This window comes from Esox lucius, chromosome 1 (genome assembly GCF_011004845.1).
Source record: "Esox lucius isolate fEsoLuc1 chromosome 1, fEsoLuc1.pri, whole genome shotgun sequence".
In the NCBI taxonomy this organism is placed as follows: Eukaryota; Metazoa; Chordata; class Actinopteri; order Esociformes; family Esocidae; genus Esox; species Esox lucius.
Genome location: NC_047569.1, coordinates 30,112,971 through 30,257,149, shown reverse-complemented (window position 1 = coordinate 30,257,149; position 144,179 = coordinate 30,112,971). Strand labels below are relative to the sequence as shown.

Sequence of the window (144,179 nt, the reverse complement as noted above, 5' to 3'; positions counted from 1 at the left end):
AGAAGTATTTTATATACTACCTATAGGAGCTCAGTAAACCGATAATTGCTCTAAGCCTGCAAAAATTGCTTGGTTGCTTGTCCTTTAAAACTCTCAAAAGCCACGATATCAGCTGGATCCATCGTGTTTCCTTTTTCCATTTTTGTTCATTATCTATTCAATAACATTAAAGCCAATGATGGGCTGAGAGAGATATCTGCCTTTCATTAGATGTGATTGCTAGATTTGTTTTCAGTTCTCGCTGTCCAACCTTCACAAGGTTGTACATTTGTGGCAACTATCTGTATTGGTCTAAGTGCATCAATTGCCCTCCAAACATTTCTTGGGCCCACATTTGTTAAATTTGTCAATTGTTCATCTATAATGCACCCTTGGAAACCTGTATCACACAATGCCTGAACCTGTATGCAGCAATTGACACCGTCTCCCTACTAACACAGTCACGTTATCTGTTCGTACTCGTTGTCTCCCGACAAGGTGGGACATGCTCCCTGTTGATTGAGGTGCACACATTTTGGGTTTGGAGCCCACTCCTGTCACAGTGTGCAATTTATCTACCCGGGTTTCTCAACATAAACGCAGATGTCCTCTTGAGGAGAGCCTCGAGCAGATCTGGGGAGGTTTGGCAGGGTGTGTGTCAATATCTTTGCCTCATGAGGAAACATGCACTGCTGCTCTTTTGTCATGTGAGATGCAATTACTCCTCTGGAGGTTGACAGTGGTCACAGACACTCCTATACACATTCCAACCTTCAGGTGTCATCTGGCCCACACTGAACAGAGTCCAGCCCGAGCCTGCCCCTCCTCGTGGCTCCCCGCTGGCCCGAACAGCTGTGGTTTCCGTTGTGTGTGTGCCCCTGCTCAGCACACATTCATGGTGTCTGCCGGTCTGGCAGGACTTGTTGTCCCAAGCCCAAGGCTGAATTCTGCACCCGCAGCCGCGAGAGTTAGACCTGAGCGTCTGGCCTCACATTGGGTCTCCCTCTGGGCCATAGCTAAGGACCTAATATTCCTGAAGGTGGTGCCACAATCCTGTCATGTCTGACCACTGACATGTACTATACGTTTGCGTTGCTTACTCCTGGCACAAAGACAATGTTTTGGTGAGATTTGTACATTCCCTGTGTTATCATGCTGAGAAATCACCAGCAAAAGTCAACAAACGTTTCTTCATATTCAGCATTGTAAAGACAATAGAGCAGAATATTTGAAAACACACTTTACCCCTGTTCACACCATTGAAATTGATATTATATCTCACAAACTTTCACTAGCATGGACATGCTTTCACCAGTACTGTTCCTGGTGGCCATGCAGATCGGCCTGACAATCACCCTGGAGTCTGACCACGGGGAAGATGACCAGCAGAATAAGTAAGATCCTGTATTAACATTTTTAGAGTCTCCAATCTCGATAAACCCATCACAAGCACTCTTTTACATGCCTCCGCCATGTGTAATGTATTCCTGTAGCATTTCGATATTAAAGAGTCTCTGGCATTAGGCTACAGAAAAATTCTCTCTCTTCCAGATTCTGTACATTTAAGTGTTTCAAGTTTACTCTACAGTGGCCTGGAAGCTTTTGTGTGGTGAGTTCAGTTACAATAATTATCATCACCATCACTAGTAAGCATTATTGTTAGTCTCAACTCAATCTACCTCTGGTCTACAAAGGGTCTGAAGAATTCAACTCAATGCAGAATACCTCCAAATATCAACAACTGGACAATTCATGGACTGTGGTAAAACATAATTATATACGCTTCAGTGCAAAGTGTGATTGGTACCCCATTTTCTTAACTTAAATAAATGATAGAATCGTCAAACCTTCTGAGTGAATGAGAATGACAGTCCCTGAGTTGATCATGTTTCTGTTTTTTTCTGTTTTAACCAAGGCCTTCAAATGTCCAAAAATGTTGCCAATGCTGGCCCATATTCCACTCTGATCTCAAGGTAACAATAGATGTTTCTGGCTACATTCACTAAACTGAAATGAAGCATTTTGTTTAGAAGATATTCCTCTTTTTTCAGGAACTGGACCCTGAACTCACTCAGTTTTGGCCTTCCCTACTTAAGACCCAACCCAGTTTTAATTTCTGGTAAGTCGGATGGGTTACATCAGAAGTCAGTAAATTCAGGAAGGGATATAAAAAAATTACTTTTGAGACATTAAAATTATTGTCTTTATTAAAGATTATTCAAATCTGTCATTCAGTTCAAAAGCAAACCTATGATGGTACACTTAATATGACCTGTGGCAAATTTGTTCCTCAATATGTAGCAAAGAATACATTTTCAATTGTTACATCAACACAATCTAGCTCACCAAAGTCATTTTCATAATGTGAGACATAATACATCCACATTTCACACACAAACAGCTGCAGCATGGGTTGGATTCCAGTCTACAGCTAGTTCAGCTCACTCTCCTCTGTTTCCCAATTTCTCTTCACTTTCAACAGTATCTTAAGAAGGAAAAAAAGATGTGAGAAGTTTTAACATTTACGGTCCGTTAGCAGATACCCTTTTCCAGGTAACTTATTATAGTCAGGGCATAGATGTTCATACTTATTTATTTTATTTACTTTTAACTGAGGCCAAGGTTTCTTTTACAGTTGAGTCATGTATTACAGTGAAATAAAAGATAGATACATAGAGAATAAGAACAGAAAAACACATGGATAGGAAGCACACCTGTCACAGTTTGCAGTGAAAAGATTTCCTCAGGCATTTGAACTCCCTTATAGGCACCAATGCATCTGACATTAGTTGGCTCTGCAAGGCATTCCATGTTAATTTATCTTCTTCTAACATTGGGAGGATGTGTCCCCCTGGGGCTGCACGCTACTACACCCTTGTCCTGGGTCTGAATCCAGAGGTTTGAAGGGTTGGAAGTGTGCATATACACTCACCTAAAGGATTATTAGGAACACCATACTAATACTGTGTTTGACCCCCTTTCGCCTTCAGAACTGCCTTAATTCTATGTGGCATGGATTCAACAAGGTGCTGAAAGCATTCTTTAGAAATGTTGGCCCATATTGATAGGATAGCATCTTGCAGTTGATGGAGATTTGTGGGATGCACATCCAGGGCACGAAGCTCCCGTTCCACCACATCCCAAAGATGCTCTATTGGGTTGAGATCTGGTGACTGTGGGGGCTATTTCAGTACAGTGAACTCATTGTCATGTTTAAGAAACCAATTTGAAATGATTCGAGCTTTGTGACATGGTGCATTATCCTGCTGGAAGTAGCCATCAGAGGATGGGTACATGGTGGTCATAAAGGGATGGACATGGTCAGAAACAATGCTCAGGTAGGCCGTGGCATTTAAACGATGCCCAATTGGCACTAAGGGGCCTAAAGTGTGCCAAGAAAACATCTGTGACAACTGCGCCCTCTGCTGCTTCACCTCCCCCTGCAGCGGACGGGCTCCAGCGTTTGACGTCACCGGCCTTCTGACACCACCGTCCATCTCATCATGCATTTCACCTGTGTCTTGTTTAGCGCAATCGGTTCTCATCCTCATCATTCCCCCCAGTATATATTTTCCCTCTGCTCCCCCTGTCTTTGTGTGTAATTGTCTCTGTATATACGAAAGAGCTGTGTACGCTTCGTGTCGACATATATATATTTGAACGTTATAGCATTAAAAAACATACAACGATCACGCCATTCTCCTGCTCCTCCTTATTCCGCCCCCCGAAGACGTGACAACATCCCCCACACCATTACACCACCACCACCAGCCTGCACAGTGGTAACAAGGCATGATGGATCCATGTTCTCATTCTGTTTACGCCAAATTCTGACTCTACCATCTGAATGTCTCAACAGAAATCGAGACTCATCAGACCAGGCAACATTCTTCCAGTCTTCAACTGTCCAATTTTGGTGAGCTCATGCAAATTGTAGCCTCTTTTTCCTATTTGTAGTGGATATGAGTGGTACCCGGTGGGGTCTTCTGCTGTTGTAGCCCATCCGCCTCAAGGTTGAGTGTGTTGTGGCTTCACAAATGCTTTGCTGCATACCTCGGTTGTAACAAGTAGTTATTTCAGTCAAAGTTGCTCTTCTATCAGCTTGAATCAGTTGGCCCATTCTCCTCTGACCTCTAGCATCAACAAGGCATTTCCGCCCACAGGACTGCCGCATACTGGATGTTTTTCCCTTTTCACACCATTCTTTGTAAACCCTAGAAATGGTTGTGCGTGAAAATTCCAGTAACTGAGCAGATTGTGAAATACTCAGACCTGCCCGTCTGGCACCAACAACCATGCCACGCTCAAAATTGCTTAAATTACCTTTCTTTCCCATTCTGACATTCAGTTTGGAGTTCAGGAGATTGTCTTGACCAGGACCACACCCCTAAATGCATTGAAGCAACTGCCATGTGATTGGTTAATTTGATAATTGCATTAACGAGAAATTGAACAGGTGTTCCTAATAATCCTATAGGTGAGTGTATATTACATCACAATAATCCAATCCTGACATAAGTGACTTGTATAACTTCACTTCTGTGCTCAGAAGACAGACATGATTTTTTTCTATGAAATAAACCAATTTCAACCCTTAACGTCTTAAGAAATGGGTGTTCTAAAAGACTGCTTGTCATCTAACCAAAGTTATATTTCACAATACCATGAGAACTTTCTTTTCTAATAATCTGTTTCCAGATATAATGTAACAGGGAAGTAAAGTTTGGTTAACTGGAATACAATACAGCCATTATTTCTATTTTCCCTTTCACACCAGATAAATTATAAAATAATAATGTGTTCCAGTAGCAAACATGTTGGCCCCCTGCTATGTTATGCAGCTGGAACACAGAATAACTTGTTTCTCCAACAGGAAAGATGAATGGACCAAACACGGCTCCTGTGCTGCTTGTGTTGAGGGCATGAACTCGCCCTTACGTTACTTTCAGATATGTCTGAAACTACGCAGTAACTTTGATATTGACCGGTCAGCCCTGCTCCTCACATTCACATAGCTAACTTGACAATTTTGTGATTGGACAATATCAACCCTCTGTTTAAGGTTTGTGTTTTAACCATGATATACCTGTTCTCCATCCGTTGTTTAGAGCTCTGATTGCGGATGCAGGTATCAAGCCCTCCTGTAACCAGTCTTATCAGGTAGGCCCGCCTCAACATCTACATGCAGGGATTTTTACAGTGTCTTTAATAGAATGCTTTTGCCTGTATTTGAAATACATAGCCTTTAAACATATCTATGATTGGCTATACATGTTATAATCGTTTATGGTTTAGTAGAGATTGTATCCATTATATTAATTAATTTTACACAATCCTGTCTCCTTGAGATGAAACAATGGATGACAAAGAATTCCAATTTATGTCGAAATGTTAATATTTTGAATTAGCCTTGAATAGCAAACTGTTGAAATTAAGTGCAGCTGCAAGTTGCTACTTCTCTTATTGCGCCTCTGCCTCGTGTGTTCAGCTTGATGAAGTCAACCGCGCACTGGCCCCAATCATTGGAGATGATCCTGACGCGGAAATTCAGTGTGTAAAGGATGAAAAGGTAAGCTAACAGCAAAGAAGGAATATCTCGTATTAAAGTTGTCTGCCTGTCAATTGGCAACAGCCACGTTCACCTCCCAGGCATAGATAACATTTTTCATCTGTTTCTTGGAGTGTAAATTGTTGATGCGTGGCCTAGAGTGGTTCAGTGGATGAGGGTGTGTTCTCCAGTGCATGTATGCTGCTAAAGCATGGTTTAGAAACGCTGCACTTTAGCAATAAATGTATTAGCTTTTGCTCATTTCTAATTATTAGTTATAGGGATGATTCTAGTTTAAGACATTCAATGGCTCCTACACAAAGTGACTTATGACTACAAGTACACATTCTGGATGTTGGTAGGATGGGTTTTATAAACATTTCAATTATTCATATGACTTCATTTCCAAAGAAGTTGGGACGCTGAGGAAAATACAAATAAAAACAGAATGCAATGATGAGCAAATGTTTTATTCCTATATGTAATTGAAAATGGCACAAAGAAAACATGAAATGTTGACATTGAGATTAGTTATTTTTTAAACACATGCCCATTTTTAATTTGATGCTAGCCACACATTTCAAAAAAGTTGGGACAGGGCATGTTTACCACTGTGTTGCATCACCTCCTCTTTTAACAATACTCTGTAAGCGTTTGGGAACTGAGGAGACCAATTGCTGTAGTTTTGAAAGTGAAATGTTTTCCCATTCTTGAGAAAACATTTCCCAACATTTTTAGGATCTCAGCAGCTCAACAGTTCGGTGTCTCCTTTGTCATATTTTGTGCCAAATATGCCAAACATTTTCAACGGGTGACAGGGCTGGACTGCAGGGAGGCCAGTTTAGCACCTGGACTCTTGCTATGTTGTCTGGATGGCAGCATATGTTGCTCCAAAACCTGTACAGTGGGGAGAACAAGTATTTGATACACTGCCGATTTTGCAGGTTTTCCTACTTACAAAGCATGTAGAGGTCTGTAATTTTTATCATAGGTACACTTCAACTGTGAGAGACGGAATCTAAAACAAAAATCCAGAAAATCACATTGTATGATTTTTTTTTTAATTAATTTGAATTTTATTGCATGACATACGTATATGATCACCTACCAACCAGTAAGAATTCCGGTTCTAACAGACCTCCTGTTCTCCACTCATTACCTGTATTAACTGCACCTGTTTGAACTCGTTACCTGTATAAAAGACACTTGTCCACACACTCAATCAAACAGACTCCAACCTCTCCACAATGGCCAAGACCAGAGAGCTGTGTAAGGACATCAGGGATACAATTGTAGACCTGCACAAGGCTGGGATGGGCTACAGGACAATAGGCAAGCACCTTGGTGAGAAGGCAACAACTGTTGGCGCAATTACTAGAAAATGGAAGAGGTTCAAGATGACGATCAATCTCCCACGGTCTGGGGCTCCATTTGCCAATGACCATCTGGATGATCCATAGGAGGAATCGGAGAAGGTCATGTGGTCTGATGAGACAAAAATAGAGCTTTTTGGTCTAAACTCCACTCGCTGTGTTTGGAGGAAGAAGAAGGATGAGTACAACCACAAGAACACCATCCCAACCATGAAGCATGGAGGTGGAAAACATTTTTGGGGATGCTTTTCTGCAAAGGGGACAGGAAGACTGTACCGTATTGATGGGAGGATGGATGGGGCCATGTATCGCGAGATCTTGGCCAACAACCTCCTAACCTCAGTAAGAGCATTGAAGATGGGTCGTGGCTGGGTCTTCCAGCATGACAACGACCCGAAACACATAGCCAGGGCAACTAAGGAGTGGCTCCGTAAGAAGCATCTCAAGGTCCTGGTGTGGCCTAGCCATTGTGACTGTTTTTAATGCAGTGCCTCCTGAGGGCCTGAAGATCAATAAATTCAAAATGGGCATGTAATTTTCAAAAAACAACAACATTTGATATGTTGTCCTTCTACTATTTTCAATTAAATGCGGGGATAAATTATTGGCACAACACTGCATTCTGTTATTATTTGCATTTTCTGCAGCATCCCTCTTTTTTGGAAATGGGGTTGTAAATTAAACATATAGTTTCTATGCAACTTCTCACATGTAATAGCCTTTATTCATCAGAACAAGAATAGACTGATGAGCTTTAGAAGAAAGCTCTTCTGAAACCCACAAACACTTATGCTGAAGATACTGAACTAATCTAAAGAAGGCCTGTTTTATTGCTTCTTTAATCAGCACAACAGTTTTCAGCAGTGCTAACAATCGCAGAAGGGTTTTCTAAAGATCCATTAGCCTTTTAAAATGCTAAACTTGGATTAGCAAACAACGTGCCATTGGAACTGATTAAGGGCCTCTGCACGCCTACGTAGATATTCCATTGAACATCAGACATTTCCAGCTACAACAGTAATTTCCAATTTAAACAATGTCTACACTGTACTTCTGATCAATCTGATTATTTCAATGGACAAAATGTGCTTTTCTTTCAAAAAAGAGGACATTCCTAAGTGACCACAATCTTTGAATGGTAGTGTTTATATTCGGAATCAAGGAGTTAAGGGATTTCTATACTACTCCATCCTGTCGTATATTAATCTTCTATTTATGTGGAAATTCAATATCATCCATAATTGCGATGACCCAGGCCCACTAAGTCTCTCTCTGCGTCCCATAAAGCGCATTAAGTGAACAGCTTTGACACTTGGTGCCGGGGATTTCCTGTAAGTTTTGGCTGCTGGGCGGTTCTTTTCCCACAAATGTACTATTATCCAGAAGCCATCTGGACACACCAGGTGGGAAAAACTGAGACACCTGGCCATGCTTGCTTTCTGTGGTTGACTGCTTTTTCGGACCTGGCTTTTGCCTAGGGTGTCTGTATTCCGTTCTGATGCCATGGACCGAAGGGAGGCCCTGGATTATCTCACAAGGGACTGACGGGTTCATCCTAGTGCTGGAATGCGCGGATTGAGATACCGGGGTGTTGAAGTTCAGTCCCCCTAGAGACAGCCGAGTTAGAGAATTGCAACAAACTGACCTTTGAATTCTATTGCGTTTTTTTTTATTTATTGTAAAGCACATTAAATTGCTTCTATGTATGTATTGTGCTATATAAATGGGGGGCAGTGGATCAAACCGTTGAGGTGATGTGGAGTTGTCGCAAGCTTTTGAAACTTAAAAATGCGTCGATTATCAGCATTGGTGCTTTCATTGCGTCATATTAATATTATTGAAATGACAGTTTCGCTTAGTGATGTATCGGGGCGGGACCAATCATAGCCGAAGTTTGCATTTTTTAATATTTACATTGAACAGTAAGTTAAAAAAGAACTGCTTTCCTAATAAAGCATGCCACGGTCAGGATTGCCAGATTTCATATAGTGTACTTACCTGTCCACTATAAGCGCTGGTCGTGTTTGCTGGGTTAAAACAGAGATTCCCCAGTGTTCAACCATGACAACCCCTTGCCTTGTGTTGCAGATTTGGCCACTAAAATCTCTACACGAAATCACAGCATGGCATCGGTGCAATGGCACTAGTTAAAACATTCTAAGTGGTAGAGATCACAATGTTTATCTGTGAGTTTTCAAACTTCCCCCAGGGACGAGAGGTACTGGTTCAGGTGAAGATCCCATTGTCTCGAAACCTCACCCTTGGATGTCATCCCAAAGAAGGCCATGGAGCTGAGCCAGAACCTGTCCAGCACTGGTACAAGTCTCCTGCGCACCCCTGTCCACAGAAGGCGGCCATCTTCTACTTCCCCATAAGTCATGTCCGTCCGGATCAGCCCTGTGACTAGGGATACAGCTGTGGCTTCGGCGGGTTCTTAAAGCGACATGGCTCACCCATCGCTGAGGAAGACCACATTCAAGACACTCACGCTGTATTAATTCCTTTCATGTCCTGTGTGTACCTGAGTATATTGTTTTGCACTGACGCTTTTGCTAACTAGGGTGTTGGTAAAATAAAGTGAGTAAACCTTTTGAGAGTATTTAATAGCATCTTATTGGGATGTTTTCTCCAAAGCCAACGCTGAGGCACCACACAGTGCAACGGTTCACATTTTATTGACATCATAAGTTCTTAGACACAAAGGTTTCTTCACCAAAATAACAAAGCATGGACTGAAATTACAAACAGAAAGCACAAAAACACTAGGGGTACAACTAACTGAAATTAAACTGCCAATTAAATATCTGAAAGCCAACATGGGGGCATATTCTGCTAGTTTTGTGATTGACGCTGCCGTGTGGCATAGGGTTAGGGTGTGATGACTCAGAGCTCCAGCCTGCCCAGGAAGCGGAGGTTGAGGATCTTGAGCTGGTCATCCAGCTCCATCCTGACAATGCCATCGTCCCCGTCAATACTCAGCAGGATCCCTGTGGCCTCACGATCCTCACCTAGAATCACCTTCACCTGGGGAAAGGGTGTCACATTCAGCAAATTACACGCCATGAACAGGCTCATAGGAATCCCCCAGAACCATGTCAACTGTTTAGTAACACCAGACCCAGAGATCTGACACCAGAAGGGTGGGTGTGTGTGTGTGTGTGTGTGTGGGGGGGGGGGGGGGGGGGGGGGCTTACCTTGTTGTTCTTAGTGGGGGTTACAGGCTCCAGGTGTTCACTGGAAATGCTCACCACTTTCTCCGTGTCCTGGAGGAACACAGAGCACATGCCGCCCTGTGGAAGGAGAACATGTCAGATCAATGGTACAAAAAACCCAAACTTGTTTCAGCACATTCATGTTGGGTTTCATAACACATGTTGTCAGTGTAACCCGGGCTGTTTGACTGGATTAGGTTTTTTATTTGCATATAAGAGGTTTGCCTTTTTGCCCAAAGCAAGATTCATAATTTTAAATAAAAAAAATTTAAATAGGGAAGCTTTTTTCTTCAATCGTTCCAGAATAAATAGCTTCAGGTGAAATGTTCTGTACACGTGTCGGGGTCAAAATGCCATTCTTTTTTAGGATACGTTACAGCATGAATCCCGTCCCTCTGAACTTAAATGTACTAAATGTCTAAAGCCTAGGAGATTGCTCCATAAAGCAGCATCCTGTCATTACAGGGGAACAATGAGTGTCTAAAACCGCCATGACTTGGTGTCATGCTGTAGGGGCGAACCCATCCCACTCACAGGAAGTGTTGTACACCAAAAGCACGTCATGCCAACCCATCCCCAGCCGCTGCAGCAAACCTTACGACCTATTATCTCTGAACATTTCCCGGATCCAGTTAAGTTGAGGACACAGACTACCTTGATGCTGTACCAGGTTAATTGGTAACAACACAATGCCAATATTCTAGGACCCACCCGGGAGTGGCATTCACTACTTACCGTAACACTGCGGATGACGCCAGTCTGGTTGACCACCTGGCTGTCCAGGAAGGTGTCTTTAACACGCACCAGGATGTCGGTAGTGACCCAGTCGCAGGAGGTTTGGTCGATGTTGGAGCCGGGTGTGTGTGGGTTGTAGCCGCCTGGGGAGGGGGCGCCAGGGGTCATGGGGCTGTAGCCTACCGGGCTGGGACTTGGACTTGCCTGGGGTGGGATGACAGGAAGTGACAGAGGTTTGGGCCAGGTTTATGCAATACCAATGGAATTAACACAACTTTGTCCTTAAATTCTTTTGAAAGCTTGTGGTGCTAATGGCGAGTGCTTTGAAAGTAAAAGGAAATCTATAGCAAGTTCGGTATTTATTTGAAAATAATGCAAAAGCAATCCTTGCCTCATGCTGAACAGATTTTGCTGGAGCAGGACAAATAGGCAATAAGCTAATTTAAGACTGCCATTAACTGGCAGGCAGGGTGTGTTCTGCTGGAGACTCCTACATCTCTGCTGTAACAAGGATCGTTACAGGAAGTCTTTCCTGCCCACTGCAATTGCTATACATTATTACTCCCCTCTGGTCAGGGAGAGGAGACAATGTAATTTAGTGATTTATATACTGCACATATCCAATAACGCATAGTTGCTCGTGTGTACATAGTTTAGATATATTTCATATATTTTAGATCTTTGTTTATATTTGGATTTGTAGACAAAACTATATTTGCACCTGTGACAGGTTTCAACAGGTGTGAATTCTGTAAGATGCTTAGCATTTTTGTTAGTTGTTGTACCTACCTCATGACTGTTTGGTGTGAAGTGTGAGTTGCTGTAACTTGTGTGTGTACTTTCTGCTGTTGTGACACTGAAACTTCCCCTTGGGGATCGATCTATCCATCCATCTCTCTCTCTATTTTACCGACCTAGTTGAACCGCGTTGGCGCATTAACCAATAATTTCATCATCAAGCAGTCGATAAAACATACTAGTGAATGGCCCTCGCGGTACTATAGAAGACTAGCAGCACGTTGCCTAAACCTTTCTGGGGAAGGTTATAATAGTATTCATGATATAATTCAGGCAGCCCAGTGACTTGCTAATGTCTTGCCAATGGATAGAGAAGTGGATTAAGCCACTGAACATTGGCAATGCACTGCAAATCAGAGTGCAGGAAATTCTCAATCGTTGCCAATACCTGTACTGCATTATGTCACAGAGAGATAAGGACACTGGCCAACCAAATAACAACACCACAAATCACAGAGTTGACAGGATATAAAGTGTCACGCTGGGAAAGGGCCTGTGTTTGGTGTATGTCTGGAGCTGTATTAGAAGTGCTGTGTCGATGTTGAATTATAGCACATGGCAATGTAAAATGGAAGTCATTTAGAAAACATTCCAATGAACACCCACTGCTCTACAGTAAAATATAATGGAAAATGGAAGATAATCCAATAAACCCCCCGCCCCACAAAAAGCTTTCTTTTGAATTTCAAGTTGAAATGGTCTAGATGTTCCGGTCACTGCAGTATATAGTTCATACAACAAAAACAACTATCTGGATGATGCTTCAAGACTTCATAGCTTCACTTGAAATACACTTAAATATTAGATTAGGAAAATTCACTTAAATTGTTAAACAAAATAAAAACTTGGTATGTGAAAGTAAGATCTAACCAGCTAAAAACCAAGACATCATTTAAAAGATGAAGACTTTTGCGATTAAAAGTTAGATTCCTATTTTTGGGAAGGCGTGCGATATGCTGTTTATATAGGCATAATCTATGAGTAGAATCACTGATCAGCTGTATTGAGACCATATACCATGGACATGACAGCGCATCACTTTTTACTAATGAAATTGCATTGGTAACCAGTTCATAATCTAATTGAGACATACGGCCGGGGGGTTGTGGAATACTGACAATTTTAAGTACACAGCTCAAAAGAATTAAGGGAACACATCAGGCCTTGATGAAGGAAATATATTAAATATCAAAACCTTTACTGTACATACTGTAATTCGTCGAGAACAAAATGACGTTACAACGGTCAATGGAAACCAAAATCACCAACCGACTGACGGCTAGATTCAGACTCACACCAAAAATCTTAAGTAAACAATTGAAATCACAGGCAACTCAATGTGACTCAGTAGTGTGTATGCCCCCCACTTGCTTGTATGCAATCCTGTCAACGTCTGGGCATGCTCCTGATGAGACGGTGGGCGGTGTCCTGCGGGACTTTCTCCCAGGCCTGGATCAGGACATCGGTGAGCTCCTGGACAGTCTGTGGCGCTACTTGGCGGATTCGGATGCACCGATACATAAGGTCCCAGAGGTCCTAAATTTGGGCCAGTCAATGGCATCAGTGCCTTCGTCATCCAAGAATTGCCTACACACTCTGGCCACATGAGGCCGGGCATTGTCCTGCACCAGGAGGAACCCAGGGCCCACTGCACCAGCGTAAGGTCTGAGGATTTCATCTCGGTACCTAACAGCAGTCAGGGTACTGTTGGCTAGCACAGGGAGGTCTGTGCGACCTTCCAAGTATATGCCTCCCCACAATATCACTGAAACCAAACCGGTCATGCTGGATGATGTTGCAGGCAGCATAACGTTCATCGCGGCATCTCCAGACTCTTTCATGTCTGTCATGTGCTCAGTGTGAACCTGCTCTCTTCTGTGAACAGAACGTGGCACCAATGGCGGACCTGCCAATTCTGGTTTTACCTGGCGAATGCCAATCGAGCTGCATGGTGCTGCGCTGTAAGCATATGTCCCATTAGAGGACACCGGGGCCTCATGCCACCCTGATGGAGTCGGTTTCTGACATCTGGTCAGACACATGCACACAAGTAGCCAGCTGGAGGTCACAAAGGAGCAGATACCTGTCCTGCTGCTGGGTTGATGCCCTTCTACGGCCCTGTCCAGCTCTCCTCGTTTAATGGCCTGTCTCCTGGTATGTTCTCCATGCTCTTGTGACTGTACTGGGAGACACCGCAAACCTCCTTCAACAGCACGTATGCTTGAGCAATCCTGGAGGAGCTGGACTATCAACCTGAATGGGCTGCAGGTACCACCACATTCTACCACTTCATGCTACCAGTAGTGACAAGGACAATAACAAACCAAAAACTAGAGAAAAATCTGTCAGGAATTTGAGAGAGCAAAACCATTCTCTTTTTGGGGGATGTCTTGTTGTTGCCTCTATAGTGCACCTGATGTCACTTTCATTTACCCCCATTTATTTGCACCAGGTGACACTGATTCACATTTGCTTATGCTTCCTAACTGGACAGATTGAAATCCCTGAAGTTTAATTGACTTGGTGTTATACAGTCATAATTGTGTTACCTTAATTTTTTTGAGCAGTGTATATTCAGTTTTTCAAAGGCCAGTCTATAATTTGTTTTTGTCAGTTTTTTAAAGGCTGTTTGATACAATTCAGCAATGTAATTTAATACTTTTCTCTTGGTAACAAGTTCAAGCCAAGACCACTTTCAAAGTTAAAATACTGGCAGAAATCTACCACTCAGACAAAAAAGATGGATGAAAATATACTTTAGCACGCAACGCTGTAAATCAGGGGTATTCAAATCTGGCCCTCGAAGATAGTTCCACTCCTTTTTTTCTTTGCAACCCTCTAATCAGGGACTTATTCAAACTTAAGACACCAGGTGGGTCCAAGCGTGCCACACAAGCCCTGAAAAGTGAAGCCAAAACATCTCGATCGCCCCCTGGTGAGTGGTCCCAGTATAGGTCATAAATCCCGCCCTCCCCATGTTATTCAATGGGACGCGAGACCAACTAAACAATTAAATTACCCTTCAAATATATTTTTTCCGAAGCTGGTTTCTGTCATTTACTGTAGTTTGTATCACCCTAATGTAAATTCAAGAGTTTGTTTTTAAAATAAGTTTGTTTTTAGTTAGTTATTTAATGCTCTAAAAACGGTGGTGTGACGTCGTGATTCACAGCTGTGATTGACAGCTATCTGAGCCGAGGAGCCACTGAATCTTCGGAGGACTGAGGAGATTGGAACTTTACATTTAATCTCTAAATTTCTATAATTTCACACGGACATAATGGGTTGTTCTGCAGTACATTGTGCTAACCGATCTGGCATTTCCAATCGATCTTTGAATTTTTTTCGGTAAGTTAAATTTATAAGCAATTTAATTAGTAAATAAATGTAATGGGCTAGCTAACGTTAGCTAAAAGACAACAAGCCTCGTTAATAGCCATGTTAATAGCTAGCAGGTGATCGTTAGCTAGAAGTTACCAATTATTTTTGTATTATGCCTATTCTAAATTAAGGTTAAACATGATGTAAGTTAGGCTATAACATATCGTCTAGGTTTAACAAGCAAAGGTTGTACTGTACTTGGACTTGCGATTGATTACGGTATGCGCATTCTGCGAGGGAGAGTGAGGGCGGGGCACAGGGGTGGGGCCGTTGATTTCGCGGCTTTAGGGCTTTACTTCCTTCTCGCTACTGCGCATAACTACTGCGCAGAACTGGTCCCAAGATCGCTATCTGCGCAGACGCAAGTCCAAGATGTCAGCGCCGTATCAGGACACTGGTGGCTTCATTTTTCACCAATGGAAAAGAGCGAAAGGGCGTCGTCCATTATATATACAGTCTATGGGTGGGTCCAGTTAATGATGAGGTAGAACAGAAAACCAGCAGGCTCCGGCCCTCGTAGGGTAAGATTTAAATATCCCTGCTGTAAATGGTTCAGTAGCAATGCAATTAGCAATAAACTCACTGTTTATACTCCCCCGGAACAGTTGTTGTACGTTAAAACAAATTGACATTTAAGATGTTCTTGAGGAGTTATTTCACAAGTGCTCAAACTGCACGCAGTTACAGCAATAGACGATAAACACCAAATTTGTTTAACAAAGCTGGTCTCGTAATGTATGATGATGCATGGATGGCGTTGACATCACGATTAAAAAGATGTTTGTACACAACTAACGCAGCCGGGTCCAACAATATGCATGCTTAATATGAACGAGTAAGAGTTTTATTGGAATGAAATGAAATGTGGTAAGAATCTAATTTAATACATACACATATGACATGCATTTTGTCCTTTGATGGAATTGTCTCAGTTTTTATCAAAACAATTCCATCCTTGTTTTCCTGGCAAGCAAAATTTAATACTACGGCCAAACACCCCTCTCCTGGGATACTCCTCACGGCAAGTCCCCACATACCTCCAATTCACAATGTCAGGCCAAACACTGAAGCCAAATCCCAGTTGGGTATGGTTTGCAAAGGATAGGAGAGTGAGTAACAGTAGGACAGGGTGTGTTTTAATAGCAGTTGAAAAGATTCCAAAATCATGACCACACACAGTTCTGAAAGGAGTTGCAGATGTATTTATTTTTTAAATGTGTAAACCTACATATAATGCATTTAGAGATAATAATAGACCTAAACATTTCTAAAAAACTGTCCTTTCTATCCACAATCTTGCTTTTGCTGACAAATCTAAATAGAATACAAAATGTGTGTACAATGTCACACTCTGGCCCAAATCCTAATATTTGAATATTGATTTATTTGCGTTCGAATAGCAAGTTGTGGCATTACTGACACAAATTAACGATTTGTCAAAGAATGTGAAGATTTGTTCTTCCTGTCTCGATAGATCTGAGACAGTAAAAAAACAAAGAAAGCTGACCTTCCACATCACTACCCTGAGAGTGAGCTTAAGCTTTTCAACACCTACAAATGGTCACTCATTCAATACCTGTCCAGCCACATTCACTCAGAAGTTATACAGGATTGTTTGTTGTTTCATAATAAACAATCCTTTACACATACAGCTAAGTATAACCTCGTATAATGAACCTCCTGAGCCTAAGGCCCTTAATGCCCAAACATTTTATCTAAGGTTCTTACGTATGCTCATTAATTAAGGCTTTTTACATCTTGTTAGTTAGTTGAATAAGGTTTTGGATTTCTGTAACCAAAAGTTACCCCCAGCCTACTGTACTAACTTAAGCGGGAAGGTTCAGGTTTAGCTGGAATAGAAAAACTAGCCACATCGCACAGTGAATGGTTCCGCTTAATGAAGTGCTTAAAATCCTGTTGCCTCCACTGAGCTGCAACCGTCCCGGCGCCAGGACTCCAAACGTTTATGCCACAAAGTGGAAAGTTCCTCCAGGTTACTAATCCATGTTTGGTCTTCCCCACTGCAACTCAAACATGATGAGGAATTTTGTTTTTTACAAAAACACATGTTTTTGGTTTGTTTCAGTGTTATACTTTCCTGCATTAATTTATAATTCCTGCAAACTAGAGAGTGTCTCATTTCAAATGGTACCAAGAAAATGTTTCTACTATATTCAGGTCATGAGCTACAAGCATTTAGATTTGGGTACATCATTTTAGGCAGAAATTGACTTTGTGCCCTTCAATGGACAGGAAAGTTAATGGACAGGAAATTGTAAAGCACAAGATCATTTTTGGGATGCCAGCCAGAATGTACATTCTCAATGACAGGACTCAGAAAACAACCACTTGCTGCAACTAGTCACAGTAATCACCACCTGAATATGGAAGTGAAATAATTTTTGGCTCTGTAGACTTATCCAGCACTTAGTCTTTATGTGATATTAAATACAATGGTGTTTGTGTGTAGACTGCAAGCTTGAATTGGACTGTATTTTTATTTATAAAGTACAGCAAGTTGGGCCTGTGAATGGCAGAGCGGTCAAGTCACAGCCTCACATTGCGAGACCAGAGACCAAGTCCTACTTGTGGATTAGCCTAGGGCTCTGGCAGATGCTGGTGTGAGTGGGCTGCAGTGTCTGGGTTGAAGTGGTTAGTAATCGATCATGGCTGCCTTGCCTGGTAACACACTAGAGATTCTTTGTGGCGGCTCGAGTGCCTGTGAGCTCAATCGAGGCAGAACGCTGGGGGGGTGAGGTCTCTAAGGTACGAAAAAATACCGGTCTAGATTTCACATGGGATTGGCTTCAAAAGACATATCTTGACATAGTCACGATTCCATTGGGAGTTGCTAAGATAAAGCAAGGCTAATTAATCGCTATGTGGATTTCACAAAAATTATGAGAAAACAATTAAAACGACTCTGCCGTTACTGGTTCCGACTGGAGTCAACTCAGACTTCAGCCATAGTCACTCATGACTCATTCCGAACTAATGCACCTGGGGCTTCCTGCTAAGCAACTCGACTCAGTTATTGTTATCTAAAACATACACACAAAAAATGACAAAACCCGTAAGAACAGTCCCTCTATTCTTCTCATAACGGTGGGTCCACAGGGTAGCATAACACCTGGGCCGCCCACATGTGGTGATGTGTCTTACCTGGTACGCCATGGGTGAGGGCGTGGGGTGGTAGCTGGCTGGTGAGTGTGTGTTCTGGTAGCCCACTGGGCTGGGGGCCACCTGGTGGTAGCTCTGGGGGCTGGGGCTGGGCTGGTACGAGCCCTGCGGGGACGGGGCCGCATACGGCGAGTACTGTTCCGTGTTGTACCTGGGAAACACGCACTCAGTCAGAGGACTTGACAGGGACTGGAAACTAAATCTAATACACACCCGGAGGTTGTTTGCTGCTTGAACCACCGGCAGCCTGGTGGTTACAGGGTTGGCCAGTAACTGAAAGGTAGTTGGTACAAATCCCAGAACCGACAAAGTGAGCAATCTATCAGTTGACCATAATTTGCTCCTATGAATCATTCTTGGTGAGAACAGAACCTGAAAAATTACTAAAATACTGATAGAAGATGGCAAACTGTCATTGATATCCTTGTGCGTGTGTGTGTGTGTGTGTGGGGGGGGGGGACTCACATGGCTGGGGTGCCTGGAGTCTGGGGGTTGTACTGGGGGTTGACCTGGGGTGAGGGCACCTCTGGGTAACCAGGTGTTTGGGGGTTAGGCGTGCCCCCGTAGCCCTGGGGGGAGGGGGAAGGCTCGTCATCATAACCAAACTCATAGTCATCGTCAGCCCTGTAATAAGATGAACAGAGAATCAGGTTAAGCCCTCATGTGATACCTAGTAACAAAGATAATATTAAAAAACAAACAAAAAAAGATACAATTAAATAAAACAGATTTTCACAATTGTAAGAGCACAATCATTAAGCTTAATGTACAAAAATACAAAACAGAACATTTATCATGATCTGAACTCAAAGATCTAAGACTTTCTTACACAAAAGGCCTATTTCTCTCAAATATTGTTCACAAATCTGTCTAAATCTGTCTAATTTTGCTCAGTGTATGTTCACTGAGGCATCACATGGTCGCCTCAGCATATCCATAAAACACCATTTGACATGGCATGAGTGAACCCTTAGACAACGCAGGGCGGATCTCCAGGTTGCCTGCATGGGTCTCCCTACCTGGAAGGAGTGTTCGGGTTGTTGGGGTCCCACGCTCCACTCTGCCCCGGCGTCCTGCTCCCATCATGCAGCGGGGTCTGCGAGCCGTAGTGCGGTGTACGGCTCCCTGCAGGGGAACAGATGTTACAGATTTCTATCTACAGATGGAGGTCCACAGAAGTATTCCCTCGGTGGGGTTGGATCTCACCGTCGTGTAGGGGCGTCTGGGAGCCGTACATCGGGGTACGGGAGCCTGTCCCGTACATCGGGGTCTGGGAGCCGTACATGGGGGTACGTCCGTGTGTGGAGGTCATTCCGCCATGCCTCTTGGCTCCCCTGAAAAACAAATCATTAGCATCCCCAAAGCAAACGCATTTTTGCAACATTTCATGGAGGACGTGAACTCACATTGTAGTGAGACGCTGTCGGTCCACCGAGATGGTCTGGCAGGTTGAGTGAAGCTCCACTCTGGCGGTCGACTCCGTGGCATCCTTTACTACTCCAATGTAGCCTAGCCAACCAACACACGGGTTAGGCCAAAATACAATACAACCCTTTCAGTAAAATAAACAAAAGGTTTAGGACAAGATCACTTTTAATGACATGACAGAAAAGGCTGGCCAAAAGGCACACTACTGAAAAGGATCAACTGTTAGTTGATCCATGGTGCAACAACATCCCCTGCCAGTCCTCTTCATCCCAGTGTCTGGCAGGGGAATACCGTGATCTGGTTCAGTCCTCACCCTTGTAGGGTCCCTGGGAGATGCGGACTGTCTGTCCAATCAGGTCGTTGTCTCTCCTCCCCCGGCCACGGCCCATACCCCCTCCTCCTCCTCCACCTCCTCCGCCTCTCTGCTGCTGGCCTGAAAAAAGAACAGTACAAAATAAACGGTTTCCTAATGTCTGAAAATCTGCAAAAACGCTTATCCAGATGATATTACAGAGTGGGACTCTGACCACTTCATGACAAGAGCGGTTCTCTACTCACCACCTCCACCTCCAGGGTGCATGGGGCTGCTGATACGAGGACTCATCGGGGCAAAGCCTCCAACTGTGAAGTTTGTAACGTCTCTGGGCTGTAGCCAATGGAAATAAAGGTTAGGTTGGATGGATTCAGACTGGGTGAACAATGAACACCAAACTCCAAACCCCACTTGACCCACTTCAAACCCTACGCATGTTGAGTTTTGGATGAGGCAGACAGAAGCAACACGAGGCAGACAGCCTGGCTGCATTGATTACAATGCAGTATTATCTTAGTCCTGAATGGACCGTATTTAATGTGGTATTTGCTTTTAGACATGCAGAGACCCAAACAGAGGTTGAAGTGAAAAAGCATATTGAATGTGCCCAAAGTGAAAGGCAATTCTGAGCCAATCCTGCAGTAAATTGTTATTGATGTTATTCTCTTTGAAATAACCTGTCACTTTAAATTATTTCGCACTGGCACTGGGTCACTGTGGAGGCTCGCTGCCATCTACATGCTCAGAAATGTTTCAGGAAAAGAGCATGAGATTGTTACGCTCACACCGAGTTGCCCAACATTTGCAGACTAATAGGGGCAACACGTGACTAATTGCACTGAAATGGAATGGAATCAGAGGGATTTCACTAGCCAAATAAGTTGACTAGTAAAAAGTTGAATAATTGTTGCAACCCTGGTGACCAGTAAAAAAAAAATGTATTAAATGAAATACCAGAAGCAGCAAGGTTCAGAGAAATCTGCTATTCTGTCCTTGTATCTGAAATTTACCCACAACCACAGCTGCTATGGAAAAGAGTGCATGCTGAATTACTAATCAAGTCCTATCAGTTGTTCTAAGAGCGCTTGTGAAATAGCTTAACTCATGTCAGTTACTCCGGGTAAAAGCACCCGCTAAATTACTAAAATTAAAATGTTGTCTTGTCTGCAAATATAGCAGATGTACAGAACATATATATTTAATCAAAAAGACATTTGCTTCAACTTCGAATGGTTGTGTTGGTGAGGTCATTTAGCCTCGACCTTGATAATGGTTGACTGACCTTTGACCCCCCAGCCAGAACCACATGGCGCGTCTTGCAGACAAACATGCCTCCGTTCTCCACTAGCTTCTTACAGTGCAAGAAGGCAAAGCCACGGAAAAGGTGGCGGATCTCTCCCTCACGACCCTAGCAAGGATACAAAACACCAGTCACACGCCAGTCATGTTTTCGCCACACCTCTGGTAAATACAAAAAAGAAACAAATAACATGGATGGCGATATGGCCTTGAACAGTTCAGTCAACACAATGTCCAGTCTCCTCATGAATACTTTAAGGCCTCTGACTGAGTATATAGTACCAAAACCTACAAGGAGCTGACATGGTGGAATCAGTTAAACAACAGAACTGTGCCAATGAATCTTACAGAGTGTGGCCCGTCAATGACTTTGACAATGTCTTTGACATGGATGTTGTTCTGCTCCGAATCCAGAGCCACGGCGAAGCGGTTGTCTTTTCGCCGATTCACCCCTTGGTGACGCACTGTCAGCACTTTGCCGTGCATGTTGAGAACCTGAGGAGATGAAGAAAACAGGGTGAAGGGACACTCCGGGATTTGGGCAGAACTGACAGTTAAACCCAGGTGGAAGACTGTTGTAACTGCATAGATTACGGCTGATCATAAAAATAAAGTGTGCTTCTCCAAATTGTCTTCGAAGTTTCCAAGGCATAAAGAGATGAGGGGACACGATACAATAATGTTTTATACTTAGATACCGTGTGTAGTGTCACAATTTACACCATCGCGATAATCAACACTAAAACAATAAGTCTATAAGCCAATGTCAGCAAGCGGCACTTGGTCCAGAGAGATAAACCCAGATACAGCTGGGTTCAATGACTCGTATGTCAATACATTTCAACATGTTGATGCACAAACATTAAAACATGTTTTTGCAATGGGTCCTTTTTCCTAAGGACACCTTTTTAAAGGCTGCACCTGGCATTCATGCATTGGGTTCAGCACACTGCACCTAAAATGTGACCCTCTCATTACAAAAATTGGAAGAAAGTGTTTACTAGTTACTTGGCAATAACCTCTAGTGTATCAGTAGCGCTGAGCTCTGGAACAAACGTCCTGGTACTCAGCCAAGATTTCTGCATGTAAACAGCAGCTCTCAAAAGCATCCACCCCCGTTGGACATCACATTTGATCGTGTCCAGATGGATTTAAATCAGGTATGTTTGGCAACACTATACGGCTATTGTACAGCACGGGGGAAACAGGAACGAGTTAACACTGTAGCAGACAGCAGTGAATTAGTAGCCTCTGTGAAATAGGCATAGTGTGTGCTCGTTTATCCTCAAAAATACGGTTGACAAAGCACCAAACAAAAGAAATGTTCTGAATTGTTCTATAAAATGTTTGGTATAGAAAAGGTACAAGATTTCATATAATGCACTACTGGGGTCCTCAAACATGTTATTGCTAACCTCCTTCGGAGGATTGGTATGCAGGCACGTTTGGCTGCCGCTGCTCACTGGATTGTTTTTGATTGTTTTATTGTTTTAATACTTGATTGTTTAGCACTTTGAGGTCATTTAATTGATATAAAGTGCATTATAAATAAAATTTATTATTATTATTATTATTGTGGACATTTGTCCATCATAGGGGGTAATATTACTTTAGAATAAAAAAATAAACTTCATCTTGAAAATAATATTTTCTTGGGAGACCTCTGATCAAGAGGGGTCACCTGTAAGGATAAGCTAATTTCAACTGATTCTATACCCAGAAAAGGTATAAACAATGTTATGACTACAAAACTACATTTGGTTTTAATCATATACCGCAGAATGTAATCTCTGTATGCATTAATTGTATGTAGTATATAGTTTTAGCAAAATAACCATGAATTGCTACATTGCCCCTCATGTTTTCAGCAAGAGGCTGCATGGCCAGAGCAAAAAAACTTGGTGAAAGCACACAACCCTATCTTGTCCCTTAGTATAGGTTAAATCTGGGTCCCATTGACAGGATGGTATTTTAGAGTGGTTCCTGTATAGCAGTTGAATGCAATTTATGAACCCATTCATATAGCAACCACATTTGCCTATTGATCTGCATTCTAGAGCACAAAGTGGACCCATGTATAAAAATGACGAATTGAAACAGATTTTAGGAGGCTTTACATTTCTGAAGTACAGACTTTTGAAAGATTACAAGACCCCTGGCTTCAAAGGAAGAACATTTTATTATTGATCTTAACCTCAGAATGTCTGAAGGGCATTTCATATTACAGTTAAGAGTACCAACCTGGAAAGTCTCCCTCTCCAGCCGGACGATGACTCCAACGGTCTGAGGATCCAGTTGGACGAGCTCTCCCCACTCGTGCTGCCCGCCGGCATCAACCCCTGATGCCGTCTCAGAGCACAGCTGCAAGTCCCGAGGCAGGACCTTCAACTTTACAGCACACAAAAATGCCACGTTAATAATGTTCAAGTCAGACAGTAACACAATCATTTAGACCATGAAGTAAATGTCCCTGTCCAACAAAGTTACGTTGTTTACCTCGTGCATGGTGAGATCCGAAAAGAGGATGACAAAGTTCTCCTCCACCCGTACAATGAGACCGGTGTCGCCCTCGTAGCGGCCTGCGATGACCTTGACATGGTCACCCATACGAAAGTACTTCCTCAACTCATGGGCCGGGAACTCCAAAGGATCCTGCAAACAGACAAGGCATTAATGGAAAGTATTACTAATTGTCAGTGGGACATTTTATTTCTCAACATCACAGCGATTACATCAACTTATCTTCATCAGCTTAGATTGGCCTGTATGCAAGCTACTAGCTGACTTTGTAGATAAAAGCAGTATTTTTTAGCACAGATAGTGAAGCTTTATTGTGCATTATTGACAATAATTTGACAGTTGTTTAGAGTCACAGAAACATGCCCCAACAAGCTGTTACGCCTAACCCACCTAATTGAGTCCAGAAAATCCTGTCAGGAATGTCACCACCCAGAGCACACAGCAATAGGTAAAAACACACGCCCCTTGGGACTCCTGATCTCAATCAAGGAGGTGAACCCTGGCACTGGTGGATGCCTCAGACTTCTACCCAACTAGGGAACCATACACGGCAAACTATGTAGATCCAGCCAACATGAAAATTATAGGCCGGCCTGAGGTGGATTTAGTTAATTTTTTAAGAAATAAAGAAAAACAAGAAGCATATTAGCGGTCAAATGATTGCACTATTTAGTTGTTTGAACTGCAGTTAATGTTAGCCATATGGGCAGTTTGTTTTCTAACAATATTTACTTCTGTTTAAGAAGGTTTGGAGAAACACAGTAACTTTGTTTTCTGTTTCTCCCACAGGGTACACAGGATGTTTGGCTGGGCCAGTTACAGTCATAATTCAAAGCCAAGCAAAACTTGTCTGCACACACAATTATCACCTACAAAGCCTCCATATTGTTCTTTATGATGCATTTCAGTCACTAAATGACAGAATAATGACTTGTTAACCAAGGTTACTAATGGCAAAAGATCTGCATAGTGGTCTAGGAATAATGTGGGAACAAATGGTTTAGATTGAAATTCCAAGAACTCTAAAAACACCTCAAATGATAAAATCAGAAACATGTTTTTTTTTATTCCTGGTTGCAAAATTTAATTACATCGACATTTAAAGTGTTTATCTCTCCTAACAACAATCTGGCATGTTACAGCTGGACCCAGGGTTTATACTATTTTTTAACCAAAAATGTTTTCCCACAGAAAGTTCTTGCAGGACAACTGTGGCATTGGTATTTTTGCCACTCGATATTACCTTGAGGTCCTCATGTTTTGGCATGATGGTGATCTTGTTGCCGTCAACACTCAGGATCTTGCCCTGCAAGTTGATCAGCTCGCCCTCACACACCTCCACATTGTCCCCAGCTTGGAGGTTGTGCTCACGCTCCTTACCTAGAATAACAGAAAACGTGGTAAATTGGGGTATCTAAAAGGTTCAATCAAGTTTAATTCAGCAAGTTGCCAATACAATGCCACTTGACTTGGGGGGCATCGGTTTGCACAACAAACCTGCAAATATTCACCTCCTGAAATAAACCAATAATTGTTGGTGGTTTCACAATATGATTTCTCCTCCCGGCAAGTTAAAAGAGCAAAAATAGCTTCTATATTACTTGTTTGGCTTTTCTGCAAGACAGCAGTGGGAAACTTGATTCTTTCATAAGAAAGGGATAATTTAGCAATTCTGCCAATATCAACATAAGTTGATAGTTGTTTTGCAAATATTTGGAAAGTTTCCACTACATCCAAATACGGCATTGGTAAGCAAGCAAGTTTATTTATATAGCACAATTCATACATAGAAGAAGCAATGCAATGCGCTTTACAAAGAAAAAATACAACAGCATAAAAACAAATACCCTAATGAGAACATCAAAACAAAATCCTAATAAAACTGAATAAAAACAGGACAAAAACATAGGAAGCTATAAAAGCAGTACAGTGCGGTAAAGTTCAAGTGCTCAGACACACGCGTGTGAAAAAAGTGTTTTAACCTGGATTTAAAAATGGAAAAGTTTGGGGCACATCAAAGATCTTTTGGTAGTTTATTCCATTTGTTTGCAGCATAACTGCTAAATGCAGTTTGACCAGGTTTAGTTTGGACTCTGGGATCTACTAGCTGATCTGTGTTAATGGATCTAAGAGCCCTACTCGGTATATACACATATAAGAAATGTATTCCGTGCCTAAACATTTCAGAGAGTTATAAACTAAAAGCACCACTTTAAAATCTATTCTGTAACTGATTGGAAGCCAGTGCAAAGATTTAAGAACCGGAGTGATGTGCTCTGTTCCCTTGGTCCTGGTTAACATTCTAGCAGCAGCATTCTGAATGAGCTGTAGCTGTTTTAGTCTTTTTGGGGAGTCTAGTTAAAAGGCCATAAAAGCATGTATGAGCTTCTCTTGGTCTTTTTGGGACACCAAGCCCATGATTCTGGCTATATTTTTAATACGATAAAATGTGGATTTGCTGACCGCTTTGATATGACTGTTAAATGTAAGGTCTGAGTCTGTCAGAACACCAAGATTAAGCACTTGGTACCTGGTTTTTAGGGCCCGAGTATCCAGCTCTTTACTAATACTCATTATTTTATTTTTGTTGCCAAACACAATCTGTTTTATCTTGATTTAATTGTAGACATTTTTGGTTCATCCAGGTATTTATGTGCTCTATACAGTGACACAGTGAGTCTATTGAGCTGTTGTCATACGGTTCGAGAATCATATATATTTGAGAATCATCGGCATAGCTATGGTAGTTAATGTTCTTCTTCTGTAGAATTTGGCCCAGAGGTAGCATATAAAGATTGAACAGAAGCGGTCCCTGGGGAACTCTGCAAGTCATAGCCACCCTAACAGATATGGTTTATGCAATAATATTCAGCGAGAACAGAGCTGAGACCATTGTAGCTGCAATTAGCTAATGAAGGAATTAGCAGATAGCTAAAATGAAAAGGAGCAACATGGCAAGCATTGGTTAGCCAAACTAAAAGATGCCCCAACATCATTCAGGTCTGCTGTCTGGGAACATTTCGGTTTCCCTGTAAACTATAACAGAGATTGCCAAAGAGGGGTGGATAAAACTTACGAGTAATAAAATGTACAAATAAACTTACGAGGCAGTACCAGTAACGTGACTACTCAATAATTCATACATGGAAAATAGGTCAAAATTATTTTTCTTCTTCATTGGAAGTAACGTAAAGTGGTCCTGTTCTGTTTAAGGCATGTGACTGTATTTGATATATGCTGTTGAACTATGAAATCTTGTCGAAGTTCTGTTTTAAATAACAATTTTATTTCATGTTATAAGGCAGTCTTCTGTTTTGTTGTCCCTTCGTTTCCATATGATCCTGGAAAAGCTAACAAGCTACACATGTTAACTATTATAACAAATGGAAAATCTAAATACAAATGACATATTACTCAGGCATTCATTTTGTTGATGCATCGAAACCATACCGAACTGTATGGTACTGTACCGAACAGTGAATTTGTGAACAGTTTCAACCTTAGTGTCACTGCACTTATAGGGGGTTATAGTTTTTCTTAGCCACAGGTGCAAGCAACACTGTTGTTGCTTGCTCCTTGGGATTTCAGGCTGGGTGTTTGGTAAAATCACTTTGGGACAACTGCTCATGTAAAAGGGTTTTATAAATACATTTAATTGACTGATTGAAATACACAGCATCCAGTAAATACCCAACGTCGTACACACTAAAATGCCATGGAAGTGCCAGTTACCTGCAGTTTCCGTAACCACCTCTAGATCAATGCCTTCTGGCTGGTCCTCAAATTTCTCCAGCTCTGACAGTGTGGGCTTAACTCCTTCAGTGATCTACACAAGATGACAAATATGCTGTGTCAATGGGTGTAGGTCACACACATTTTGGCTCCTTTTGACCTAATAGGGATGTGAACAAACATAAGTGGTATTGACGTGACACGGCCTTCTTACCACAGCAGACATGGCAAAGCTTTTGAAAAGGAAACCTTTGCGACTGTAGCGGTTAGCTTCAAATATCATGAAGTCTCCATCATGGCTAACATCCCCACCAAGAGACCTGAAAGAAAACACTCCATAATGTATACCATGGCTGTGTATATCTTAACCATTCAGGACAATATCATCCCCATAAATATACTGTGTCTTTGGGACATGTTTATTTGTACCTGATCTTTTCTGCATCAAAGAGCCTCTGGGCTGGTCTCTTGAACTTCTTCCGCTTTGCAAACCAGTCTTTCTGTGGGACCCACAAGAAGAGAGTCAGGGGATACCATTGTAGAGGATGGTGAGCAGACAGCTGCCAACAACGGAGTCCTGCTGTTTCCTACCATGCTCATCCGGGCCTTGATTCGGTCTAAATCTATCCTAGGGATCATCTTCAGTGATATTGTGTTCTGACTGGGCTCCACATAGTCCACCTATGGGAGAAAAATAAATGTTTTAAAAACATGGAGAAATCTGCCTCTGAATTCAATATAAATATTTGTCAGTATTTACAAGGGTTGAGTTTCACAATGCATTTTAAGCACACCTGGGCAATGTCATCTTTATAGAGGCCTCTCTTGAGTCGGACCCATGACTTGGGCTTGAGGTTGGTCACCTCTTTGACCACCTTGAGGACGTCTGTCATCTCCTTAATAGGAACCATCTGCTGGTTCCAGAAGCCCATCCTCAGGTTGCCCACTCCCTCAATGGCAGCCTTGACATGAGTCTGCTTGTACGACTCAACATAGATGTAACCTTTGACATGTTCAGGAGCCACTACCGACTTGATTTGGAGTGGCTGTTTGGAGATGGCGTACAGAAAATAAAGGTTTAACAGAACCTCAAACAGCCTTTAGTTCTGTTTTCTTCAATAAGAAATAGAATACAGATCAATGCACAAATGCATAGGTACTAGGGACATTTAAAAGCATGACCTGAGGGGGACATACCGTGTCTGTGAATTGATAGGCAATGAATTTCCTCATCAAGGCAATGGCAGTTGCTCTCTCTTCGCCAATCTGTAATGACAAATGTTAGAACGACACAGGAAAATTTTAAATATATATAATGACATTGCATGATTTTCTTTAGGATGTTCACAAAACAAGAGCAGCATACCTTACACTTCACAGTCCAAAGATTAGGATCCCTTTAAAAGAAATAAGATTCACATTTTTGGATAATCATATGATTAATATTGAGGATTGTTGCACAATAAAAATACACATTTTAGAGAAGGTCTTAAAACTTACTTAACGCCAGGGAGAAGCTGCTGTTGTGTGATGTCATCAGAAAGTTCTTCAGAACCACCAGGAAAACTACAGCGGGAGTCAACACAGATGATTACCACCTCTCAAGAGCAAAGTCAACCATCACATTTGCATCAAATTTGACAGATTTTAACTCTGAAAATACTCACTCATTTCCTGACTGCTTAGCATACTTCCTCATGTAATATTCACCCAAGGCCTCCTCTCTGGAATCTCTGAAATATCCAAACAGTATCAAGACCACAGTTTAAAATGGGTAACACATGAAATGCAGATAATAATGGAGCCTGGAATCAATAACAACAGTACCGCCAGAGGTTCTGAAGCCTGCGGGAACCAGAGTTGTCCTCATCCAGGACCACATGGTCAATGTTGGAAACTGAAGAGCAAAAACTCAGTCAAGACAAAAACCTTAAATAAGAAAATACATTATCTCAAAAGTAAGTACACCCCTCACATTTTTGTAAATATTTGAGTATATCTTTTCATGTGACAACACTGAAGAAATGACACTTTGCTACAATGTAAAGTAGTGAGTGTACAGCTTTTAAAACAGTGTAAATTTGCTGTCCCCTCAAAATAATATAACACACAGCCATTAATGTCTAAACCGCTGGCAACAAAAGTGAGTACACCCCTAAGTGTCCAAATTGGGCCCGGAGTGTCAATATTTTGTGTGGCCACCATCATTTTCCAGCATTGCCTTAACCCTCTTGGGCATGGAGTTCACCAGAGCTTCACAGGTTGCCACTGGAGTCCTCTTCCACTCCTCCATGACGACATCACAGAGCTGGGGGATGTTAGAGACCATGCACTCCTCCAACTTCTGTTTGAGGATGCCCCACAGATGCTCAATAGGGTTTAGGTCTGGAGACATGCTTGGCCAGTCCATCACCTTTACCCTCAGCTATACAAAATGTACACTGTTATACAAGCTGTACACTCACTACTCACTACATTGCAGCAAAGTGTCATTTCTTCAGTGTTGTCGCATGAAAAGATATACTCAAATATTTACAAAAATGTGAGGGATGTAATCACTTTCGTGAGACACTATTTATACATTTTCTTCAGTGCAAACAACCGTTCATCCAAGAACCTCTCAGTGTACATTTACAGAGATTACATAGCTTTTTCTTAGCTGTATTCAAACACTTTTCTGTTACAATGAATATAGAGTAAAGGTTCAGACTGTACATTTTTAGGGTATTTAAATCCGTATTGGATGAACCATGACAGCTTGGTTTGTACACGGTACTGCCATAATTTTAGGGAGATAAGAAACCCTACTCAGCAGTAATTTACTTCATAGTTCTTAGTTTGTTCACCCAGTACAGCCAGACATACACTCTCTTTATAGCCAACAACAACTCCTGGATATTGGAACACAATGGACACTACCAGTCAAAGGTTTTAGAACACCATAATTTCTCCAGTTTCAACTGAAATATACACAGTTTAATGTCTTAATGTACTCGAAATTAAAGCATAGAACCAGAAAACGATTGGAGGGCAAAAATAAATCATGGAATCGTTTTGCTTAACAAAATTATATCTACATTTTTGGATCATCAAAGTGGCATTTTTAATACAATGGAAATCAAATATTGTTCGTAGAGTCCATAATACTGTTGCAGAATTTCCCACTAAAGTGTTGCACTTGTAGGTTGCTTTGCTTTCAACCTTCTACCCAGACCATCCCAAACCAGCTTTGTGGGGTTTAAGACTGGCCACAGTGCTGGTCATTCTAGGACTTGAAGCCTACAGTCTTTTGTTCTTCTAAGGTAGTTCTGACATAGCCAGGAGGTATGTTTAGGGTCATTATCTTGCTGTAGGATGAACCCCTGAACAACTAGGTAAACAGCAGAGGATATGGGATGGAGCTGCAAAATGCTGTGGTAGCTGTTTTGGTCCAAGGTGCCACTCAAGTCGCCGACTCTGGATCCAGTAAAAGTGCACCAGACCATCACTCTTCCTCCTCAATGTTTGACAGTTGGTGTTACATTTAGGAACCATCCTTTTACCTACTCGATGGTGTACAAAAACTCTGTGTGATGAACTGAAAATGTTACATTCATTGGTCCACAAGACGTTCTTCCAATCTTCAGTAGTCTACATGGCCCAAGCAAGCCTCTTTTTCTTATTTTACTATCTTAGCAATGGCTTTCTTACTGCCAGTCGATCTTTCAAACCTGCAGTCCGAGGTCTTTTCTTCACATTTGAAACTGACACTTAAGCTGTGTTAAGCTGTGTTTGAAGTTTTCCTAGCTTTCTTTGCAATTTATCTACAGGAATGACCTACAGTTAAGGGTTATAATGGTCTGTTTGTCTTCCTTTGTTAATTGCCTTTCTCTCACCATTATGTGAGCAATATACTACTTCCTGGAGTACAATACTGTCCAAATGATGCTTAAGAGGATGTAGTACTTTTTTTGTAACCACGTACCCGTGTACCATTTCAGGTTATTTACTGTACTTCAATTGCTGAAATTTCAATAAAATCTGAAAAAATTGGGGTGTTCTAAATTTCTGACCAGTAGTCTATGTTTCACCCCAAAGGGAAGGTGAGTCATTTTAAATCTGAAAGACAACTGAAAACACTTACCCTCAGCCTCCTCTGCTCGGAGTCAAGGGAGGTTCGGGTAGAGGGAGGAGTGCACATTAAGAGCCAAATGACATTGTCATGTGCACCCAGCAAAGAGTGGCAAGGGCACATGTAGCAACAAATGACAAAAAAGGGAGAAACACATTAAACACATTAATGATGGTTGAAAATGAAAACTACACTGAATGGCAAACGTATGATTGGAATGCGAATGCTCGTGAGAAGTTCGGACATGGCTGATTGATGTGCCACAAAAAGCGTAAATAATATCAGTTAGCTAATTCACACATATTAGCTTTCTTTTAATAGGTAGCAGTTTCAGGCAAATGGCCACATTTGGTTCTTTCTAGGCAGTTATGCGGTCCAAGTATTGGTTGGACATATCGCTGACTCCTCTCAGACATACCGTCCAACTACGTTTCTGCTGCATTTTTCTAACTATGAACTAGATCACTGCTGCCAAATGCAATAAAATAACATACTACTTCTAACTCAGGTAGTTGTAGTCATTATTCAAGATCCTGGTCGCAATACTTTGTTGTGGCGCCCACTCTGGACATCTGGAGAATTTAGCATTGAGACACATTTTGACCTGGTTAAGTCAGAGGTACTGATAATTATATTTAGAATTGGAGCAAGTTGGGACAATGTCTGGAGTGCATTGGTTGGGAATTTGGTTCCATGTCATGGACCACATGAATGATCTAAGCGCATTTTCCCCCAGGCCTAAGTCAATTTAGAGCAGCATAGCATATAAACACAACATGACTAATTTAGTGAATACCACACACAGCAGCGGTTTCTTATGGCAGATGAAAATAATTTTACTCTTAAATATATGTATATTTATTTCATACTTCAGCCATTTTATGCATCCCTCAACCGGGAAGCGTTAAAAAAAAGAGTGGAGAGTGAATGAGCTGAGAGAAGTAGGCCAGATTCAAACCTACACTGCAGCAGTACATGCACAGGAGGCAGGGTCTTATTGGTACATGGTGGTTGCTGGACCATCCTTTCACCGCTAACAAAAACACTGATCTACTGAATCAAGCAATAATCAAGAATCAAGTCAAAAACATCTCTAATCTAGACATATCGTCAAATACCCTGACCTCAGGCTGTGATCCTATCAAGCCCACATCAGCTTTCGGCTGAGTTGATTCGACAGGTGTTTGAACATCCACCCGTAAATACATGTTAGGATTGGCATGTTTGCTTTTTGCTGCATATTAAGATATGCCCAAATAATTTTTACTGCCCTGTTCCAGAATTTTACAGGCTATGCCCAGATCTTGATGGGGCTAAAGAGATCCCAATAATGTATTTGCCATCTGTGCTTCCTTGGATAAGATGGGCAGTAGTGCAGAAATGGGGGTGGAGTTAAAATAGAATGACTTGTTGAATGTGCTAACTAATCCACTGAATTAAATACAAGGAAAACAGAAAATCTGGAATTGATTTACCGTTAACTGAGGGAGGCATGCACAAGAAAAGAAATGATTAGCACAGGAAGAACAGTCATCATTTGCACATTATATTTTTGATTGTATTTCTTTTAGATCTGTCGCCTATCTGCACAATTCAACAGGCAAATCAATCATGTCTAAACTATCTAAATCACCACAAATAGAAGATATTTACAAAAACTTTTAAACTGCCCCACTGTTTCTAAAGAATTCCCACTCAAATTGTAGATCTCCTTAAATATGGCAGCAACGTGACCCCACCTTTCTCCAAAATATCTTCAGCGCCGTCTTCCCATGGTTCTTCTTCATCTTCATCTTCATCATCAACATCTAACCAAATTTATTGGGAAAAGGGAGAGTTTGTTTAGCTTTATTATATTAAAAACATGGCCTGCTCGTCTAGTGAAGCTTTGTCTTACCGGCTTCATCCAAGATAAAACCTCCATGCCTCGGTTTCTTTCGGGGACGATCATCATCATCCTCTTCCTCTTCATCATCATATTCCTCCTCATCTGCTAGGTCTTCCCCTTCCTCTTCAGCTGCCTTATCACTGCCAGATAAACTTGCCTGCCCATCGTCCTATACAAGAGGAAACATTAAAACCAATTGAAAGTTGCATTGTCACTTTGGAGCAAATCTAGGAGGTTTGTTAAAACCAGTTCTGATATCAACAAATGAGGGGAGGGCATCTGTTCTTCCCACCCAGAAACTATGCAGTCCATGCATCAACAGAACATTAAACACTGCATTGTTACAGATAAACTAATAAGCTAGTGGGCTGGCTATGTCTACTAAAGTAGGGTGTAGAGTCTTGTGACAAAAACAGAGGCAGCCATGAAATTGAACAGCGTTTGAGTCACTACACACAGCTAGCTGCTTCATTGCGACTAGGGTTTGAATCCTGCTAGCAGATAACCCAAGGGTGTCCCGTGGAGGGTGTTGCAATTGGCCAGTAGCCCAGTGTGAGCTGTTTTAGTTGCTTTCTCTGCTGAAAATCTGGCAACAAGTCGCTTTAATCTAAATAAATACATTTTAGTATGGGGGGGGGGGGGGCGCAGTCACATACTTATGGTACATCTGGAATAGCTTATCGTAGTATTCTCATTTGTCCAAGTGCAGCACTTGGAAGAAGGGACTAAAGGGACCAGCAGGGCCAGGGGGTTTGAAACTTAGTGGCCCCAAAAACAAACGTTGTAAACAACATATAACCAAATACTTTTGTTGCTTAACATGATTAATCATGATTAATATATACACTTTCCTCACATTTCTAATCATAAAAATGAATAAAAAGATAACTCAACAAAACATTTGACTTTTAAACAAAACAGTAACTCATTCATCCCCAAGGAACAAGGTGACTGGCTGGTCCATCTTAGTTACTAAGTATGTGGCTGTTATATGTTGTGCAATCACCCAATGTGCATCTGCATTTAAATTCCTGATACGACCTAGGACCCTAAAGACGAATTGTTAGCCACCTGCTTGGCTGTCATGCTGACCAGGTGCTCGTTGCTATTGTCATGGCCGGTCAGGGATTGTTTGCGGAAGTTGCCTTTGTAAAAAGACCCACATTTGTCCGCTCTAGCCGGGAACTTATGACAGACCACACAGCGCATCTGAGTTCCATCGATGTCGAAACAGGTAAATCATTTTGCAATGAGGTAAAAATGTTCGCATTTGTTTGAGCTCGTAGTTATCGTAGCCTGCCTTCTTCAATTGAGTGACTCGCACAAGTTAAATGTTTTATTGAAAAAGAATAAGACAGCCAGGCGTCACATCACTGCTTAACATCAGACTGGCCAACAGCGTGCGAAAGGAGCTGAAAGGTAGTCATTTGTGAATGTGCCAGACAATGAAACACCTGGAGGATGTTGAGTTTATAATACAATAACAATTTTTTACAATCTCAAAATGTTTTGCATTGGCCCAATCGTGACAGTGACTTGCTAGATTCAACTTTTTATTGGCCCGGGGCCATTGGGCTATTGTTAATGTTGAGCCCTGCTGGTGTTCTCTAGTGAATGCCAATGGAGTTGCGTGATGCTGGGCTGCGATCCCACTAGAGAACGTCTTGCTGTTGCCTCTCCATTTCAACTGTTGTCATTTTAATTTGCACCAAAACAGGTGACACTTATTCACAACCTCTTATGCTTCCTAACTAGACAGATTTATATCCCTGAAGTTTAATGGACATGGGTGTTACACTGTGATCATTATGTGTTCCCTACATTTTTTTCGAGCAGTGTATGTATCCTGGTGAAATCGCAATCACTTCAGCATGTTGCAGATCTAGCAGCTTACATTACAGCGACTAGCTCAGAAGAAGCAGCTCCGCCGCTACAGAATATGTTCAAGTTCATTTATTTATATAGCACATTTAAACAGCCGCTAGACAGACCAAAGTGCTTTACAGAACAAGCATATAAAAAATAAAAGCAGCAAAAGAACCAATAAACATATAGAGAACCTCTAAACTAAAATTTACTTTAAAACAAAGACACAAATGTAAAATAGTAAAAACAGCCCAAGAAAAATCATCAAAATGCTAAAGAGAACAGGTGTGTTTTAACCAAAGACTTAAAAGCAGAGAGGTTTGCAGAGAGAATATGCCAATGTCGCATCTGATTTGTTGCATTAATAATAATCACATCAACAATTGGTTGACGAAACGATGTTGAGTGACGACCTTGGACAACCCTGTGCTTCTGCCAGACAAGCCTACTGACCACGATATATCAGCTGGTCAAATTGCCACCAAATGATAGGCAATTTTCCTGGACATAATTACTGAAAGAAAACAAAAACATTGAGAGAAAATGCATTACCAATGGTTTGTTTACTGAATGAGCAGTGACAGTTTCGATTATGCTGCAAGCTCCTTAGCAATGGAAAAACATGTGCTCTCAGTAGCAATGTATTTTAATTGTGGAAAAAGCCACTTGAAAGTACATGAAAAGGGCAAATAGCACCGTGCCAAAAAGCAAAACTGGCACAAATTAGAAGACAATAATCTGGCAAAAACACTGACTGCGCCAAGTCAAGAATTCCAGGCTCTATTAGTACAGCACTGGAGGGCAATGTTACTGACATTTGCCATTCACCATAAAGAAACCAGGCACATAGAGGACATTCAGAAACTTCAAGGGAATTGTCTTGGAAAGACAGAGATGTTGACACAGTTTGCTCCTATATAAAGCAAACACTTGCTTTATATAAAAGGATCATTACTTAAGTAAAACCATCCAAACCTTATTGAATAAAGGAAAAGGTTGTGTAATACTCTCCTTGAACAGCACAATAACTTGAAATTGAACACTGCAGACTGTGGTGTGCAATCCTATAATAACTGATCTAATATAAAAGGACACACTAAGTGGGCCCAGAGAAGAGTGACACGACAGTAAGGCCATGTGTGCTCCCTCCAGCAGACATCTGTGTGTGGTTGGTTGGCATTCTTTAGAAGGATCTAAAACCTCTTACAACCCTTCAGCTCCTCAGTACAACTCTGGTCCATACTATACGGCCATGGGACGCTCAAAGTAAAAAGACTGTCAACAACTATATGGGAGGTTCGCGTTAGCGGTGTGAAAGAACTCTGCTACCAAATTCCATTTGGGTGATTTCTGTTATGATTTAAAAATGAGCCAAAGAACTGTGATAATAGATGGCTTCATATGATCACTATCCTTAAATAAAAATGTTTTGCATGACCAGACATATTTTCAAAAAGGAGAGAGATGAGATCTTTAGACAAAGGACTTTCCCAGGATCTGGAGATTGTCAAACAATAGCTGGTATCAAAAGGGGTTAAACAGGTTCCAAATACATATTGAAAGTATTTTGTTTTACAACAGCATCTGGTCTTATTTAATTACTCATAAAGGGGTGAATATTTTCAAGTACTTTTTTGGAGTTGAAAGGATTACAGATTTGTTACAGGGATAGCAAGCAGGTTTATTTATTTAGCACAATTCATACACAGAAGCAATTCAATGTGCTTTACAGAGAAAAGGAGAAATAAAAATACAACAGAATAAAAACAAATACTAGAAAACAATTGGAAAGGAAATAAAAAGGTGCAGTGGTCTCATTTTATTTATGACACTTTATGTGCTCTATACAGTGACACATTGAGTCTATTGAGCCGTTGTCATACGGTTCATATATATTTGAGTATCACTGGCATAGCTATGGTATTTCATGTTGTTGTTCTGTAGAATTTAGCCCAGAGGTAGCATTTAGAGATTATACAGAAGCGGCCCGAGAACTAATCCCTGGGGAACTCTACATGTCATAGCCATCCTATCAGATTCATGATTGCCAATAGTATAAAAGTAACTCCGGCCATCTCAATAAGATCTGAACCAATTAATGAGTGTCGCAGGGAATCCTACCCAATTTTCCAGCCTGTCTAGTGTTCTATGATCGACAGTGTCAAATGCTGCACTGAGATCTAATAGAACCAGAACTTTTCTTTTTTTGAATCAGTATTAAGCTGTACATAATTTAAAACCATTATCAGAGCCGTTTCAGTACTGTGGTGTGGTTGGAAGCCTGCTTGAGTTCACAAAATTGCTAAATTGACTGAAGACATCCTTCTTAATGATCGGGGCTATAAAAGAAAGATCTGTAAGAGATCTATAAATGTTCAATATAGATGCATCCAGTGTTCTCTTTTTTAATAGAGGCTTAATGGTGGGTATTGTGAGATTCTTATTGATCATTCCCGATAAATGTTGCCATCTACAGTAGCTCTGCATAGTTCATAGTTTAAGCTACAAAGACTTTGTTTATAGATGTCAAACTGGATTTGAAGTTTAGTTTTCCTCCACTTACGTTCTGCTTTCCTACATTCTCTTTTCAGGGCGTTTACCATCATGGCGGTTCCCCATGGTGATTTCTGTTTGCTCGTAGTTTTCTTTACCTATAACGATGCAACACATTCCATGACATTCAATATTTTGGCATGAAAATTATCCAGGAGTACATCAACTGCCTCTGCACTTATTGTTGGAGAGATAGTGATGGCCTCCAAAAACCCAGCATTGGTACTCTCATTAATGTACCTTTTCTTAACAGACACAGAGTTTACTGGAACATCCGGGGTGATCAGTGATTCAAAAAAGACAGAAATGATTGGACAGGGCTTTAACCATGACAGAGGAAATATCAAGACCTTTGGAGATCTAGAATGTGGCCTCGAGTGTGTACACGCTCCATCAACTGTTGAGTGGGATCAAAAGTGTCACGTAGTGCAGGAATAACGTTGCCATTATGGTCCGTATTATCATCTATGTGGATATTAAAATCCCCTGCTATAATAAACAAGTTATAATCAACGGATATAACAGAAGTTCAAGATGATTGTAAATGGTTAAAAAAACAAATTGGGAGTGCCCTTCAATGTAAAACAGAGGTATTCAAAGGAAATAAAACTACCAAGTGTATTTTCTTTGCACTGGAATGTATCTTTGAATAGGGCAGCCAGTCCTCCACCTTTCCTACCACTTTGACAAGTATTCATAAAACCAAATATTTCGGGTGCTGTCACTTTGAGAACAGTAGCACTAAAATTTTCTGTTAGCCACATTTCTTTGAGAAACTCTAGGTTGCAGGATATTACCATGTTATTTACCAACAATGATTTGTTGGCAAGAGATATTACATTATGAAAAGCCAACTTAATAGAGATAACAGGGGTTCCTGGACTAGTAGGTTGACATAGTACAGACAACAGATTAGACAGGTTTACTTCATAAATTGCATACACTCGATTCCTTCTATTTCTAATCAATACAGGAATATAGATAGAGAGATTAATGTTCTGCAGGTCAAAGACGGAGTGAGATCAACAAATTGGGAAACCAACCCAAAACCACACATTTGTAGTATATACATAATTTTATGACTATATACCTTGTCATTTGACTGCATTCTGTAGTTCAAGTTATTTATCAAACATGTGAAATTGGAAAGAGAAGCAAGTCAACAAACACCAAATAAAAAACCCACACTGCAACACCCTCTAGACAAGCTCGGGCTGGCTAAGGAACTTTTTACTTTGGTGGCTAGGTAATAAAATAAGCATATCAACTAGTAAATACAAAGTCAACATCACCATATTAAATAATTATTTAGTCATAAAATAGCTAACACTGCACTAAGAGTTCAAGTTAAAAAGTCCATGTTTAAGTTTGCTGACCTGGTAACTAGGCATGACAGATATTATAGAAGGGATATCTGAAACCTGATGGTCAATGTACATACGAACACATAATGCTTCCACCCAGCAGATGCTCGAGCGGTCATATTCAGGTTTATCATGCAGTGTCACTCGATTGCTAAGCTAATGCTAGCACAGCCACTAGAGAGCATTTGATTAATGAAAACAAAGAACATTCACTGATTTCAGTGAGGTTTCCACATCCTCCCAAAAGTATCTCTGTCTAAAAGCAAAGAAAAAAAAAACAGTGAAAGAGAGACAGGAGAAGCACATGTCCCCCAATATTAGAAGCAGGTAAGGTAACCCCACAATAATCACCTTGCGAAAAACATGAAGCACACGGTGCCAATATCCAACTCACTCTTATGCCCTAGACAGGAGACTAGGGCTGGGAATTGAAAGTGACCTTGCGATATGATCGAGAGACAATATTATCACAATAATTGCCAATGTGATAAGGCTGGGTGATATAGCCAACAACTAATTTAATATAGTTAACTATGATGATATACACATGGCATTTTTCACAAGGAAAATGTGCACATTTAAGGCAATTACATTTTTCCTTAGTTGGGCTTTCTACTTGTTTTCTGAAAAGATTACGCACACACGCACACACTTTCACCCATTATATTTCAGTGTCAATATAATATTCTGATATGATTTGAAAATGTATTCAGAATAATGGTTTAATATACTACAGTATTGCCTTGAGATTCAATCTTCTGTAGTTCCGCAAGTTTTTCAATTGGACTTCTATAAACAGGCTTTTCGGTAGAATAATTTAGGATTATGCTTTAAAAAAACAGATAAGAAACCAGGCAAGCCTAGTTCAGCTGCCCCGCAATTAAAAGCAATAAATGTTGTTGCCCTTACCAGATTCGAACCCGGGTCTCATGTGAGTAATAGGCTTACTAGTATCTAACTTGGAATAGTCAAAAGAATTTAGCAATTGCTGGCAAGACTGGCTGTCAACATTATCCCCACAAAACACGGGAAACAAGAGTGCCTTACATCCTATGTCATTTTAAAGCCCACTGGAGGAGGCAGTCCCTCATGCAATCGAGTTTTGAAAAGAAGCTGCATGGAGTATACAATTTACGGGCCCTACCGTCTAAATATATTGTACAAGCTGCTGCTCAGTTGGTATAGCGGGGTGTGTCACGATTCAAATGGGGGGTCAGCACGACAGCATTCACTACTGTAAGTCGATTTGGATAAAAGCATGGGCTAGATGTTATAAATATAAAAGCAATGCTTTTTTTCTTTATGACATCTGTCAGTGTTATCCCACTTCTGCCATGATGCACTGTTTCCCTCTAACTATTGCTGGAGGTTAAAGTAGGGGAAACACTAAAAGTAATTTAAGTGCACACCACAAGGTAAATATATTGTGTTTGTGTAATTTAAGGATGCTTCAATGAGTGGTTAGAAGGCCGGAAGTTGAAAGAAGCATATTGGTATGTCACAAAAAATAATGGACATAAATTGTGATAATTCAGTTTTTCAGTTTAGTTTTCAAGCAAAACTGTGAAACCCTATTATATGTTGCAATTCAAAATGGTAATAGTTCTATCAATTCAGTCAAAAAATAAAATCATAGCAGGTGGTAAAATGGTGGTAGAGGGCACCTAATTCGTAAAGACTTGGCACGCCACTAGCTACCAGCTGCACTTGGCACGCCACTAGCTACCAGCTGCACTTGGCACGCCACTAGCTACCAGCTGCACTTGGCACGCCACTAGCTACCTGCAAGACTGTGAAACCCTATTATATGTTGCAATTCAAAATGGTAATAGTTCTATCAATTCAGTCAAAAAATAAAATCATAGCAGGTGGTAAAATGGTGGTAGAGGGCACCTAATTCGTAAAGACTTGGCACGCCACTAGCTACCAGCTGCACTTGGCAACGCCACTAGCTACCAGCTGCACTTGGCAACGCCACTAGCTACCAGCTGCACTTGGCAACGCCACTAGCTACCAGCTGCACTTGGCAACGCCACTAGCTACCAGCTGCACTTGGCAACGCCACTAGCTACCAGCTGCACTTGGCAACGCCACTAGCTACCAGCTGCACTTGGCAACGCCACTAGCTACCAGCTGCACTTGGCAACGCCACTAGCTACCAGCTGCACTTGGCAACGCCACTAGCTACCAGCTGCACTTGGCAACGCCACTAGCTACCAGCTGCACTTGGCAACGCCACTAGCTACCAGCTGCACTTGGCAACGCCACTAGCTACCAGCTGCACTTGGCAACGCCACTAGCTACCAGCTGCACTTGGCAACGCCACTAGCTACCAGCTGCACTTGGCAACGCCACTAGCTACCAGCTGCACTTGGCAACGCCACTAGCTACCAGCTGCACTTGGCAACGCCACTAGCTACCAGCTGCACTTGGCAACGCCACTAGCTACCAGCTGCACTTGGCAACGCCACTAGCTACCAGCTGCACTTGGCAACGCCACTAGCTACCAGCTGCACTTGGCAACGCCACTAGCTACCAGCTGCACTTGGCAACGCCACTAGCTACCAGCTGCACTTGGCAACGCCACTAGCTACCAGCTGCACTTGGCAACGCCACTAGCTACCAGCTGCACTTGGCAACGCCACTAGCTACCAGCTGCACTTGGCAACGCCACTAGCTACCAGCTGCACTTGGCAACGCCACTAGCTACCAGCTGCACTTGGCAACGCCACTAGCTACCCGCAAGACTTGGCAACGCCACTAGCTACCCGCAAGACTTGGCACGCCACTAGCTACCCGCAAGACTTGGCACGCCACTAGCTACCCGCAAGACTTGGCACGCCACTAGCTACCCGCAAGACTTGGCACGCCACTAGCTACCCGCAAGACTTGGCACGCCACTAGCTACCCGCAAGACTTGGCACGCCACTAGCTACCCGCAAGACTTGGCACGCCACTAGCTACCCGCAAGACTTGGCACTCCCCTAGCTACATGCAAGAGTTGTCACACACCAGATAATAGCTCTCAACTCTTTCAAGTTGACTCTTTTCAAGTAGAACTCTTGATAATAGTTCAACTTTCTCTCAAGGCGACAGATAAGATGCAAATCTGTAGTTATCAGCAAATCTTAATTTGTCAATGGATGAATTGTGTATCATGTTTTGTTAAAGATGCACTAGGTAGAATATTTGTCATAAAAATAAAAAAAGAATTGTCTATATAAACATGGTGTCTAAGTTAAATGAGGCCCTGTGAGGGATGGTTAGCACCACTGACAGCTCAGCTCCCTGCCCCCAGAAACCCGCAGTGAGAAAATGTGGCTCGGGTAGCGTCAATGCAGCCATTCCTGTTCCAGACAGTCTTTAGCAAATCATCTTTTGCAAGGCGGGGCTTGACTCCGTTTGTGAACATAAATACTGCCTGGAGGTAACATTATTCCATGACAAGGAGCAAAGAAGTGACAATGACAGACAGATATGACAACCAAATGCCAATTCCTCCGCTGCCTACAACAGCATACACATTGAAAACTGCAGGGCAAAGAAAGATCTCGGAGTAGCACTTTTCGTAAAAAATAACGCTGGATAAAGCAAAGGCAAAAACAAGAGCATCATTTCCAAGGTGGAAAGAACAAATGGCATTGAAAACGAAGTTCAACTATGATTTAGTGCTTTTTCTTCTTGACAAGCCAATTGATTGATTTACATTATTATTAAAAATTGTTTAGCGAACTGGTTAGTCTAAATAAACCCAATTTACATAAAATATAAATATGCCTAAAGAAACCACCAGATAACTAAAACTTCTTGCCAGTATTGGTGCCATTACAGATTATTTTGACCTATTAAACAATATAACAATTGTTTGTTTTTTTCCAAAAGCACCTGTCAGTTAATCATATTTAAAGAGATGGGAAAAACAGCCATTAGCCAAACAGTGTGTATGTGAACTTTCACTTTAACATTGACCTGTTCAATATTTCTTAAAAGAATATATAGACTCGCAATGTTACAGGGTGTCAAATCCACCTGAAATATATTGCTCTCTCTTTCTAAATACTACTTTGTACAATGGAATACAAAGTATAACACATTAATAACTTTTCATATGTACTTAACAGTGGACACTGGAAACTCCATCTTACATAAATGAGAAAGTGGTCAAGCTAACAGTTACGGTGACGTTATCTAAATATTCAGCTATTAGTAGACTTAAGTAGCATAAATAACATGTGGTTGCCATAGCCGTTATAACCATCTTACCTCTGCCTCATTTTTGTCAACCTCTTCAGCTTCGCTGCTTTGTTCACTCTGGTTGTCAGAGAAGTCGCTGTCCTCGCTGTCCGACATTCTTGAAACAAGGGTCACCTCTTTAAAGAGACTGAATTGAGAAATACGTAATATTAATAAATGTACATTACCAACAGTACAGATTGTAGTAACTTATTTTGGGGCTTGGTAGACGTAATCACTAGGAAGTCCTCTAAGCTACGCTAACCTGTATAGCAATTTAAAGCTAAGCTATCTTGCGTTACCTAGCTAACATTTAAAACGAACTATAAAGTTAGCATAAAGACACTTCAGCATTACACTAATTCACTAGTTACCAAGCTAGTTACGTTGCTATATAGCGATCTAGTTATTAAGATACTGTAGTTATTTAGCTAGCTAAAATCAAGGCCTAGTAGCCCCCTCGGTTCAAGTTGGTCAGCTAGCTAACTAACGTTAGCAAACAACCCATTCAAGTGTCCTAGCTCGAGATGTGAGATTCAAAGTTACACCACCAAATGTAACGTATATTTTTATAATTGAGTTGCAAACATTAGTATTACCTTTAAACGTGTCTTGGTTTGAACTTAACTTCAAATAAAATATTGCTAAATAAATTCAAAAAAATATTAGTCACATCCACGTCTTCATCAGCTAAAAAGAAACACAAGATTTGGAAGTCTACCAACAACCTCTCGCGATACTTTGAAATAATGAAAGTATTTGATTATCTGTTCCGGGTTGCTCCAGATTGAGGAGTTTGCATCAGAATGTAATTGCGTTCGTTTAGTAATAGTCTGCCCGTGCGTCATGTCCAGGTTCTACCGTGTATAACAAATTGACCACAAACGTTTTCTATTTTTGTAACCTTATCACTAATTTACTACATTAGAGAGAACGTAGTTGTAAAGGGGCTACACATGGTATTTATTTAACGGCCTGCAAGTGCTGTGTGAAAACTGCTCCACAACACCACTCCAAGGTTCTCCTGCAGGTGGTGAAGCCAGCCAAAGGCATCACCAGGCCCGTGGTGACCCTTAAAGTATACATAGAGTTCTCTACATTTATTGGTACTCTAATGAGATCTTAGTGTAGGGTGACCAGGATCCTCCCGTATTAAAAAATAAAATGCATTGTCCCTTACAGAATCAATACGGGACGCGATTTATCTCGTATTTTGTGCACACCCTACTCTAATGCATGCACTACGTTTTCACAAGCTTGTATTGACATGAGAAATGACAAATAATAAAAACTCAAGAGTTTCATGAGACATAGCGGAGAAGTATTAAATCAGAATGACATTCGAGTTGTCTGTCACTCAGCGTCATCGTTGCCCTGGTTATGGAAACTCATTTAGCAGCGCAGAAGACCCGCCCTCTCCGAGCGCGCGAGATGTGTATATGTGTGAGAAACATCTGTTTTCTCAAAAAAAAACATCTAAATTTCTCCACAACACACAGTTCAAGAAATCTGGCACTTCTGGTTATATAAAGTCAAGTCACTTTTATTTATGTAGCACAAGAGTGACTCAAAGCATGTAAGCCGACCAGTGTCAGAGATTGTTTTTATAACGAGAATGGCGCCTCTTTGCGCGTCTCTGCCAGAGGTCCTTGCATTGAAATGGGTTAATTTCAGTACCAGTGCATAGGACCAGACTCGTAATTTAAGCGATCGCATTTTCCCAAAACTCCTCTCGGTTTGGACCTAGGCACTGGCGTTATTATTTACATAATGACGGTGGGTATTTTTTGTGTCCATAATTCACAAAATAAAAAGGTTCTATCTCCAAAAAGGACTACCTCATTGGAGTTTGAAGGTTCTATCTGTGATCCAATCAAAAGCGTCAATGAATACGGGAGGACCAATCAAAATCCATATTTTAACCATGTTTTGTGGTGCTCGTTTAATGTGTTAGCTTGTTTTGACTTGGGATAGATTTGCAAATGTCACAATACCATTAGAAACCTAACATTGAATTACTTTATTGATGATTTGTTAAAAAGAGATAGCAGTAGTGAAGTGTAAGTTTAAGCATATTAGTTAGCTATATTGCGGTTTGTTAATAGTATGCAAAGTTGATAGCTAAAGTAGATTGCTAACCCACTAGCTTGCATGCTATCCTACCTGGTCCTAACTCACTAGCAAATGTACATAGTGAATATAGCTAGCCAACTAGCTGCCCATCAAGTTGCAAAGTCTTGGCCATCAACTCCCCAATGGCCAAGACCAGAGAGCTATGTAAGGACATCAGGGATAAAATTGTAGACCTGCACAAGGCTGGGATGGACTACAGGATTTGCATACCTTTGGAGATTTGCATACCCTTGGAGATTTGAATACCCTTGGAGAATTGGTAATATACAGTGGGGAGAACAAGTGTTTGATACACTGCAGATTTTGCAGGTTTTCCTACTTACAAAGCATGTAAAAGTATTGTACATTTTTATGAGTACACTTGTGCGAGACAAAATCTAAAACAAAAATCCCGAAAATCAAATTGTATGATTTTTAAATAATTAATTTGCATTTCATTGCATGACATAAGTATTTGATCACCTACCAACCAGTAAGACATCCGGCTCTCACAGACCTGTTAGTTTTTCTTTAAGAAGCCCTCCTGTTCTCCACTCATTACCTGTATTAACTGCACCTGTTTGAACTCACTACCTGTATAAAAGACACCTGTCCTCACGCTCAATCAAACAGACTCCAACTTCTCCACAATGGCCAAGACCAGAGAGCTGTGTAAGGACATCAGGGATACAATTGTAGACCTGCACAAGACTGGGCTACAGGACAATAGGCAAGCACCTTGGTGAGAAGGCAACAACTGTTGGCACAATTATTAGAAAATGGAAGAGGTTCAAGAAGACGGTTAATCTCCCTCGGTCTGTGGCTCCATGCAAGATCTCACCTCGTGGGGCATCAGTGATCATGAGGAAAGTGAGGGATCAGCCCAGAACTACACGGCAGGACCTGGTCAATGACCTGAAGAGAGCTGGAACCACAGTCTCAAAGAAAACCATTAGTAACACACTACGATGTCATGGACTAAAATCCTGCAGCGCACGCAAAGTCCCCATGCTCAAGCCAGCACATGTCCAGGCCCGTCTGAAGTTTGCCAATGACCATCTGGATGATCCAGAGGAGGAATGGGAGAAGGTCATGTGGTCTGATGAGACAAAAATAGAGCTTTTTGGTCTAAACTCCACTTGCCGTGTTTGGAGGAAGAAGAAGGATGAGTACAACCCCAAGAACACCATCCCAACCGTGAACCATGGAGGTGGAAACATCATTCTTTGGGGATGCTTTTCTGCAAAGGGGACAGGATGACTACACCGTATTGAGAGGAGGATGGATGGGGCCATGTATCGCGAGATCTAGGCCAACAACCTCCCTCCCTCAGTAAGAGCATTGAAGAGGGGTCGTGGCTGGGTCTTCCAGCATGACAACGACCCAAAACACACAGTAAGAAGCATCTCAAGTTCCTGGAGTGGCCTGGCAAGTCTCCAGACCTGAACCCAATAGAAAATCTTTGGAGGGAGCTGAAAGTCTGTATTGCCCAGCGCCCGAAACCTGAAGGTCTGTTTGGAGTGGGCCAAAATCCCTGCTGCAGTGTGTGCAAACCTGGTCAAAAACTACAGGAAACGTATGATCTCTGTAATTTCTAACAAAGTTTTCTGTACCAAATATTAAGTTCTGCTTTTCTGATGTATCAAATACTTATGTCATGCAATAAAATGCTAATTAATTACTTAAAAATCATACAATGTGATTTTCTGGATTTTTGTTGTAGATTCCATTCCTCACAGTTGAGTTGAGTACCTATGATAAAAATGACAGACTTCTACGTGCTTTGTAAGGGGGGAAACCTGCAAAATCGGCAGTGTATCAAATACTTGTTCTCCCCACTGTGTATATATATATGAACAGCGCTGAATTACAGGATGACAAAAAACAAACAAGTAGTAGACAGGTGGATGTTAGCGTCAGAGTTACTGGGTTGTTATACAGGGATTGTGCCTGGCACTAAGTGTCTGAAGTTGACTGTTCATCAGTGTGATGGCCTATGAAGGTTCTTTTAAATGTGTTAGCGTTGAAATGTTAGGTGTATACGCTCAAATCTAACAGTTCATTCAATATATTTTCCTGTTCACCACAGGGTATATGTTAGTTGGCAAATGCTGTCTTGTCGCCGGTATTAGGTGTACGATATCTCAATTGTTGTTCCCGTGTGTGTCGCGTAGGAGGTGGACTCATTGCAGTTTTCCTGTGATGTCACTATGGGCGTGTACAGGGTACTATCTGCAGTGGAAAACCAACCAAGGCGAACCGTGCAGAGCTTTTAGTAACTACAGTAGTTACACATTATTTGTAGCTTAGTGATGTAAAGTACATCTTCGATCACATTTGCAGATGAAAGCAAAACAGCTAGACCACATTCCCAACAGTTATTAGTAAAGTACAGTATTAGGAAGCATCTTACCCAAACTATTTTTGGGGGGCAAAGCCCCTGTGCCCCCTGTTCTGTATACATGATTAAAGGAATAATACATAAAAGGCAACAATGCATAATATAATACAATAATACAGTATGTATAATACATAGAGAACTGGACTTAAATGGAAAACACTTAAGACAACTAAAATGATAAATGCATAATAGTACATATAATACATAGAGGTCAGGACTAAAATGGAAAACAACAAAAATGATAAAATCCAGATCAAGGCAATACAATAAGAAGTTAAGAGAATAAAACCAACAACTGATTAAAACACAGTGAGAGGATGTTAATAAGTAAAGAGTGGACTTGACAAAAACCAAGAGACAACCCCAGACATAACTAAAAGCAAGAGAAAAAATGTGGGTCTTTAAATCGGATGTAAAGTTGTCAATGGTGGAACGGGACTTAATGTGGGATGGGAGACTATTCCAGGACATGGGAGCAGCAACAGAAAAAGCTAGGCTACCTCATCCTTCCTGGAGGGGATGGGTTCTTGCTTCTTTGAAATATACCAAATAGTTTATTTTGAAACACCAAACTTCTTGCCCATGTCTATGATCTGATGTTTTTATCCTTAATATAATTGATGCAACTGTTCTTTACTCTTATTGACTCTATTTCCATTACAGTCATGTTGAGAGTAGCAGAAGACTTTTCTTTTTGATGCATAAAAAACACAAATTGGTATATAGAAATTCACCAGAATGCAGAAAAATGGCGTTTATGGCACTCAAAATCTCATCGGGGAGGACCACCAGACCCCCCAACTTTTGTGTCCTCCAGGCTTTGGGCCGCTGGCAAGGTGTCCCTTATTTTTCCACATTGAAGGTGGCAACCCTAGTGTCCCAGGTTGTGACAAATATCTGTAAAACACAAAATTGTCCCGGTTTTCACCACAATAATAAGTATAATACTGTAATGTTTCCAAATACGAGTCTGAGCCAAACAAACAACTGTGTAGAACTGCGTAGCAAAGCAACAGTTCTCATCAAAGCTCAAATGCGCCCCCGCTTCACCAACCACAAGCAGGCATGATGACCAAAAAGCATTATAAGCGTGTGCATTAACGTGCGGTTACACAAGGGTTCCGGTTTGGGGGTTTGAAAATGCGGTCACCCTATTTTAGTGTAATGTTGACAGCCTTCTCTTGTGCCTCATTATTAATTTGACTGGTGTCCCAGGTCTAAATTAGAGTTGGAGAGCAAACCTACAGGCCTGAAGAACTAGAACAGATTTGGGCAGCCCTGCCCTAACATTGTAAAAGTAAATGTCAACCTAATTACTTCAGAGTGGTGACATAAACTCTGCCCTCTCCACTGAGTAAACAAAGGGCAGACCTGGCCCGGACGAAAACCCCACTGCAGAAGCAGAAGGTCTTGTGTAGGCAAATGCATTCCGGGAAATAAGGGATTTTACCTTGCTCTAAAGCAGTACATGAATATTTACATCACTTTCCCTGGTCATCTTGAAACACAAAGAATCAAGGAGGCGTTATATTCAATTGCAGGTATTTGACAGTTAAAATAAATGTAAAGTAGCCTACAGGTTGAAAAGCCTCTGTATTAACGTAATCCTCTTTTTCAAGCTTCCCCAATGTTATAGGCGCAAAATTTAACCAAAAAGTATTGTTAATGTGACCTTTTAAATGGAATCTGATTCGAGCAGAGTGATAGAACTGTTCATATTTCGTAAAGTTTCCAATACCAACCCACCCTCTCTATCTGCTCTGTAACCAATGTAACTGTGGAGTGTAATTTTTAGTTACACATTGAAAGGCCCAATTTTCATCTAGATGTTTTATAGATAGTAATACTATCGACAAACATTAAACAATTTGTCGATAACTGCTTGGTAAGGTTAGGGTTAGGTCTAGAAGAAAGTTTAGGTTAAGGCTTAAGTTTAGGATTAGGGTTTGGATAAAGGATAAGGTAGAGGTTAGTAGAATATTAGTTCAAATGTTACTGATAGATAGTAGATAGTCTGTACAGCATCTAGGTTGAATTATTTTTTTGTCTAGAAAATTCTCAGATAACCATGTTTCCGATTAAAGTACAGAGTCAAAAGAAGGAACAGTACTTCAATGTGGAATGAATTACTTAGCAAATTATTTATTTCCTGTTAGTTGCTAAGCAGCAGGAAGGTGAAACACAACAGCACAGGAATGATACTATGAGGGCTGGGAGTGCCTGCTGGGGCTGAGTTGGTTAGAGACATTGGGAATGTAGACAGACAATATTTTTTTTTTGGAAGTCATATGGTTGCAACAAGGTTATTTAGGGGAAATGTTTTCTTTTTTCAAATTCTCTGGAAACATGACTACACTCTGGCACAACAAATCGCAGCCTAAAATCTCTTGTTTGCTCCTGTTAGTGATGTGTAATGCTGGATACTTAGCTCGCCTGTCAACCACCACTTCAAGACTGTGCAAAGCTGTCCTTAAGACAAATTAACAAATTTACAATATGATATGTAGTTTGATCTGTTTAACGCTTTTTTAGTCAGCGCATGATTCCATGTGTTATTTAACAGTTTTGATGTTTTAACTATTCTACAATATGGAAAATAGTAAAAATAAAACAATACACTTGAATGAGTTGGTGTATCCAAATGTTTAACTGGTACTGTATGTTGGATGCTTTTTTGGAAATGTTATAGACAAAAATTGAAAGAATATACTGACAGCTACCAACATTAACTGATTAGCCTGACTTCACAAGCGTACATCTGAAGTAGCATGGTTTAATTATAGGGAAATACCTGCATTACAGTATTTACTCAATTCTTTTTAAATTTTCAAATGATCTTGCAGAGTATTCTTACGATCTGTTCTTGCCCCCATTTATTATGAGCTGAACTCAAAGATCTAAGACTTTCTCTACGTACACAAAAGGCCTATTTTGTCTCAAATATTGATCAAAATCTGTCAAGATCTGTATTAGTGAGCACTTCTTCTTTGCCGAGATAATCCATCCACCTCACAGGTGTGGCTTATCAAGATGCTGATTAGACAGCATGATTATTGGCCTCAATAAAGGCCACTCTAAAATGTGCCGTTTCACTGTATTGGGGTGGTCTGGGGGGGTCCAAAAACCAGTCAGTAACTGGTGTGACCACCATTTGCCTCACGCAGTGCAACACATCTCCTTCACATAGAGTTGATCAGGTTGTTGATTGTGGCCTGTGGAATGTTGGTCCACTGCTCTTCAATGGCTGTGCGAAGTTGCTGGATATTGGCAGGACTTGGAACACACTGTCGTATACAGAGAGCCAGAGCATCCCAAACATGATCAATGGGTGACATGTCCGGTGAGTATGCTGGCCATGCAAGAACTGGGATGTTTTCAGCTTCCAGGAATTGTGTACAGATCCTTGCAGCATGGGGCCGTGCATTATCATGCTGCAACATGAGGTGATGGTTGTGGATGAAAGGCACAACAATGGGCCTCAGGATCTTGTCACGGTATCTCTGTGCATTCAAAATGCCATCAATAAAATGCACCAGTGTTTGTTGTCCATAACACACGCCTGCCCATAACACATGCCTGCCCATACCATAACCCCACCGCCACCATGGGCCACTCGATCCACAATGTTGACATCAGCAAACCGCTCACCCACACGACACCATACACGCTGTCTGCCATCTGCCCTGTACAGTGAAAACCGGGATTCATCCGTGAAGAGAACACATCTCCAAAGTGCCAGATGCCATCGAATGTGAGCATTTGCCCACTTAAGTGGGTCACGAAAATGAACTGCAGTCAGGTCGAGACCCCGATGAGGACGATGATGCAGTTGAGCTTCCCTGAGACGGTTTCTGACAGTTTGTGCAGAAATACTTTCGTTACGCAAACTGATTGTTGCAGCAGCTGTGAGGGTGGCTGGTTTCAGACAATTGTAGGTGAAGATGCTGGATGTGGAGGTCCTGGGCTGGTGTGGTCACACATGGTCTGTGGTTGTGAGGCTGGTTGGATGTACTGCCAAATTCTCTGAAATGCCTTTGGAGACGGCTTATGGTAGAGAAATGAACATTCAATTCACAGGCAACAGCTCTGGTGGACATTCTTGCAGTCAGCATGCCAATTGCATGCTCCCTCAAAACTTGGCATTGTGCTGTGTGATGGAACTGCACATTTGGCCTTTATTATGGCCAGCCTAAGGCACACCTGTGTAATTATCATGCTGTCTAATCAGCATCTTGATATGCCACACCTGTGAGGTGGATGGATTATCTCGACAAAGGAGAAGTGCTCACTAATACAGATTTAGACAGATTTGTGAACAATATTTGAGAGAAATTGGCCTTTTGCGTACATAGAGAAAGTCTTAGATATTTTAATTCAGCTGATAAATTAGGGCATTTATAATTTTGTTCTGTGTAATTTATTTTCAGAAGTAGAGGTACGTGTGCACAGTATAATAACTGTAAAAGACACACTGTGGAAGATTTAATTGTAAACTGTAAAGTGCTAAATATTCTTGGCACAGTCTAGCATCTGTCTTGGACAGCTTATATACAACACATCTATAACATTTATCCCTGGAATACTGCTCTTCGGTCGGTCTTTGCACCACTGCATTTCATAAGACGCTTTCATTGACAGAAAAATATAACCGTATTAGTAATTTTGATGTTTTGTTTAAGTTGTAGCAATTTAGTTGATGTTCTTTTTAATTTTTCCATTTTGAAGCTGAACAGAAAGTGATGAACTCCTTTAGAGCTGGTCATGGGTCCTTGAGAGTCCAGCGTTGTTATAGCCTTTAAGACACTTAATACTTTATGGTGGTCTCCCCCTGTATAACATTTTCAGCCTGTGTTTAAGTATGAACAAACATTGTCTCATTTGATGTATAATGTTTATCAAGGCCCAGCTGTAGTCAGTCAGCTTTCACGTGTTATATGTTATTGGATGTGTGCTGGCCAAGCCTGAGGAGGAAATGGATAAAATGTAATGGATAGGATTTTAAGCATTTCTGTGACTGGGAGCGGTAGGAGAGCACTAATTAGATTTACTAAAAGAGATACTTTCACCCCACTGATGGCATCAAGACCGAGACGGGCAGCTTTTCAAATAGTGGAAAAGGGACTCTCACTTATGGCAAGCCTTTTTTTATCATTTATTCTGTGAAATGTACTTTTCATTATTTGAAAGCTACTATTACTTATTCTTTAGTTGCTATAACTATTCCACTCCTAGTTACTTTTTCAGTTTTATTAGTAAAAACTGATTAGTTATTAGTATGAATTCCTTTGGTTACCAGTAACTTTTTCAGTTATACTAGTAAAGGTTGATTAGATACTAGTACGTATCCCAAAAGTAATAGTATCTGTTCTTATTCCGTTTTTATGTCATAAATGTCCAATTTATTACAGTGGAGAGAACAAGTATTTGATACACTGCCGATTTTGCAGGTTTCCCCCCTTACAAAGCATGTAAAAATTGTATGATTTTTAAGTAATTAATTTGCATTTTATTGCATGACATAAGTATTTGATACATCAGAAAAGCAGAAATTAATATTTGGTACAGAAAACTTTGTAGTTCTTGACCAGGTTTGCACACACTGCAGCAGGGATTTTGGCCCACTCCTCCACACAAACCTTCTCCAGATCCTTCAGGTTTCGGGGCTGTCGCTGGTCAATGCCGATTTTGCAGGTTTTCCTACTTACAAAGCATGAAGAGGTCTGTAATATTTATCATAGGTACATTTAAACTGTGAGAGACAGAATCTAAAACAAAAATCTAGAAAATCACATTGTATGATTTTTACACAATTAATTTGCATTTTATTGCATGACATAAGTATTTGATACATCAGAAAAGCAGAACTTAATATATGGTACAGAAAACTTTGTTTGCAATACTTATGTCATGCAATAAAATGCAAATTGATTACTTAAAATTCATACAATGTGATTTTCTGGATTTTTGGTACCACAGTTGAGGTACCTATAATAAAAATACTTTTACATGCTTTTTAAGTGGGAATACCTGCAAAATCGGAAGTGTATGAAATACTTGTTCTCCCCACTGTATGTGTATTTTGATGACTTACGCCTCATCAACTTCTACCAGACACAATGTTGGCAGAAATACGCAAGAGTCAGAGCTCCCAAAGCAATTCATACTAAGCAGCAAATCATACCAAATAGAATCGTCTTCTTTTCTATGGTTGGCACACGACCATGATCCTCAAAAAACATTCCAAATGGTAACATTGTATATACAAAAAATCCTAATTCTTGGGTTTCCGTATAACAGATTTTTCCAGTTAAAGTGCAATTTAAAACAGAATTTTACTGTCATTCTGAAATAAAGAGAATTACATGTCAAAAATAAAGTAAATTACTGTAAAATAACATTTATTTTTTACAGTGTATGCTTTCCTTTGCAAGCCAATGCCTTGTGGATAGTTTTGCTAAATTATGGTCAAGTTCCAAGGTTTTCCAGAAATCTCAGCAGAAGCAGTGATTTCATTTTTGGATTTCTGAAGATTTCCTGTATTTTTTTTTCTGGTCTCTGTGCTATGATATTAATGTGACAGCACTGTGTATTTTGATGACATCTTAAATTAATAGTCCGTGAGTTAGGAAGGTTGCAAGAGTTAAAAAAAAAGGAATTATGGGATGGGTTTAGTATTCACAGCTGAATATTTTGTCAAGGAACTGAACTGAAAGAAAATGTATATGTTCAATAACCATGTGTCTGTCGTTAACCAATACAGTTAGCTATCATGGCTGGTAACTCTAGAGTTCACTTGAATGGGCAATGCATATTAGGAAATTATATTGTAGTCATGGCTTAGTATTTTACACAATTTGTTTAAGCAAATACAACTCAAATCTGAAACCCTGTTTAAGTTGTATCAACTGAAAATACTTTCTCAACAGTTTAAGAAGTATGCAATGAAAAGATACATGTTTAAATAACCCTAAACACATAAGTTCTGCAAACTTTTATGAAGGAAACTAATTACCTTACTATTTTGAGTTCTGGGAATGTATTCAAGTTCACAGTGTATGAAATATGGTGAAGTACAGTAACGCAGTTGTATTGACATAATTTGTTGAATGCAAGCTCTAACAATAAACTCTTGTTAAATTTACATAAGACTGAACTCAACTTAGGAAATTCTACTTACATCGATCAGCCATAACATTATGACCACCAGCCTAATATTGTTTTCAGTAGGTACCCCTTTTGCCGGCAAAACAGCCCTGACCCGTTGAGGCATGGACCCCAGTAGACCTTTGCACCAATGCATTAGCAGAAGCTCCTGTAAGTCCTGTAAGTTGCAAGTTTGAGCCTCTGTGGATCGGACCTGTTTGTCCAGCACATCCCACAGATGCTCGATTGGATTGAGATCTGGGAATTTGGGGGCCAGGTCACCCTTTGTTGAGTTCCTCAAACCATTCCTGCTAAAAGAGGCCAATGCCATCAGGGAATACATTTGCCATGAAAGGGTGCATATGGTCTGCAACAATGCTAAGGTAGGTGGTATGTTTCAAAGTAATATCAACATGAATGGCAGGATCCAAGGTGTCCCACCAGAACACTGACCAAAGCATCACACTGCTGCCGCCGGCTTGCCTTCTTCCCATAGTGCCATGTGTTCTCCAGGTAAGCGATGCACACACACCCAGCCATCCACCTGATGTAAAAGAAAATGTGATTAATCAGACCAGGCCACCTTCTTCCATTGCTCTGTGGTCCAGTTCTGATGCTCACGTGCCCATTGCAGACACTTTCTGCAGTGGTCCCTGACTGGTCTGCGGCTACGCAGCTCCATACACTACACATTTTTCACCAGAGTCACATATATTCAACACATGTCATTTTGGCTCAATTGCATGCTCTTTTTCAGGGGTGTTACATGTATTTGTTATATATATATATATGTGTGTGCTTTGAGCCAAGTGTGCTGCATTTGTTTAGTATCTGATGTACATAATCCTCCAGAGTTGTACGTCAGGCATGCTCCAATTCAGTGGCCTCCAACCCTTTTCAGTTACTGTACCCCCCAAAATATTTTGCACAGCTTGGATTACCCCTGAAGTACCCCTCATGTTAATTTCACTAGAAAGCCTATGGTGTCATGCATGTTTTCAAGTACCCCCTGTGGAGAAGCCAAGTAACCCCAGCGGTCCTAGTACCCCTGGTTGGGAACCCCTGATCTGGTTGTACATGACTAGTATGTAAAGCTCGAGTGTATTACATAATTTGTATTTTCAGGGGTGTTACATGTATTTGTTATATACAGTGCCCTCCACAATTATTGGCACCCCTAGTAAAGATGAGTAAAAAAAGGTTATAAAAATGTCACCTTTCAGTGTAATGTCACACTGAAAAAATGTTACCTTTAATTTGAAGTAAATTTATTTAGGGAAAGAAATCAAGAAATAATTATTCTAACAAAACCACATATGCCACAATTATTGGCATCCCTGCATTTAATGCATTGTACAACCTACCTTTGCCAATAAAACAACACTGAGCCTTCTCCTGTAACATTTAATAGTTTAAAGGTAGGGTAATAGTTTTAATAGTTTAAAGGTTGGATAATACAGACCATGGAATCTGACACCATTCATACTATCAGATTATTTTCGGAATAGCCTTCTATCAACGCCAAACACACCTTGAGTGTTTGTGTCCAAAAAGCAAATTTTTTGTTTCATCTACCATAGCACTCGGTTCCAGTCAAAGTTCCAGTAGCATTTAGCAAACTCTAAGGCACTTACGTTTGTGGCATATGACTGCAACAGCTTTTTTCTGACACTCTTCCAAATAATTGGTTGTTAAGGAGGTGGCATCTAATGGTAGTTTTGGAGACTTCATGACTCCAAAATACTACTCTTCTGTAAATCCGCCTCTGTGTCACCTCATATTTATGCCCCAGTGAAACAGGAAGACATGGATTACTGCTTGAAAGTTACTCAACAATTTGATCAACTTAAAAAATGTAATCTCAATGGACAAAATGCTTCAGTTTATTACATTTTGTTCATTAAATTGGGGTGCCAATTTTGGATGTTTCTCGTTTGTTTTCAGTGTGTCATAAGGCTAAATCAGAAAAAGGTGAATTTTTTTATAACCATTTTAACTGATGTTTACTAGGTGTGCCAATAATTGTAGAGAGCGCTGTATATGCTTGCTTTACACCTTGGGGACAGCGCAGACCTCGCCAGGCCCAACATCTAGGTAATGACACCGGTGTTTAAGGAAATGTCTTTTGTCTTGTTTTCTGTGAACATCTTGTTTAATCTGTTCTGTGTTTTTGTCTGTACTCTGAATTTTCTTTCTTGTTTGTTTTAATTGTTGAATCTAAACTGTATGTGTAAACATGTACACGCAGGGCCCAGCTGTAAAAGAGCTCTTGGTCTTAGTCTGTGTTCTTGTTGAAATAAAGCTTTAATTATAATAACATCCTCTTTTCACTTCATTTTCATCATTAGCTTTACATATGCCTCAACTGTGTAAAAAAATATAGTCTGTTGGCTGGCAAGACGAAACTCTTCTAGTGATGGGATGTTTGACTCTATAATTACATTTATGTTAATCATTACAATAAAAAATCCAATACTACATTAATTACTGTAGGCCATGTGTCTAATTATCGGTTACAAACATGTATTTAAAATGCTATTTTCTTGGTAAACTATTCTTTGAGTACAGTTGTGGTCAAAAGTTTGCATACCCTGGTAGAAATTGTGAAGTTTTGGCATTAATTTTGAAAATATGACTTTTATTTAAGGATAGCGATCATATGAAGCCATTTATTATCACATAGTTGTTTGGCTCCTTTTTAAATCATAATGATAACAGAAATCACCCAAATGGCCCACAAGGTGACACACAAAGGTGAAAATGGCAATTAAAGGTGAATTTCCCACACCTGTGGCTTTTTAAATTGCAATTATTGTCTGTGTGTATAAATAGTCAATGAGTTTGTTAGCTCTTACATGGATGCACTGGGCAGGCTAGATACTGAGCCATGGGGAACAGAAAATAACTGTCAACAGACCTGCATAACAAGGTAATGGAACTTCATAAAGATGGAAAACAGTATAAAAAGATACTAAAAGCCTTGCAAATGCCAGTCAGTACTGTTCAATCACTTATTAAGAAGCGGAAAATTCTGGGATCTCTTGATACCAAGCCAAAGTCAGGTAGACCAAGAAAGATTTCAGCAAAAACTGCCAGAAGAATTGTTCGGGATACAAAGAAAAACACACAGGTAACCTCAGGAGAAATACAGGATGCTCTGGAAAAAGACGGTGTGGTTGTTTCAAGAAGCACAATTCAACAATACTTGAACAAAAATTAGCTGCATGTGTGACCTATGTGAAATGTCTCTTGTATCACTCTGAGCCAGTCGGGTTGGTAACAGCCAGTTTATTCAGCCTCTGTATTTACAATGGAAGACAACAGTGTATGAATGCTCATCTCAAAGGACAATAGCGAGCATGCTCTGTCTCGTTGGAAATCCTCCGTTGCTGTGAGGATTTTCCTATCTCTACAACCTAATTTTCTCTGAGCAAAACTTTGACACTTACTTTAGCAAAACAATATACATGAATAATTGAATTAAATAAACGAAATTGAAGCGGTTCACTTGCAAATTAACAAGTCAATATATAAACAAAATTATAATATGGCTTCATCATACTGGACTGTTACTTTAAAAAAATATATTTTTCTAGGTTACAGGAATAATTATGTGCTTAACTTCCTCACAGTATAAAACATCAATATAAAACGTCAAGCAGATCACAAGTAAATATCTCAGTACAAAACATTTCATCACTGACTACAGCAACATACAACATACGGCAACGTACCTGCATTTACAATGGAAGACAACAGTGTATGAATGCTCATCTCAAAAGACAATAGCGAGCATGCTCTGTCTGGAAAGACAGCACATGTGGGTGCTAGTTAGCATACATCAAATATTTTTCGAGTGGTAAAACATGAATAAAACAGCTAGTAACTAAATGCAAGAATTGCCAACTTAACTCCAGGCAATTATCATTTATGACCAAACAAACTGGGTCAACTTTTAAGTGCTTTTCAAATAGTTAACGCTATATTGTCCACAAGCATTCAAAACATATTACCTCGTTGGAAATCCTCCGTTGCTGTGAGGATTTTCCCATAATGCTGCGCTACAATTACTCAAAGCAGGTACGGCTTTTAACAGTAGGTGGCGTAGTTTTGCCAATTTAGTAAAATTTAACCTGAACCCATTCAACAATGTTACACATGTTTGAGTTGCCAGAAAGAAGCCTTTACTGCACCAATGCCACAAAAAAGCCCAGTTACAATATGCCCGACAACACTTTGACACACCTCACAGCTTCTGGCACACTGTAATTTGGAGTGACGAGAATACCATCCCCACTGTGAAGCATGCTGGTGGCTCACTGATGTTTTGGGGGTGTGTGAGCTCTAAAGGTTAATACAGGTAATGAGTGGAGAACAGGAGGGTTTCTTAAAGAAAATCTAACAGGTCTGTGAGTCTTACTGGTTGGTCGGTGATTAAATACTTATGTCATGCAATAAAAGGCAAATTAATTATTTAAAAATCATATAATGTGATATTCTGGATTTTTGTTTTAGATTCCGTCTCTCGCAGTTGAAGTGTACATATGATAAAAATTACAGACCTCTACATGCTTTGTAAGTAGGAAAACCTGCAAAATCTGCAGTGTATCAAATACTTGTTCTCCCCACTGTATACTACCATTTCTCCAAGGGTATGCAAACCTTTGAGCACAAATATATGTCACACTGACAGGTGTTGGATGGAGAGTAGGCTGAAGCTGGAAGGCCGCAGTTGGGGTAGAACTCCGCTGGCAGCCATTCAGATGAACAAAACAATCGTTCAATAAAACTGAATGAGTCAGTCTATTTTTACTTGGGCAAAGGCTCTATGTATGAGTTAATGTGTTAATTATTGCAATCAAAAATCAACTACTTCATTAGCCTAATGATCTTAGATCCACCATGTCTCCAGTTATCTGTTACAAACATGTCTTTATAATGCTACTGTCTTGATCTATTTTTCTTTGCAAAAGTTAAACTATCAGAGTATTCCGTGGTTGGGTAGAACTCCGCTGCCAGTTGTTCAAATGAACAGAAGAACTGTTCAACTCAACGATAAAACTGAACGGCGCCAGGATGACATGAGTGAGAGTGCATTTTGTATATGATTGCCAACGAGGGTTTTGCCATCAAGTACTAAGTCATGTTTTGCAGAGGGGTTGATAACTTATTTCACTCATTAAAATGCAAATCAATTTATAACATTTTTGTCATGCGTTTTTCTGGATTATTTTTTGTTATTCTGTCTCTCACTGTTCAAATAAACCTACCGTTAAAATTATATAGTGATCATTTCTTTGTCAGTGGGGAAACGTTACAAAATCAGCAGGGGAGCAAATAATTTCCCCCCCCCACTGAACTTAATATTTCACATGACTTCACCTACATTCTATGGCACAAGAACAATGCTTGAGGAAGTGTCGCAATACGTTCAGATGTTAATATTAGTTGGCCTTTCATAAAGAAATTGCAAAAAAAAAATGTGCCCATTTAAAAATTCTCATAGATGGCATTCTTCCCAGATTCGCCTAAAATAGACAGTAAAAACCATTATCTACTGGCAATAGAATAGAAAATGCAAGCTTCCTGCATCCATCTATCATCTCTCTGTTGCGATAGCTCAGGGGTTAGACCCAAAAGCATACTCGGCTCACGTATATATGTGGTGCAAAAAATTATTTGAACAAGGGATAAAGCAGGAACTGGTAAGGGACAGGCAGAGATTCACTGCATAGTTGTTGTGGTGGACGACAGGCTGGATCTTGATCGAAAACAGATAGAGACTTGGTTCATGACTTGAAGGCAGGTAAGCACAGGCAGATGGCAGCTTGGGTCATATTGGATACAGGCAGGGAACTGTACATGGAATGTCTTGAGAAAGATCACTGGAGGAACATAGAAATACAACAATGTTTAACAGAAAACACCAGATGAACTGGCAAAGTAGAAAGGGCAGAAATTAAACACACAAAGAGTAATCAAGGGAACGAGAAACACTTGGTGGGAGTGCCTTATCTGAGAACTGAACTTTTCCAGAAGCTTCTCTAGCCATATGAAATACAAGGCAGCCATTTCACAGTTTATAACTGTAGGATCTGTATTCTGATATTCCAACATTTTTATATTTTTATTAAAATACCATAATAATGGTAGATCACATTTGCTGCCAGATGTAGCCCAAGCTTTGGTGCAGGTATGCTGGTGTCATATGTGGACACATACGTGGTCTCAAGAGGTTTATAAATCTGGTTCTACAACGTTTGTTCTTTGAGCTGCCAAGCAAGAGTGGCCAGAGACAACAAATAAAACTAAAGATGACGAATGTCCCTATTTCACTCACTTTCCCACACCCCCGTATGCTTGAAAGACTTGCACAATAAATGTTTAATTCCCAGTGAACTTGGGAATAATGTTTAATTAAGTTAATATATGGCAACAATTCCCAGTGAAATTGGGGAAACTTGAACATGGGTAGGTTGAACACCAGGTAGGATGCCTCATTTTGGACAAGTTGTATGGGTTAGGTTGCACATGAAGGGAGACCTGCACAATCTGAGTTTCATTAATACAGATTAAATAATGATAGGAGAGCCCATAGGAGCAGTGGTGTAGTGGTGCCGGAGAAGTTGGTATACTTACATTTTATCTTGTCTTTTCCAAATGACTCATTCAACAATGGAAATGTGCCCTTGTGTGACAAATAATACAAGAAACCATGACATGGACTTTGAATGCCCTAAAATGATGAATCCCAATTGGTCTTTTAGTCAAAGCCAACCCAAGCTTCAGCACGTTGGCCTGGGAATTTGTGCAAGTGTGAATCAATTGTTTTGTGACACACCTGGGGACATACCTGGGTGCACCCACCCGCACACAACACGCATTTTGCACAGTAATATATTTCATCCAGTCATCAATAAAAAATGTTTTTTTAAATGTCTAATACCATACAGATACATTGGAAACCAAGTCTTTGAACTACCCTAACCTACCCAGTTTCTTGCATCCTAACCAGAGGTTTTTGGACTTTACAGCAAATCTCTCCCTCACTTTACTGTCCACGGGACAAAACATACAGTATACTCAGTAAATTAAAGAAAAAGTCCAAGACAGGATGACCAATTTACACCACAACAAAATTTGCAATATTGTTGGGCTGGACAATAGAACGCTTCAAAATTCACCCACACCTGTAAAATCGCTAAAGAACACAGTCTATTCCAGAAACATGGAATGCTAGCGCAAGGCCAAAGCAAAAACCATTGCTGAGCCTCTTGTGGCATGATTTGTGCTAATCAGTGGCGTTTTTATATGTAAAAGATTGGTGGGGCACAAACCATTTCAAAATATAGGATACATACCAGTACAGCTGTTTATTTAACACATCAACAAACAGTGTGGTTCCACAAAACCCTTTTAATGACAGAGCGGCTTGCTTCTACTAGCTGTTGTAGTATACATACTGGAGAGAGAGAGAGAGAGAGAGAGACATTCTTGTGTAATTGTTCTCCTCTCTCAGCAATGAGCTCAACACCACTGAAGGCCACAAGGAAGCGGAAAGAAAACCTTTTTGGGATACAGATCCATTTTATGACAACAACCTTAATAGATAAGCATGGACACACTGACACTCGTCACCACCTATATCAAATGATCCAGCACAAAAATATGACCAATGCATGGACCAGCACCCCAAAGGCAGGATGATAAAATATGCTTTCACTCCCCAAGGCTGAGGGCTCACTTGAAGAGAAAGGTGGCATGGCGGTTCTTCATCTGGGCAAACATTTCAATGACTTTGGGAATTAAGTCATGTAGCTGCTGAATCAGCTGGCTTTCAGTGGACAACATGGCCAATGCGTTCAGTCACGTCTGTTCCATGCTATTGCGAGTAAAGGTTTTTACCCTCTTCAAGGTGGATTTCATCATAGGTGTTGTTATGATAAATTTCAACAGAGTGACGGTCTCAGCAAAAGCCTCCTCTAGGTTGTTCTCATGGATGGATCTTAACAGAGACAGGGCCGTCTTACCAGTGTGAAGCTCAGTGTGGCGGTACAGAGTGGTCAGCTCAGACTTCAACTTTTCCTCGTTTCCTAGAGGCCATAGTTTCGCCGCACAGTCAAGCTCAGATGTAGGGAATGACAGGACAAATTGTGTTAAGAGCGAGCTGTCAACCAGCTTAGGAGCGATCAGGTGGTCACTTTGTGAAAACCTCTGCTCAACCAGGGAGATGACTGTGTCGCATGCGTCCTTCATCAACAGCGCTGTGTTGGTTACTCGTCGACCTGGTTGTCTGTTCCATCGTGAACGGTGGCAGCCCATTCATCAGTTTGCTTCCGCATATTCTGGTCAAGTTCAGCTAGTGAGCATAGCAGTGAACAAACTGGGCATGTGGGTATGTCTCTTTCATTAGCGTCTGTACCCCTCAGACGTTTCCACTCATTACAGTCGCACCATCATAAGTCTGAGCAATCAGATTTTCTCCCAACTTCAGTGGTTCCAGCACACCCTTGATGCTATTAGAGAGGCCGAGTCCAGTTTTATCTTTGACTTCCACAAACTCCAAAAACCTCTCTGTCACTGTATTTTCAAGCAACATTTTCAAGTATCGTAACACAACCACCATTTGAGATTTACAGGAGACATCAGTTGTCTCATCTGCCTATATGGCAACAAATGATGTCTCGTCCACTTGCTTGGCTATCTCCTCCATGTACACTTCATACATACAGTCTAACATTTTGTTTTGTACAGTGCTGGATGTCCCTTTGAAGATGGGCTGAGCGTCATAGTGCCTCTGAAATCAGCCCCATTTGGCATCAGATTTGTGTGATCTACCTTGATCACACTAACATTCTGAGAATGCGTATTAATATTTTCACACGTACAATGTACATTGCATTGTGAGAGAGGGGCTAGCCCCACATTCACGCTTAGCCTATGGCCTAATACTACGAACTCGAATCGGCAGAACGCAGTCTGAAGCAGCAAGGCAATGAACATGAAATAAAATCCTAACACAAATGATATGCAATATAGGAAGATGCTATATTGATAGATAATAAATTATAGGAAGTAAGCTTCGAGAAATAAAAGTGGACTTTTATTGTGGCCAGACTAAGGCACACCTGTGCAATTATCATGCTGTCTAATCAGCATCTTGACATGCCACACCTGTGAGGTGGATGGATTATCTCAAAGGAGAAGTGCTCACTAACACAGATTAAACAGATTTGTGAACAATATTTGAGAGAAATAGGCCTTTTCTGTACATAGACATCACTCAGTTCAGCTCATGTTAAATGGGGGCAAAAACAAAAGTGTTGGGTTTATAATTTAGTTCAGTGTAAAAAGCTGGCCTACTTGTTCAACCTTTGTTTTGGTGGAAAAATTATTTAATGATTTATTAATAATCAATCAATCAATGGGAACACCTCTAATTTGGCTTTTCTTCAATATATTTTTCAGTGATTGTCATAGGAACTTCAAAACTGGTGTATATTATATAAAAAAAGCTGGCCTTCTAGTTCAAGCTTTGCATTGGTGGAAAAGCCATTATGGACTAAGTAATAATCAGTAAATCAATGGAAACACCTTCAATGATTGTCAAAGGAACTTATAACCTGCTGTATATTATTATTGAATTAGCTAGCCTACTTGCTCATTCAGGGTGGTTGCGGTTGGTGGGTGTCCCTTTGGTTGATGCTTGGTAATGTGGGTGGATTGATTTAATGCCTGTTGGGCCCTGTCGGGGGCCTCCCCCAGATAGGGCCACAGTGTCACCGGAACCCCCTGTCTCAGCCCCAAGGTCTTACGCTGCTATATTATTGTGCTGGGGGAGTAGGGTCAGTTCTCCTTCTCCACTATAAATCCTTGTAGATATAAGGAATGCATTTTCTAAATTTTCCCTGTCTCCTGCCGTTTTAAACTTAGGAGGATATGAGGTCCTGCCCCACACCTGAGGAGTACCCATTGCTGTCCCTGTCCTCCTGGTTGTGTTGCAGATCAAGACGATACCTGACGACTTCAGCTGCCACTGTTCTGACACCTCCCCCTCCCTGTGTTGTACTTGTCCTTGTCCATCTGGTCATGATTCCGACCTGGACTACGTTTAAATAGACTCTGGACTCAGCCCACATGCATTCATTAATTATTACAATTTGTACTCTTAAAATGTTCACCCAGCACAGCCAGAAGAGGACTGGTCACCCCTCTGAACCTGGGTCCTCTCTAGGTTTCTTCCTATATTTCGCTTGAACAAGTAGGCCAGCTATTTCTAGAATAATATAAACCAGGTAAGTAGTCCTTATGACAATCGCTGAAAAACATATAGAAAAATAATTATTCTCCCGCTCCAATTCATTGTCCAAATTGTCTGCAGCTTGACTACATTTATTTGTTTGGACAAATGACAATGTCGTTTGATGAGTTTGCTTCATTAATTTATTTGGGAAGTAACGTTTAGCCTATGAAAATATAATTTAGCTTCGGGGAAGAAATAATTTTCTAGCAAGCAAAAATATTACACTGAAGTGAAGTAACATGCTGGTCTCTGGCATATTTCTTTTTATTGTTTTTAAAATACTGCGTTTGTAATAATTCACATCCGCCTGGCTTTTATATGCTACTTTTTGCATGCTTTATCTACTACAAAAATTATGTATATTGCATACTCGTTCACTGTACTACATTGATACACATGAGTAAATCAATCAAATCAATTACATTTATTTATAAAGCCCTTTTTACAACAGCAGTTTTCACTAAGTGCTTTACAGAGACACCTGGCCGTAAATCCCAAGGAGCAAACAACAGTAGTGTTGAATTTCAGGACCCAGGCTCAGAGGGGTGACCAGTCCTCTTCTGGCTGTGCCGGGTGAGATATTAAGAGTCCATTTGGAATAATTATTACATTTCTCTGGGCTAAATCCAGAGGCTTTTTGATTTTAGACTAGGTCAGAAGTATGACCAGGTGGACAAGGACAGGGACAGCAACGGGCCCCCCAAACCAGGTACTCCGCAGGTGTGGACCAGGACCTCATCTCCTCCTAAAATTCTAAACTGGAGGAAACTGAGAAAAGTTAGAAGTGCATTCCTTATATCCCCCAGCACAATAATCTAGCAGCGTAACACCTTGGAACTGAGACGGGGGGTCCGGCGACACTGTGGCCCTACCCGGGGGAGGCCCCGGACAGGGCCCAGCAGGCAGGAAATCAATCCAGTGTCAATAAAGTGAGTATACGCAGGGGCAATTGGTCATTAGGGGTAGGTGGGGCACAGCCCCACTGCAACAAAGTTAGTTAAAGAACTGCAACAAAGTTAGTTATTTTTATTTCTCGTACATTACTTCCTATAATTTGGTGGAGATGATACTTGGTCGATGACGGGTTACAAAGATTTGAAACATCTTTCTGAGAGGATTGCAAATCATGAGAGCAGCGGGAGTCATCTGGATAATGCTGTGAAATTGGCCTTACTTGGAAGGGTAAATGTCTTAGCCCAAGTTGACAGTGTGGCTGTAATGACTGCTTTTGCCACCTTTTTCTCTGGTGCTTTTTCTCTGGCGCCCCAAACTCAGGGACCGAGCTTTGCAGCTGCTGGAATTTCTTTTCTTCCTTATGCCAGAAGTTTATGTTTTATACAATCCTCAGCAAAAACGGAGCATCGATGCATCTGGGATTTGCAGTGCGCTCACCCGTTTCAAGGAGAATGTCCAGAGTATGTGAAAGAAAACTGATGAATGAGGTGCAACTGTTCACAATGGAACAGACGAGCTAGGACGACGAGTAACCAACACAGCGCCGGTGATGAAGGAGGCATGCGAAACAGTCATCTCCCAGGAGGAGCAGAGGTTTTCACAAAGTAACCACCTGATCGCTGCCAAGCTGGTTGGCAGCTCGCTCTTAACACAATTTGTGGTCTGAGCTGACCACTCTGTACCGCCACACTGAACTTCACACTGGTAAGACGGCACTGTCTCTGTTAAGATCCATCCTTGAGGAAAACCTAGAGGAGGCTTTTGCTGAGACCATTACTCTGTTGAAATTTATCATAACAGCACCTATGACGAAATCCACCTCGAAGAGGGTAAAAAACTTCACTCGCAATAGCGTGGAACAGACGAAAGCCAGCTGATTCAGCAGCTACATGACTTAATTCCCAAAGTCATTGAAATGTTTGCCCAGAGGAAGAACCGCCATGCCACCTTTCTCTTCAAGTGAGCCCTCAGCCTTGGTGAGTGAAAGCATATTTTATCATCCTGCCTTTGTGGTGCTGGTCCGTGCATTGGTCATATTTTTGTGCTGGGTCAATTGATATAGATGGTGACAAGTGTCAGTGTGTCCATGCTTATCTATTAAGGTTGTTGTCATATAATGGATCTGTATCCCTAAAAAGTTTTCTTTCCGCTTCCTTGTGGCCTTCAGTGGTGTTTAGCTCATTGCTGAGAGAGGAGAACAATTACACAAGAATGTCTCTCTCTCTCTCTCTCTCTCTCTCTCTCTCCAGTATGTATACTACAACAGCTAGTAGAAGCAAGCCGCTCTGTTGTTAAAAGGGTTTTGTGGAACCACGCTGTTTGTTTTTTTTTTTGTAGCTTTACTGGTATGTATCCTATATTTTGAAATGGTTTGAGCCTCACCTATTATTTACATTAAAAAACACCACTGAGTATAATGTGCCCATCCAGGAATGTGCAGAGCTTCAGACGATATAAAAAGAGAATTTTATTAAATGTATTTGATTGATTGATATAGGTCTAGGAGGATTAGTTGAACCGCCACTAAATGAGTGTCGAGGAAATCAATCTGAGGGAAGTGTTTAATATTAAAATGTTTAAGCACCCCACCAAGACCTGGGAGCCTAATAAGTTCTGTAACAGAACAGTATTTCCAGTTGTTTCTCTTTTTCCTTTTTTAGTATTTTATATAGACTTCTTTTGTATTATGTTTATTGTGTTTTGTGGTCTACATGTTGAAAAGATGAATGCACTATACAAAAGCTTTTTTCCCCATGGAAATTGGGTATGATAATAATACAAATGTCAAGTTAATATAAAAAAATATTTTAAACACTTAAAAAAATATCTTCTTACACCGACAATTAAATGTTAGTTACAAACAATTATAAAAAATTTCTGTACAAATTAATGACAATGGATAAAGATAGTAGCACTTCAAGCCCAAACATAACTTTCAAGGTTCAGTACAACACACATTGTAAATAGAAAAATTACTCAGGCAGGTCTTGGGCAGTGTATACACACCCACAACTAATACTAGGGCAGTCCTCCTCACAAATAACGTGACAGAGTACATCCTTTAAAAAAAAAAGAGAGATATATGTTTTTTCATCAAGCTCTGGACATATTTCAAACCAAGGCTAGATAGACAACTTGAGGATGCGGGCTAACCACTAAATAAAGTGCATATTATAATAACAATATAATACAATATCTGAGAATGTTATATAGTTTGGTACTGTGTCAGTGGCTTTTTGGTCACATTGTCATTACATTAGGTAATTTAGCAGACGCCCTTCCTGGATGACCTCTGGGTTGTGCATTTGTCTTAACATCCCGAGGTGAAACCACCACACAACCCAGGCTCAGCTTAGTTGAAATCAGCAAAGTCATTGCTGGAAGAATAAAAATATATTTTTACCATTTTAATGAAAAAATTTGCAAGGTGTACAGGTCAGTGCGAATCAATATGCATTTCATACAAAACACAAATACAATCCTTTAAAATTATAAAAATATAGGGCTTACTCTCAGCAATATAAACAACATGAATACAGTACAGTATGTTTCGTTAGCGTGCTGTTTTTTCTTGTCCTTCTCTCTGGCTATCCATTACGTGTCCCTCGTGGTTTCTGCTGGACAGCTGTATTTTTTTTCTCCAGAATAATTCTTAATGTAGATAAGAAGACTTTTGGGGGCTGTTCACTGTAGGACTCACAGCAGGGACAAGCATCACTTTCCTTCTGCTACACAGAAAGCAACAGAAAAATGTATATTAAATATTTACATATATTGAATAAAAAAATATATACTATTTAAAAAATGCATGAATTAAAAAAAATTCAAACACAATACAACTTAACAGATATTACTACATTTATTAAATGAATGAAATACATGTGGTGTTCTCATTTCATATATACTGTATGTACAACAGTGGATATAAAAGGTCTACACACCCCTGTTAAATGTCATGGTTCTTTTGATGTAAAAGAATGAGACAAAGAGAAATCATGTGACCCATAATGTGAACAATTCAATTGAAAAACAAACTGAAATCTTCGAGGGGGAAAAATGAAAAATAAAAACCTTACAATAACCGGAATGCATAAGTGTGCACACCCTTTTATAACTGGAGATGTGGCTGTATTCAGAATTAACCAATCACATTCAAACTCATGTTAAATAGAAGTCATTACACACCTGCCATAATCTAAAGTGACTCTGATTAATCACAAGTAAAGTTCAGCTGTTCTAAAATTAAATGAGAACACGTCACGTATTACAGTCATGAATACATTACATACAAGGGAAACAAGCTAAGATGAGGGCCTATTTTACAGTTGTTGTCAAGTCCAAGCTGAGCTATCCCTACTGGGATAAACTGACAGGTATCACAATATTTTCTGAATGCCTCAAAATCACAGCTTTGAAAATAACCAAAGAATTGAATTAGAATTTCTGCGGCCTCGTCTCAACAAAAGGTGTACATTGTAAGCTTCAGAAAGATGGAATTTAAGGCAGGGCTGCCATTCAGAAACTACTTATATCCAAGTCTGATGAGTTACCTTTCACCTTATTTCCTACATCTGGACGGTTTACATTTGGAGAAAGCCAAAGGATGCCTTTAGCCCAACATTTCTTCTGCCAACAGTTAAACATGGTTTGGGATCCATAATGATTTGGGCAGCCATCTAATGGGAGTCACTGGGTCCAATGATTGCTCTGCAGGCTCGTATATCTTCTGAGGAATATTAGGGAATTTTACAGCAACAGGTGCATCCTATGCTTCAGACACTGTTCCCTCATGTTGTTCCAATGATAACGTCTCCATACACACAACTAAACAAATTCAAGAGTGGTTTTATGAACACCAGGATGACTTCTAATGCCTTCCATGTATTCCTCAGATGTGAACATTGTATCTTATTGGATGTTCTGGAGCACAGAGTGCAAAGTTGATTTCCACTCTTTTTATCCCTTTAAAGAATTTGAGGCTTTTTGTCTTAAAGAACAGTGCAATATTCCAGAACACAGGGTTCAAATGCTTGTTACATGATCATTTTGGCGAACCACGTAAGCGGAGCTGGCCAAGAAGAGTGAATGTCTCTTACTGACTGACTGACTGGCTGGATGGCTGGCTGACTGCCCCCTGTTAAATAGCGTAGTGGTTAGAGATGCAGTCCTACAACCAATAAGTCCAGCATTCAAATCTTGTCACAGTTAAAGCAAATTATGCATTAGGTTTTGTTCTGGATAGATAAAAACTTTGCTGGTTACAACCTTCAGTAGCTGCATTATAGTAAGCCTAAAATAAACCTGTTCACGGTTATATTGCAACTATTTCTGGTGGATTTTTGAAGTATGCATCCGTGCATTATTTTTGGGGTAATAAAGGCTAGATAAAAACCCCTTGGCCAGTAAAAGAGTAGGGGTTTCCTTGATTCTCTAATTTTTTCACTTGACGAAAAAGTCAGTTATCCTCACCTATATTCATAGTTATTGTATCAATGTCATTCACAAATGAAAGAAAAATGAAAAAGTTTTTGTGCTATGAAATAGCTTTGGCTGTGTTAAATTCAAGTAGTAAGTTAGATACTAGTGAGCCTATTACTGGCTAATAAGCTGTTAAAACAGCCTGTGGCAAAAGCCATACATTTCATAGATGCTATTTGTGGTAGAGGTAAACTTCATAAGAAACGTTAGTCAATTTAACACAATGATTAATGGTATATAGCGAAATATTCAAACTTGGCATGATGCGTGACAGAATGATCTAACGTCGAGATCTAATAACAATAACAACATTTATCACTTTTTATTGCGGGCCGGCTGAACAAAGCTTGCCTGGTTCCTTTTCTGGTTTCTTCTACCTTTCTTATTTTGTCATTTACTTTTTATTCTGTTTTCAATTGCTCTTGACATTCCCTTTTAAATTGTTGTTTCCAAGTTGCTGTATTACAGGACACAACTGTAGGAGAATCTGGTCTGAACTTGTTTTTCCTATATAAATAAAGGAATAATAAAAAAGAACTGCCACAAGAATTGTAGTATATTTGTTTATGTATATAGAGAAATTTATACAATGATTCTTGAAGAACTTAACTTCTTCAAGAATCCCTACTGAGAATAGTTAAACGTACTTTTCGACCCAAGCAGAATCCACATAGCTATATTACGTATGTTTGTAAAAAAAAATTTAACAAACACAATCCAATGTCAAAAAGTGTTTCAAAGTACAATTCTGATATCAAGATATCACATCCTGTATCCATAGCTCTGTCTATGAATGTTCAAGATTGATAGCCCCCATCCCTCAGCTTTAAACGGAAAGTTATTGTTTCAACTGAAGATTCATGCTTTTAAAATGACTTCACTTATCCAAGCTGCATCCTTATTCCAGCAAACTTTTAACAGTGACTTGTAAACCATCAAGATGTTTATCTTCAAATAAACATTTCTGAGTCATGAACTAGTAACTGCTGAAAGAGGTGGTTTGGACCACCAGCTCAGTTTTCCTTATCACCAGAAATAACATTGCTGTTTGTGGTAGAAATGTTGTTATTCCACAGTACAATAATATCATATTCCTTATTCTAAGTATAATCTAGTCATTTAGTAAGGCCGTTGCGTGTTTCAGCTCTGGTCACTTGTACAGGATGTGCTGAATGTATATAGGCCTGAGCTCAACCTTCAACGGGGAGCTCTTGAGCTGACTCTGCTGAGCGTGTTGTTAACTGCTCCAGGTTTGCAAATCTTGAATAAAGCTTTGTTTGTTACAGTTTCCCGTCCCAATTCTTTTTATACATAGAGTTAAGTCCGGAAGACAACAGTGCCAGATGATCAGAGGATCCTTTTCATGGTGAAGAAATACCCCTTCACAACATCCAGCCATGTGAAGAACACTCTCCAGGAGGTAGGCATACAGCTCTGGAAAAAACTATGAATGTTTTGCACCTTGTGGTATTTGCTCTTGTGAAGTCTTCTCTTCATGGTAGACTTCGATAATGATACAGCTCTGGAAAAAATTAAGAGACCATAAAAGTTGAAAAGTAAGGTTTTGAGTGAGGAACAGAAGGGTTAAAATTAAGAGACCCCTGCAAATTGAACGCTTCTGTTCCACACTCAAAACGTTCCTTTTCAACTTTTTTGGAAAGGAAAGAAAAAGGTGCAGTGGTCTCTTAATTTTTTCCAGAGCTGTATCATTATTGAAGTCTACCATGAAGAGAAGATTTCACGAGAGCAAATACCACAAGGTGCAAAACATTCATAAGATTAAAGAACAGAAAGGCCAGATTAAACATCTAAATAATACAGCCCAGTTCTGGAACAGCATTCTTTGGACAGATGAAACTAAGATCAACCTGTACCAGAATGATGGGAAGAAAAAAGTATGGAGAAGGCTTGGAACGGCTCATGGTCCAAAGCATACCACCTCATCTGTAAAACACAGTGGAGGGTAATGGCATGGGCATGCATGGCTTCCAGTGGAACTGGGTCACCAGTGTTTATTGATGATGTGACTGAAGTGTACAGAGATATATTGTCTGCTCAGATTCAGCCAAATTCAGTGATCAAGCAGCATTTCACTTGCTAAAGACAAAACTTAAGGCAGAATGACCCACAAACAAACAACAAATGAAGTCAGCTGCATTAAAGGCCTGGCAAAGCATCACAAAGGAGGAAATCCAACGTTTGGTGATGTCCATGCACTCCAGACTTCAAGTTCATTTTATTTATGATTGTGTTAATTTGTTCAATTACATTTGAGCCCCTGAAATAAGGGGGCTGTGTATGAAACTGGTTGCAATTCCCAAACGTTTCACAATATTTCTTTGAAAAAAATACATAACGCAAATATTAAACAAAACAAATTATGCATACTGTAGCTCCTTTAAACAAACATAAAAGGGTTTTTAAAGGGGAATAATGACAAATCTTAAAAACGTTCAATTGGTAAGAGCAGGGTCAAGCTAGGGTAAAACCTACATGAATTGGTTCCACTTTTGTCCCCTCACAGAAGCTCTAGGTAAAACTTTGTGGCAAAGTAATGTTTTGTCACGGCACCAATAAGAACATTGGAAACCCCCAAATTACCTATAGATAGACATAATTTTGCCTGTGAATGTACATTATTTCCCAGTGTTCAATCTAGCGTTTCATAACTCATTTATATTGCATTAGTTCGGTCCTGCTCTTCCTGAGTGAGAGCATTAAGCTTAGGCAGGCAATCCAATGAACACTTGAGGGGATGAATGAATCTTTAAACATTTTCAAGATTGTCTGATTCCCCTTTCAATGTAGCCCACCTGTGGCTTCCTCACACTGATCGACTTACTTGTTTACTTGTGCTGTTCAGTTGGATCAGTTGTTCGGCTAGTCGTTTTATAGGGGACCTCCCAGTCTCTGACACCAAGACTTTCACCTCATTTACATAGCAACTGAAGGTAGACATGGGGCATTTCTGCTGAAGAGAGCAGGGAAAAACATCAAACCCCAACAATGGAAATAAGGACAGATAGACAGTGCCTTTGGAGAACATTCAGACGCGTTCACTTTCTCCTACATTTTCTTCTGTTGTAGACTTAATTTATAGATTTTGAAATTAAGCCACACAAAACACCTCATTAAAAAAGCCAGCTCAAGTAGAAAAAGAGAGTGGAAATTAACCTAATTAGTTGTGGGATGTTCTACCAGGTTCTTTTTTTTCTATTATACAAATTCTCCAATCTTGTGTTGCCCCTGTCCCAGCTTTTCTGAACCTGTTGCAGGCATCAAATTCAAGGTGGGCATATATTTTTCAAGAAACAATACAATTTCTCAGTTTCAACATTTGACATGTTGTCTTTGTACAACTGTCTACTGAACATAGGGTTTAAATGATTTTTGTTCATCATTGCATTCTGTTTTTCTTCCCATTTTTCATAGCATCCCAACTTTTTCAAAAACAGGGTTGTATTTAATTGTCACATTCAGGGGTTTAGGTTTGATTTAAATTGTGAGGGGGACAAATATTTTTTGCAAATGCTCATGGTTTTGGAATGGGATATTCAACAAACTCATATAATGTGATGGTCGGGTATCCGCATAAGAAGAATAGAATATATACCTAATATCACTTTTAAGTAAGCTTTGTCTGACGTAATGCTTTGAACTTTGACCCTCTGACCTTTAAGTCCTAAGGCAGGGCGAAATATAGAAATATATACTTTTATTGTGTAATTTTTTTTAGAACAGAGGAGGTTATTCACAGGGGTTATATCCATCTCACAATGTAAGATGCCTAAGGGGAACAATGTTCACATATATATCTATATATTTATATATATATATATATATATATATATATATATATCGAGCTGCATGGTACTGGGCTGTGAGCACAGGTCCCACTAGAATATGTCGGGCCCTCATGCAACTATGATGGAGTCTGTTTGTGACAGTTTTGTCAGAAAAACATGCACACCAGTAGCCCGCTGGAGGTAATTTTGTAGGGCTCTGGCAGTGCTCCTCCTGTTCCTACTCGCACAAAGGAGCAGGGTTGATGCTCTTCTACGGCCCTGTCCAGCTCTCCTCGTGTAAGGACCCGTCTCCTGGTATCATCCTCTTGAGACTGTACTGGGAGAAACAGCCAACCTTGTGACTGCATATATGGATGTGCCATCCTGGGGGAGCTGGACTACCAGTGCAACCTGAATAGACTGCAGGTACCACCTCATGCTACCAGTAGTGACAAGGACAATAGCAAAATACTAAACTAGAGAAGAATCAGTCATGAAGGATAAGGAGAGAACAATTGTCAGTGGCCACCACCTGCAAAACCATTCCCTTTTTAGGGGTTGTCTTGCTGTTGCCTCTCCAGTGCACCCAATGTAACCTTCATTTGCACCAAAGCAGGTGACACTGATTCTCAATCACTTATGCTTCCTAACTGGACAGATTGATATCCCTTAAGTTTAACTGACTTGGTGTTATACCCTGATGATTACTTTCTCCTTACATTTTTTGGAGCAGTGTATGATAATATGTGGCCTTGAGAAGTTGTTAAGTACCAGAAGCAAGATATGGATAGATCTGACGTTACAATGACAGGAGTAGCAACATAGCTTTGAGTGAAGAGAGTACAGACATTATCCAGGTCAAACAGCCAGCAGCAAACCTTTGTAACTGCAGGAAGCTTACTTGTTGCTGTAGCAAAATAACAAGGTTCTGTTCATCATGTTAGATTAAACTTAAGTATTTTTGGGGGGAGAATTGTATTAAATGTTAATATTATGTTCCTCTATCTTTTAATTGGGAAATGAAGTAGCAATATTAAGAGTTTTAGGGTGAGGGGCCTCCTTGGCTAAGGTTCGCACCCATGGGAGAGAAAACTTCATCACTGAGAGTTCCTAAAGTTTTCTACAAGCAGCATCATTGAAATATACATACAATACGTGGCCAGAAAAAAATCATAAAGTAGTGTGACCTAAACCTGTTTGGTATTTTTTTATCTCATGTCCCTAGGTCTGTGTAGGACTAAATCTTCTTAAATTCTGAAAATAATGACACCGTAGAAAAAAATAAAATTTGAATTTCAAAAAATATGTTCACATTGTTTGACTAGGTTGATGTTGTTAACAACTTGATGAACATGAAATATTAAGTAAGCTAATTTGTTGTGAGATACAATTCTTTAGATCCAATTATCAGTTTGGTGCCCTTATATGTTCTGTTTATGAGATTAACAAACGTAAGTTGTAAAATATCAACGCACAAGTCGTTGAATTTTTTCTTGAATTCAGAGTTCCTAAAATGTTCTAACCTGCTACACTCAAAGTAAAGCTATACCGATGAGATAACCAATGTTTTTCGTTAAACAATATTAACCCATTTAAAAAATATATTAGAAAGCCATTACTGTTCTTTTTCCTATACGTTCACTATTCACTCACTTTCATGTTTTTATACAGACATACATCTTGAAACACACCCTAGGAGGAACTAAAAAGCTAATTATTAAATTAAAATACACACATACACACACACACCTTTTTTAAACATATGCCCAAACACTCACTCCTGAAACACAGGGTTCCCCTTCAACCATCCATCCTTGCGCCACCACCCTGTCATGAGGAATCAATGGTCTCCAGAATCCCTAGTCAATATACACACACAGTACTTTTTACACATACTGTACACCCAATAAGGACAGTTTCATATCTCTGACAACCTGAGGTATCTTTCACCGTTGCCACGGATGTAACAATCAATACCAAAGACATTATTGTTTTTTTTCTTATGCGCTCACTATTCACTCACTTTAAGTTACATATCTAACCCTAGGAGGAACCAAAAACAAAAGCTATTTATTAAACTAAATCCACCCGCAGGCCGCTTTCTAGGGTGAGAGGGGAATATGCGTGTTTATGAAGTACAATGTTTGAAGGGGTCTTGTCTTTGGTCAACCAACTGTGGCCTCCTCACTCCCACCTTCCAGGAAAGCATTGATCTATAGAACTCTCTTAGTCAACACACACACACGCGCACACACACACGCCATTCAGGTTTGTATATAGTCACCATTGATCCAGAAAACCCTATGACTCACAACCTGTGGAAACATCCATGGTCAACCCCCCCCCCCCCCCCCCCTTGCACAGCAAGACCATTTGAACACATAATTCCATTTAGGCATCATTCATCATGAGAAAGACATACAACATAAATCCATCCGCAGGTCTCTTCCTAGGTTGATAGAGGAAGCTTGACTCTATGACTCTGTGAAACTATCCCTGGTCAACGCCCCTTCAGAGGGAAAGAAGGCAACACATGACGAATATCCTTTGTCAATGCACACACACACACCGTTTTAAACATTTGCACAATAAGACCATTTTAATACATAATTCCCCTTAGGCATCTTACATTGTGTGAAGGTTATAACCCCAGTTCTAAAAATAACAAATCTGGAAATGACCCGCATGGTCATAAGAAATGTATTCTAAGGTCAAAGAAGAAAGCAATTACTCAGACAATGTTTACATATAAATGAAATAAAGTATATACTTTATTCTTCTCACATCGTTTTGGCCATATGATATATGTGCACTGGTAGACAACCTCTCTTTGATTCTGCTAGAATATATACGTAAAATACTACAAAATATTACTTATATTAAGTTAAACAGTGTCTTATTGAAGAAATACTACACAGACCTTTGTATTTCATTGTGTATGGCTAATGTGTTCTACATGTACATTTTGCCTTTACTGTACGTGAATTTCATTACCTCACATCCCAAGCTCCACACCAACTCTCTGGAGTAACTATTCTGGTTAACTTAACATCCTTTTGGTTCTGCTAATATGAGCATTCAAGATATGGGCAACACATTGTAACATAAATCTTAGTTATTTACTTTTATAGGCTACTGCTATGAAGCAACATTTCACCTCAGCTTCGTGGTTGACCTTTTCTCCCTGGCTGTCTTATCCCTGGCAGGGACCCATCATGGTCACCATCTGATCCTGCTAAAATGAAATTAACTACATGTAAAAGGGCACTAAATGTAACGTTGGCTAACTATTCAAGTGATCAACTATTAAGCTAGTTAGTTAGATAACTATATCTTCTAATGTTTCATAGCTAGCTAGCTGTAACACTCACTTTTTATTAACATAGAAAAAACGCCTGTAAGTCCAACTTAAATCCCTGTTCAGAGCTACAGCGTCGATGCGCTGTGATACACAGGAATTCTATTTGTTTCTAACGGAACGCTGCGATTGGCTTGCAGCACTGCAGTGCAGAAGCAATTGCAAAACGTTTGGTCTTTTGCATGCGTTGGATTTTTCTAACGTATGCCTCAAATTGTATGCGTGTAGGCTGGGTGGAAGTGGTAGCAAACGGTGAACGGTGAATCACGTTTGACAGCCTATACTATACACCGATCAGCCATAACATTATAACCACCTGCCTAATATTGTACAGGTCCACCTTTTGGCGCCAAAACAGCCGGGACCCATCGAGGCATGGACTCCACTAGACCTCTGAAGGTGTGCTGTGGTATCTGGCACCAAGAAGATCTTGCGAGTTGGGGCCTCCATGGATTGGACCTGTTTGTCCAGCACATCCCACAGACACTCGATTGGATTGAGATCTGGGGAATTTGGAGGCCAAGTCATCACCTTGAATGCGTTGTTGTGTTCTTCAAACCATTCCGGAACCAAATTATGCAGGGCGCATTATCCTGATGAAAGAGACTAATGCCATCAGGGAATACCATTGCCATGAAAGTGTGCACATGGCCTGCAACAATGCTCAGGTAGATGGTACATGTTAAAATAACATCCACATGAATGGCAGGATCCAAGGTTTCCCAGCAGAACATTGCCCAAAGCATCACACTGCCGCCACTGGCTTGCCATATAGTGCATCCTGGTGCCGTGTGTTCTCCATGTAGACGACACACACGCACCCGGCCATTCACGTGATGTAAAAGGAAACGTGATTAATCAGACCAGGCCACCTTCTTTCACTGATCCATGGTCCAGTTCTGATGCTCAAGTGCCCATTGTAGGTGCTTTCGGCAGTGGACAGGGGTCAGCATGGGCACCCTGACTGGTCTGTGGCTACGCAGCCCCATACGCAACAAACTGCGATGCACTGTGTGTTCTGACACCTTTCTATCAGTACCAGAATTCACTTTTTCAGCAATTTTTGCTACAGTAGCACTTCTGTTGGATCGGACCACATGGGCCAGCTCCCCACGTACATCAATGAGCCTTGGTCGCCCATGACCCTGTCACTGGTTCACCGCTTTTCCTTCCTTGGACCACTCCACAAGGGCTGCAGTTTTGGAGATGCTCTGACCCAGTCGTCTAGCCATCATAATTTGGCCCTTGTCAAAGTCGCTCAGATCCTTATGCTTGCCCATTGTTCCTGCTTTTAACACATCAACTTTGAGGACAAAAATAAAATAAATTTACTGCCTAATATATCCCACCCACTGGTGCCATGATAACAAGAACTTCAGCTTTTAGGTGATGAACCATGGAAACACCACATAAGTAGCTGTGTCTTTAACCACTACACCATGATACTATACGTTTGCCCAGTGTCCGTATTGCAACTCAACATTCGATTTTGTCACGTAGTAACATTACACCAAGTTTTAATATTTTACTAGATGCCATTTAGCATTGTGTTAAACTGATTAAAGTTTCTTATGAAGTTTTCCTCCACCACAAACAGCATCTATGAAATGTATGGCTTTTGCCACTGGCCGTTTTAACAGCTTATCAGCCAGAAATAGGCTTACTTGTTTTTCTTTCATTAGTGAATGACATTGATACAATAACTATCAATATAGGTGATGATAACTGATTTTCGTCAAGTGAAAAGATGAGAGAATCTTGGAAACCCCTACTCTTTTACTGCCCAAGTGGTTTTCATCTTGCCTATTACCCAAAAAAGCATGCATGGATGCATTCTTCGAAAATACACCAGAAATTGTCGCAATAATACCGTAAACAGTTTTGTTTTAGGCTTACTATAACATTGTAACTGAAGGTCGTAGCCAGCAAAGTTTTTGCCTATCTTGAAGAAATCCTTATGCATAATTTGTTTTGTCTGTGGCGAGAATCAAACACCAGTCGCCTACATGGCAGTCTGCATCTCTAACCACTGCACCATTTACAGTTGTGCTCATAAGTATGTATACCCTGGCAGAAATTGTGAAAAATTGGCATTGATTTTTAAATAATGACTGATCATGCAAAAAAGCTGTCTAGTATTCCACAAAAAATTACACAAAAAAGCCTGGTTACAGTATGCCCAACACCATCTTGACACACCTCACAGCTTCTGGCACACTGTAATTTGGAGTGACAAGATTGTTTTATGATTGTGCCATTCTGTTATGACCTACAGTTGAATATGAATCCCATAAGAAATAAAAGAGGTGTGTTTTGCCTGCTCACTCATGTTTTCTTTACAAATGATATTTACGAGAGGACAAGGGATGCGTCTGAGCTCAATTTGGAATGTCATTGCAAAGGGTCAGTTTTAATTTTCAATAAATCGGCACTTTTAGAAAAACGTATTTTCTAAAAACATTTTGCTTCATCATTATGGGGTATTGTGTGTAGATTGGTGTAAAAAAATAATCACATTACAAATTAAGCCTATAACACAAAAAAAAAAGAATAATAATAATAATTAAACTGATCTGAATACTTTCCTAAGGCACAGTAAGCTATAAGTATTATAGATAGCAGACAACCATTAGATATAATTTCAGCGCCCATACACAAGTTATCCTTAATCTTAGACCCCATAGCTTAACTAACAATGTATATCTGAAAATTGGCTGGAACTGGTGATATCCTCAGTTTCTGTATGTCATGATTTATGAGGTGAATGCATCATCAATAGGCTAAATCTGAATACACGTTCATGACCACTAAATGTTTTGCAATTATTGTAAGGTGAGTGGTAGAATTTCTACCTGCCACCTGTGTGCTACATAATGAATGAAATTTTTTCTTTCCAGTGTTAATTACTTAATCACATGTATGTTAAAACACATTACTGTTTTTAAAGGCTACATACCAAAATATATTTTTTATTATCATAATTTGAATGTGCATATTTCAGGTTTGAGGAATATTTTTTTCAGTTCCATTAAAATAAGTCATTTAGATATGTTTCTATGGGCTGAATTTAGGCAATATATTTGAATGTCTGAATATAGTCCATATTTAATTTAAACTAAAGGCTAATGATGACCAATTGTAGTTAGTAATGAATGTAACATTAATGTAACATTAACCAATGTTGAAGATCTGATTTGACTAAAATACCAATGCCACTACTATATATACCTGAATATTCCTTGCCTCTGAAAAGACTACCAATGAACTATCTGTCTGAGGCATTTCACTCCTCCCTTATTTTCTGTTTCAGCTCAGAATTAGGCCTATTTGTCGTGGTTTTTCGTAATTTTAAATAAATTGGAGGTGTTGCCACAATAGCGAACAACATTCGTACATACATCGTTGTTCGTGATGTTTCAATTTACAGCTGTAAAATAACTCCACACGCACACGATGCTCCTCTTTCGTTCATCAATGGCAATCATGCATGCAATGAATTGTAGGCCTGTATCTCGCATTGGTGGTTGGTGCCGGTAGGTTGCCCGCGACACGTATGATCGTTTTATGAGTGCACAGTGACAGTCAGTCAGTGAGTCAGTCAGTCAGTCAGTCAGAGACATTCGCTTGATCTAGGCCGGTTCCGCTTACGCACTGCGGTCAACCTAGCCCACTCTCGAAAATACTCCGTCAAACTAACCGTTTGTAAAAATTGTGCGCGCAGCTATGCCATTACGCCATATACGTGGGAGCGCTCTGAAAGCCGCCTGAGTCGCTAGACATACGTGTGTCTTGCTTAATCGGTAGAATTTTTTGTATTTCGAAAAAGAAAAATGTAATCAGATGTAATAAGAAAATGTTTCAAGCAAGCAAGCAAGCATTTATATAGCACAATTCCTACATAGAAGAAGCCATTCTCTACAAAGAAAAGAAAAAAACAAATACTCAAAAATATCAAAACAACATCATAATAAGAAAACAGAATAAGAAAATAGAAACATAGACAAAGACATAGGAAGTTATAAAAGCTATAAGGCTAAACAGTGTGGTAAAGTTCAAGTGCTCAGTAATAGGCGCATGGAAAGAGGGATTTAAAAATGTATATGGGCATGTCTAAGATCTTCTGGTAGTTTATTCCATTTGTGTGCAGCATAACTGCTAAACGCAGCTTGACCATGTTTAGTTTGGACTCTGGGATCTACTAGCTGACCTGTGTTCATAGATCTATGAACCCTGCTAGGTTTATATTCTTCAAACATATCAGAAATGTATTCAGGGCCTAAACCATTCAGTGAATGGTAAAAGCACCACTTTAAAATCTATTCTGTAACTGATTGGAAGCCAGTGCAAAGATTTAAGAACCGGAGTGATGTGGTCTGTTCTCTTGGTCCTGGTTAACATTCCAGCAGCAGCATTCGAAATGAGCTGCAGCTGTTTTAGTCTTTTTGGGGAGTCTAGTTAAAAGGCCATAAAAGCATGTATTAGCTTCTCTTGGTCTTTTTGGGACACCAAGCCCTTGATTCTGACTATATTTTTAAGACGATAGAATGTGGTTTTGCTGACAGCTTTGATATGACTGTTAAATGTAAGGTCTGAGTCTGTCAGAACACCAACACTTGGTACCTGGTTTTTAGGGCCTGAGTATCCAGCTCTTTACTAATACAAATTATTTTGTTTTTGTTGCCAAACACAATCTGTTTTATCTTGGTTTAATTGTAGAAAATGTTGGTTCATCCAGGTATTTATGTGCTCTATACAATGACGAAGAGAGTCTATTGAGCGGTTGTCATATGGTTCGAGAGCCATATTTGAGTATCATCGTCATAGCTATTGTAGTTAATGTTGTTGTTCTGTAGAATTTGGCCCAAATGTAGCATATAGAGATTGAACTGAAGAGGTCCGAGAACTGATCCCTGGGAAACTTCGCATGTCATAGCCACCCTATCAGATTCAAGATTACCAATGTTGACAAGAAAACACCGGCCATCTAAATAAGATCTGAACCAATTAAGGACTGTCTATTTCCAGCCTATCTAGAAGTGCTCTATGAAACGACAGTGTCAAATGCGGCACTGAGATCTTATAGAACCAGAAATGTTATCTTATCGGAATCAGTATTCAGTCGTATATCATTTCAAACTTTTATCAGGGCTGTTTTAGTACTGTGGTGAGGACGGAAGCCTGACTGAAATTTGTCTAAGAGATCACTTTTTGTCTAAGAGACAACATACCCAATGATCTTGGCTTTAAAAGGGAGATCTGATACAGGTCTATAGTTGTTCAACATAGATACATCCAGTTTTCTCTATTTTAATAGGGGCTTAATGGCAGCTGTTTTTAGAGACGTTGGGAAAATGCCTGATAATTAACTATTTGCTGTAGGTCCATTATTATAGTTAAACATTGTTTTAAAAAAGTCTGATGGGCAGTGTGTCGAGACAACATGTGGATGCTTTAAGATGTCGAACTGTTTCTTCTAGGGATTTTTGATCAATTGTATTAAAATGCGACATAATAACCAAGTTATGTCTTGGTGGTCGTAGTGATGGTACAGTGTCCTTGTTAGACTGTGTAGTTCTGATGGTCCATCTAATACTTTTCACTAAAGAAAAATGCAAATAAATTACATTTCACAGTGGACATGAGTTCTGGTGCTATCTGCTTTAGGGGGTTTGTAAGCTTGTCGACCATGGCAAATAGAGTGCGGGTATTGTTGACATTCTTATTGATCATTCCCGAAATATTTAGCTGTCTGGCCCTACGTAACTCATGGTTGAAGCTACCAAGGCTTTGTTTATAGATGTCATAGTGGATCTGAAGTTTAGTTTTCCTCCACTTACATTCTGCTTTCCTACATTCTCTTTTCAGGGCTCTTACCATCATGGTGGTTCTCCATGGGGTTTTCTGTTTGCTCATAGTTTTCTTTACCGGTGCAACACGATCCATGATATTCAATATTTTGGCATTAAAATTATCTATTCGCAACCAAACATTTGATTGTCTGGTGGCCACCCATCAATAGTTTAGCTATTTCAAGAGTGTTGCATCCATCTGAAAGGTGGATTTTAATTTTATTTTACTTTTCAGTGTCAGTTGAATGTCTTTTTTGGCACATTTTACCTGAGGTCATGAAGCCGCCTAATAATTATGCACACCTTGATATAAGGTGTGATTCACTTTCACCACACCCTCTCTCCTTACACAAATACGTATCACCTGAATATGATTCAATCCAATGAGCATTCAAGATAATATGGTTTGGAGTTGGAAAATGTGCATTGAAATAATGATACGATCAGAATGCTCACTTACCTAATAATTGTGCACGCAATGTATGTGGTGTATGTATAATGGATACCTTCCTTAACCTAAAACATGTGCATTCATTAACTAATTAAGGGATTTGAGCGTTTACTCTGGCTTTAAATATAGCACCAATCATGTCTCCATAGAGACACATTATACATTTCAATGTGAATTTCTCAATAATGCTGCAGTACAATTGCTCAATATGTGGTGTATGTATAAAAGAGACCTTCTTTAAAAGAAATCAAGTGGACTCATTAACTAATCATGGGATTTGAGCGTTTACTGCAGCTTTAAATGTAGCAGCATTCACGTCTCCATAGAGACACTTTATAAATTTCAATGTAAATGTATCCAAAATGCTACAGTAAAATGTCTTTATATGTGGTGTACACATTGAGGGGACGGACCTCAACTCAAAGTAAAATATTTTACTAACTATGGGAATTGAGCCTGTAATGTAGCTTTAGGTGTAGCAGCATTCAAGTCGCCATAGAGATGCATTAAAACATTCAAAGCTGCAAATAAATAACTCTATATCTGGTGTACACATAGAGGGAACCTACTTTAACTCAAATCAAGTGGAATGGTTAACTAATTATGGGAATTGAGGCTGTAATGTGGCTTTAAGTGTGACAGCACCAACGTCTCCATAGATGCAATATGCCTTTCAATTTCTCCAAAATGCTACAGTAAAATTGCTCTTTATATAGTGGACACATAGAGGGAACCTACCTTAACTAAAAATAAGGGGAATCATTAACTAATTAGGAGAATTGAGGCTGTAATTTGCCTTTCATTGTGACAGCACCAACATCTCCATAGTGATGCACTATACTTTTAAATATGAATTTCTCCTAAATGCCACAGTAAATTTTCTATTTGTGTGGTGAACACATAGAGGGAACCTATCTTAACTTAAATCAAGTGAAATCGTTAACTACTTTTGGGAATTGAGGCTGTAACGTAGCGTTAAGTGTGACAGCATCCAAGTCTCCATAGAGATGCTGTACCTTTAAATGCAGTACAAATTGTCTTTATGTGTTGTACATGTACAACCTATCTTAACTCAAATGAAGTGAAATGGTTAACTAATTATGGGAGTTGAGGCTACAATGTGGCTTTAAGCGTGACTTCACCAAAGACTCCATAGAGATGCAATATACCTTTCAATTTCTCCACTATAGGCTCTGTGCACAAGCGTATGGATGAACTTCCGCTTTAGCCAGATGTCGGCATATCAGTTTCCGGTTTACTTAAGGCAATAAATATCATCGCCCCAAAATTTCAGTTTTTAGTAGATGTCTCCAACAAGCAAGCGAAACAAGGGATTCAAACTCTACGTATCGAGTTATTTGCACAACTACGAGGGTAAGTAGTTTACTGTGGTGTGCCGGCCGGCTATCGGTTAAGCTAGTTAGACATGTTCCTTTTTAGTGTAGTATTAGGCAGGACAATATAACGCATAAAAATTCACCCTAGCCTCAAAAACAGCAAAAGAACTCTGGCTGAGCTGGAACGCTAGCTCGTCCCTATAGCAAGTGAATTGAAACAAACCTTCGTTCAGCCTCTTCTAACCTGAATGAAGCTTAAAATTCCATAGCCTCAAAAAAGCACCAAAACAGGTCTCCTCTTTTATTTTACTACTGTAACTTAATTTCACAACGTAAAAATAACAACTGGCATAGGAAGTAAATATCTGGTCCTATATGGTATTAATTGTGCTTAAACCTGCGTTATGTGGAAGTATATAAAAAAATCGCCTTTTCTGACTATTTCTAGTCTAGCGTTTGAAGTCATTGAATGGCGCAAGCCATATTTTATTAAAAAGAGGACCTTAAAACATAAATGAGTCATGTACATTATATTTATTTTTTTCGTACAACAGCATCACTCATCTTGTGAGTTTAGGTGTTTACTAATGCAGATGAGTATTAATAAGTAAACCGGAAAGTGCAATGCCGACTTCTAGACAAAAGGAAGTTCCTCACTACGCCTGTGCACAGAGCCTATTCTACAGTACAATTGCTCTATAAAAACTAAAACAAGTTCTTACTACATAGTATCTTCAGAAATGTCTATTTCATTAATATATCTTGAAATACTAACAATTGAACAAATAGAGCAAGACACGCATACTGCAAAACACGCAGACTGCTTTTCAGAGCCCTTTCACTAATACCATGGTACAGCTGCACACACAATTTTTCAGAGCGCCTAGTTTGACCGAGTATTTTCAAGTGTCGGCTAGGATGACCGTAGTGCTTACGCGGACCGGCAAAAATAAAACGCTGCTAAAATACTTTTCGCCTACATGACAGTGGCACACATTTTGATTACCAAGTCGGTAAATGAACAAACGCATTCACATCTAAAATAAACGTTATTTTCCCACTTTCTACAATCGGGAAATGAAATAACATGGGGCCTCATGTATCAATCTTGCGTACGCACAAATATGTGCGTAAATCATGCGAAACCATACGGAACGCTGCCGAACTGCAGTGACCCGCAACCCCACTCTGGTATGCAGAGGTGGGGGACTCGAGTCACAATTTTCAGGACTTGTGACTTGCTTGATTAAAGTATGAAAATGACTTGACTTGACTTTGACTTGAGAACAAGTTACTTGAGACTTGACTTGAAGTGGAAGACTCGACAATGACTTGAACTTATAATAAACAAACAGCAATAAAATTATATTATATGTTGTGACATCAGCAGCACTAATCAGCGTATGTGCCTTTAACGCTGCACAATTCAAACCGCGCCAAACATGGCAGACAGTAAGGTTAGTCGAGCTCCACAAAATAGTATCGTTTGGATACAAGGACTTTGAACTGGACCGTGTGAATAAAAAAAGATTTGCCAGATGCAAAATATGCAACAACGTCAAATTTCATTCATCATTTTAAGGAAAAGTAAGAAAGTAATCTCTTTATATTCCGTTTCACTAAGATCTATAACGATTAAGTTACTAATGTAATGAATTAATCTTTTGTTTGTCATCTTTTGTTTGGCCTTGGTAGCATATTATGTTTTATTTTTCTTGTTTTCTTGTTAGAAATGTGACCATTATCATTACTGAATACGTCTGGTAAATAGATGTAAGGGAATTTGACTATAACAGTGGCATAGCCTGAATTTTAATGTTGATGGGCATCTTAAAATAAGCGGGCATGTATATTATTACCATAGACTGTAAATATAAGATTATTACAGGTCGGCCATAATGTCTGTATTAAATGTGCGCATTTTCAAGTGTTTGTGGACTGCGCATGGAAACTAAAAAGCATTGTGCTTACACCATAACAGTTAACTTTACTGCATGAAAGGCTAACACGAGGCGCCGATGTGATTAATAGCACAAACAGTTTTTTTTTTTTTTTACTCATACAGACAAGAATAATTACAGCGTAATTACATATTAGGCAGTTTTTCAGTCACAATAATTAGTTTATATGGTTGTTATTATTAGGCCTTATTACACGGATTGGCTGAATTCCAGTGCAGAATGCGTGTTATTTCTTGATAACAGACCGTTGCCATGAAAAACAGCGCGTTGCTATGAACGCAGCAGGATTCTAACCAGAGACGGAACGGACTATTTTCTTTAGAGGAAGCAATACAATCGTTTTTAAATCAATAAATTCCTTTTGAAATCAATATTTTGTGTCAAATTATTGATTTATTTGGTAGGTAGCCATGTAATAAGCAGGATAAGGTATAGCGAGGCGATTGTTATAGCGAATACAACCCCTTCAGGCTGATTCAAGATCCCTCCGCTTCGTCCCCCCAAAAAATTGTACCGCGGAGGAAAAAAATATTTGATTTTAAAATCGAGCTTTGCACCGAGCGCACGTCAGAAACAGAGGACAGTGTGTGTGTTCATCTCTTTAGTACTGTGACTTGACTTGAAACTTATAAGGACTCGACTTGACTTGCTTAGGGTGAACCCTTGACTTGACTTGCTTGATTTATCTGAACTGTGACTTGAGACTTGACTCGAGACTTGATGGTTTAGACTTGAGACTTGCTTGGACTTGACCATGTGTGACTTGTCCCCATCTCTGCTGGTATGCCACTGTTCTGTAGGCCCACATGACTTGAACTGGGCTTGACCAATTCCCTTTGATTTGATGTCTGTATAGATATGTTTGATATGTGAAGTTTAAAGTTATGATTAACCTAGTGGTAAATGATAATTTACTGCAACCCTCCCACAGCAACATGTCAGTGTCCCCATATAGGACTTTTCCACTCTGATCTCCCCAATGATGCCAGCGATTTGCTAGTCAATGGGAAAAATATCTGTCACACTTTGCCCACCTCCTGTAGTTTGAACACTGGTTTGGAGTGCGGCAAATCACTCCCTCGCGTCCGCCTTGACTAATCTCTGACCACTTTATTTTATTAACAACAACCACGTCTTGCAATGCGGAATATTTATGACTTATTGTAGGGCTACTTGATACGTTTCGAAAAATGATGCGTTTTTAGATTCTATATCAGATAATATTATTTGAAGTTCACATTATGGGAAAGGTATTTTTCCGACGGGTCTCCATCTTGCTTCGTATCGATTGAAATTACATAGTCAATTGGGAGAATTTGGATACCTCATACGGGTAATTGTAGGCGTTCTTTGGGCGGAAACCGTATATGCTCGTTCACGTACGCTGTAGACAGTATTGGTCTGATTTATTAACGGAAGCATGCGTATGTGTTGCGTATGTCAGTTTGATAAATCCCAATAATTTTGTGCGCACGCAAAACGTAGGATTTCCAGATACGCCAGAATTTAGTTAGAAACGTATGCAATATTGAGGCACGAGGCCCCTGGAGATTTGGCTATGTAAATGCCCTTTTAAAATATATATTTTTATATACATACAATAGGCTACCCAGAAACAGTATGGTTTGTAACTATTTGTAACTACGAATAAATGAGTAAGCATTACAGTCAAAATGATTGGCAATGGAGGTTTGGTGGAGGAATACCAAAAACGATTGAATTTATTTGAAGCGTGGATTAAAACTACTGCAAGCTGAATTGACCCTTAAGTCGACAAACATTCGAAAAATAGAAAAACGCAAACTAACGTCAAAGTTGGCTAGACTAGGCTAATTAATTTAAATCCGTTGATAGCCTACTTGTACACTTAAAAAATACAGGCTCCATGTGTGACCAACAATGCTATAGGGACACATCTCGATTGTATGGCCATTTGATTATTTAATATTGGAGGTTGAACGAAACTAGATCAGACCAAAGGCACCAGATACTCAGCGAAATGTGAGCCGAAACACTCCCAACATGCTCTGAATTTTATTCCCATAGAAGCAACGGTCCCTAACTCTTTCGACTTGAACACGTGTTAAGCCTTACCTCCACTGCAACGCGTGCCAATTATTTAATATATTCATACTAAAGTTTTCAAATATTCAATATGCATAAACTGTACAAATAAATCACATACCGTGTATTCATCCAGCGTCGGGGTGTAAAGACTGCACTCAAGCGATTCCTGGTAAGGGAGAAAATAAAGGCTACAACACAGATAATGTAATAATAAACAAAAACGACTTGAAACCATTTAAAACAGATGGATGTTGATTGTATTCCATCATATATTTCAAAAGGCCTGATACCATCTCTTGGGGTTTATCTAATATGTACTTCAGTGTCAGGATAGTTTCGCGGCTGTATGGTCCAGCCCGTTTCATATTCGTGGCGCTGAAGAAGAGGAGCAAAACGGCTAGAATTAAGTCCGTTTTCTGTCCACTCAGCATGGCATGGGCCCACTCTGTCACCGGACCTTCAGCTTAGCAGGAAAGTGTCAACATTAGGCGAATTAATTTAAGATCCTCCATCCTTTCGTGTTTATAGTCAACGGTACATTCCTGGTGACTTGCTGCACAGTGCTACGTAATATGTATTCCCACGATGCGCTGAAAAGAGAAGTATAAACTCCAAAATTGATTGTGCTCTTGTGCTGCCTTCTTGGCTCCAAACCTTTATAACATGGGTTAATCGACTGTTCTGTATCTTCTTGTAGGTGTCTTATTAAGCCGCACCTCTTGCTTAGGTACTGGGAGGCACTCGAAGAGATTTGGCAAGGCTTCAGCAACCGGTGTACTGTTGAGAGAGCGATACTTACATTATTGAAATGATAGAGAACATTACTTAGGGAGATAAGTCTCAAAGTTATTACACACACACACACAGACACACAATTGAAGTCTAAGAGAACCAGCTGCTCTAATGGGGCCGAGTACCTAACCACTGAAGTTGAGTTTACATTCTTAAAATTTCACCAGCTTATTACATAAAAGGGGGAAGGGGGAAGGGGAAACAAAAAAAGTCGATATAATAAGCCCGTCTGAAAGCTGTCGCCAGGCTGTCAGCCAGGCTGGTGCGCAACCAGCTGAACGAAACACTCATTGGAAAATGATGAGAACGTCATGCGATGGTTACTATAAAACTGTCTAACATATCGATTTAGTTATAATGTAAGTTCCGTTTTTATTAAAATTTGGGATAGATAAGCTACAATTCTTTATTCTTTAAAAGTACCACTACATTGCAATAACTTACCGGAGCATTGGTGACTGGAGTTTGATCTGTAAACTGGAGTTTGCACTTCAAAGTTAGGCTAAAGTGAAACAAAAGTTATTCCTCATATAAACAGCTATTAAACTATACAAATGACACATAAATCATATCCACAGCTGAGGTTGAGTTTATGTAGTCGAAAACTATTGAATGTTTACGCCAACAAAATCCAGAAAGTACGCGGACTTAGTCACGCTCGGTGAGCACACACCATTCAACGTGAATTGAAACGCACACCAAACTGACTCAATATGCAGCTCCCCAAGCCAACAACGCAAGAACGCCTTTTTTGTTCAGTGTACAATCGGAGGAATACGAACGTAGAAATATAATTAATAGAACGTATGAATCACTGACTTGAAAGAGCAATCTTGTGTTCATACTATTTCTACGCGTTAAATCAGGTTAAATCCAATCCGAAATACAGAATGCTAGCGTGTTTAATATTGGGCCCAGATATTTTATTTAATTGGACCTTCATATAATCACGCCAGCTGAGAGCACCAAAAGTAATACACATTTTGTGAACAAATGTAGACGTTTGTAGATGTAGCTGTGTTTACATTATAATGACCATTTAAAAAGCACATTTCATTGGAGGGATTATAATTACCATCAAGATAGAAAACATCAATAGGTATTTCATATTTTTTATTATTATTATTTAAGTAGGCCTACAAATAACTGAAGAGGTCACATTGACACATTGGTTGTTTCTGGAGTCTAATGATCACAGGTGCTCACAGATTTAAAATCTACATTTAAATACATTTATAAAAAGGAAGCTAGGCTGTGGCGGAAAAAGAGGACATTGGCCATTCACCGTGTTGGGTGATAATTAAAATAGATTTTGGTTGACGTACATTTTCGCTGCACTGTCTTTTCCCTGAAATATTTTACTCACTTATTCTCCCTTATTTTCAGCTCCTATGTAACCAAATATTTTTTTTGTACATGAACCACTGGTTAAACTACAATAACAACATAGGATACAAACATCAACATATCAATTTTGGTCTGAAATAAAAGCTAACTTCACAGACAAGTCTTAACCACACAGACACAGTCGAGGACATTGTGCAAAATAAAGACATTAGATTAAGTGCCAGAAATGCAGACAAAATAAAACTACTTCATAAATAAGAAAAAAAAATAACTGATAGTTTTCATTGTGCCAAACACAAGCACAAACAGACCTAAGGGACCTTGTTTATTTGTTTAACAGAATACACAGAATGTCTGTTTAAAGAACATATAAGATCAAAAAGACTGTATAAGAACAAATAAAACTGGCAAACAGTCATTAGTCTATGGGTTCAGCATCTGTGGCATCGGTGGCTGAAAGTTGGCACAGTATTTAGGGTTGATTGCAGAATTCCTAGCATTGTCAGATTGTCACCCGGAGATGCAAGTTATTCAGTCTACTGTCCAAAAAAGTCCAATGTCGTTTGACCTGGAGTTCCAGTGCCCTCTGTGATTCTTCTTATATAGTGCAGCATTTTTTTCTTTGTTTGGTTCTATACGCAATATTAAGTTTGGATTTTAACTATAAGATTATAGTACAGATCCTTTCATTTTATGGTATTTGAGTGCATATTGGTTTCAAGAAGAGTCACGCAAATGGAATCACTGTTTATAACTCCTCTTATTTCAGGGAGCCAACATTATTGGCCCAATTGCCTTGACAAGACTTTCTGGTCAATCAGGTGCGTTCCCGTATACATATTTTGTGCAGGCATTTGATTGACAGCACTGTCTAGTCCTGATTATAGGGTTTGCATTTACTTTCAGCGTCTGCCATTGGTGCAGACAATAAAAGTAAAAACTCCAGGAGGTGTACATCGATGTGTCAGCCATCACCATCCACAGAAGACGACAACAGAATTACACAGGCTGGACTTTAAGGTGCAAACCACTGGTTAGCCTCAAGAACTGTGCATAACAGTGCCTGTAAAAAGGTGTTGTGGACAGATGGGATAAATATGTAACATGTACCAGTGTGATGGCCAGAGGAAAGTGTGGTTCAAGATCCATGGCTTTACACCTCATTCACAACAATACACTTAATCCACGACAATAGACCTCATCCACGACAATAGACTTAATTCACGATAATAGATCTTACCCACGGCAAATGCATCAAGACTAATTGGACCAAGCCCCATCATACAGCACGGCACTCTGTACTGCCATGGCAACGAGAGTTTTTCAGGGCCTCAAAGAAATCCCCCAAAATAATAGCTGATAATCTGAGAAAATAATTGTTTCATTTTAAATCCAAACTTTATTATGGAGCTAAAATTAAAAGAGAAATGCTTCACTGTCCCAATAATTAGAGGCCACGGTAGATCTTATAGGATGCCTTTGGATACCAATACTTCAGGATAAAGTGCCTAGTTAGATGGCCACATAAGGCACCATGGTGGAGGTCCCCCAGATGCACTGCAGTGGAGGTCTGCCAGACCCAGTTCTTCACAGCCTCTTGCTGTTCTGGGGAAGGTTGCAGGTGTTTATGCTGACCCTACGTATGCCCTGGCTGTCTCCTACAGGTGCTAGGGTCTGAGTCAGGCTCACTTGGGCATTACTGAATGAAGTAATACGTCCACTGCCAGCTATCTGCAGGTTCACAGTGGTGGCATAGCTAGTCTTTATAGTCCCTTTGGCTGGCTGTGTTGAAGAGGCGTCCTCTGGCTTACTCCTGTGAGTGTACTGTATGGGTACGGACATTCCTGTGACAGGGGAGGCACGTGGCACGTAGGCACAGATCAGGTGAGTCCGGCAACTGTCCTCCCTGAGGTCTGGGTCCCCCCAGAGCTCATCCTTAGGCCATGAAGGTGAAGCCGGGGCACTTTGATCAGCAACTTCCGTGCTGTCGTACTTGGTGAGGAGCTCTTGCACATCGGGCCAGGCGATGCTGGTGAAGTGTTGCCCACCGTGGGTGCTCTCCCCAGGGGCCAGTCTGACCGGGGACAATGCCCCGGGGCTGAGGCAGGATGGGGAGCCGTTGTAGGAGAAGGTCCCCCCTCTGGGACTCATCATCCCAGTCTCCTGCTCTACACCTATGGAACTGTGCCCTCCACTCTCTCCCCATGACCTCATCCCGTTCCTGACCGGGCTGGGTGGTCGTTCAACCAGGTTGAAGAAAGGCAGGCTGCCCCCCTTGGTGCTCCGCAGGCTCTGCGAAATGGTCAGGGAGCATGGGGAGAACCTAGATGGAGGAGGGGGGGTGCTGTTGAAGCTTCTCTGGATGGAGGGGTCGGGCGAGAATCCGTCTCTCCACGTAGGTGAGGCTACAGAGGGGGATGGGGATGTCACTTTGGCATTACGCGGCTGAGGAGCAGGGACTCCCCACACACTGACAGGAACCCCGATGGGCGGAGGGGAGGTTATACGAGGAGAGGTGATGCCTGAGGAGCAGGCTGACGAGGCCTTTGGGAACTCCAGGGAGAGGCCCAGGTGGTTGAAGGGTCTCGGCCCATTTGCCCTGGTGCTTCTAGGCTTGGGCTGGTCAGTCAGGGGGCTGGGTTGATTCAGTACAGGTGGAGGGGAGCAGATCCTACTGAATGGTGATGGAGACGGGGACTGGACTCGTGAGCTAGGTTCCGAAGCAGAGAAGGGCCTCGCCACCCTGTTGTGAGTGTGAGTAGAGCCGCTCCAGAGAGGCTCATCGTGTGAACGGGGGGCACTACTGGCGCTCGCTAAGGGCGGCTTCCGGTGAGTTGCAGCCCAGCCCCCGTCATCGCCGTTGTTGTTGTTGTTATTTCCATTTAAACCCATGTGACGCGACAGGTCTAGGGCGACAGGCCTGGGCCTGGGGGGGGAGGTTGTGCCATGCAGGCTGACCGGGGGGGCTGGGGAGACGGGGGGCTGGCTGTGGTACGGCGGTGGGGACATAGCCGGGCTGGAGCGCAGCGGGGGAGGGGGGCAGTTGGTTGGCTGACTGCTATCTCTGGGCTGGGAAACACGGGCCTGGCTAGAACTATGAGGGGGGCCGCTGGGGCCAGAGGGCTGATTGGGGGAGGGAGACCTCATCCTGAGGGAAGGGGCTGGGCTGTCCAGGGGAGTGGTGGCATGGCCCTGGATGCGAGCGTTCATCTTGGCCAGACTCTGGCTGATGCAGGAGGCAGCCATGGACCTGGTAAGGGCTGAAGGGTTAGAAGAGGAGCCGGGGAGTCCTCTGACATGGGAGGGGGAACGATGTCGGAGACTCGGGCTGAGGGCATAGGGGGGCTTGGCATCCATGGCGTGGCCAGTGCTTGGAGTCAGGGGGAATAATTTCTCCAGTGAGGGCTCGGAGGATGGATGTCTGATGGGGGACAACGCTGAGGAATATCCGAGTGGATCTGGGCCTGGCTCTTTGGACCTCAGGGAAGCAGGTGGTGGTCTACACACAAAGGAAGTTGCAGAGATAAGAAAATGTATTAATACATGTTTGGACTGGTCCTCCATTGTAAATGAAACCAGCATGGCGAGGCAATTGACACACTCCCCAAATTCCCATTAGAGCTATGCTGTTCAGCTCTTGGCTGTTTCCCAAAAATAATTACAGATACAGCCAGATAAAAACTATTAAACTTTTTCCAATGAAGTGGATGACGTTACTATCAAACACAGGAAATTAAGACAGGTTCATCCACCCTGTAAATAACACTCTCTAAAATCTGATTTATGGTATTTTTTACACCCCTGGTAGAAAAAAACAAACCAATTTCCAGTGAAAGTACAATGCAGTCTAACTGAAGACATTTTCCTGTTCCTACAGTTTTTCCAGGACCTTTATAGATACATTTTTGCGTGTGGTAGGTTCCTACATTTCCTACATTTTAGTCATTTTACACTTTAGTTCCAATGTCTGATGTAATTGCGTGTGTCTGTTTGTCTGGCATCCTACGTACACGCCCCTACCTACATCAAGGTTCACGCTGCAAATCATCTCTTTGTGGTCACACTCACACCATCCTCCATATACATCAGGTCGAACAGTAAACCATGATTGTCTACGTTTCCTTCAACCTACCACAAACTGCAACACCACTCTACATTCTGCATAACCAACTTTGCTTTCCTAAACACCCGCTCCACGAATAATAAAGCCCCCCCTGCTCTATGAACTAATACTGGACAACAAGCTAGACTTTCTTTTCTTAACTGAAACATGGCAAAACAGCCAGTGGTTTTTCTTTCCATATTAAATCAAGCCACTCCCAATGGGTATTGCTATCTGTCTCACCCCCGTGTAACTGCTCGTGATGGTGGCCTTGCTGTACTGTACAAATCTCACTTTAAAATGACTGATTTGTCTCTTCCATCCTTCACCTCCTTTGAATATTGCATATAAATCAACAAACTCCCTGACCACCATCCTTATTCATCGTCCTCTGAAAGTTCATTCCTCATCTGACTGGGCTGAACTACTCCCCATTGCTGTATCACTCTCCTTTCACCTAACTCCAAACTTAACTCTGATTACACAGCTCCAAACCTACCTCCTTGTAGCATATCACCCCTATTCTCTGTGAGTTACACTGGCTTCCTATCTCCCAACGCATCAACTACAAGATCCTCCTACTGACATATAAAGCCCTAAACAATATCGCCGCGCCTACCTCTCTGACCTTCTTCTTCCATATCAACCTATACGCACACTCCGTTCCAGTAAGCTCAAAGGCTTTGGTGACAGGGCATTCTCCAGGGTTGTTCCCAGGCTCTGGATCTCTCGCCCCAAACCATCCATGACTCTGAGACAATCCGCATGTTCCGGCAACGCTTCAAGACTCATCTGTTCAAAATCACCTACCCTTGCCATGCCCAATCCCACTCTCTGTTTTCTTTCTGCTTTCCTGCTGTATTTAGCGCTGTGTTTCTGTTACATGTTCCATTCTGTAAAGCGTCTTTGGGTCCTTGAAAAGTGCTATATAAATAAAATAAATATTAATAATGTCCAATGCCCAATGTCTATGATTTCAGACATGGTTACCGTTTAGTCCTGAAGTCCATAAGTAGATGCTCTATAGATTGCCATACTATCAACAAGTGATGACTAAACATTTGCTTAGGTTAGGATTAGGTTTAGAATAAGCGTTAGGGCAATGGTTACGTTTAGGATATGCTTTACTGTTAGGGTAAGGGTTAGTAGATTGTTTAAATATATCTGATAGTTAGTAGATTGTCTACAGAAATACTTTAGGGACTCTACTATGTAGAGAGACTTACAGTAGTCACTGCATGCATTTGACTAATTTCTTGTACTTGCCCCCGTGGGAAACAAAACTACAACCCTGGCGAGTGTCATGCAGTACCAACTGATCCACATGGGATTCTACAATAATAACTTGTAGGGGAAGAACTAAGCAGTGGACCAGGGAATTGTTGTTACTACCTACTGAAGTTATACTAAATATCGTACTTTTGGCTGGGAAGAACTGCAATGCTGTACTTTTGACTGGGAAGAACTGCATGCTGTACTTTTACATGGGCAGAACTGCAGTACTGTACCTTTGGCTGGGGAGAACTGCAGTGTCTGATGTTTTAATAGGAAGGCTCCTTCTACCCATGGTAGTGGGCAAGTGCAGGTGGGGTGGTCTTTGGCTGGTGAAATTAGGCAGACAGTCAGAGGACTGCAACCGAGATACAACTTGATTCTCCTCAACTCCCTGACCACATATGTGTGTTGTCTGGGTGGATTCAGTCGTACACGACTGAGTGCGATGCATTACTAAGAGGTCTGACCCTTCAAAAGGTGCAGAGATGGACATCTGTTGTGGAGGTCTGGGGGAGATGTGGGCTGATATATTTGGTGATAAAACATCCATATCATTCAAAGTCCCATCCGGCGACTTCTCTTCACTGGATCCAGCTTGTCTTTCATTACCGGGGGACATCTGAGGAGAATCTCCCCCCTCAGCACCACCAGTCCCACAATGCAACACCGGCTGATTGTTTAAACTGTCTTTGTCTGGTTTCACCATCTGACTTGTCTCTGGCTCAGCTCGAGACAGCTGTTGAATTATTTTCAATAGCTCATCTGGCACTCCAAACACTCCGCCTTCCGAGGAAGCAGCTGCAGATCCGAGAGCCGGATCTTCCTTGATGGAGTACAGATGATGCCCCTTCTGCTCCATCCAAGTCCTGTTGCTGAGAGTCACGGACGCTGGATGATTGTCACCTGAAAACATTCCGACACCTTGGACAGGGCCTTCCTGGACTGGAGAGTCCATGCTGGGGTTTTGTCTCTGCATGTCAGCATCTGAGGGAGCTTCGTCAAACTGGTTCTCCATTGGCTTCTCCTGCACAGCAGTTGTCACCCCCTCCTCACACCCAACCTCGTTGTTTTTCTGTGTTGTTGTTGGAGATGAGGAGCGGGGAGAAGCAGTGGACATGGACCCCAGGTTGGAGACACCACCCCTGGGTCCAGCTAGGACGCAGCCGTTCTCTTGCTGGTGGTATGAGGGGGACAGCTGTTCACTGACAAGGATATGGCCAACGACCTGGGGTTCTGAAGTAACTGATATGAACTCCTGGTGACCTAGAATAAAAAATAAAATAAATAAATAAAACATTTACTCAAAAGTCATTCACTGCTAAACAGCATGGAGCCCTTTGATGGATTTATGGACACAAACAAGCAGATCCGTGTATAAAGCTCTTTGCAAATAATAATGTCTGGTTGTGTGTGAGTGTATTTCGAAGGAATTGCTCAGCAAGGCGGCGCTCTACAAACCTACAAAAATAAAAGGAACTAACAAAGAAACCAATGACAATATAACTAAACATATAGGGATGAATAATAGGTTCTAGAAAGGAATCCAATGAGGTTTTAATTCTTTACTAAATATTCAAAATAAATGTCCACAAAATACTTTCCAGAAAAAGGCAAAAAGAAATACAACCCGTAATAACTTAATGAGTGAAATCAAAGGAATATGCAAACAAGAAACCAGGCAAGCCTCTTTCATCCAGACCGCAGTAGAAACGATGTCATTGTTCACAATATATCTGAACTTGAGCCTTCCACATGTGAGGCACTGTCTTTAACCATAACGCCACAACATTACGCATTTCACCAGTCGCTAAACACTATTGAGCACTGTGTTAAACTGACTAACGTTCCTTATTAAGTTGACCTCCACCAGAAATAGCGTCTATGAGCTGTTAGCTTTTGCCACTGTCCGTTTGAACAGCTTATTAGCCAGTAATAGGCTTACTGGTATCTATTAACTTCTTAGGAATAATCATAAGAATTGAACAATTGCTAGCGAGACTGAAGATGAACTTGTCCATGCCAGAAACAGTCACAATTTAATCGTATACAATTTCAGGTTTCGGTTTTAGCCAGCAAAGTTTTCGTCAATACGGAATTATTCACCATGCATACTTCGCTCCGTCTGCGAGGAGACACAAACTCGGGACCTATAGTTCACAAGTCTGCTTCTCTAACTACTACGCTATTTAACAAGGGGTAGTCAGTCAGTCAGTCAGTGACATTCGCTCTTCTTAGCCGGCTCCCCTTCCGCGGTCCAGCAAAAAGCAACAACAAAACAGGGGAAGACAAAGCTCAGGTTTCTCAAAGCAATTGCAATTTATCTAGTTATTTGGTTGTGCTACTTACACAACATTTGAGTGTAACCGGCATAATCAAATAACTGGATCATGAATAATGACTTGAACCACCATTTATCTTGATGTGAAGGATTACGTCACTAACCAGCAGTATGGCTATGAGCCCTCTTTACTGTACTCATCTCCTCTGGATGCTGCGGCAGCTGCTCAGTCTGAGCGGGGACCATCCTCCCAGGAGTGGGGGCCCACGGTGCACGCCCTACGCACGCCCTCTTGTGGTGAAGTGGAACCTTCATGCTGCTAGCCTTGGCGCTGTACATGCGAGCCAGCATCTGCACCTTACTCAGGATCCTCTCAGAGTTCTCCACCAGAGACGGGTATCCAGGGCTGGCCTCGAACAGGCCTATGGCCTCCACATTGCCAACCGCAACCCCCTCGTACAGGGTCCGACTGGAGGACACCATCTTACAGTGGCGGGACCAGCGGCCCACCTTGATCTGGCTGGGCAGACCCTCTAGGTTTCCAGTGGGGGAGCTGTCTCTGGTTCTGCCCCATCCAGCTTGGTAGCCTGTTGGAGAAGGGACGATGGAGTCTTTCTGGGCCTGTTTAGGCTCCAAGTCTAGATAACTTGAACTTGTTTTGTGGTCGCTGACTGCTTGCACTTCTTTTGTGATAACTTTGGCTGCTTCATCACTGCATAATGTCTTTTTGCTGATGTCTTTTGCTAGGTTTGTTTTGTTTTCCCTCTCAGAGGAAATGGCCACTGTTCCCATTTCCTTCTCTTTCCATACCTTTATCAGCTCTGTGCAGTGTCGGAGTTCACTCCCTTGTTCCGAGGTGAATTCCACAACTAGCTCACCCTGATCTGGTGCCTGTCTGTTCTCTTCCTCCAGGGTCTTAGAGCCACCATCACCAGCAGCGGAGGAACAGAGGGGACCGAGGGCACCCTCGCCTCCCTGGTCCGGCATTGATGTAAGGGGTGAGGGACGCTCCGGCTCAGCCTCTGCACCCCCGTCAGAGCGCCCGCTCTCTGAATCACACAGGCTGTCCTGGTGGCCAAAGACGGCAAAGCGAGATACAGAGTCCTTAACCAGGCCAGCAGGGATAATTAGGGAGAAGCTGTTTCTCCTAGGGGCCAGGCTGCTGTCACCATCTCCAGCTTGTCCTGCCTCTGCTTCTGCCGCCTCGTAGTAGCTGCGGATCTTCTTGATGATCTGCATGTCCGACTTTTTGAACTGGGTCTCTTTCTTTGACACCACAGGGTTCTGCACGGTGCGCTCTGGGCCTGTGAGAAGAAGGAGAGAAGATCCCGGGGGCTTGTTCTCATAAGCGAAGTCAATGCAGGGGTCTTTTTGATTTTCGGGGAGGTTTACGTGAAAGAGTAGAGCCTGCATTTCGTTGGTTTGCTCGTCCTTTGCCTCAGATTTAGTTCTTTCCCCAGGTGCCTCGGGTTCTTTGGCCAATGTGCACTCCTCTTCAGGCACCTCCTCCATGACATTAGCCGGAAGAGGTGTTGACTCCCCCCCTTCACAATCACCTATTAAGGACTCAGGACTTGCCTGACTGTGTTCTTGGGTGTGGTCCTCCATTTTGGCCCTATTCCCCTCCACATTTTTTTGCACTGTTTTGTCCTCCGGACTGTGAGGGTGGGGGTCTTGAGAGTCATACGTGTCCTTATTAGGAGATGGAAGCAGCTGGTCATTTCCTTGCTGAGCAACTGTATATGGATGTCGCTCAGTTGTTTGGTCTTCCAGTGACTCATCTGCAGGAGGATCCTGTGGAGACACAAGATAGTCTGTCATCCCTACATCTCCTAGATTACACACAATGAAGTAACGCAGAACTGAGTCAGGAAGTGGTAACTCATAAAGCGTTGCGGGGTGACAACACCGGCTCGGTGGTTAATGGCGTGGAAGAAACGGCGTAGCCCATCCATACCACGTCATGCCTGAGCTCGGCCAGGCCCTCTCGCACGCGGCTCTCGTTTATGAACTGCATGATCTCTTCTGTGATTGACAGGGTGGGCGGGGGGCTCAGGTGGGACAGGTCGTCGTCGTCCTCCAGGCCCATGCAGAGGTCCGGCCTCTTGGCCTCTGCCCCGACCTCGATCACAGAAGAGGCCAGGGTGCTGGTGCTGCCAGAGGAGGCCAAGCTGTCTGCCCCTGGATACAGCTCTCCCTCACTGCTAGCCTGTTGACATGGACAAGCACATCAACACTGGGAGAGAGTGGGTCATGTGCTACACGGGCATCACCAGACCCAATCTTTCGGGGCTTTAGCCCAAGACATTTTCTCAATCAGCTCTGGGTGTTTTCCAGTGTAATATTTCCACTGTTCTTAAAGCCTTGTGACATCCCTGTTGTACTTCTACTAATTCCCATACAGGGGAATAATATAATTTAAATATGTATTTTGGCATACAAAATACAAAAACAGTTCCCCTCGAAAGAATTGTTAATGCATCAAACTTGGACATAATGAATGCAGATTCTTCTATATGGAGTACTGCATGATACAATCAAGCAATTAGCATCCTAGAATGCTCTGTGGCATGACAGGTGGAGCACGCCCAGGTGCCCTACATTTTGGATAGGGACATTATGGACATTATTGTGTCTCTTCCAGAACGACAATGCGCCCACACCCACAGGGCACAAAGGGATCACTGAATGGTTTGAGGAGTATAAAGGTTATATGAATAATATGCTACGGCCTTCGCAGTCACCAGATCTCAACCCAATTGAACATCTGTGCAAGATTTTGGACATTATTAGATGGCACTCTCTGCCACCATCTTCAAAACATCAAATGAGGGAATATATTTTGGAAGAATGGTGTTCCATCCCCCGAAGTTCCAAAGAACATAGATAAAATCTATGCCAAGACACTGAAGCTGTTCTGGCAGCTCATAGTGCATCATCTTACTAGGACACTTAATGTGGGTTGTTCCTTTGATTAGTTTCTCCTGTATATTTTAATGTAGGTATTTTATGTGTTTCAAATATATATTTGTATATTTTTCGGAAATTATTTCTAACATCAACAAAAATACCAAAATGATAGAATCTAAGGATTGATGTGTGTGGGAATGACTGTTGTATAACACAGTTGTGTGGGCGGTTACGGGTGTAATATGTCTAAAACTTACCTTCAAAGAGACTGGATTCCAAAGAGAGATATGTCGGTGGGGAGAGGAAAGACAAATATAAATCTTGGCAACAAAATGGTTACATTCCAAAAATGACATACCACAAACAACAAGAAAGCAGGTTAAACAACAGAGCAATACAGCAAAATAGAGTTCTATGAATCATGTAAGAAAATGAAAATGGTCTCACCACTCTCACAATGGAATGTTGTCTCGAAGTCTTTAGTAGGAGCTGTGGGGAAAATAGCCATGGGTCTTCAATTAGTTATTTCCAATTGCTTTATTAATGCTTAAAGAGCGTGCTAAGAAATGTATTCCTATCATCTCAAGTGTTTCTGTTAATAACCTATTGCCTTTCAGTTTTGACACCATTGTTGACTGGAGACACACTTTATTGGTTAATCTGTATGTAATTGCAGTTGTACGTAGGGCGCCAGCAGCGGATGTCAACAGAAAGAACTGCAACAAAATTATGTTATTTTTATTTCTTGAAAATGTATTATCTATGAATATAGCATCTCCCTGAATTGCATATAATTTGTGTAAGGATATGATTTCATGTTCATTGGTCCCTGCCTTGCTGCTTCAGACTGCATTCTGCCGATTCAAGTTCGCAGTAGTAGGCCATAGGTTAAGCGTGAATGTGGGGCTAGCACCTCTCTTCCCACAATTTGTCCTGTCATTCCCTACATCTGAACTTGACTGTAATGAGGAAATGTTGAAGTCTGAGCCTGACCACTCTGTACCGCCACACTGAGCTTCACACTGGTAAGACGGCCCTGTCTCTCTAAAGATCCATCCATGAGAACAACCTAGAGGAGGCTTTTGCTGAGACCGTCACTCTGCTGAAAATGATCATAACACCTATGACGACATCTGAGTCAGAGAGGAACATTTCCATATTTCTGTGCTGGATCAATTGATATAGATGGTGAGGAGTCCAACCCTAAGATGGTGTGTCCATGCTTAGGGTTGTTGTCATAGAATGGATCTGTATCCCCAAAAAGCTGTCTTTCTGCTTCGTTGAGGCCTTCAGTGGTGTTGAGCTCATTGCTGTTGGCGAATGGCCCTGTAGGCACATTTGTTCTGAGCTTGGTTGCATTCCTAATTTAGGTTTGTAAATGTGACAGTGGTCATTTTACATGTGTGTGAGAGAGAAGGAGAGCAATTACACAAGAAGGTCTCTCTATCTCCAGTATGTGTACTACAACACCTGGTTGAAGCAAGCAGCTCTGTCGCTAAGTGTTTTGTGGAGCCACGCTGTTTGTTGATGTGTTAAATAAACATCAGTAGTAAGAGGGAGTTTTGTAGTTTTACTGGTATGTATCCTATATTTTGAAATGGTTTGTGCCCCACCAATTTTTTACATATAAAAACACCACTGGTCACTGTTAGCGTGACTGTAAACAGACAGTATTCAACCACAAACTGTCATCCTTTTGTTTCAATCAAGGTTCCACATTTTGGGAATGTTTTCAGTTGTATATCTACAGTGTGGAGAACAAGTATTTGATACACTGCCGATTTTGCAGGTTTTCCCCCTTACAAAGCATGTCTGTCATTTTTATCATAGGTACTCTTCAACTGTGAGTGACGGAACCTAAAACAAAAATCCAGAAAATCACATTGTATGATTTTTAAGTAATTATTTACGTTTTATTGCATGAAATAAGTATTTGATACATCAGAAAAGCAGAACATAATATTTGGTACAGAAACCTTTGTTTGCAATAACAGAGATCATACGTTTCCTGTAGTTCTTGACCAGGTTTGCACACACTGCAGCAGGGATTTTGGCCCACTCCTCCATACAGACCTTCTCCAGATCCTTCAGGTTTCGTGGCTGTTGCTTGGCAATACGGACTTGCTCGGCAATACGGACGAGCTCCCTCCAAAGATTTTCTATTGGCTGGAGACTTGTTAGGCCACTCAAGGACCTTGAGATGCTTCTTACGGAGCCACTCCTTAGTTGCCCTGGCTGTGTGTTTTGGGTCGTTGTCATGCTGGAAGACCTTGCATGCGCTGCAGGATTTTAATCCATGACAGTGTATTGTGTTACTAAATGTTTTCTTTGAGACTGTGGACCCAGCTCTCTTCAGGTCATTGACCAGGTCCTGCCATGTAGTTCTGGGCTGATCCCTCACCTTCCTCATGATCATTGATGCCCCACGAGGTGAGATCTTGTATGGAGCCCCAGACCGAGAGAGATTGACCGTCATCTTGAACTTCATCTCGAACTTCGCCTTAGTCCCGACTGATTAGCCACCGATACTAGTCTCTCAACATAGCCACACACACGCACACATCTTTACATCATAGCCTACACTTTATTGAAAACACAACCAATCCACATCCAACTTATTTCAAGACCAAACAAAAATGGAGAGATTTCTAGTGAGGATCAACAAGGCAACCGATGCACCACCAGCTGCAAAACCTGCAAACTAAAAAGGCACCTCGAAACAAAGCATGCTGGCATTAAGGATATCAGATATCAGAGAGCAACTGATAGAGTTCATAAAAAAGAGTCCTTACTACGCGCTGCAGCTGGACGAATCCACTGATATTGCTGGGCAGGCACAGCTCCTCACCTATGTCAGGTATCTGCGGGACAAGGTGATTGAGGAGGATGTCCTGTTTTGCCAGCCTCTTCAGTTGCACACTACAGGAGAAGCCATCTTCAATGTCCTTGATATTTTTCTCAGTGAAAATGGTTTGACTTGGGACCGATGCGTTGGCTTATGCACGGATGGTGCGCGGACAATGACGGGCCATGAGCGTGGCCTAGCTGCTCGCGTTCAGCAAGTAGCTCCACTTGTGAAATGGACACATTGCGTGGTCCATCCTGAAGCACTAGCTGCTAAAAAAATGCCAGTTCTATTTGACTCCGTGCTGAACCAATCTGTGAAAATGATAAATCTAATCAAATCACGCCCGCTAAACTCTCGCTTGTTTGGGGTCCTCTGCCAGGAGATGGGGTCAGGGCACGAACAGCTGCTTCTGCACACTGAAGTTCGCTGGCTTTCCAGGGGGCGGGTGTTACAGCGGTGGTATGAGCTGCGAGAGGAGGTGAAGTGTTTTTTGACAGAAATCCAATCAGATCTGGCGAAGCATCTGGATGACACTATGTGGTTTGCGTCTCTGTCCTATTTGGTCGATATATTTGACCGCTTGAATGGCTTCAACCTGTCTTTGCAAGGCCGCAAAACTCATATTTTGCTCCTTGCAGACAGAGTGGACGCCTTCACACAAAAACTTGACCTCTGGCATGGCCGCATCAGTCGAGGGAACTGCGACATGTTCCCCAGCCTTGCAGACTTTATCACTGATGCAGGCACGTCACACGATTTCTCTTCTCTATTTCAGTCAGCGTCTGAGCACCTGTCAGCAATCAGAGAACAATTTGCGACGTACTTTAAAGAGGATTATCGCTCATTTGCGTGGGTTTGAGATCCATTTGTGTGCACAGCAAACGAGCTGTCAATTGATATGCAGGAATAGCTTATTGAGCGGAGGAGTGACAGTAGGCTGAAGGAACTCTTTACCTCCTGCCCTCTTTCGTCATTCTGGGCAGCATTGATGCAGGAATACCCTCACCTCTGTGACGTCGCCTTGAAGATTCTCCTCCCTTTCGCGTCGAGATATTTGTGTGAGGCAGGATTCTCAAAAATGACTGCACTCAAAATGAAATACCGCAATCGTGCACAAATCGAGGATGATTTGAGGCTATGTTTATCAGACATTGCGCCAAGAATTGAGGATCTTTGCAAGGCAAAGCAGGCTCAGGTCTCATTAACATCGCCTACCTGCAAGCTTCTGTAAAAAATGCAGATGATATGCCTACAATTAGGCCTAGTAATAATAACAATAATAGAGCATACATTCATATCAGAGTTCTGGTGCCAATTCCCAATTTTAGCAATAGCCTAGTAATGATAATAGGCCTACTGATGATGATGATGATAATAATAATAATAATAATAATAATACCAACAATAAAGCATGTAACCTCATAATTATATAGCAATAGCCTAGTAATGATAATAGGCCTACTACTACTCATAATAATAATAATAATAATAATAATGCCTGCAAGCTCACATTAGAAGTCTGGTGCTAGTGCCAATTATAACAATAGCCTAGTAATGATAATAGGCCTACCTACCGCTACTGATGATGATAATAATAATAATAATAATAATGTGTGGGCCTAAAAATAATAGCCTAGGGGGCTATTTATCTATCTATCTATCTATGCAAGGTGGTGTAGTGGGGGTGGCGCCGGGAAGGGGGGCCCCAATTGCAATGAACCAGCTTTGGGGGGGCCCAGCTTGCAAAAGGTTGAGAACCCCTGCCCCAGATGTGATGTCTGAGCAGGGTGAATGCATGCAAGGCTGCTGGACTGACATTTTCAACCTGTCACTGGCCCAGGCAGATGTTCCAACGTGCTTCAAGATGACAACCATTGTGCCATGGTCACGAAGCAGTCGACTGAGTCTAGCCTGAATGACTTCCGACCTGTCACACTCACCCCCACAATCATGAAGTGCTTCGAAAGACCCACCCGGCCCACCTTAAGTCCTGCCCCCTACAACACTGGATCCCCACCAGTTGGCCTGCCAAACAGGTCTACAGAGGACACCATCTCCACAGCTTTACAAACTCCCCCTGACCCGCCTGGACAAAACCTACACCTATGTGAGAATGCTATTCATAGACTTTAGCTCAGCATTCAACACGGTCATCCCCTTCAGGCTGGTCAACAAACTCCATGACCTGGAGATCAGCCGCTCTCTCTATAACTGGACCCCCCAACCAATAAACCCCAGTCTGTCAGGTTAGACAACTTCACCTCCTCCACCCTGATCCTGAACACTGGTGTTCCACAAGGCTGTGTGCTGAGCCCCCTCCTGTACTCCCTCTTCACCTATGACTGCGTTCCTGTACACACTACCAACACCATTGTCAATTTCGCCTACGAGACCACGGTGGTAGACCCTATCAGTGACGATGACGAGTCAGCCTACAGGGAGGAGGTCATGTGCCTAGCGGCAAGGTGCGCTATCAACAACCTGGCCCTTAATCTAAAGAAGACCAAGGAGTTTATTGTGGATTACAGGAAGTCTAAAGGCTGCAGTCACGCCCCAGTTCTGATCGATGGCACTGAGCTGGAGCGTGTGCCCAGCTTCAAACTCCTGGGTGTCCACATCTCCGAGGACCTCTCCTAGACCCTCAACCCTGGTCAAAAAGGCACAGCAATGCCTGTACTTTTTGAGGAGGCTGAAGAAGACCCTCTTGTCTTCCCGGATACTTGTGAACTTCTACTGCTGCACAGTGGAGAGCATTTTGACGAACTGTGCCACAGTGTGGTTTGGCGGATTCTCCATGGCTGACTGGAAGGCCCTACAGTTGGTGGTGAAAACAGCCAAGCACATCACAGGGGCACAGCTCCCAGCCATCATGGATCTTCAGCGCAAACGTTATCATCAGAGACCCTTCACACAACCATGCCAGGTCCCTTCTCTCAGGGACCTTGTTGCTCTACTCCCTTGTACTACTTGTCTACCTTGGGAACCTCATTGGTGCTATCCCTGCATTTCAGTTGCACATGCCACCTGGCACCTTCAGTTTGCCTGCACTGCACATTTAGAAATGCCATTGTACTTGCATTTCTTTTTTTAAGATGTTACATTCACATGTCTACTTCGGAACCTTGTTGCTGCTATCCCCACATTTCAGTTGTACAGACTACCTCACACCTCCAACTTACTCGATTGCACAGTTGTAAATGTTGTAAATGTTCTGTCCTCCCCTATTTGCCTTCATTGCTCATTTAGAATGGTCATTCTGCACTGTATTTACAAATGGAATCTATTCATTCCATTTGTAACATACACTTTACCTAATACTAATACATTTCCTGCCCTCTTCTATTCGCACTTCTGGTTGAATGCTAACTGCATTTTGTTGTACTGTACTCATACTGTTCAATGACAATGAAGTTGAATTTAATCTAAAATAATCACAGTTATGTTCTTGAAAGTTCATGGATTCTACTTGCAAATGTCTGTTTGCACAATGTATGCAAGACGTAGTGCACATTGAAAAAGAAAAGATAGGATTTATGCTGTAATAATGGACATCTTGAGATTAGCTTTCCTTCTTAGTGCCAAATCTAGATAAATAATGCTATTATTGTGTCACCGTCTAGGATCTGTGCATATTACATGAATTTAAAAGGCTAAACAGTTCCTAGATCAGCTAACAGGTTTGTGTGGATACATCCTAGGCCTAAGTCTCACCAGATTGCCTCCTGCCACGGCGGTAAGATAGGTTTCCCTCAAGCAACAGGGGGAGGGTCTTTTTGGCTTTCTCTGGGGTATAGATTAACTCTGGGGGCTCTGGACAAACAAACAGACACGAAAAGATACAGATATAGATCAAATAGAATCCAAATGAACTCAACATCCCAGACCAAATAGGCATATGGCAAAATGCTTGCAGAGGAAACTGTTCTTGTTAAACAGAAGTGTTCACAAACAATGAAGAGAGCTACCAGGGTCATTTCAGTAGAGTGTCTTTTCCTGACCTGATTGGCGTCTTCCCCGATGGTAATCATCACACCGTGGAGAGTTAACATGTTCCTGATCAAACTGAGGAGCTTTGAAATATAAATTGTGTTTTACTGTCTTAAATTGTACACAATTAGCGTCACATTCAGAGTGTAAATTAACTGAAACATTTATGAAGAAACGATGGTATGAAATCATGTGAAACTTACATCGACAGGAGTCACCAAGCACCTGCCTCGCCTGGGAAATAAATGGTTTTTCACTGATTGTTCATAAAATAAACGTATGGCATTTCATTGACCGTTCAAAGAATAAATATAGGAAATTTCACTAATTGTTCAGAAAACACATGCATGGCATATCACTAATTGTTAGCTTGCCACAGTGTTTACCATAACCATAAATAGCCAGGAGGTGGCAGCGTAACCCAACAGAATTGTGACTGTTCTCTGATTCACTTGAGCAACTGCCTTTAGTGTGGTGTTTGGTTGCAACATTTTGCTACTCATTTTGCTACTTATAAAGCAGCAGTTAGGGTAATGTCCATATGCCTCACCTTCTGGGGTAGAGAGGCAGGATGATTCTCCACTATCAGTCTCTTGAGGTAGTGTAGCCACAGGCGTTTCTCCTCCTGATTCTTGGTCTATAAAATAGGATGGCTAGTTGAAGATGTACCCAGTGAATCTCAAGCATGACATAACGGGTTGAACTGGAAACAGAACATGTTGTACCAGTGTAGTCATGGCCACATGTATTGGCACCCTTGCACTTTGTTCAAATAATTCACAATTTCTTCTAGAAAACTGGTTATCAATATGTTGCTGTACTTTCACATGTATTTCTTTGGTTTGCAGTTGAATAAGACCAAAATCTGCATAATTTATTTAATCATAACCTATTCCACAAAGAAATCCAAAAAATGTACCAGACAATTTTATTAATAAGCATAAATTCAACTGAACTTTGGAATTTAACTCACCTGTGGGGAATTGCCGCTACCCGCTACATGTAAATAATTCACTCAACCAGTTTGAATAGAGAAAATGACTCATTCTCCTGTTTTATATCACTGTGTGAACCACAATGAGCTTGGAAAAAATGTATAAAACCAGAGAACCAGAGGTCAGACAAGATTGTGGCCAAGCATGGACAATAAAAGGTCTGTAAGTCAATCTCCATAGACCTTGATGTTCTAGTTTCTACCGTACGTAATGTAATCAACAAGTTTAAGGGTCATGTTACTGTAGCCAACCTCTGTGGATGTGGCCACAAGAAAAAACTTGGAAGATCGCAATGAAGGATTGTTTGAATGGTGAAAAGAGCATCTTGATCAACTGCCATATCAATTCAAGCTGACCTTCAGACACAAGGTTCAACAGTTTCAACTCGCCCCATCCATCGATTCAGTGAACGGGGGGTTGTATGGTAGGAGACCCATTGCTGAGAGGGAGACATAAGAAAGCCTGACTGCAATTTGCCAACACACATGGACATTCCACAATTCATCTGGGACAATCTCATGAGGACAGATGAGACAAAATTAGAGCGTTGTGGTAAAGCACACCATCTCAATATTGACAGAAAAAAAAATTAAGCCTTCAAAGCAAAGAACACCTTCTAAACAGTTTCCCTACAGAAAAGAAGACCTTCCCCAACATTGACTGTGGGAAAGGTTCAGAAATGATTTTGTAGTAGCTTTTCTGCCCCTGGGACTGGGTGCTTGAATGTGTGCATGAAATCAGGAGAATACTAAGGCATTTTTTAGCACAATGTCGAACCCGTATCAAAAAGCATGGGTCTTCCAGCAGGTCAATGACCCCAAACACACTTCAAAAAAGACCCAGGAAAAGTTCAAGACAAAACACTGGACTGTTTTAAAGGGGCCTTAGATCTAAATCCCATTCATTATTTCTGTGGAGTTCTGAAAACAATGATATATTAGGTTCTGAATCAAAAACAATGCTTCTGTAATGTTAAGGGTGAAATAAAGAATTGAGGAGACTAAATACTTTGATCAGTTACAACATGTAGAGACAATATTAGTTATCTGGAGAAAGTGCAAGGGTTCGAATACTTATGGCTTTTGGTTCTAACTATTAAGAAGAAATGGATGATGTAGAATACATTCAGATGACAAATTACAAAACACTTGGATCCATTTTGGTTTGGAGCACCCTTTCTTAAACAACTGGCAGACACTGTAGCCAGGCTTGGCATTGAGCAACAAAACCGATGCACGTGCAACTACAATACATTTTTTTTTACAAAGCAAAACAGTTGGCTGCGTGAGTCGCCAAGAGGACAATGCGTTGTCTCTCATCACGACGCGTTGCCGATCATGACCACAAAACGTCTTTGGCCAACTTGACACTCGTGCATCATTTCTGTGACGTTGCCCAAGCGGCTCTTGAGGTCTGACACAATACACCGCCTGGTTCTCCCACAGTGGCTTGCTGTTACCTGGACAACGTGTTGCTGTTTTGGGATGGTCTGATCGGACACCTTGAAACACAGTGGGTCCTTCATCGTCTCTACTAGAAGTAGATTACAGCACTGAGGAGGGAAGAGAAGGAGACATACAGGCTAAGTACATGTACACCCTAACGGCAACCTGGAACATTTTGCCGGTGACCGACCATTCTAAAAAACAAGGTGTAAGCCGGCTTAGACTTAATAAAGCATCCACGACTGGTGTCTGCCCAAAATTGCATTTACAGAAACAAAAGATTCTGATCAATTCACTATAGTGCCTGAATATTACTCACAAATATGTGGGTGCTGTAGATGAAGTGCTCTAGCCTCTTCTTAGCGATGAGCAGCATCTTGTCAAACAGGAAGAAGGCCCTCTCCTTCTTGACCCGTTGGACCCTAAAGGAACCCTCCAACACCAGTTCCCCAAAACCACTCAGGTCAGGACCAGTCCAGTTGGTCAGCAAGCTCTCGATCTCCTACCAGAGCCAAAATAAACAGGGGAAGATCTCCATTTCATCAACCTATCGTCGTCTTCTCAAAACATAGGTCATGACACAGGTCTCTCCCCTCTGACCTTTTCCCCTAAGGGATTTCTAGAACTTATAGATATACAATTGAGACCATTTCCAAAATGTTTGTGCTGACTCAAGGTTGACCTCCTGGCTTCAAAAACAGATGTAGTGGAGACTAAGTAGAGATAACTTCAAAGAACTCTGCAACCTTTAACCTCTACATCCAACCCAGAATCAGTGTGATTTCGACCATCTGTGGTCCTAAAGACCACTAAAGACTGAAGAGCCTACAAAAGAATTTGAGCCCAGCCTGTGTTATCGCAAGCATCAAACTACCGCCTTTGCTCCATTTTGTTGAGAACTAGAGTAGTGAGGAAAGGGTGTGGTTGTGGCCGTGGCCTCGGCAGTCCCGTACTGTGGGGTACCTGGAGCCTCACGGCGTGCTCCTGCTTCCTCTTCATGTCGTTGATGTACCAGGCCACAGCGGTCATGGCAATGATGGCATCTTCCACCACCTCGTAGCCCGGGTCACTCTTGTCAAAGTGTTTGGCTAGCTCCTGCCACAGGAGGGCGACAGAGAGGTTAACCATCTATTAGTGTCAGCGTTTTATATTTTAAAGAGTTCACCTAGTTAATTCCATTATATCTGCCACACAGGTGGGCTGGGGTTGTTGATCAGTCCAAACACAGCTAGTTAAATGCCCAGAGCCGGAACATGTGTCATAAGCATTTGCAACACCAGTTTTAATTACATTTAATATGTAATTTATTATATATCAACACCTCGCCTCACATCAAATTCATTCTCTGGAAATAAAGTGGTTTGAATTGCACCACCCCAGCCTAAGAGTCACACTGACCTGCAGCAGAAGGTGGTACTTCAGGATCCTCTGCACGGGCTTCAGCAGGTAGGTCTCTAAGGGCAAGGAGTGGCACAGGGTCGTCTGCCTCTCCTGGAAGAAGTGTACCAGGCTCTCATTCTTCATGCAGTCCCTCAAAACAGCCACAGAGCTGGGGGTGAGGGAAGGGAGAGGAGGTCGAAAACGGTGGAATAAAGAAAGGGGAGTCATCAGCCGGCTTATCGCTGTTCCAGACAGCCGTCAATCTTTTCACAGAGCCCACAGTTCCCCCTCTGGCTTCCCCTTTAGCGTGTCCTCTTTTTGGCAATAATGCGACTGTTTACTTTACTTGCGCAAAACACTCTGCAGCAGTTCCCTCGCTGTCAGACTGCGATGCCTTTCTCAGATGAAAGCTCTGATATCTGTTAACAGCATCTCTCTCAGTACGAGCTTGGTGTCTTCAGGACACCACTGGATGACAACACAAAGCTCACACACAGGGCCAGGGCACTGTCGACGTCTCACACCGAAGTATTGTTCTGTTTCTAGTCTCTCCGAGCGATATATGAACGGTTGTTAACAGACATTGCAGGCAGCACAGCCTCTTCACGGTGCTAGGCAATGGTCCGGTCCATTAAAACATCTGCCTGTCCGATAGCAGTGGCCCTTGGGATGAGAATTGATGGGCTGTGAAAGATGCTGCCTCAATAAATCCTTGTCAACTGATTGTACTTAAAGTGCACCGCACAAGTTAGCTTGATTCACCAGTGACCCGATCTAACGGCAACCGCAATCATTAAGTTAGTCACAGTTGTCTACCAGTAACCTAAAATCTGATTGGATCTCTGAGTAGCTCCAATAAAGCTGATCAAAACAATGATGGTTACAAGACTTGCCTGTCTTTCTACAAACGGGGTTGTATTTATTTACAACTTTACTCTTTTAACCTATAGTATAATAGTATATCAAGGTAACAGCAATTGAAAACGTGTTTCATGAACTTCACTTCTCTACTATATTGAAATCACTGTCTCCAGGTAACTTCACTAAAGCTAGCATTGTCAACCAAGGTCAAATTGAGTACAACTAGTTTATAATTCGATGACCAAGGTCACTTCAGTTTAACTAGCTTATCATTCAATCATCCAGGTCAAATGACTTGCCCAGGGGCAAACTAGTATATAGCGGGGTGTGTTTATGGTTGGGTGGATGTGTGTGTGGTGGGCTGGATGTGTGTTTTTGTGTGTGAGACTTACTTGGGGTAGTTCATACAGTAGAGTGTGTATATGTCGAAAGCTTCGCTCTAAACAAAAGAGAGAATAAATAGATGACATCATTAGGAAGAAGAGAGATGTGAGAAAAACCAGAGACGCTGAGCTTTTGGTCTCCATGTTCCCTCTGGAACAAATCACTGTCATGTGACAGACCACCCTATGGTCACGTGACACCTTCCCCTCACGCAAGGGTCAATTCTCCAGGTCTCTCTGAAAAATACATATTTTTTTTCATCCCTAAACAAAGCAAAACCCTATTCCCTAAATTCTGTTAGCCCCTGTTCAAGAAACATTTAATCTAAACATCCCATTTGTGAAAGCAAAGAAATTAGTAGAGACATAATACTAGATAATACTAGATTGCAATGGCTCATTCCTTGTAACATTCCAAACTCATTGCCTGAATCCACATACGGAAGGTTTCGTTTCAATGTCAGTCAGTTTAAAAAGGAAACCAAACACAAATTATTAGTCTTTTTGTTCAGTGAGAAACACTGAGTAAAGATCAAATAAATGACGCATTTCCTAAATCGACAGGAATTTAAATGGTATTGATCGGTCGGATGAACGGTCAAGTTCGGTTTTGCAACAACATGCAATCTTGCGCATATTATTTCCTATCTCACCTCCAGAAGTCTGTAGGACAGAGGGGCCACTGTCCTCATCCTGTACAGAAAGGCCAGAGCAGTGTCACAAAACCCAGAATAACCTTGCCGGTAATGGTTTAATCGAATGTACTCAGCATTTCCGCAACCATCTATAATTGTTCTTGACAGTAAGTCTATTCAATTGCAGAACAACAAAGTGGCATGCTGCATAAGAGGTTCCGGGGACCAAGAAAGACAAGTGCAGGCTAAAGACTGACTAGAAATAGGCACCCTTCGATCTTGGGACCACAAATAGGATTCTGGTTCTCAAATCTTAGTCCAGTTTTGGCCGGGGCAGCTGCATCAGGCCGAAGCCTGACATATGGAAACATACGCTGTGATTGAAGAACACGGAGTAGGCACTGTCCATTTTCCCAGCCAACAGAAAGGAGGCCCTTTCCCACAGTCGACTGGACCGTTCATTGTTCCTTCTATCGGCCCTGGCTATGTGTGGCAGGCCCACTCAGCTGGGAGAACTATGCGAGTTACCAACCAGAACCAAACCACCATGTTCCTCTGGTCACAGGCCTACTGACGCTCACGTAGCCCAGCATACAAGCATTTCCTCTGACATGCTGGGCAATGTCTGCGGCCCACCACAGAACTTCATTTGGCCAAAACAAAAGTTTCTTTCACGCTTCCAGCGAGGCTGACATGTTAACGGCACTCCACTTCCAGCGAACAAAACAGCGACTGTGCATACAAGCACCATATTGTTGTAGCCTTTGTAAGCCTACACCGCTATCCTTGAGAATCCAAGAGAGTTGGCTGTGATCGACCATTCGGAGAAACATTGGTTTAGGACACTGGTATATCCGCAAAACATTTCAGATGTGAATGTAGTGTTTGTGCTTAATCGCGGCAACGTGGTGACTCACCCTCTCAACGAAGCACTCAGCAATGGCAGCCACATGAGGACTCCTTTCCAAGTCTTCCAGAAGTTCACTACGATAGAGACAGACGACAGACAGACGGCAGAAGGATGTCAGTGCTGGGCCATGGGAACACCGGTAAAGCTACGTGAACTTTGCGGCGAAGCATTGCTGTTAGCATCTCTGTTAGCACAACTGTTGGCATCACTATACCTCGTCTACATCACACTGCAATCCCGGGAGGTGAAGGAAACACCAGTGTCACTCATCTACACTACTCCCTATGACTGTAGCATCCCTGTAACAACAACTCTCAACAAAACATAATGAGCACAAATAGTGTGGTAAAAAAAACTGCCATATTTCCTGGTGGGCATCGCAGAGTGCTTTGGAGTGCAGCAGGGGTCAGGACGTAAGACAGTACATGAAAATACAACATGAGAGGCGCTCAGCTCTCCTATTTGTTTGGAAACTGTTATTCTGTAACCAGCGAAGGTCTTGGACCTCGTTTCGAAGACGATCTAGGCAGGGATTGGTCCCAAATCCCAACATTTCCCACAAAGCATTCATTTCTGTCTCCCCTTCCAATCCTTCCAAACTATCTTCTAAACGCATACAGATGGGATGCATCTAACCTTGGCTTGACATCAGCCAACCCCAACAATTACCCCCTTCCAGCTGTTCAACTATACTTTCCCCCTTGTCTCCCCCTCTCCACCACCACCCCTTACACAAACCCGGATTAGACTACTTTAATATGGGAGGAGGGATTTGGGAATTGGGACCTGAGTTAGGACAAAAAAAAAAACTACAATTTTAACTTCAGTCCCTTAATTGCCACAAGCTCACCTTAGCGCCTTAAAACCTCCTCAGCATCATGGACCGACCCTATTCTGAGACATGTACATGAGCCCTCTCTTGGAGTCTGTTACCTTTGATTAACATCTTAATTCAATGTAAGTGGGGGGAAAGAGAGCGGAGCGTCTCTCCTCTCAGAATCTGAATGAATGAAAACCACTCGCTCAGGATTTTCTTGGCGGGAGATGGTTGGAAAGGTAAGCAGCAGTAGTGAGAAGGAAGACTTGGGGGAGCTTTGTCTTCTAGCTGAGATTGCCTAAATCAGGATAGTGAGGCCAGCGGTTAAAATTCTGGTTCTGATTGGAAGAGGATGAAGTTTGATGGGGCTGATGTAATGGCTCTTTTGTGGTTACCGGGACACCTCATCTGGGATAACTAGTCCTACATTCTTGGACAACAAACCGAGAGCTAGCGTGTCGTTCGCCACGGTTCCCACTGCCCGTATCTGAGGTTACACCGCTTGAACCGCTCAGCCACACTGGGCTCATCAGCGAAGCCCGAGTTCCCGGCTTCTACGGGAAGAGCCGCCGGACTGGCCAGTCTCCGGGATATCCCCCCTCTTTCGAAGGAAAACAGAGAGGCGCTCTGTAAACACCCACAGTTGGCCTTCATGTGGCCAGGGGGAAAAGTTCGGCACAAAACCGCAGACCTCCATTCTTTTACACTGCTCTCTCCACCCCCAGAGACAAAGTTTCGCGGCTGCCCTTCATGGTCAGAGTGATTAGGGGTTAGGGGAAGGAGGGGCGGGAGGATATATCTGTGGTTTTGAATCAAAAGGCAACAGACCAGGGTGTTTCTGGGTGCCACTAGCTCGTTTGCTGATGGCTGAGTCAAGTTGTTCAGAGACGGACTGAAACAAAGGGCATGTCACCATAGAGACATTTCCTTAATCTGCAAGAGGGCTTTCGGCAAGACTATTCGCAGCATATTTGCATCCCCAAATTTGGATTTAATTAAGGCTTGGCATTTACTTGCAGGCCCTGGTACTTTAAAACAAAAGCCCTGGAAAGTATTTGGCTGTCAGGGCTTTGGACTTGAGTTATGCCTGTAACAACCCCACTAATTACTTTCCCAGCTTCCATCCGTAGACTTTTAAAAGTGATGCGCCATACTTTGGGGCCAAGAAAAACAAACGTCTTCCGATCAAACCCGGTGATCTTATCTCCCCCTGAATGGCATTGTTTTACTCCGTGACCTAAGACGTGTCAATCTGGCATTTCAAGTATGCGCATTCAGTCCTCCTCTAGATCGGGGCTGAAAGACAAACATCCCCCAGATGCTCAGATCCCTGCGCCACCAACACATCTCACAAAGACTCACAAAGTTTCAAACAGGCAGGGGAGTCACCCGCAAGATGCACTACATCAACTGGTCACGAGCTAACTCCCGCTCTGTCTTTGACTTTTTTTTCCATCCACACACTATTAAACCACCCTGTTCATTGTTCTGCTGGCAAGCTCCAGTTTATAAGGTAATAACTTCCATGCAGTCAGTCCCCTCCTCCTTTCCACCTGAACTCCCCTCTTTTCTCTTTTTAATAAGCATCATTCTCTCATGGGCCTGGCTCTCAGGATTAGATTGAAGCAGCCACGGGTCTGTGACGCTCTTCGTTAACAACAGTATAGTTCTTGGACGAAGGCAACAGAGACCTATCGACATCCTTAAATCAGAATAATGCTTATTTGCCTTGGAACCTCGGAGGCCCCATGGTCCCCATTCCTTAAGGATCCTCGGCAGTCAGGCGTCCCCCACTTCTCCCAAAGTTCTTTAATGTGACACTCCACCATCAGCAACACCTTCACTCCCACAGAAGCCATGACAAATAAAAGCATACAAATAGTTTTTAGGAGTGTTTGGGAATCCAAGGATTAGTGGATCCCAGGCGTGCAGGGGTGGAAAGACTTCTGGGACGCCGGAAGGACTGCCTCGTGTTGGGAAAGCGAGGGCGAGAGTGGATCTGCCCTCTCAGGGGGACGTCACTAGAGGTGTGCCCCCAGTCATGAGTGGGTTAGAGGCTTAAATCACACGCTGTGTACGGATCTTAAAAGGATTCACTAAATGTCAGTGACCTGGCAGCCCCAAAGAAGCGCCGGGCCGTAAAGACAATTAGGTTATGTTACCGCTGTGCTCCATGAGAAATGGAATGAAAAAGACACAGAAACAGAATGACTAAAAGGGGGAAGAAATCAGTGTATTTTCATGTTTTCACAGTGCCACTCATCTACTGCCCACTGGCTTCATGTACAGGGAAAAACCTGAATGCCACTGGTGAAGGAAATAGCTGTGATACACAAATGACTAATGCAAACATTAGCCACAATCAATGTATCTGTTTATCCTGTAAAGTTGTGTACAATCGTATCATGCTGTCCAGCCAGCTCTGAAGCTTTTGCAATGTTATACTGAACATTTGCTTCTTAGGCAACTGGTCTGCATGCAACGGCATCAAACTACTGCTATTTTTATGGTTCCTCTAGCGCTCGTTGTCATTTTACTACACGCCACATGCAAAAAAAATATTCACCTGGAATTGTCTGTGTTTCTTTTTGAAATACACTTAGCATGTGAGTGGCGACCTGCTTGGCACCAGGCCTTGGACAGATAGAAATACACTGCCGAGCTCAAACAATTAAACACGTTAATGACCAGTAATAAAGTTTCCTTCTCTTTTACTCTCTTTTTCTCTTTTAGCATTGTATTAGCCTAGTGATGATGATTCAATGTCTCTTGCAAGCTTTCTATTCAAGGGATTTGGAACAGAGCAACTGAAGAGAGGACAGGCAGAGATCCTAAGCCAGAGACAGTTAAGCCATCTTGATAAGAACAGACCTGACTAATCTCCCTGTCTCTGTATCTGTCTCAGTTTCAGTCAGTGTCTGTCATTCTCTATGTCAGTCTCTGTGTCTGTCTCAGTTTCAGTTGGTCTCTGTGTCTGTTGTTCTCTGTGTCTAACCGTCTCTGTGTCTGTTGGTCTCGGTGTCTGCCTGTCTCTGTGTGTGTGTGTGTGTCTCTTGGTCGGAGTTACATTAGTTAGAGGTCAAGTTTCTACTCAAAATGGATCAGATTGACTGCACTACTGGTCTCTAACTAGCTACTAGAACGCTTCTTTGCTGTCTGTCTGTCTTTCAGTTTCTCTGTCTGTCTGCCTTTCTGTCTGTTTGCCGATGCAGGCTGGGCCCTGTCTCTATGGGGCAAAGTGGCCCATGGTCCGTGCCGAGAAAGCAGACATAACTCCGTCAGGGTGGATATAGGGACTGCATACCACAGTGATGAGGAGATGAGATGTAGAAAAGACAGAACAAGAAACAGGACTACTTTTTTTCTGCAAAGTGGAGCAAGGAGAGGATAAAAATTAGGTCAGCTTTTTTTGACACTGGTACTTAGAAAAAAGACAAGTTAGTGATGGTTTTTCTTCTCCCTGGGAGTCTGTTAATGAACAGGCTGACTAGCTCTCGTTGTGCTCATTATAAATGTCATGTATGGCCTAGGTAACCCCCCAGTAATGAGAGACGGGGGTTTAACCCCTGAAGAAAACACTGCAATTTACTGCAACGACTTACAATGCACAGGCCCCAGAGCAGATGGGAGAAATACCTCACACTCTCTTCCCCTCAGTCTTTTCTTCTGCAACAGTAAGACCATTTTCCATGAGAACCAGGGGCAGGAAGCCATATTGGATTGGGAGGGGGGTGTAATGAAAAGTGCCAAATTGACATGGTCTGTGACACTGAAGTGTGAAAACAAGAGTCTCAGCAGGGGAGAGTAGCAAGGAACCATAAGGAACTATGAAAAATATGAGCAGCACTCTTCCCAGGACCTCCCAGGATCACCGGGTCCAAACTCAGCCATGCCATCGCTCCATCCACAACATTCCCATCACCAAACTGAAACAGCAATTGATGCTTTTCATTGACCCACAGCAAATAAAAAGAACATCTGTCTTGAGGTACTGCTACTGAAACTTGGAATGGTATAAAAATGAGGCTACAGTTAAGAGAGTCAGTACAGTGAGCCAAATGCTTGACTCTTCCTACTCTCTTGTAAATGGTTTACAGGAAACATGTAAACGAAGCTCTACTTTCAGTATAAACAGCAATCTGAAAACGTCAAACTGAAAAGCAGCTCAGATATGCTGCCATGTCACTGGGAACAGAACATGATCTCACACATACTGTATAATCATCTCAAGCCTCTGTCTCAGTCCTGGAATGTAGAAGCCAGTGGACAGACATTACACAGTAACCTGTTCGTAAGAGCTCTCTAAGGGCCTGATGTCTCTACGGGCCTGACGTCTCTATGGGCCTGGCGTCTCTACGGGCCTGGTGTCTCTACGGGCCTGACGTCTCTACGGGCCTGACGTCTCTACGGGCCTGACGTCTCTACGGGCCTGACGTCTCCAGGGGCCTGGTGTCTCTACAGGCCTGACGTCTCTACAGGCCTGGCGTCACTACCGGCCTGACGTCTCTACGGGCCTGACGTCTCTACGAGCCTGCCGTCTCTACGGGCCTGGTGTCTCTACGGGCCTGGTGTCTCTACGGGCCTGACGTCACTACGGGCCTGACGTCTCTACGGGCCTGACGTCTCTACGGGCCTGGTGTCTCTACGGGCCTGGTGTCTCTACGGGCCTGACGTCACTATGGGCCTGACGTCTCTACCGGCCTGACGTCTCTACGGGCCTGACGTCACTACGGGCCTGGTGTCTCTACGGGCCTGACGTCACTATGGGCCTGACGTCTCTACCGGCCTGACGTCTCTACGGGCCTGACGTCACTACGGGCCTGACGTCTCTACGGGCCTTGTGTCTCTACGGGCCTGGCGTCTCTACGGGCCTGACGTCTCTACGGGCCTGACGTCTCGGCATCCGACGGTCTCTGTCTCTGCATCTCTCTGTTTGTCTCTCTTTCTGTCTTTATACTCTGTATCCCTATCTCTGGCTCTCTCTGCCTTTAAATATCTGTCTCACCATCTCTCTCTCTCTGTCCTCCTCTCTGTCTTTGTGTCTGTACATTGTCAGTCTGGTAAGTTTCGGGCCTGGCCAGCTAATGTCTGACATCACTGCCACCCAGGCTGCAACCCGTATACAATATGTCTCAGACAGACAGAGAGAGAAAGAAACAGACAGAGACTGAGAGAGGTACGGACAGACAGAGAGAGAAAGACAGAGAGAGACTGACAGGGGCAGAGAAGAAGAGGGATATATTCAGATAGAGAGAGAGAAGAAAGAAGGAGCAGATAGGGCTGACTGGTCAGAGACAAGCAAGGAAACGGAGGAGAAGAACAGGGAGTTTAAGAGCAGCTGCAAGACAGATTTCACCACCATAGCCGTAGGAATTTACAAGGATCAGAGCTGAGGGAATCTGAGCCTAGTAGAAATGGATGAAGTTGCAATTTGCATTGATGTTAGATGGTAGCATTAGTCACATTGAGACGCTGCATTGAGAGTGGGAAGAAAGAAGCAGGTCTGTGGACAGTCTACCAGCCGTAGAGACCAGTGGACATGGAAGCAGGCCTAACGTGTAACTAAACAGAGAATTGCTAACCAACCTGTTGAACTCGTAGATGTCCTCGATGTTGCAGAATAGAGTGCTGACTTCATCTGGCTTCAGTGGCAGGTCCCCACAGTCAATGATGCAGCCCAAGTAGTCCTGAGAGAAAGAAAGACAAGCGGAAAGGGGAACAAAAGAGGGAGAGAAACAAAAGGAGAGAGGTACAGTGAAAGATTTTGTGAATGAAATTCAGTATGTTTTTTTTTTAGCTAAATAAACAAAAGAAGATCATCTTAAAGTAAATGTTTGTTTGTTCCTGACTTCATAACAGTTCCTAAGCATCAAAAAGGAAGATAAATAAACTGGTTAATTAATTCTCCAGCGTCGATCCTTCAGATTATCAAGAAGATTCTGTAATAGCTACTTTACAGTCATTTGTTTTTGAATTACCATGAAGCTTTCTTTGAGAGAATTTCATTTAGAATTGAGCCCTACACCAATCCTTAATGTCAACGCACTGAGTAGCCTAAGAAAACAAACCTGGTAATGAATACAGAGGTAAAGGCCTTGCTATTATAATATTAATATTTTATTTTCATGCTCTTCTGTCTGACCTGGGATATACACATATGTTCTAATCCCACGAGAAAAGGATATTGTCACTCCTGGATCACCCCCAACAACCCCCCACCCCAACACACACACACACACACATACATCTCCAAGCACTTCCATCTTCAGGCCTTGTTTCTCCAAGAAGCCCGTAAGAAGATTCCAAAAAGGGTGCAAAGGGAATATGGAAAGCAGGAGCCCTCAAAATGGTCATGGCCAAATCACAGGGCACAGTACACCACTAGACCTACCACCTCCCTGTCATGCAGCACTCAGTAGCTCAGCCAACAGGCCTTTTCTGCACTACGGCTGTCAGCTTTTCATCAGAGCCCAGCGTTACATTCATAACCAGCAGGCTGTTTAGAAGGCTAGCAACAAGCCCATCTGATAAAGCCCCCAGATCCTACAAACAACTATCTGCATGCCAGCCCAATGATGAAAACCGGGAGTATGCTATCCAGGGTTGCGTTTTTTTCTGCTGGTCTGCGGCCCACCCAGACACCCTGTGAGCATTCTGGCCCTGGAGAAAGAGACACGGAAAACAGAACAAACAAAGAGAGCCTAAAATAAGATGGAAGCCAAATTGACTGACAACTAAACCCTTGTCAATAAACCAACAGACCGAGCATGCGTGAGAGAATTGGGAGGGTGGGGGTGAGGACCGGGGACAGCTTCAACGTCACGAAACCCAGACAGGATCGGAGCAATCTAAGGTTCGTGGCAGGAAAACATTTGGAGTTTGTTATTTTGTTTTATCTTAGAAAAGTGTCTCCAGTTGTATTCCTTTATCTAGCCACCAGGGTTCGGGGGAAAGCAACCTGGCCGAGTTGGGGCGAAATGAGGCGGAAACACAACTGGGGCTCAGCCACATTCATCACCTTCTACAAACAAGAGAACACTGGCACTGTAATTACAATATGTTTACAGGCAGTCAGAAGCCAACAAGAACTTCCCCTTACATACACACCTTCACACCTTCACACAAAAACTCACAAACACACATAAACGCTCTCTTGAGAGGGCAAGAAGGAGCAAGGGGAGTGGATAAAGAGAGAGACACAGAAGAGAGGGACAGAGAAGAAAGGAGATGAAAAAGGAGAGAGACAGAACAGATGAGAGGAAGGAGAGAGAGCATCATAGAGGGAGCAGAGGAGCAATAGCGTGGGGAGAGGGGAGAATAGGAGGTGAGAGTTGGAAGAATGGAGTAAAAGATGAGACTAATGAGACAAGTGGGAAATGATGACATGAGATGCTTAAACAGAACACATCAGAGACATAGAATAATCTGACGTTTATATAAATGTTTCACTGTCAAAAGAAAGGAGAAAAAAGAATAAAAGCCAGTAAGAAAGAGGACAGAAAATGACGGTGGCTGATGAAGCTAGAAAGTTTTGGTCTCTTTGTCTGAGAAACTAGGTCAGAGTTTGGAGAGAGGAGTTTGTCCCTCGGTGCTGCCTGCAAGGGCCCCTCCACCCTCCCCTCAGCGCGTGCCCAAACCTTGAGTGTTACAGCCAAAGAAAGGGAAGGGGAAAAAAATGCGCCCCCAAACCCCCACTCCTAGATTTCCTGTCCCATTTGGCAGGATGAACGACTCTCCCCAACTCTCCCTTCTTTCGCCTCATGTGTCATACAAGACACTGTTAACTAAACACTAACAACCTACAGCACCCAACACACTGTTAACTAAACACTAACAAACTACGGGACCCAACACACTGTTAACTAAACACTAACAACCTACAGCACCCAACACACTGTTAACTAAACACTAACAAACTACGGGACCCAACACACTGTTAACTAAACACTAACAACCTACAGGACCCAACACACTGTTAACTAAACACTAACAACCTACAGCACCCAACACACTGTTAACTAAACACTAACAACCTACAGGACCCAACACACTGTTAACTAAACACTAACAACCTACAGGGCCCAACACACTGTTAACTAAACACTAACAACCTACAGGGCCCAACACACTGTTAACTTAAACACTAACAAACTACGGGACCCAACACACTGTTAACTAAACACTAACAACCTACAGGACCCAACACACTGTTAACTAAACACTAACAATCTACAGGACCCAAAACACTGTTAACTAAACACTAACAATCTACAGGACCTAACACACTGTTAACTAAACACTAACAATCTACAGGACCCAACACACTGTTAACTAAACCCTAACAACCTACGGGACCCAACACAGTGTTAACTAAACACTAACAATCTACAGGACCTAACACACTGTTAACTAAACACTAACAATCTACAGGACCCAACACACTGTTAACTAAACATTAACAACCTACGGGACCCAACACAGTGTTAACTAAACACTAACAACCTACAGGACCCAACACAGTGTTAACTAAACACTAACAACCTACAGGACCCAACACACTGTTCACGACACACTCACACCCAACACAACTTGCAGACGATGAGCCGATACACATGGGAGCTCATCAAACAAACATGTAAGTTGACGTGCAGACTTGCACACGCACAAACACTCCAACGGTACTTTTTACCAGCCACTTTGACATTAGCCCTCGCTGGGCTCTTGATCATAACCAGATATATCTATCTGGTAAAGCCCCAGACAAACTCTAATGCGTGGCCCTGCCGATAGACATCACATGTGTGACTCCCATCGTCAGCACTCTGGGCCAGCCAGCCATGGGCCCGACTCCAAAGTCCCAGGGGCCCACAGATTGACAAAACAGCCGCGCTCTGGCCCAAATCCCTGTCCTCAGAAATCTAATTTATGGACATTCGATCTGTTAGGCATCCCTGCGCGGGCCAGCTCAGTCAAACGCCTCTCAAAGGCTGAACTTCAAAAGAGAGCCGTCAGGCGCCAGAAACATGGCTTACATTTCAGGCCGTCTCAAACCCCACACCCCACATACCACACACCAAACATGGCTTACATTTCAGGCCGTCTCAAACCCCACACCCCACACACCACACACCAAACATGGCTTACATTTCAGGCCATCTCAAACCCCACACCCCAATCCCCATGCAACAAACATGGCATGTCCTGGAGAAACATTATTTTTCTCTTTTTCTCCAATCCTCTCTCTAAACCATGCATGCCTGCACACACACACACACACACACACACATGCATGCACACACGAATGCACACACACACATCCCTCTGCTCTGATCAACAACCTCCCAGAAGGGTGCACACCACCCACTGAAATCCACCTGTTTATGGGCTAAAAACACTGTAACCCCAACACCGACTCTAACCCTAAACCAAACCATACCCTAGAAAAAAAAAACGAATAATGAAAATGTTTTAAAACAAGAGGAAACACTAGGAGGAAGAGAATTGCGAGACATCAAATTTATATCACTTCCTTCCTTACATTAAGATGTATTTTTCTCGTCAGTAATGGTGAGAGACTCCTGAGTCCTGACCTTCCATGAAAGGTCACAGTGAAATCAAAATCTCCCAGGTCCATCCTCTTCCAAGGACTACATGATCAATGTGCTGACAGCCATCCACTCAACAACAGAGCTGTTCTCTTTCAAACAAACCCTTCATCTCTTTGTGTCAGTAGGTGTTCATGTGACTGTCTTTGTGTACATGTGTCTCTGTATGTGTGTGTGTGTGTGTGTTTCTGTGACGTTTGCGTGTGTACTACTACACTTGTTAGGTCCAAGATGTCCTCAGTAGTATAGTAAACCATGGTAACTAGTGAGGACATTCTGTATAGCATAATAACCCATGGTAAATCATGACTAGTGAGGACAGTCTGTATAGTATAATAACCCATGGTAAATCATGACTAGTGAGGACATTCTGTAAAGTATAATAACCCATGGTAAATCATGACTAGTGAGGACATTCTGTATAGTATAATAACCCATGGTAAATCATGACTAGTGAGGACATTCTGTAAAGTATAATAACCCATGGTAAATCATTACTAGTGAGGACTTGTTGTCAGTCCTTACATCCAAGTATTTTGTTAGGATAGCTTTTTTTAAGGTTAAGGTTTTAATGGGTTTATATTGGTTAAGGTTAATGTTAATGTTAATGTTAGAAAATATTTAATTTAAAAGATTTAATAGAAATCAATAGTGGTTGATTTCTACCGCATTCAAACCCCCCAAAAAAGTCCTCGTAAGAATTGTAAAACAAGCATATGTGTGTGTGTGATCTGTAACAGCCTCCTCATTGTCCCTGGCCACCTGACCCTGTCGGAGTGGAGTGTGAAACATCCTTTTGAAATAATGACTGGGATTTACAGCTGCTTTCATGTGGTGCCATGCCCTCCTCCAACCGCCTCCCTCCACCTGGTCCACTAAGGCATGGAGTCACAGGGGTGTTCCGGGTGGTTTGATGGGGAGGCAACATGGCCGCCAAACAAGATGAGGGTAAAAGCATTGTGAAGCCGGTGTGAGAGCAGAGGAATTCCTCTGTAGGAAAGGACAAAACCTCCGGCCATATAACTAGACGTAAGATGTTGGGGTCATTCAAATTCACCAGGCGTATTCAACTCTTACGTGGCCGTGCTGGTTTTTAGGTAAATCTGTTATTTATTTGCCCCCACCTGGAGTCCCTGGTCTAAATCCAGATTCAGAATGGAAAGCTTTAGGCTCCTACTCTGCACCTAGCAACACTGTATGTAGACCATATGATGATCATATTAAACCCTCTTCTTACCATGTAAACCACAAAGAATGGGGAGGTGATGGCGTTAGCTAGATATACTGGCCAGGTGTAGCTGACCTCAGGCCGATATAGGTAAAGGGCTAAAGCACAGAATGGGGAGGAGGAGGGGAGAATTCCTGTCTTACCTCTACGATGCTCTTTAGGTCCCTCACATAGGCCTGCTCCGTCTCCACTATCTCCAGCGCCACCCTCTCCAAGTGAGACAGCTTGGGTGGAGCCGGCGGCGTGGCGGGATGTCCCCGGGGTGGGAGCTGAGACAGCGGCGTGAGGTCCAGGCTGATGTCGGAGCCATTGCGCTTCGGGGAGGAGGGGTAGGCGGGTACGGCCCCGTAGGGCAGCGAGGAGGACGAGGAGGAGGAGTGTCCGTCCTGCAGGGAGGCGGAGGAGGCAGACGAGCTGAGGCTAGCCGTGCGGTCGCTGTCCGAGCACACCGTGTTGACCGAGGTGCAGCTCCCGCGAGAGGCCGAAGATGTCATCCTGCCCACGATGCTGCTCAGGGAGGACACAGAGGAGGGGCGCTTGGCAGCTGCACATGCAACGTTGGGCGAAGTAGGAGAGAAGGAGGAGAGAAACATAAAAGACTGTCAATGTCGTGCAAGCATAAATCAACCAAATCCATACCAACAACCGCCGAACGCAGGCCTGTTTAAAACCATGCAGGTTGTTCTTGGCTCCATTTAGCGCTGTGATGTGTTCACTCCACTAACCAAAGACAGTTCACAGAACCAGCCAGGGCTGCCAGAAGCAGTTGGGAAACAGGTTAAGGACACAGGTGCTAGAAAGCTTGGCCGGGTACTCACAGGAAAACAATACGCCAAATAGAGAACAGCTACGAGACTAAAGTGAAGGTCGGTTTCTGAAATGAAAGTCAGAGGGAAGCTGTCTGAGTCGTGTCTCTGAACATCACCGCAAACCTGCCAGGAAGGAAACAAGGGGTGTCAAAACAGAATGTGAACTACAGAATATTTTTTGTACCACAGGTTAGTTGCTACAATATTGCTGGTAATCTACTTGCTCTGGCAACGTCTTACACCGTTCTGCAAAAGTACTTAAAGCTAAATCTGAGCTGACAGGATACCGAACAGAAAACTTCTTGCCCCCAGCTCGATCTGCAGGCTGGAGGTCCAGAACCACTGAGGTTCATTTAACCCCCTTTATTACAACTATCATCCCTGTTGTCAGACAAGGCCAACTTAAGACGAGGAATGGAACACCAGACAGAGAAGTGCCCTGTCTGGAATCAAACATTTTGAGAGAAAATAGCCCGGTCGTCATGGTGAATGAGCATGAAATAAGCCCACGAGCTACAAAAAAGACTTTCATTGTGTTGAGAGTCAAATGTAGAGCTGGTGGTGCTGCGGCCACTGCCCACTCTCAGAGGGAGGGACACATATGAGGAACAATCCACCACTTCCTGTGGTGCAGTTAGTCACCTCAAACAGTGTACCTCGCTTCCTTACACGACGACGACAGCGACAACTCCTTAATAAGCACCGACGTCAACCTCAACGCAAGTCCTCACCACAGTATTCTCTGGTATGTGTGTTTGCAAGTTCCGCTTGTTTCCAAGTGACTATGAACAAGGTGCAGTGTTGCAGTGTTGCAGTGTTGCCATGCATCAGGCCACGACTGGGTGGATTTGGGTCCGTGAATTCGGTATGTACACACTGCATCCATTATTAGCCCCATTCGACCATTAGCTGATTCAGACATTCACCGTGGTCCGCTCGCTCTGAGGCGTTTTGGCAGAATTCAATTTGATTCAAGACAACTCATGAGATGCAAGAAGGCCAGTGTCTATCTACGTTGGCCTGAGTCCAAGACAAACAGTTCACTGACTACAGTCTCACATGGATGGAAAATGACTTGGCTTCAGTTAAAAAAATTAAAAAGTGAGGGAGATAAGATGTTCTTCAGGTGACCATTCTGTAGATTTTTATTGCCTTCTCTAACGGTCATCTCCATTTAGCAAGATGCCAAGCACTGTGCATGCAAGCCTTAAAAAACATATAGAGTAAGTTCAGGAAATAATCCGATCAATTCTATAAACATAGTGGATATTTATGTTAGCACACTTGACTGGTGAAGGACACGTGTATCATTACAATAATGATATGGAACAATAGATGAATCAGTATAATTGCTCTAAAGTCTTATTATATACTTTTTGTAATTGCAGAAATTGTATACCATCAATCTTAATGTTTTTCCATGGACAGCATCCAAAGTTTAAAGTTTCCACCTCCAATTCCCCAACTGGGAATTAGCTTATTGGAGGGAAACTCAGGCTATAAACCTCTGCTATGAATATATGAATATGTTTCCACGGGTCATCTGTGAAATCACTGCATTTCTCTGTGCTATGTTGCCCTTGTCAAAGCTGACAACTGACCTTTGCTCTTTTTCTATTGACCCAGGAGTCTGGGAGAAAATAATATCACAACACTCTCATTCCGAACAGCTACCAAAAGCCTAAGCTAGGCTAAATTGGCAGTGTTAGATTTTGTCTATTAAACTCATCAATATCGTTATATTGTAATGTCACTGTAAAAAACTATTATTTTGTGCGGGGGGGGGGGGGGGGGGGGCACAGGGTAGAACAAGATCAGGAGATCCAGGTGGGACCAAGGGAAACACAGGGTCATTTTTCAACACTGACGTGTGACCAAAGCTGCCCGATGGTAGGTGTTTACAGTGGACGTATTTTCCCTGGCGTCAAAATGTTTAAGTCAGCCCAGCAAAACACTGACATGTGGGCAGAAATGAAACCAGAGGGAATTGGTCCAGTAGAGCCGTGACGTCTGCAGTCAAACGAGTAGCAGTACTAACACATCCTGTCAAACATGTTACTATACTGTCCTAAATCACGCAGGAAAATAAGCATATTCAAATACACTTGACCTTCATTGGCACATTCGAAATACTGTCCTAAATCACGCAGGAAAATAAGCATATTCAAATACACTTGACCTTCATTGGCACATTCGAAATAAATGTCATGTTTTTTTGATTTGTTGGTTTTATTTGCATTTAATTAAATGCATTTCAAAATGCCCAATATGTTTGTGTGGTTTAAATTTGGCACTTTTTTATTTCCCAATTTACATAATTTCAAATTACACATCCTTAAATATTAATTCAATAAATGTCAACTCAAACACATGAAATGTATACCTTTTTGTCTCCAATTGTGGTGTTTTAATAGCACATTATTTATATTTAAATATCAAATTGTCTGCTATGGTTAACCATTTGACCATTTAGCCTACTCCTATTATTTACTAAAACATTAGGTTACGGCAATGAGTACATTTGTATACTTACATGTACTTAAAATTATGAAACATAATATTACCACAGAAAAACTTGGGGAGCCAGATCGGTTGCCCGTTGTATAAATTGGAAGCATAATTTCCGCTCTTCACAGACAGATGAAAGCCTATGGAGCGAGATGGAACTGTGCCAACATCCTATCGAGCATGATATTGGTACTGCCACGGCTGTGGGTTCGAGTCACTTGGCGTGCCAAAACAAAAAGGTGCAATAATGTATAATACAGGTTGCGCTAGATGCATGAGAGCGGACTCTAAATGACTTCAATGTAAACATAAAAACAACAAGCATAGTTACCATGTAATTATCATTAGCCATGTTACCAGAAAGTCAAACCAGATAAATATCACACTGGGAAAAAAGCGCGTCTACACTGGTGGTCAGTGCATGCCACAAACTCTACTACTATTTCCATTCAGCCGGCAGGGGTCCAATGAGGGATCAGGACAGCCCCAACTACTCCCATTCCCGCCGCCAACAGTACTTCGGCAGGGCCAAATGGGAGCATATTTTCTAATAACTGTAATTCATTAGTCATCAAGAGGTTGAGCAAGCAGCCATGTCACCTACCTGCTGAACAGTGAGCTCAGCCTTTCCCCTGGCCTCAACAGTGGATGATGTCAGGCCTATATGAACTACCAGATTCAAAACCACAACCTGTCGACGACTGATCCACCAGACTGCTTTGCTCCCAGTGGTCCAATGGGAGACCGGGCTGCCCGTCATCGGACCCCTCTGGCCCAGAACCACCACCAGCCCTCCATTCAACCAAACTCAGTGATGTCAACCACACTCCGACTCAACAAACAGTAATGGCAGTTTATCGCCTCCCCCCACTCACTGGCACACCCCCAACTCACCTCCTTCATCTGGTAATGGCCTGTTTAGGGCGACGTGTGTGAGTTTGACTCGAGAGGCAGGAATTGTTAGAGTTAGGCAAGCGACATGACGGAGACAGAGAAAGAGACAGAGAGATCAGGGGAGAGAGACAGGCAGACAGGAAGAGCAAGAGAGAGAGAGACAGAAAGAGAGAGTAATTTTCTGCTGGCAGACTTCCTGTTTTAGCGCACCTCAGGGTGAAAGTCACTGATGAAGCGAGGAAAGAGTAGAAGAGAGCCTGGCACAGTCGCTCTATTTGTCACTTTCTGAAAAAGCAAAAAATAAAAAAAATAAAAAAGCTCTGATCCCGCCAGAGAAAACCAGAAGAACATGCTGGCCTTTCATGTTGCATTCGCCTTATTTGGTGTTTTGGAATACTGATTATTGGGGGAGTTTCAAGCTGGATGTGTGTTTCAAAAACAGGCTTCCAGAAAAAGAAAAGTAAACAAATGCTGTGGTTTAGGGGGAACATTTCTGAAAGATTGTCCTCAGCTCGATGCTATAAGTGCCACAGCTTAGGTATGTACAGTAGAACGTGGCCTGCACCTGACAACCTGCCAGAGGAAGTGGTTGACCAAAATACACGCTGTTTTCAGCTGCAAGCGCATTGTGAGATATTGTAAAACGGACTAAATATATGAATCTCATTGCCAGGCTAATCGACACAAAGCACCCAGAAAGTGCTGAAGAACATAACTCCATATCTGAAAGCTCTAGCAAATACTGACATTGCTGAACACATTAAGAGAAATATACCAGTTATGCGGCCGTCCTACCTGTCTATCTTAAGACGAATGCACTAACTGGAAGTGGCTCTGGATAAGAGCTTCTTCTAAACGACAAAAATGTTAATGTAAAATCTAATCATCAGGTGTTTATTCGATACCAGTGAAGCTTCCAATCTCTCCACAAAGTATCTCTGACACACTCAATCTCGCTGGTGATGTTAAGAAAAAGAGCACAGTGAGGGATCTGTCAAAACGTTAAGGGTCAATGGCAGGATCCAAAACATCAGCACCAATAAACTAGGTCATCCCCCTGGTTCCTGCCTCACTGACTAACCACAACCGGGCCATACTGTACCGGGTCTCCCATGATGACCCTGTGGCTTCCTTTGACTCAGTGTCTTTAAGATGTGACTGACTTGGCTGTCTGGTGGATCTCCACTAGGCCCTGTGAGTACGACAAACAAACAGGCAGGGTTACTGTGTGTTAAATCAGGTGCTTGGACACTGGCTCGTAATGGCTTTAAATATCACCGGGCATCCAATAAAATAAACATTCTTCCTTGAGCTAAACACACTTGAGGGACCATCAGCCAGAGAAAAGTAACGGTTTGGACAGGACAATTGGTTAGGATTCTGTAACAGTAACCTGAAATAAGAGCATATTAGGAGACCCCCTGAAGTCTTTCAAAGTATATTGGACCCTTGAATGACTACAGGGCTTCCCTTGTTTCATAATAAGTCAAATACATAAAAATACAGATTACAGCAGTTCAAGATTCTTTAAATGATGTGAGAAAAAAGTCTATGTTGGAATAAATGACCCCTGCATTGGAGTCCAATAAATCCCTGAAATGTGCTCACTTGACCCTGTTAAAAAGCGGAGCCATTCAAAGGTCTTCAAGCTTCCTCATGTTTACAGAGGCCTTTGCAATGAAGTGAACACCCTCAAACAATCCAAATTGTCCATGTATTTCCATTTTCCGCCAAAAAAGATTGCTATGCAAACTTTGATTGTTGAGGGAAAACGTTGGGTGGGGGGGGTGCGGGGGTGGGGGGGTGGGGAGTGAACCCCAACCCCCCCTCCCCCCCACACCTTCCTCTGGTCTCAACACTCCCCCGCGTCTGTTGAACATTTTCGACATCTTTTGTCGTTTCTCTACTAACCGGACAACCTTATCATGGGCGTACTGTTCTGCAGCCTATTTGTCTTCCAAGATTTCCACAAAGAGAGGTTTCTTCCCGTTTTACCCCTAAACATTCTTCAACATTATACTTTACGAGCAGCCACAAAATAATACAGTATAGAAAAGATGCCTTCCAATTCTACACTCTTAAAAAAAGAACTACAGTGTTCCACCAACATTGGTCCTTGGTGGGTCTTCATAACGCTTCCCCGTTTCTGACTGATTTAGGTGTCTAACATTAACTATGGCTACAGCGTGGAGAAACTGCCATGACAAAGTTAACAAAACACATTCAAAATGTGACCATTGCAGGCACACACACTCTGAATCCTGTTCCTGCGGACCCAAAGGGATGCACAGCTTCTGTTTCTGCCTTAGTTTGAACTACACACCTTATAAACCACATTACGACTCATGACCCAGTGTTGGACCAGTGGAATGGTGTGGGTTAAAAACTAAATTGTGCATCAGTGTGGGGCCCTAGGACTGAGGGTCAGGAAACATGGATAGAACGCATTGCAGAATCTACAGTAGAAGAGATTTTCCTTAATGTTACACAGCAATAACGTCACAGTTGACCTCTGACCTTGGTTGCTGGGCTTTCTCTGGCTGCCTCGGCCCGCCCCTTCAGGCATCGTGTGCTGGTGTCACTGGAAGTGGAAACCTGCAATTGAACAATCAACCAAAACATCACTAAGACATGAATACACTTTCTTTATTTTGCAATGTAGGACCACATACACTTTATTCACTTTGCTGTGTAGGACTACCTTGGGCAACACTGGGAACAAGACAAAACGATTATTTCTGTCAAGATAGGACAATTCTTCTAATAATTTCCCACATGTAGAGAGAATTCACATACTGCAGTTAACAAATCTGATCTTGACACCATTTAGGCTCATTTTGACTGGAAATATAACAAGGGCTCCGCAATGTTCCCTCCCAGAAAAAAACTTTTAACTGACTTTAGGAATGTGGTCATTCACCAATCAGCACTTTCTGGCGCTTGTTTTAAACCACTTTTCCAACACACACAGTGGATGTTCTGAGAGATTATCTCTGTTGGTTGGGTGTTACTGCAAAGCTTCTCACACAAAGATCCGAATGAAATACCCTGGAAAGTACCAGAATCGCAAGAGCATCTACATTCAACAAGGTCTTTGTCAGGCTTACGATTCCAGTCCGGTGAAACCTACTCAGACAGACAGAATCCAAAAGCAAACTGGGGCTCTCTTTATCAGTGCCCATGTGCCTTCCGCTCCATTCACTCTGAGAGGAAGACGTAGAAAGAGAGAGGAAAGAAAAGGGACAGTGGAACTCTGAGCCAAAGCAATTAAAAAGCTGAAACCCGAGACCTGCTGTTTGGGATAGAAGGGAAGGAGTAGGCCTCACAGCCACAGAGAAGACATATTTTCTCTTTCTCCGCACACACAAAAGAGGAGAAAACAGAACATATGTAATGGCTGGCTTTGAGACAAGAATGTGCTCTTCTCTGGGTTGTTCATAAGTGTGTTGAGCATGTGTCCCGTGGAGGCAGTGGACCCAGGCTGTGGCGCTGGCAGACAGGAAGTCTCCCGGAGCGACGGTCAAGGCTCCACGCTAGATGTGAGGTGTTTGTTTACGGCTGGGAGTTCGGGGGCCCGGATCCATCATCACCTGCCCGGCCGCTACTCTCTCTTGACCCGTGTCTTTTACTTTCTTGTGAAACAGCTGCAGGCCGGAGGGTTGTCCTACATCAAAAACACTTCCCTAAAAAGCGTCGGCAACCGTGACATAACCAAGGAAGTAAAACAAGAGGCAGCAATCACACTACTCTAAGACCAGGATCTGAGGGAAAATGTTCTTGACATCGATATGGAGAATTGATGTTTGAAATCTTCTTGCTAGTTTGTTTTGCCAAAATGTTCCATAGCATAGCAGAGAAAGGAAATGCCTTCATCTGCTGGAAAGAACGCGATCCCTTTACAGTACATGAGTCCCTATCCTACAACTGAATACCTTTCTGTTGGAGTCGCAATCAAAAGCCCCTCAAAATCCATAGAGAAGAGCTGCGTTTGGGTGTTTGTGTTGGCCTGACGCTGCCCACAAAGGCCTTTCTCCAATTAACATAATTCCTCTTGTCTGCAATGTAATTCAAACGTTACTTCATTAGACAAGTTTAATGATCTGTTCTGGACAACCGTAATAAATTAGGGAATAGCCCTGGTGCCATTCCAAGCCGTGTCCTCAAAAACATACCTCACCACAACTCCCCCATTTCATTTCCAGGGCCTGTTTTCAGTACTGTGTTACCTCATTAAAGTCTCCTTCTGTAACTATGGAGACTACAGAACACCACTCAGCCCTGCGGCTCTGCCTCATGTATACTTTCTTGGCTCCGCCCCATGTATCCTGTGAAATTTCTGAATTCCAGAAAAACTATTGTGGTAAGAATGAACTTTGCTTCCCCCACAAAAGCCTCCTAAGCGCACACTCTAATAGTGTTTGTCTGTGTGGTGGGGGGACGGTTTGGTGCAAGTTGTTGAGTCGCTAGAGAAAGAGGGCTGGAAGTGGGCCGACATCTGGTTGGATCTGAGGTTACCGTGAGGTTAAAGGGAGACTCTTCACCCCCCCCCATGTTCCTACAGTATCTACCATTGTACCGTACTCTGATCAGTCAGGCATTTTCCTGAGGCCGGTTGTACATGTAACATTGTCATTATGAATGATAGGCTGTGAACAGTCGCTTCCAACCCTGTAATTTGGCAAATTTTGGTCGCACCTGTCATGCCGATGCTCCAGGTGCATCCAAGATCTCTTTCAGCTCAGCAGCGCTATCTGACACAACCAATCAGCCAGCCGACAGGCAGAAACCGATTACGGGAGAAAACAGCTGGACAGCTGCATCAGAGTATGTGTGTGTGTGCGAGTGTGTGTGTGCGTTTGCATGTATATGTCTATGTGCATGTGTGGAAGGGATTCATTTTGGTCCGTGGTCACTCTTTTCTCCACTGTCAATTTTGTGTTGTTCAAATATCGTGGGAAGTCACATCGGGGAAGGGAGAATAGAAGTTCAACACACAGAGGGATCTGATCCACATCTCATCACAGTCACGATACTGCTCAACTAGGACATGTCTGCTGGTACTGGGACACTTTGAAGAGTGTGTGTCCATGGTCAGCAACTGGGATCAAGTGTGCAGGCCCAGAGAAAAAGCCGTTTTCCGTGATGTGTATTTGTCAACATCGCAGTCAGCTCCAATTAGTGGCATGGAGGTGAGAAATTGTGGGTCAATTTGATCCCTGGCTAAGGTATGAAAAAATATAAATATTTATATATATAAGATGCTTTTGTCTGCAAATGTGTATAAACTGTCATGCAAAACAAAAAAGCCACTGACTCCTTTCAAGAAATAATTTTACATTACTTGTGAAATAAAAATGTAACAGTTGATGTGTAAACAGGCTTGAGCTGTATGTTTTTAACAGTAGTTTCAGGTTTCTCTCCCCCCAAACATTATAAAAAATACCTATAACAAAGCTCACTAGAGCTTTCCCAAAATGGATTATGGGATAAGTATTGATAGCACTCTATTCCAGGCTCCAACAAAAGGTAATACTCTGCCTCTCTTCAAAATCACCATGAATCTATCGATATCCATACAATACATTAAAAATGATGTTGCCGTTCAGAGATCTACTCTGAAGTGAATCTGCTATGCTGTGGAACGCTTCGATCCACTGCACAGATGCACACATACATCAGCCCAGTCACTTCTGTGAAACTGTTCAGTAATTGTAATGGGTTAGCTTAAGAAGCTTACTCACTGACCACAGCTCTTGTCAGACTAGGATTTCACCAGACACTTTATTGTTCTGATTACACGCGGTCACAGAGCCACAATCCAAAACTCTCACAGAAACCACAGTGATCCTGGGAAGAGAAATCACTTGGTAATTTTGGAACCCTGAGATTGTTATTATAGATATGGAAATCCACGGTGCATTTGTCCTCCGTGTGCGTCCTTGGATCTGTGTCCATATGACCTCATCAACCTGCCCTGTAATCTGTGTTGAGGATGTGAAGAGAGCGATGGTCAACTCACTGTACCCCGCCACATGCACACACACATACACACGCAGGGCTCAAACACACAGTATGCGGGGACGGGGGGGACACTCACAGTGGGGGGGGGGGGTCTGTTTGGGAAGGAGGTTAGATGTGTGCCGGGGTGGCTGCAAAAAGAACACAAATAAAAACACAAAGAGAGAGAGAGAGAGAGAGAGGCAGGGAGGGAGGGAGAGTGAGAGAGAGCGTGATAATGACCGCCCGGGACCACAACAGCACACAGCTCCATTGTTCTTCCCCAAACAGAGCTGGCAGCAGCCATTGTTGAAGGTCCGAGTGACCTTCTCGCGTCCCCCAGGTCAGCGGGGGACCAGCCCGTCTGTACACACAGCCACAGCCGATACTCTTCCCTCGCACGTCTCCTCCTCATTCTCTCAGACAATAAAGAGTCCCTTTTGTGTCAGGGTGGCCGTGCGCAGCCAAGCGCCCGGTCAATAGAACACGCTGGTTAGAGGGGCCGCACGCGTATTTCTGAAACACACCCTCGTACGGACACCTGTGAGAATGTGTTTGGGCCTGAGAGGAAATGGTAGTGTTCTAAGGAGACGTGGACGGCACTGCTCTAAAAACGCCTCTCCAAGGGTCAAGAGTTGTCGGCAGCGGGTTGTCCTGGTCTGTTGTGGGTACTCCTGAGGGTGGGGTGTGGGGGGGGTCACCCTGCAGTCAGACACGCAGCGTTTGGTCTCCGCTGCGCTGTGCTATCCATGGTCCTGCCACGCAACAGTTGTTCTTTTGTTGGCACTCGGTTAACGAGATGAACACTAAATCAACACAGCCCCTCAGGACGCAAGCCAGAGACAGTGTTCTCGGACCAAGCACCTGATCTGGAGCGGATAATAAATCAAAGTCCGATCAAGTCACGGTGTATTACAGTAAGACTGCACACCGAGTGGAAGGGAGAAAGCTCCACGGTGGGCTGTTTATGCCAGCGGTATAACCACATCACAGTGGGCGCCTTAAATGGTGATCTGAACTGGTCATCTGAAGTCCTGAAGCCAATGGACACAGTTGTCTGTTGGCGAACATAAACACGACATGTGATATAGGGAGGTTTTAAATGGGTTGTGATGGACATGCCTTTTGGCTTTCAGACATATCTGGGTTTAATTAGGGTCACCATCTGTAGTTCTGTGTAGGTTTGTTTCGTGAAATGATGCAGATTATTTATTTCACGCCCAGCTACATCTCCCTGAGGATCATCTGTCCGAAACACAGACGTCCAGCAGCCGCTGTGTCAAAATACCTTCTGTGGCCTTCAGTAACATGCCACACCTCCTGCAATTACAAACTGAACAATGCAGCGGTGTCACCTGGGAAAAGTTGGTGTACGGACAGATGACATTGTCCTTGTGTTGTCAGCACTCAGACAAGAGACTGAAATGATACCGGTGCTGTGTTTCTTTCTGTGATGTGTCATGGTTGCACACAAAGGCCATCGCTCCCCTAGAGAGCTTCCATAAGTGGGGGAATCTAGAAAATTGGCCATGGAACACTGTAACCTCAATAGTTTCAGCCCGGAGCTCCATAAAAGTGTCATCGGCTGTAGAAAATAGTCTGGCCACCAATGAGGCACTGGGGGCGGGGCTGTGATCCATGAGGCACTCCAACAATGTCTCAAGGGGGAAATTCCCTTTATCTTCCTGCATGCGTGCGACTAATTATAGCTGCTGAGATGTACTGTAGACAGACTGAGTTTGTCAGTCTGTCTTTCTTTCTGGCTGTCTTTCTGGCAGGCTGCCTGTCTTATGTCAGTCTGTCTGTATTTCTGTCGGTCTTTCTGTCTGTCTTTCTGTGTGTCTGTCTTTCTGTCTGTCTGTCTGTCTTTCTGGCTGTCTGCATGTCTTTGTAACTGGCAGCCTTTCTAGCTGTCTGTCTGCCTGTTGTCAGTCTGTCTGTCCATCTTTCTGGCTGTCTGTGAGTTGTCAGTATGTCCGCCTGCCTGCCTGTCAGTCTGTCTCTCTTTATGTCTGTCTGTCTGTCAGTCTGACTGTCTGTCTGTCCATGGTGGACTATTGGGACTGAGGTACCAGCCCAGTTAGGTGGTCCTGGAGGGGCGGCGTCTGGGAAGGTGCTGGGAGGAACTTTGGAGACGTGAGAACAGACAGGATAGGAAGATGTGGTGTTTGGAATGAAAACGGTACTGTCCATGGGTCTGGGGAAACACTGGTGTGTGTGTGTGTGTGTGTGTGTGTGTGTGTGTGTGAGACAGGGAGTGGGACTGATGACTCATGGAAAGCCCTGCCAAGAGACAGTGTGGTCCTGAGTCACCTGCACCCCCAGACAGACAGAGAGCATTCACACACACACACACACACACACACACACAGCACGCACCCGCGAACACACTACGCACAAACCAAGAAAGACACACATGATGTGTGCACACCTGCATCCAGGAACACACTAAAACAATCACACACACACAGCTGCATCAAAGAAAACTCCAGAACCTCCACAGCATCAAATCACAATGAACACATTATTCCCTCTTCCCGTCTCTCCATCTCCTCCATCTCTCTCTCTCTCACATATGAGCAAGAAGCCGGCATGCAGGCAAGGTCACGGCTGACCCATGCCTGCCGTGCAATACAAGTCAATCACAGTTAAAAGATAACTCCACGTGAACAGCATTTTTTCTCCCAGTGCTGTGTCCCAGGGCAACCCACCATCTGCCCTCCAGATACCAACAAGACAGTTCAACACATTGAGAAAAAAAACCTGCTAACTGTTCACTAAACAAATTCTAAATCCTTGCACTCTGCTCAACTGGCTAAACTTGGACAGATTCATACAGTACAACTGTGAATTAATGTATAGGATGTACTCACCACTCATGTCCCCTTTGTCTAACATTCTCACCACCCAATGAATATAATTGTAGGTCAATTTAAATGGATTTCATATATTCTGTACCTATATGATGTCCACAGTCAAGTATTTCTCTGTGGATGTGTAAAACTACTTACAGATAAAAGGTTCATTTAGATTTTTTCTTGACATCTCTTTTTCTTGACCTCTTCAAACTCACAGACCTCTGAAAGGCTTCCAGGTTCTTGCTCCTCCACAAGCTAAGTGCGCTGTAAGGTCTGTAATGCCAGAGTATCACATTCTCTCACATTCGCCACTAAAGATCATTCTAAGCAGCAGAGAGGAGGGGTTTGATGGCAGAACTGTCTCTGTTCTGTTCCAACCGAAGACTCCAAACTTTTCATTTATTTCATTGATATAGAAAGTTCAAAACATATCTGTCAAAATGTTCAAATGGTGGTCAAACGACCAAACATTTTAGCACGACAGTTAACAAAATAAAGATCAACATCTTCCCATTCAAAGACAAACCCACATGCTCCAATAAGACAAACATACTTCTGTTTCCATACTTCGCTGAGCTTGCAAAAACAATAAATATATAGGTCAAAGCCAGGAGGACATTGCTGTATGCCGGATTCCGGCGGTGCCGTGTGTACTCAAATGTGAACTGCTGGTCTTGGCGGCCCTTGCTTTTGCTGGGGGACTCAGTGCACAGAGCTGGGAAGCTCATCAGTCCAAACTCCTCGGAATTCCTGAAGCTGCGGAGCCTTGCTCCGGGAGGAAATAGGGATTAAGCCTATTCCCCTAAGAGCATTTGGGGGAAGGGGGTTCACACTCCTGAGGTGAGGGGGTTAGGGGGAAACAAGAAAGGACAAGTTGCTGAAAGAGTTGGGGCTGTTTTTCTATTCCAAAAATGATGGAATTGGGTTGAGGGATGGAAGGGGATCTGGCTTTCAAAGCAAACAGGACTTCAGACTGAAGGGGGCCTGAACACAGAAGGAGGGTTTGGGATGCTTCCTGTTGCTCCGTTCAGATTCCATGACCCATTCCTATTGCCAGTCTTCCCTTTGATATGGTCAGTACAGCCAAACAATTCCCTTTCTCCACTAAGTCTTTGGGTCCAGCCCAGCTTACAAGGTTACGAATAAGATAACACGGTCATGTTAAAAATAAGTATGAGACATCTGTTGTGAAAAACATTTGAGCTAATTGTTTTTAGATGTTTTGTTTTGATAGAGGTATTAGTAAGACTGTCACACCAAAGGCCTTGCCTGTCAAGTGTGCCCCAAGACACAAACACTTGTCCAGTATGTCCAAGACATTTTTGAAGAGAAAATAATGAATTATACATCTGAGAATCCTCCAGCAAAGACCTTCAGAAGTCTTTTTTGGAAGCCAGAGTTCGGGATCCTTCCTGTTACATTCCGAAATTCCATGACCAATTCCTGTTCTCATTCTTCCCTTTGATATGGTCCATTTAGGCAAACATTTAGGAATTACGCATCAGAGAATCCTTCAACAAAGGCCTTCAGAGGTCTTGTTGAAGACGGCAAGGAATTCTAACTCTGTTAAATCCAAAGCCAGTCAACAATTTTGGTTTTCTTCTGAACAGGTGCATATGCAGAGAAAATTCTTGCATGGATGCCTTGCCAGTTCATATTGACACAGTGACATAGAAGGAGGGATACTCTGCAAATGGCTCCAACCAACTGATTCCCTGCTGAAAACTTGGCTGAGATCAATGAATCCATGTTGACCATACAGAAGGTGGGCAGACGCTGTACTGCATTACTGCATGTATACAACACTCACTCTCTACTATTGGTGGGATCTCTATATTACATGTCGTTTTGTCGGGGACATTAAACTGTATTCAATGTTTTAAATTCAAATTTTAAGTTTCAAGGATTATAATGAGGAATGGGTTGGGGTTTCAACTGAAATCATCAGAGATACTGAGAAGCTTTAATAATCTGTATCGCTGTCATTCCATTTGATGGAGAACCTAATGCTGGTTGAGCAAAGGCCTAGGAGAAGCCTTGTTCTGGAGAGCTTCCAATTGACTGTGTTTCAAATCTGAGGCAGATTCTTGTGGACATATTCACAAAGTGTAGTTATGTTACTGAGAATATTACATCTGGTTAACCCAGTTTACAATGGACCTAATCTCTGTCCAGGAAACAGGCCCTAAGGGTTTGCAATGGGGGCATTGTTCCAGCATTTCTAAGTGAGATATTGGACATTCTCCTGCTGCAGTACTTCATGCCACAGTGTAGTTTTGGAAAGAGGGCGTGGAGAGGCAATCCCATGAAAGAAAGCCTCAACAAACACTGGAAATGATGGTGAAGACTATAACGAATAACTAGAGAAATTTTATTATAATCAAATCTCTCTCTCTCTCTCTCTCTCTCTCTCTCTCTCTCTCTCTATATATATATATATATATATATATATATATATATATATATATATATATATATATATATATATGTGTGTGTGTGTGTGTGTGTGTGTGTGTTGTTTGAACACATGCACTCATTAGATTAGGCTTGCCAATGTTCTTGCTCAGTGTTCAGTCACAATGATTCATTGTCCTGGTCAAAATGTTTGTTATTTTTAAACTTGTAAGTCATTTATGATCCCCTTCTGTGCAGTATGTCCTATCCGCCACACAAACGATTACTCTACCTTGCTTTGTGTAAGTCAAATACGTATATAATGAAACAATGGCCAACGGAGCCAGCATGTTGAGTATTTATAAAATAGAAAAACCAACTCAGTGTGGTTCAAAACTTAAACAATAAACATCGCCATTTACTGAGGTGATACGTGATACTTAATCAATCACTCGCCCATATATTACCTAACAGCAAATTTGTATAGAAAGCAAATACTTACCTTTACAGGTGTGTGTAGAGGATACATGAAAACCTATGCTTTCTATATCAGTCCTCTGTCCACAGCACTCCGGTAAACTCCTTTGACTCAAATTGTACTTTGTCACTACGCAATGTGGGTGATATATCACACAGTCAAGACGCATTGGGCTCAATAACAATTTTCCCTAACAGGAAAAAAAAGGTTTATTGCCGCGTCTTCGGCACAGAAGTCCAAACAGCGACAAACTAAACTCCGCTTTCAATTCTTGGTCTTCCTCCTTGGCACAAGCATCGCTGCCGCTGGATGCGAAAAACCATCCCCACTGCTTTACCTGATCCGAACAAAGTAACGGATTCCCATATCGCGAGCCTTCCCAGTCGAATGACAATCTCGGGAGAAATGTTTAGGCATTTAGGCAGCTCTATGCCTACTCAACCTATTCAGCAGCACTAGAGTGAAAGTGAAGGGGGACATTAAAGTGAAGTGCCCCGCGTCCAGAGAATAGCTATTTCCGATCTCTCTCGTTCCGTCCCTGTCTCCAAAAACGTGCGCATTAGTAAGATGAAACACATAGCCCACACTTATAGGCTAGTTATAGGCTAAGCCAATATATATTTTTACTTCCTTTGTTTATATTTATAAGAAAAACGATGTGCGTTCGAAATGGATCAGTTTCAATGTCAGACAGGAATGCCCAATGTCAAATCAGTTATCAACTATCTAT

At 42.1% G+C, this 144,179-nt stretch overlaps 3 protein-coding genes and 1 non-coding gene across 13 annotated transcripts in view; 1 reads left to right on the top strand and 3 right to left on the bottom strand.

The window, feature by feature from the left end:
* The window catches only part of rnaset2l (ribonuclease T2, like), a 13,244-nt gene extending 3,753 nt beyond the window's left edge, over window positions 1–9,491 (top strand). Inside the window, exons 2-10 of the mRNA XM_010893849.4 lie at window positions 1,275–1,373; window positions 1,531–1,588; window positions 1,674–1,741; window positions 1,895–1,952; window positions 2,031–2,098; window positions 4,853–4,966; window positions 5,088–5,139; window positions 5,468–5,548; window positions 9,110–9,491. Coding sequence (XP_010892151.2) covers window positions 1,276–1,373; window positions 1,531–1,588; window positions 1,674–1,741; window positions 1,895–1,952; window positions 2,031–2,098; window positions 4,853–4,966; window positions 5,088–5,139; window positions 5,468–5,548; window positions 9,110–9,307 — 795 coding nt within the window. The 5' untranslated portion in view covers window position 1,275 and the 3' untranslated portion in view covers window positions 9,308–9,491. The remainder of the gene's footprint in view (window positions 1–1,274; window positions 1,374–1,530; window positions 1,589–1,673; window positions 1,742–1,894; window positions 1,953–2,030; window positions 2,099–4,852; window positions 4,967–5,087; window positions 5,140–5,467; window positions 5,549–9,109) is intronic.
* A 68-nt stretch (window positions 9,492–9,559) lies between these two features.
* On the bottom strand, window positions 9,560–44,251 carry supt5h (SPT5 homolog, DSIF elongation factor subunit). 2 transcript variants are annotated; one of them, XM_010893847.3, is made up of 31 exons: window positions 44,113–44,251; window positions 43,544–43,661; window positions 33,507–33,666; window positions 33,349–33,417; window positions 33,085–33,090; window positions 31,622–31,633; window positions 29,326–29,395; window positions 29,166–29,231; window positions 28,999–29,064; window positions 28,865–28,895; window positions 28,696–28,764; window positions 28,293–28,544; window positions 28,090–28,179; window positions 27,928–27,998; window positions 27,713–27,818; window positions 27,499–27,592; window positions 25,010–25,146; window positions 23,743–23,898; window positions 23,488–23,634; window positions 21,595–21,741; window positions 21,230–21,355; window positions 20,193–20,280; window positions 19,948–20,067; window positions 19,613–19,715; window positions 19,413–19,540; window positions 19,226–19,331; window positions 18,672–18,830; window positions 18,189–18,357; window positions 10,848–11,051; window positions 10,095–10,190; window positions 9,560–9,924 (listed from the first exon to the last, which is right to left on the bottom strand). In XM_010893847.3, exons 2-31 carry the CDS (start codon window positions 43,628–43,630, stop codon window positions 9,784–9,786), a joined length of 3,276 nt encoding a protein of 1,091 aa, XP_010892149.2. In that variant the 5' UTR covers window positions 43,631–43,661; window positions 44,113–44,251; the 3' UTR covers window positions 9,560–9,783. The 2 variants fall into 2 exon arrangements, with proteins under 2 accessions (XP_010892149.2, XP_010892150.2); XM_010893848.3 differs by lacking the exon at window positions 33,085–33,090.
* Window positions 44,252–68,192: 23,941 nt separating this feature from the next.
* LOC105024127 lies at window positions 68,193–91,191 on the bottom strand. Of its 3 annotated transcripts, none has more exons than XR_002195853.2 (5): window positions 90,950–91,191; window positions 90,004–90,490; window positions 89,832–89,879; window positions 73,748–73,876; window positions 68,193–69,155 (listed from the first exon to the last, which is right to left on the bottom strand). It is a non-coding gene; the product is annotated as an uncharacterized LOC105024127 (transcript). The 3 variants fall into 3 exon arrangements; XR_002195850.2 differs by having other exon boundaries at window positions 68,194–69,155; window positions 73,748–73,873; XR_829023.3 differs by having other exon boundaries at window positions 68,194–69,155; window positions 73,748–73,873; window positions 90,032–90,490.
* A 418-nt stretch (window positions 91,192–91,609) lies between these two features.
* On the bottom strand, window positions 91,610–143,957 carry plekhg2 (pleckstrin homology domain containing, family G (with RhoGef domain) member 2). Of its 7 annotated transcripts, none has more exons than XM_010893837.4 (20): window positions 143,474–143,957; window positions 134,240–134,317; window positions 127,655–128,055; window positions 122,265–122,365; window positions 115,869–115,935; window positions 114,326–114,372; window positions 113,091–113,241; window positions 112,656–112,787; window positions 112,012–112,194; window positions 111,707–111,799; window positions 109,803–109,889; window positions 109,456–109,486; window positions 109,264–109,335; window positions 108,977–109,075; window positions 102,865–102,906; window positions 102,675–102,685; window positions 101,465–101,716; window positions 99,672–101,301; window positions 97,463–98,492; window positions 91,610–95,351 (listed from the first exon to the last, which is right to left on the bottom strand). In XM_010893837.4, the coding sequence occupies exons 2-20, from the start codon at window positions 134,286–134,288 to the stop codon at window positions 93,440–93,442; spliced, it is 6,390 nt and encodes a 2,129-aa protein (XP_010892139.2). In that variant the 5' UTR covers window positions 134,289–134,317; window positions 143,474–143,957; the 3' UTR covers window positions 91,610–93,439. The 7 variants fall into 7 exon arrangements, with proteins under 7 accessions (XP_010892139.2, XP_019904227.2, XP_010892142.2 ...); XM_020048668.2 differs by lacking the exon at window positions 143,474–143,957 and adding an exon at window positions 128,330–128,443 and having other exon boundaries at window positions 134,240–134,278; XM_010893840.3 differs by lacking the exons at window positions 134,240–134,317; window positions 143,474–143,957 and adding exons at window positions 128,330–128,443; window positions 131,723–132,830.
* Window positions 143,958–144,179: the final 222 nt, after the last annotated feature.

Coding starts and splice junctions, on each gene's coding strand:
- supt5h (XM_010893847.3), bottom strand. CDS start 43,630: ATGTCGGACAGCGAGGACAGCGACTTCTCTGACAACCAGAGTGAACAA. Junction 27,999..28,089: donor TCAAGGCCCGGATGAGCATG/GTAGGAAACAGC, acceptor TGGGTCCCACAG/AAAGACTGGTTTGCAAAGCG. Junction 19,716..19,947: donor CTCCCAGGGACCCTACAAGG/GTGAGGACTGAA, acceptor TTGGTTGGCTAG/GCTACATTGGAGTAGTAAAG.
- plekhg2 (XM_010893837.4), bottom strand. CDS start 134,288: ATGCCTGAAGGGGCGGGCCGAGGCAGCCAGAGAAAGCCCAGCAACCAA. Junction 114,373..115,868: donor CTGAGTGCTTCGTTGAGAGG/GTGAGTCACCAC, acceptor TCTTTTGTTTAG/AGCGAAGCTTTCGACATATA. Junction 112,195..112,655: donor AGCACGCCGTGAGGCTCCAG/GTACCCCACAGT, acceptor TGGCTCTGGTAG/GAGATCGAGAGCTTGCTGAC.